Genomic DNA, 144179 nt, shown 5'->3' with positions numbered 1-144179 from the left:
GCCACAACAGAAATTTTGCAGTAGGAATTCTATATGAATTGTAATAATGTGGAATTCAAACCACCAGCACTTTTATAACGTTTGATTGTGATTGCTGTGGTAATGCTGCATGCACACACAAAAGAATTGATTCTGTAACTCATGGCTGAGTAAATGCCACTACCCTTTACATTTTCTTGTAAGCTAACAATCATTCAGATGCACTCATCCATAATTGGCTATATTTTTTGAATGAAGTCACGAAGTGACACTCAGACCTTTAACCTGCTTTGTTCTCTTCATCCTACAAGAGCATTGTTAACACCCACACCATCAATGGCTGTCATTTTTAAAAAATTCTCTGTTATGGTTTTCAAACTAATTTTGAGACATTTGGTACCGTTCTGCTCTTTACTTGTTGTTTTCAAACGGCACAGAGAATGGCCACTGCAATAAAAATATGGTTATTGCAACTGAACCTTTCAGCCTCTCAAAGAAGCCTGTCAGAGAAACTATCGATGTTAATGGCCTGTGATTTTCGCTTGCTCTTTTCTTCAGAGCAACTATTAGTGAGGTTAATGGCCTCGTGCTGAGCTCTTATTCATCCCACAGCAGCAAATGATACAGTTCTTAGTGGTGTTTCAGACGTCATTGGAAATCATAGATTCAGCTGACAAATGCAAATGTTACTGAGACCACAGAACACCATCACCTCTGCCTAGCTTATTCGTAGTTTACATGTGATGTCACATTCCAAGGATAACGCTCACTTAGAGGGCAAAAAAAGAAAGCAACTGATACACTGTTACTTTAAGTTTGTTACTTTTGCGTTGCCAAAATGCTGGATGGTTGTTGTGCTTTTGGACAGACTAATCGACGAGGAGACAAGCCTGAGCTGTGTTAGGTGAAGGAGTCCCCTCAAGGTAAACGTAAACATTACCACAGTCGAGCGCTGGCAGGGACCTGCCGGTTTTTAACGCCGGAAATACGGATAAGGGTGCTGTATATGGATTGCGTATAGCCCAACACTTGCAGTTCATGTCCATATCTATCTTTTTCTTGAGTTGAGAGGTGAATTAATGGCTTTCGCTGCGTCTCTATGAGGGAGTCACGCTGTGAGCCGCTATGTTGGTCTGTTGTTTTGCCCTCCAGGTCACCACGCATGTCACGTGACTGAAAACTAGGAATTGTTAAGGAGGAAAAGTGGAGAATTATAGTTTCTTGTTATCCAAGTGTGAGAATGTGAGTTTGAAGGTACACTCGCTGCCACTTTATCAGGGAGACAAATGCAATCCAGCGCAACAGCTCTGCACATATTCTTCCATTACAAAGCTTAAAATGTTTTGTTATGTTTGATTCAGTCCGGTACAAGGTAACTGCTTAACTACAACCTCAATAATATAGTTAAATGAATACCTCTCTGACAGTGTCAAACTAAAACAGATCATTATTATATTTGGAAAAGTAGAATGTTGAGATTGCATCATATTTTTAAGGTGTACAGCGTAAAGGGTACATAAAAAATGGGGCTCAAGATTCTGTATGTCCAGGAATAAGAACACATCAAGAAGAGTTAAGGTCCATGTGAGTATGAAATAGAAACTTCACCTATTAGTACTGTAGGTATCCACCACAACACATTCTTCCAGATACACAGGAGGCCCATATGTTTAGAATTCTTCTTAGGAACTCAAAAAAACCACTGGTAAAATGATAAATGGCGGCAGCAGAGTGGTTATGTTGGCATGTGGGGCTGAAAAAACAAGACAAGCAACATGGTTTTCTGGCAGTGGAGCATGGAAAATGTCCTTTTAGGATGTCTTGAGTCTCAAGCACATCACAAACACTCACAATCTCACTGGCTGTCTTCAAAACATGTTTCCTGTCATAGCCTCTATTGTTCTTCTTTGTATTCTGGTTATAATGTTACATTTTATTGTCAAGAAGGAATTACATCTAAGAGGAACACATTGGCTATTGGCTGAATCTGTAATCAGTGAAAGTCTGCTTATTACTTACTTACTATAACTTAGTTATATACTGCAATTTACCAGTAAAAGCTCAAACTGTGTGGCATCATTAGTTGAAATATTTATTCACCGATAGTCTGGACCTGCACATTGTCTGTCACATCATAAAGCAACTCACCTGCAGTGCTTTACTGTGGCTCTTCACTAGACATTATCTGGGTATTTGTCCTATTTAAAGGCTTTATTATCTGGTAGAGTACTGTAGTTTTGTAGATGTGACACAGCGTTGGGCACATAGGGTTCACATGGCTTCAAACACCCCAGAGGGCCCACCAGAGCCCTCACAAAGTATATTATGCATGTTATGAATTATGGGCTGCAGCTTCATCATAATATGCACTAATCAAATGATCGGTTTATTCTTGGCGGCCCTGGTAGGGTAAAAAAAAAAAGAAAGAAAAGAAAGTCAGGTATGCAAGAGTTGTTTTTGTCTCGAGGGCCCTGTGGCTTTCCATTACGAGCCAGAGGAAAACAAAAACGTTTTCATGGCTGAGTCACTTGAGATGCCCCAGCCTGGGCTATTGGCACCAGGTTGCTTCTCACATTAATCTCTATTTGTTTATTCATTCATTTCTTTAGCGAGTCTGATTTCTGCCTACTCTCCTTTTGTCTCTCACATTTGTTTCTCCAAATACCACAGCTCATATCTGGACAGGAATAGCTAAAGAACCAAATGTTGTGTTTTGGAAGCAGGAAAAATCATGCCACTCTGCTCTTAGTGGCTGTAAAATGAAATCCCACTGCTTTATTCACACATTGAGCATGTTTCAAATTCATGGAACTGTTATGATTATGACCTGGTCTAAAGGGGGGAAGTTCAATTTGCGTTCACTTTGAACCACAACACCTTGAACAGCACAATACTTAGCATTCATGGTACATGACTGTGCAGAGAGAGATGGGTTGAGACGGTGGAGGGGTTGGTAGTCATAAAGAGAAGGGGGGGGGGGGGGGGGGGGTGAGTAGGGAGCAAAACAGAAATTTTGTCTGAACAGAAAATGGAGAAAAAAGATGCCAAACAAAGAAAGGTTTAGAGATTCCCACTCTATCCATTAATAATGAATCTCCTTTTTTTGTTGTGACAGTTCTGATTCCACCTGCCTGCCTCTTGTGCTGCAGATAGCATAACCCATGCCCAACCACTGTCACAGCACCACTGATTGTTCTGTGACAGCATACTGTGCTGCCTCCATCAACACACACACACATAACCACAGTTCTTCAGTGATCTGCAGATTCCCCGCGCCCAGGTGTACTGACCTTGCCACCAGTCTGTGTTACGGAAGGCTTAGTCACCACTCACACATACCAAATGTGTCACCCTCCCCCTTTCCAAGCTCTTCTCTGAAGCCTCTGTGGCTGCCACTGCCTTCAAAGCTAAATGGCAGAACAGGGGACAAGACTGTGTTAGAGACCTCTACATGTTGACATTCTCAACACATTTTCTGGACTAGTTAAACACTAGAGAGAATCAGAATCAGGGAGGATGTTCTTTCCAACATTTTGAAACTGATGGATGATTTTTTTTCAGGGGTCACGATAAAGAAAGTCAAAATCTAGACATTTTTTATAGGTAAACTATATCTGACTGAGTTTTTCTCACAATTTTGCCAAAATATAGGCTATAAGCTTAGTTGCAGCTGTTGGAAGCGTAATTGGTAAAAACACTGACTCAAAACCAGATAGAGAAAGCAAGACCAGTTAGCATCATTGCACCTAGTCTACCTGACACATTTACCCTGTAAGCTTTACATTGCTTATACTGTATGTGTGCATCTGCCATTTTGTTACAAGATAAAAAGTGACAGTGGAAATAGTGAGCTAATTTAACGGCTCCTTGTAGGTGAATACTGATAACGCAGTTTTAATTAGAGCCTCTCTTATGAGCATCTACCACTAGGGACCTGCCGCTAATGCACAAGATATCCTTGTCTTAATTTAAATGAACACAAGTGGAGAGAGCCCCCTCACAATAGAGCAAGGTGTCTTCAGCCCATTCAGCCAGAGTCAATTTACTTTGTCTCCCTCCCTCATGGTCTATAAAAAGTAACACATTACTTGTTCACAGAGCACTTTAGTTGCTGCAGTTAGAGCTAAGATCGACTTGCTCTAAACAGAATGAGAAATTGCCTGGTGGTTTGATATGTGCTGTATGTTCCTCTTTTAAGTATAAGAGGAAGCTGTCAATGCCTTTTATGGTGTATGCGGCACTAAAGGCCAAGAGTCTGAATAGTTGTCCTAGGGAGACTAACTTCAGGAAGCCTGGCACAACAAACTCAAGAGACATCTTTTAGAGGGATTTTTCATTCAGCAGGGATTTGACATTCAGAGCCTCTCAGCAGAATCTGCCATACTCTGTAATGTGCACAGGGAAGCCGTCAATGTATGTACAGCAAGACATTTGGCTTTTTTTTTTTTTTTCTCCAGTCTCAGAACCAGAAGAAAAGGCAGCGGCCTACTTTATGTTCTGACTATTATACTTTTCTGTAATTTGTGGTTCATGCCAAAGAGCTAAATTGTCTATTTTATCCCTACGATACAAGTGACAGTGATGTCATTTTTGTGACAGCAGATCGAGTGCCTCTCGAATTGTGTGGAAGTAGTAACAAGTCAGCAGTTTGTTTAAAACTAAATGAACCTGCAGCAAAGGGTTGCTTTCCTCAGTGCACTCTTTACCTCTGCGTGTATCCTCACTCCTCTGTGCAAAAACCATTATGCACTGATCTTGCATCTTACTTGCTGGGGCCCTCTGTGGATTTTTATCTTCTTCAGCCGACCCGCTGCTCCTACTTTTCTCCCTGCCTCTCTGTTTCTCTCTTTCTGAATGCAGAGTTCTCTCTGTAAGCTATTGATTTCTGTTTTCTTTCCTCTCAGCCTCCTCCTACGCCCATGCTCCAGTGGTTGTTGAATCAAGCTAGAGCTTGGCCACAGACTGCTTCTGGGCCTATTGGGAAAATCAAAGTTGGGACTGTTTAAAATGGAGGAAGGTCACTGGTACAAATAAGGGCTATAGAAACAGATTTGTGTTTATATTTTTGGATTAGGTGTAAATGGTTTAGAAAAATACATTTTCAGGATTGGTCAGTCTGAAATTAGTGATGAATAGCCTGATTCTGATGTTACAGTCAAAAAGTTATGCAGTTTTCAGTGAGCTAGTACGATCTCCTGCCACTGTGTGTTGCAGTATAAACATATATCTTTTAGACATGAAAATAGTCATTTTCATAATGATTTAACTGAGGTTCAAAGTATTTAATTGAAAGTTTACAACCGGGAGTGAGAAGGACTTTTCATACATATAAGCCTCTATGAGAAAAGGAAAATGTTTAGAGGTTGTGAACCCTCAATAATTGTATGATCATTTATTTCTTAATATGCATCACCTCTGTGTATATCGAGTAAAAAGAAACCGTAGTTCTTTAAGTCAGAATCACTTCTTCTTGATGTGAGATTACTGCATTGTTGTTTTGTAGATGCATGTCACCCCAGTTAATTAACAGCTGATGAAAGAAAATGAAAACATTTTCTTAAGGTGATGCAACAACTGCAGTTGTGACACTGTACTAACTACAAGCTCCAGTTGTAGCTTAATTTATAGCACGAGTAGAATCATTGAATATTATTCTTTTTCCTGTCTACTGTTATACTAGATATCCGAATTCTCGAATTGTCCGTGAATCAGTATATAAAAAATAAATCAAGAAGAATTGTAAATTGCCATTTTTGTCAGGGCAGTTGACTTGGCTGTTGGCATATTTTATTTATTCAGAGTTAGTAAAAGGTGACATATCAAGGGAGGTAAGGAAGGCATTTGGAGTCAGCTTAAGGCCAGTTGGGGAACATGGAGCTCCAGAGGCTGCAGCCTTTACCACTCAGTCATCTGAATGGAAATGGGCTATAATAAAGTTTTACATATTTTAAGTCTGTTGTAAAAAAAGACACTGAGGCTCAAGTTCAACTCTATCTATAACCCAATATGGTCAGCAGTGCTGACAGTCCTACATGTAGCAAAGGTCATTAATACTGTTTATAAAAAAGGAATTGGTAGGAAAGACTTGTTCAGTCAGATCAGACAAAGTTTCTTTCTTCCTTTCCTATAACTTTGTATCTTTCTGTCTCCAGTGAGGGTCGTCTGGAGATGCTGGGGGGAGGCATTCTCCAGATATCCAATCTCACAGAGGAGGATGCCGGCATCTACACCTGCATGGCGGACAATGCCAACACAACCATTGAAGCTCAGGCTGAACTCACCTTACAAGGTACCCTCAACAACCCACATTGTCTGCTTTCTTTTGTAGGACCAAAGGCACAAAATCATAACCATGCCAGAAGCACGGATCAAAAGCTATACATTTATCAATTCTGAATTTCACCATAGGATTAAAATCAGGATTTCATAGTGTACGCAAGATAACTGCATACACACAGCTACAAATCAGCTAATCTGAGAACAAACTTGTGGCTTTATTTTGTTTTTGTTTGTTTTTTTGAGTGAAGTATGAACTGAATTACCATACAGGCTAAAATTAAGACATTGGAGATTAGTGAAGAACAGTTGCAAGTGACAATGCATTAGTTCCAGATCCAACTGCACTCTTGGACCATCCTTCTATCACTGAAAACATTTCATCTGATTATTTTTGGGAATGAGCATATTAAATGTCCTAAGGACCCATATCCCAGACCTGAAACAAAGCAACTGACAATTTAGTTTGAAATTAAATGAACAAGGTGTATTTCTTGTATGCAAACTATGTAGAGGTAACTCAGCCCTGTTGAGATGTGCTGCACACTATGAAAAAGGATATGTTTCTGAAGAAGAGGAGTGTTGACAGTGAGCAGTGTATTCAGCCTAAATAGGCAGCATATGGAGTATTTGTACCTGTTTAGATCTGCTATTTCACATACCTCCACTCGATGCAGGAATGACAGAAAGATTTGAGCTGCTCATATTGCTGGCAGGAGAAAGACAAGTACTGGAATTACAAAAGATTGCAAGAGTAGCAGGCAGTTTTTAGATACCAAAAAACATAGTGAGAAGACACACACATAGTACACTTCTGCAACAGAAGCACCATACAGTGTTTCCTCCTTATTGTGTGTCTAAATAGATGTATTCAGACTAATCACGCTTAGTGTTAAATATAATAGTAGACATAAATAAACAGCATTGCTAATAGAACTGCATTTGTATAGTTACATTACAGCAAATGTACAATGTTCAAAACGATGTTCATTTTTTTAATGTAATGTTAGATCAATTCTGTAAAGGAACTAAACTGCTGATCCCGAAGTATTTATCACTTAAAATTCAGTGTTGATGAGTAAATTTGAATTCTAGACATGTCTGTCATTGTTGTTGAGACATATTTTTTAGAGTATTAATTATCACACTTTCACAAGCAGCAGCTGCTATTTCCCAAGTGAATGCTGATTTATCTTCACTTTCAAAGTGCTACTTTGAAAGTAAGAACCTAATTTGTGCAAGACTGGTCTGTAATAAATAAATAAATAAATAAATAAATAAATAAGCTCAGTACGTGTCATGGTGCAATATACAAAATTTCATGCATAAGCCAACTAGAATGTATGGTGTGATCAGTGGTGACAGTCCCACAGAAAGCATACAAATATTCTGCACTGGAAAGGTCAATATTAAGTCAATAGTCAAACTTGGAGCATAAATGAACTTTGACTCACACCTGGGGGCTCATTCATAAGCAGTGCTAATGTGTACGCACAAATGGCTTGAAATGTGTGCTTGTAAGCATAAAGTGGGATTTAGAAAAAGAAACTAGATGAGGAAATGTACGTAGATTTAGGGAGAGTTGACCCATGCGTATGAACATTTTGGAGACAAGGCACATTGGAGACACGGATGATGAGGTGGTGAATTAAAGTCAGATTGTATAAGGATAGTTCTCACACATTTAATTTAATTTAAGATCAAACGTTAATTATAGATCCACGTTATCATAAGCATTCAAACCAGCAGTTTTATTTTTAGGCTACTTGCACTTGTAATCAGCCATAACTATTTGATTAGCAACTTTCAGTTTGAAAACATATAAGCTAAATCACATCTTAAATCAAGCATTTTCAAGCATTTTTTTTGGTTTGTGACATCTCTGCATTGACCATCTATGGTTGAATGTGGGCTTGTAGAGGGCATGATGGGCTGATGCACGTGCACACATTTCCAGGAGAACTGTGATTTAAAGGGGAAGTTAGCTGCAGGTGTGTGTACGCACTGTTTTATACATTTATTTTTTTGGGGGGGTCTCATGCCATTTACTGTTTTTGTGCGGATGTACACTTTTAGTATGGATATAAATGAGGGTCATGGTGTTAATATTTAAAAAAATATATAATTTTCAGCATAAGCACAAAAAGCACAAAAAACACACCAAAATACCCAACAAACACCCACACGCTGTGCTTACCCAAAGACCAATGCACAGTGACAGTCACAACAACCCTAAATGTTGCTTCACATTGTTTATTTTCCGTCATCCTGAAAAGGAAAATCGCATCACTTATTATCATTATGTGAAATGTGCTCGCCTCTACCAAAACTATGAACAAATCAAAGTGTTGCAGTTGAGTAGGTCACCTTACAGCTTCAACTATGGTAGCAAAGTAAGTAAAAACTTAGATATGTTTAACCCATTCAATAAATAAAGCAAAGCTCAATATTCATTTAATATGTAGTTAAAGAGTCAGTAGTTAATGGTAATCTCCCATCTCTAAAAGTGCAAAATAATGTTCAGCTATATATATCAGTAATTGTATAAGTAAGTAATTACTGTCAGACTTTGTGTTGGTGAGAAAAATACACATGAACACAAATGTGTCGTGTGTGCTTGTATGCTTTTCCCAGGTGAAGCAAGTCAACAGGATTTGGTGAGAAATAACATTAGAATGGGGAAACACCCTGAGGCTCATTCCCAGGTTCATTGCATTTCACACACAGCCACATCATGCTATGACTCCATCCCTTTCTTCACAAATCCCTTCATCTCTTCATCACCCCTCCACCACCCTTTCATCGTTTCCCATCGCTCACTGTGATTAAAGGAGACAGTAATAGAAAATCGGATCAGGTCACAGGAGGACATCTGACTTTATTCGTATTCAGTCTTCATGTCTGTCCACCGAATTCTCACTGAAATCCCTCATGTCTCCGATACGTCCCCTACCAGTCCTCCTCCTCCAAAGTGACAGGACTGTAGAGGATTGATCAGCACTCTTGGAATATTGTTGAAAGGCATCAGTCATTGTAATACGATAAAACTGTTTGACTCACAGGCCTAATTGTATTTGCTTCATCCAGATTCATGTAGAAACCATATTGTGGCATTGATTTGCTCCCTTGACAACAGAAGTGACACTTGAAAGGTCAATTGATTCCCTCAAGAAGTAGTTAGGCTTGTAAAAGACAGTCATACAAATCAGTGTGGTGTGAATCTATACCAACAGCAATTTTTCCCCTGTGATTGACTCCTTATAAAACACCTCAGGGCCTCTTTTGCTGCAGTAACAATAAGAAATTGTGTGTATACGTCTAGTGGCTTTTCATAAACACCGGACAGTTTGTGCGGAGGAGAAGATGCAGAGAGTCAGCCGGGGATTTGATACGGTAAAACATTGTTAGGTTTCGCCTGGAGATAGCTTGGGGGTTTGTGATACAGCTAGTGCTAATCTGTGGAGGGAGAGATACATGGGGGCTGCACCGGGTATGTGCGCACACACTAATACACACATCCATGGATACATAATGACGGAACATATGGTCAATTAGGGCAGGGTGATATGGCTAAAATCTTCTCCAAAGTCTTATTTTATATCACGGTAATGGTATATATCACGAATCCCATTAGAGCAAATTTTTTGTAAATTCAGTCACATCTATTCATCACATTTGATTATGTTCTTCTTTTATTTGTAACTTTCATACAAACAAAAACAACTCCTCCTGCTTTGTTTTACAGTTTCACTCTACTCATCCATGTTTTCTTGTCACTCTTCTTCTGCTGTGTTTGGCAAACCAGCTTAGAGGTGTGTTACCGCCATTACCGTCATTCTCACTGTCCCAAATCCTGTTACCTCCCAAGATCACGCAAGAATCCAGCCCTGATTTGCTACATAGTCTGCTGAATATATAGTAGAGACACTAATGGATAGCTCCCGCAGTGGAAACAGTATTGCCAAATCTCTACCGGTGGACACATTGCTACGCTGACGCGCTAAATACCTTACCCTAAGGTCAATTATGCACTTACTCTGTATACCTGTGTGCTTGTGCATTGTATATTATTTGATAGAACAAATGGCCAGTTTCATGTTATTGATCTTATAAATTCACAGTGCCCTATCAAAGGTGACATCACATGTACAGTAGTATACATATGTGATTCTATGAAAAATCACAAAAACAATCCAGTAAAATCTCTAAAAGAATCTGATTATTAGTATTGGCCATTATGATCCCTAAATGCAGTGTCTGAGGGGAAACTGTTTCCCAGAAATTAGGCATTTACCACTAAGTTTCAAGATACCCTGTTAACCCCGTCTGATCAGAACCTAATGACGCTTATTATGGCTTTTTGAAGTGCTGAGAATTTACTCTGAGCATGTACCTGTTGCACATGTACAACATTGCTCCAACAAAGGTCTGGACAGAAAAGTGATGCTGTGCAATGCTATCAAAACATTTAAATGTTTGTTTTGTTGGCTGCAGTAAAAACAAGAATACGTCTTTGCAATGTGGAATGATGTACAACAGCTTAGCAATAGGTTTCGAAAGAGCAGTGTGTGCCATATCTTTGTATTAAATATAATCAAAGTGCCAGTGAGATAAAGAGGATTAGAGCCTTTATTTGTGAAGACCACAAGCATGATCTGGCATGGTAGTGAAGCAGACTTTTCCTACTACAATAGAACTCCAGGCAGGTAGTTTTGAATAGTGTTAACAGTAGCGTTTAGTTCACCTTTCTTACTCACGTCACATCTCGGAGCCCTGCACAGGGACACACTTCTGTGTTTGTGCGAGTGTGTGTTTTGTTCACCATGACTTTGCTGTGACATCTCACCCTCTATTCGAGCTGGCACAAGGATAAATGAGGCCAGAGGAGGCAGCAGCTTTTGATTATGGTCTTGCGTGACAAGGGCACCACCCAGACCTGGACTCTGTATGTGTGTGTTAGCACGACAGAAATAGTTTCTCCACAAACATGTATGTTTCTAGTTTTATAGGGCCCCGAGTCAGTGGCCTTCATCTATCATGGCCTCATGCTATCATGTCATCAACTTAATTGTTCTTTCCATGTGCTGCACTCACATGCAGGAAATCCCTGCCCCCTGTAAAAGTTTCATGTTTTTCCTATGGGTTGAGAAGATTTATAAACACCACAAACAGCAGGAGTGTATTTACATTGTTATAGAAATGAGCATAAATAGACAGAAACATAAAAACAACTCTAGGTATGGTAAATTTCAGCTCGCAGTTCGCCCTTCTTTTTTACTCTTCTGTGGGAAGAAAGAAGTAAGATATAGATTGTGTATCATATCTACATACTTTGAAGGTACATACTGTGCAGGTCATGTTTTTCCACCAAAGCATGTGTGGCATCTATTAACATATCTAACTTCTGTAGCGGATTTTATTCTTAACTTTTTTCCCAGCTAAAGACAGGAATAGTTGTTGTCAATGATGCGTGGAAGAATTACAGATCTGATAAGATCTGGTGGATATTTTAGTCTGTTTTTACTTTGGCACACCATCTTCCTGCCTTCTCTCCAGTGTCAAAAAGCAGTTATTTTCTGGCCGAACGAAAAAGAAACTTTCCATTCTGCTATTAAAAGAACACTAATCTGATGAGGAGCAGCACCCACAGGCACACACCTTTTTTCCCTTTTTCATAGGGGTTGTTATCTCAAACAGTGGGATGAGAGGTGTGTGATTCCCGTCTATACCTTCTTTCTCATGTCTGCATTCATCTGTGGGGAAACAACACTGATAAATCTGCTGTTTATTTCAGATAGAGCCACATTTACATGACACCACCAACATGCAAGTACAGTGTGCGTGTGTGTCTTGTTACATTGAGACATTGTGTTAGTCTGTCCCATGTTTCTACATCTGCTCTGGAGAACCCAGTCCAGCTCGGCCAACCTTATCAGGTGTTTGAGTGGGCAACAGCTTCTGGCTGACATTACTCATACTGTCCAACTGTAAAACTGAGATTTTCACTTCTTTGATTCAGAGTGAGGACACATGCAAACCCACAGTTATTCATCACCACATTGCTAGTTTGGTGTCACTGCTCAGGAAATGGTTATTCTGGCACTATTGCAGGGATTGTTGATAATATTAAAGAAAATGTTACAACCATGTGTATCCCTTTAAGTAAAATGTATTATTATATAACTGAAGTATATACATTCTAAATATTTACTGTGTCAGTATTCATGAAAAATTAACCTGCTTATACTCATATAGAAGTTAACCCACCAAAACTTTCTCACACATAAGACTTACAATGATCTTGAGACTTCATTACAGCATGAGCATAATGTTAATTTGTTTTGGAAATACAGGGGCTTTTATTTATGTTTACATGAAACATTAATACACCAGATTGTCAGGGAGTGAATGGTAGAATTAGTGTTTTTGTCCATTTTCCAATAGTTGGTTGAGTTGTATCTGTTTTAGAGCTCTACTTTACTGAGAATATGTCCTTCTCTGAAGACACTGCACAGAGGAAGTGCCTTGAAATCCTCTATGTGCCGTTACCAAACCTTCAAGCAAACTTTGTTTCAGCATTTCAAGGACAATCTCAGGCCTCTGCTTTCACTCAATTCTAGTAATTTTAGAACCATCAGAGGGAGTCCACAAAAACACCCAAAGATTGAACTCTCGCTTTATGATGCTGCCTGTAACAGGACATTATGCTCTCCTCAATGACTAGGAAAGCAAACACCAAGCATCTTTGCTGAAGCCGTTTGTTTTGGCCAGGATTAAGAGTAAAGCTGTTATCTTTGGAAGAGCAGGATGGGTAATTAGTGCATGCCGAGCTCCACTTGCCCTCAGAGTAAACGCTGACTGCCCTAGCGCTATTGTTTAACAATATGAAGCTAACTGGAGTAGGGACATGTCTTTGATATTTGGATCCTTTAGCGTCAATAATTTTACATCAGGCCTTAATAGAGGACTATAGCCTAAATGTTGGGCTAAGGTATGTCAAAAACCCATTTATTTCAACTTTTGACTCTTCCCAGCAAGCCAAAAATACACCAACAGCTGCTTTCCCCCAGCTTTTTGATTTTGATATTTCAACGTTTTTAACAGTACCAATAGATGCAGGCTGGACTTTTTTTTTACCCTCATGCCTCTGTTCAGTTTATTCCTGGCTGCCAGTTAAGTATTCTGCCCAGAATCCCTTTAAGAATCCTATGGGGTTTTGTTTTAACAAGCTCACAGTAAGACACACACATGACCTTTTTGTGGCCCTCTTTTAGCAGTTCACTGGAGTCGGTGTAAGTCTGCATTAAAGCTTCTTTTACTAAGCTATAGACTAGAGAGATGATACCAGCTCCTAAGAACTGGCATCGTATTTCTTTTGCTTATTCTCCCTCCTTTATATTTGTCTTGATGTTTTTCCTCCCTCTTTTGCATGTCTGGATTTCTTTTGTTGTTTTTCTGTCTCTGTTGAATTTGTCTTTCATTAGATAGTGGTTTATTTTCCAATAGATGTCAGCCTGTTTAGAGACATTCCAGCTGGTAGGACTGTTGGATAACACGGACTTTGCATCTGTGACATCATCTATATGTATTCAAAGGGACACATTGAGTCCTGGATTTGGATTGGTCAGTTATCACCATCTTTGTCAGTTACTGCATCCAGAAAACCCAAATTTGGGGCTGCAGCCTGGGTATACTTGATGAGAAAGGTGTGAGAAGTAACAGCAATGCAGAGTGCGATGGATTAAGACAACTGTCAATCAAGCAAACATGCCACAAACATACCCTCTTCACACCTTTAAAGGCACCATGTGGATGTTTTTTCAATAAAACATACTGTATACGTCATTAAAGTCTGACAGACGTTTCTTACTTAATAATATTTTAAAGATAAGATAGATATAAGATATACTTTACGATAAAGATACGATTATTGGGATTATGAGTTCTCTTTTATTATATAATGTTAACTTTTACAGTGCATTATTACCATTGCTACCATAGCAGTCGGCAGAATGTTTATCTTATCATGCGACGTCCTCATGGCATTCATGTGCATCGTAGTACATGTGCTTTTACAGTAAAATATGCAAAGAATGCAGAAGCCTGCTGATCAGAACATTCCTTCACTGCGGTAACAGTGTTCTGAAACACCAGGCGTATTTATAATGTCCTGGTTATGATGAACCACTTATAGGTGGTAGAACAGTTTCATCCCCACCTCCTCCTGTCCACATGTTGAAATGTCCTTGGACAAGACACTGAACTCCGTGTCAAGCCAGTGGGATGCAAAAGCCAGTCCCAAACCTGGGGAGGGTTGGGTCAGAGAGGGAGGGCATGCAGCGTAAAAAGCCTATGCAAAATCAAATAAGCCGATCATCAGATGTCAACGGGCTTTTGGGAAAGAAGTTGGATGTTTTCACAGTAACTTCTGTGCTGACCAACAGCTGCACTCGTCTACATCCAATGTGACTATATTAACCTTTGCATAAGCATGTTTCATGCTGCAAGCAGCCAATTAAGGAAGGTCATCAGACTTGTTGCACGGAAAGTTTCCCCTCCACACACACACATCCTCCACACATCACCCTCCATTGACGCCTGAAAGCTTCCTCCACCCCCACCACCCAAGCGTTTTTGGTATATTTAGGCGTTTCTACTCATTGCTCAGTCCAGTAGGTTCCAAATGTCTGAACTCCATTTGGAGAAAATGGTGCATGTCTGCTCAGATAAATGGATAGAGGGAGGGGGAGGCTAAAGATGGAGAGATAGACAGGGAGTTACAGGAAGATTAAGTCAGGGAGGAAAAAAATGAGAAACTGAGTGGTGAAACAGAGAGAGTGAGAGAGAGATAAAGAGAGCTTCAGGGTACCAGTCGCCATCAAAACCTGTCACCAGGAGGCTCAGCGAACTCACACACACACGTGCACAAACAATATATATACTGACAGAAAGACATTGCAGTGTGATGCAAAAACCCATACGAATACTGTGTACGTGCACAGATTGAGACAACATTGATATACAGAAACATATGTTCGCATACATAAGCAGGTACTTACACACACTTGTATTATGCAAACAAAATCCAGCCATACACACATTGCCGGCAGCGAAGGAAGGAAATACAATTATGTAAAGCATATATTACTGGTAATAATGGGACGAAACAAGTATCCAGACACAATTATTTATATTTGTGTCTGTTGTGTGTGTGGTTCATCAACATCCACACACACACACACAGACTCACGTGCGACTTAACGCAGTGTCCCCGACGCACCAAAGTAAACCACAAATTCCACCTACCTCTGCTGCACAGCTACTAGAGGCAAATATCCAGGGGACACCACACTGTGAAACACATTATTCGCAGCTCACACATCCCTCTGCAGGGGACACCAGTACACACATAGATACACACATATACACGAGCACACACTGAGCAGGGTGATCGCTGTCTTGACAATCATACAGTGATCCAACTCTACAAGCATCATCATCCTCATTTCCGTACTTGTCCACATTGTCAATATTTGCCTCAGTAGCTCACAGAAAGGTCTAGGCACACATTAAGTAAAGCGAAGGAAGGTTTTAATCGTCTGTGGCACTATCCAGTTGTTTCATGTTCGACTTCTTCTGCTACATTGTGTGGTTGGAAAACTGGCATTTGAAAGTCACGGGAAAAAGCAAGATACAGTACAGTGGGCTTAGGGTTTTTTTATTTTGTAACATCATACCTGAAGGGAACCTCCACCCTGGGATACTTCTACACTGTAAAATATGTTGTCCTTTGTTTGTGACGTTTAGAGATTGTATATCCTATTGTGAGTCTTTATTTGAAGATTTTTTTCCCAGAATACCTTTTGACAGTCTGAGTGACATGCATGGATTTGTAGCAGTCATTAAAATGTTGAGCTGATGGGCATATAAATATAGCTAGCAAGGCCACAACAGTGAACAGTGGGCCATGTGAATGACTTGCACACCAAAGTGCAGGTCTCTGTTTTTACTGCACAATAGCCATTACCAGTGCAAAGCGTTCACAAAGAAAGACACACTATATTTTTTAAATATGTGGGGCACACAATGTCAAAATGGTTATTTATAAATTAGCATTCAGTTTTTGTTTTGATAGTTTACATCAGGGTCTCAACTACATTTGTTCAAGGGCAAGAATTTTTCTAAGCGGACACTGTAGGGGTTGACTTTCAATAAAAAATAAAAAATTAGCCTTGATTACCATATTATTGTTAAATATTTGCACTTTCATAAAATGAATGTTAGCCTATATCAGTGTGACAGACTTCTAAAAAACATGGTAAATCCATAATAACTACATACTAAATACTTAACTAGAAAATGCCCTCAGACTTCTGCCAAGGAGGCAGTTCACTGTGGAGTGATGGTTAAAATCTGTAATTGTAAATGTAGCTGCAGAATGTAGTTCTCATTGGCAGTAAATATTAATCAGTATTAATAATCATGACCCTATTATGCATTTGCTCCGTTATTGTGCATGTCACACCTGTAGTTACTGGTTGTAACAGCATGCGGTTTAATACTATAGGTCACAGAAGTCTGGGGCAGCTAAACAAACTATTGTCAGACATTGGTCTCTTCACATATTTATGTGAGCAATCATGATCTGACTTAATGCTGCACGGTACATGAGTCTGCAAACAGCAAAAGTAAAAGGAGTTGGTTACCTGGCTGAGAAGGTGGAGGTGTGTCGCTTGCAGCTCTTCATCTGTCAGCTCACTGTGGCTGCTCCTGACTTCCATTTCTAGCTGCAATATTTTAAACTGGTCCACCGGCATAAAATGTTGATAATGACCGTTGTTTTGTAGATGATGCATTTTTGATGAACGATTTTGGTCAGTGCTAATCTCACTGACAAACACATTGCATTTCCTGTGAGTACTTCATAATAAAAGTCAACATCAAAATGCTTTAATGTGCTTCAGCAGTAGCAAATGTTCTGTTTGCATTAGCAGTAACTTATTACAACATTTCTTCCTGGAATTCCCACTATCCAGAGGGGAGATGTAGATTGTCTTTCATGACATATAACAAAACGTATGACATTTTTCAATTAAAACTGCATGTTAAAGTCATAATTATGAAATAGCACAATTATAAATTGGTATCATTATTGTGACTTTAAAATACTGCTGTTTCCAGACAAATTGGGGGGAAAAAGTGAGGACGTCTTACGGGCCTGCCCCTGGGTTTTTAGTTGAGGGTCCAGAGAAATCATTTTGTGGGAATGGCAACTTCTGTTGAATTGTACCTCTCCTCCCACATCTGCTCCATGGGGTTTGTGTAAAATAAGTGCATTTTAAGGTCAGCAAAATACAAACCTATCATACTGCCCAGTGTGTCCTGTACTGCACTGTTTCTGTGTGTATTGAGGCTGTTATTGGTGGAGAAATGTGTATACCAGAGATTGTTTCTTTAATAGTTTTAATGACAAATAACTATAATTTGGGAGTCTTTGTTTTCTTGCTGTTGGTAACAGCTTGTAACCGAATGAAGGCAAATCTGTTAACAAGCAATTTCATGTTAAAGTAGCCACAGCTACATCAAGCAGATGAGGGGGACTTGACTTCACAACCTGCTACTCTGCTCAATAAAGCCAGAAAAGGACCGTGTCCACCCATTGCTAGTAATATCCAATCAGCCCATGTGAATAGCCACAAAATAGATGCTAATAACTAGCTATCACAGAGCCCAAAGAAGTTGACTGCAAAGCTTGACACACTAACAATACAGTCATTTAAACCGTGGTCAGCGAGGTCGCCGTTTATCAGAGAATGCACAGAGGCAGCAAAGGCAGTTGTGCCTAGAAAAAACACACACACACACACACACAGACTGTCTTACTCTGTCTCTCCTCACATACACATACAGACCAATTATAGAGAGAGGACGAGGCCTGGGCCGTGCGCTCCCAGTGACCTTGTTCCAGGGCAGATTGATGAGGCGCTGTATCGCCCCAGCAGATCAAATAACTCCTTTCTGGCCCTCATTACCAGGAGTAGGGGAGATGTAGAAATGCTAACACACTATACTGGTACCAAAGAAGTTGTTTTTTAATTTAATTCTGAATAAATAAGAACAGAGGTTATTGAACCTTTTTAATCAAATATTCAAAGTGTTGGCATCTGCTGAAAAGATCACAGTTGTGTGAATGGTGCAGAAGATAATTTAATAAGGTGTTGTTGGGTTATACTGTTTGTTGTATTTTCCACCCTCCCTTAACTGGCAATTTGGCAGTTGAAGAGGGAGGCATGGCGTCATTTGGTCTTGATCATTTCCTGGCAGAGACCAGAGTTCTGGAGTTTGATGTGCCTGGTTAATTTTGACAAATTGGTTACTGAATTTCATAAGGAAATGATGATTCCTACACCATCTTTGCTCCTTTGCTTTAACTGTATTGTCAGTTCCTCTAAACTTTAGTGTAATGTTTTGTTTTTTTGTTTTTTTACTTCCTCACTCCTCTTTCTCATCTGGATTCCACAGTTCCTCCCCAGTTTGTCAGTCGGCCAGCCAACATTTATGCACATGAGTCCATGGACATCGTCTTTAACTGTGAGGTCTCAGGATCACCAGCTCCCACTGTCAAATGGGTCAAGAATGGAGATGCCGTCATCCCCAGTGACTACTTCAAACTAATTGTAAGTTCGTTTGGCATTAAAGTGGCACCTTTCTACCTTTTCTGCACTGAATACATTGTACTATTAACAGTATTAAGAATAGGCTACTGGTAACATTATTAACAGTTTGTCTTTGTTTTTTTTCCCTATCTTCCATACTTCCTTCCTTCCTGTTCTGTAGAAGGAGCACAACCTGCAGGTTCTGGGTCTGGTCAAGTCAGATGAGGGTTTCTACCAGTGCCTTGCAGAAAACGATGCAGGCAACATCCAGTCCAGCGCTCAGCTCATCATCTTAGATCACGGTACACCACTCACCAGGACAACCCACTAGTATTCAAATCAGATCTGATTCCTCCTTGAAAAGATGACAAAACCACAAATTGATAAAATGCTGAAAGTGATGAAATAATTAATGTCAGCGACTCAAATTAACCATGTCTGATAAGTTTTGCTCAGACAGCCAAGCACTACAGTTGGAAATGCAAGCATCTGTTCACAGCCATTTGAACATCAACAGCCGTCTTAACAAAATGCTCCTTGTGATTAAATCTTAACTTAACAGTCTCCGATGCATGACAGTTATGGGAGCTGGAGTTGTTGAAAGCTAACAAAAATAAAATAATAAATAAAAGTTTAAGCTTTGTTAAAATTTCAAAATCCTTAAATGTTAATTTAAATAAAGTAGTAGTCCAAAAAAATCCAGGATAATTTTTGGCTTTTTAGAAATAGCAATAAAACTATACAGTTTGCCTTACCTAGATGTCATCTGTGAAGGAGTGAGTGAGGGTGTGTAGTGAACAGTAAAGTGAAACCACTGGGATCTTGTTAAACCAGAGATGACTCAAAAGGGAAAAGCATTATATCTGGGGCAAACTTGGTTTGCACACAGTCCTTTCCACATCTAGTGTTACAGAAATGTTGTGAGGTGTTTTGGAAAGCTGCTTAACACAATGCTTGTCCTTTTGATGCAGCATCCTTAGACATGTAAAGGCCTTCTTTTAGCAAGGAGCTTTATCTAAATATGAGCTCATATGCTGGTAAAGTGAGAGCGCCTGGATAGCTGCATAGTCTTTCTAGTTCTACATTTCCCTTTAAAGCCAAAGGAGATGTTTGAATGCTAATTCCCAGAGTGGAGCTGCTGAGTGCAAGAGTACAACTAAAGCAGACACTAAGGACAGAGACTAGGGGCACCAGAAAAGTGCCCGAAAATGTGGAAAATCATTTCAACATACTACTTCTTTAGGTAGTTTTGTTTCATTACCTCTGATCATTAGAGAAAATGTAACATAACTTTGAGATCATTTGCACAGTCATAATAATCATAGTCTAACCCACAGGGCTAGTAAGAGCCTCTCCAGAAAACAAAAAGAAATGACAAACAATACACAATTTCACTGAAAAGCATAATCTAAATCAAACAGCAAAGTGTAAAATGGAGGAACAATAAAACTGCAAAGGGAATGAAGGTAAAACAACCACAACACAGCACAGTGTCTATATTCTTTACATTTACACAGCAAATATGTAATCAAATGTGACCCCCCCACACACACACACACACACACACACACACTCACACACACACGCACTTGAAGCAGGTGGCTAATGGATTAGCAGAGCAGTGTCCAACCGGTGGCCCCCTAGCTGTGTCACCCCCTCAGTCAGAAATGGTGATGAACTGCAGCTCATTTTGTGTTTTTGTGTGACATCATTGATTAGGGTTTTGCCATTTTACAAGGTCCCAAGTCTTTTCTTTTTTTGTTGGAGTTGATGATAAATGGGATGAATTACTGAGGCAGCTGGCCTTGTACACAGGGTCTGCCGTAAGTGGGGCTTTGAAGAAATAAATCTCTGTTTAATCCATAAATATCTCTGGGAATATATTCCTTTCTTTTGAGTATGTACCTCTGTCTTGGTCACAGTAATACTAATCCAAACACACGTACCACCAGAACATTTTCAAGTTTACTGTTTATTCATCAGTTTATTAACCGGTCATCATCTGAGTCTCAGATAAAAAAATAACCAAGTCGCAGTGATACTGTTTATTCTTCCTGTAAATTATTGACGTTTGGTGCTTGTATAGACACATCCACATCGGCACTCTCCACAAATGCTCGCTTCACTGTGTCAGAGTAATTTCCTCTCTCAAAGGTGAAATGGGGAATCAATGAGAACATGTTTGAAATCAGCTCATTTTCTACAGCTATTAGTGTTTTGTGGGTACGGCTCTGTGATGTAAGGTTGAAATGAATCTTTTTAAATTCTATTAGAGTAGTATCTCTTTCCATAGAGTCTCTCCTCTGTTGTATTATTCTCTCTTTCCTCCTGCTGCTGTGTGTAGAGCCATCTGCCACCTTTCTCACCACTTCCACTTACTTTTTCTCTCTCGGTGTCTTAAACAGCCACCTGCTCTCTGTAATAATCCAACACACTGGGCTTTGTGTTAATTGTGCTGCCTTGAATGTTGCCCCTATATGGCTGCCCCCTCACAGCTGGGCGTCTTTGTCCACTTCCTAACTCTCTCTTACGCCAACACCCCTCCTGCTCTTTGCTGCCCCATGTGTGTTTCGCCTGAGTCAGGTATCCTGCTTACACCTGCCAGGCTTGAATCATCCAGAAACTGGGCAAGGAAAACACCCAGTCTGTCTGTCAGCTGCCTTGCGGTCGGGGGAGATAAACCAGGGACTTGCCACAGGGATAAAGTTGTCTTCACCCAACAGGGAAATCAATGGGGGTGAACTGCATCTAAACACCCAGCGGCTACAAGTTGGCTAATATTCATTAGTGCTTATAATCTTTGTATCTTGATGCTGCCAGCTGCAGTCAAAAGTGATTCCACTGATGATTCCCACTGGTGGATGTTTGGAATGGAAAAAGGTCAGCTGTTAGCATGTGTACAGCATCTTGACTGTTATTTATAGTGATATGTGCTTTGTATCAATACTCTTGGCTTTGAACTCTAGTAGATGTAGCACATGAACAAACTGCTGCAGAGGAAAAAAGAAAGCTTTTTCCCCCCTCAAAGTTCACATTATTTCACATTGCTTCAGCAGCCTTAAAATCTTGAAAAACAGATTTTCGGGGGAATGGAGGTCAAAAATAGGGCTGCAGATTGCAGTCTTGAACAATTTTCCTGGACATTCCACAGCCATGTGCAATATTGGTCAACTAGTTGCAAACAGATGTGGGTAAATGGGAGCACAAATGCCAAAAGTAGACCTTAAGGGGACCTAATTACGCAGGCCAAGTAAGTGCCTCTTAATGTCCCTTGTAAAACTGCCATATTCAGACTTGTCGTCTTTTGGAAGTGCTGGAAGTCTGTATAGTTTTAGTTCAGTTTCTGTTGTAAGTCATTTCGTTTTGCCACAGAGAAGCAAGAAAGAATTTAATTTATGAATTTTCCCCACTGACAAATGCAAAAGAAGTTCTGTGTTAAATCCAGCCCACAAGTGCAGTATTTGGAATCAATTACAAGTTTGATTCAGCATATGGGGACTGTATGTGAGACTGCAGATTGGCCTGTCCATACTTCACTAAACTATAAATACAATCACTAATGGCCATTGTGATGATTCCCAGCTGGCAGTTTTGATATTCGCTGCCCACATTACCTGACTTTATTGTCAGGATGATTGTGACGGAGGTTACTCAGCTGCAGTGGATATGCTATTTAAGGGATTATCGTGTGATGATGGGATTATCACATGTCATCTATTGACAGTGTGCAGCAGCAATTTGTGGCCTTTTCCAGGCACATGATTATGTGACGCATTTATGCATGATACTGTGGGCGGCAATTACAGCTTGGGGAGGAAATGGGTTAAATTTTTCAACTTTGAAGTTGTACACGCCTAGACAAAGCACTTGTTTATATGATTGCCATCTTTCCATATACGGTACAAAGACTGAGTCTGTGTTTGAAGTTGATAAGGTGGCACACTAAAATGAAACGAATAAATATTTAGTTTTTGGAATAGCTGGCTCTGAGAGTTGCATATAGCTTTTACAATTTAGAAAGAGACATTCGCAAGAGAAAAGAAAAGCCACTGCATGTTTTTCAGCTTTATGTATTCTCATTTTAACAATCACTGGGAACTCAAACTGGATGCCCACTTGTCAAAAATGGCAAGTTTAAGATTCAAGCACCTAAAAGCTTTAATATGAAAATTGTGGACAGATCTGCATTTAACATTGGCAAACAAAAGAGAATTGGATGCACTCACTTCGTGTTTTGCCCTTAAGTGCGTGTTTTTTGCCTTTTTTTTATGTTTGCATAAATTCAAGAGATGCACTTACATTTGCATGTGAATACTTATTTTTTCTCCTTCTATATGATGTGCTTGCTTCAATATAGAAGTGCTCCTCTGTCTGAGTTTGTCTCTCTCTCCATTTCCACAGCTGATGCAGTAATATTTTGACATTTTGCCTCCTAGTGCCCAAGCCAAGTACTTCACTAGAGAGCCTGAAAGCTTGTTTTGGTGTACAAGCTTTGAGCCCTCATGCTGTTTTAGCCACGACTGTTGCAAGTGAATTTCACTGAGATGAAGGAAGGGGAGACGTTTCACTAAATACTTAGCCAACTTCGGGTAAGAGATAACACAATTTTAAAAACATCAGTCGACGTTTGATGCTGTGCAACACGGCTACATACATTTTAGCTTCTTTATCCTGTAGGCTAGTTTTCCTTGCAATTATTCAGGTCATTTTACAACGAAAGAAAGATGACACACTATTTCTAATGCTAATGCATGTATTCAAGCTTTTGTTAAATCCAAAGCTTAAAGCAGTCCTTCTCGATCCCTCCGTCTCTTTCATCTCTTTCTCTTTACCTTTCTCTCTGCTTCTCTCTTTCTACCTCTATCCCTCCTCATCCTCCTCTTGCCTTCCTCATCCCCTTTATCCAGCCATGCTGCCATTAACCCCCCTCCCCGACCTGTGGCAGCAAACAGAAGAGTCCTGTCCTCCCCCCTGATCAGAGGTACGAGACCCCCACTGGGAGATGGAGATGCCTCATCACTGCCTGAGTGCTCACCATGTCTCCCTCCATCACTTTGTATTTATGAGTGCAGGCATCAGGAGTGCTGGCATGATAAACTGACGTGTGTGCTGTCCCCAAAGCTGACAAAGTGAGATTCAGGAAGGGATATTTAGAGAGTCACACATACCGTAACTTCATTAATAAATCAATTAATTACAGCAGTCATGAGCACCAGACCTCCCTGTGAAGTGACACAGAAACCAGTCTCCCCTCCCTGTATTTGCAGATGACTTGGCATAGTCGAAAGGAGATACAGCCATTGAATGTCATTAGCTTTGGTCTGGGCCAAGACAGTTAACACCTAATAAAGATTATGTCTCAGAAAGGATCCAGAAGTCAAGAAAAACCCACACACGCTTTATTTAGATGTTGGAAACACATGAAACGGAAGTTTAACCTTGCCTGTGAAGGATTTGAAGATAAACCAATTAGAGGCAACATGGAGCCTTCAGTACTGTTATACTGTTGAACAAGTACTTAACAGTCATGCAGCCAACCATTCATTCTAATGAAAAATAGCCACAAAATCAGACTAGAAGCTTATGTACAGACCTGGTTGCCAGAAGCATTTCTTCCTCACACCGTGAACAACAAAAACGCAGAGTAAGACTTAAGAGAGATAACATTTCCAAACAGAACTTATGTGTGCGACAAACAGACACTATTTCAACACAAGCAGTAATTTTTTCCACATGGACTTCTGATACACATGAGAGACGGGAACAGAGCAGCCTCTATCATTGTTATCATTATGTGCAGAAATGCAAGCAGGAAGGGTTTAATGTACAAATAATTATTTATGCTGAAGCGTTATTGTTGTCTTCTAATACAAGATCAAGAAGTACTTGAATTGAAAGTAAAGATAAATACTTAAAAGGAGGTCTCGGCATCCCCGTACTGCTGTCAGTGGGGTATACTGCAGTAGCAGTTCTAGCTGGTGTTGAAGAAAAAAATTCACTTTATTATGAATCCATGTAATATAAAATGTAACTAGATCATGATTAAACAACAAGGAGACTGTCAAGTTTGAGTAGGCAGAGCAGTAAAAAATGCCTCTAAAACATTTGTAGCCAAAATGCCACAGACGGGGGATCCTTCCACTACATCAGAGCGCCACCCTTATTCCCTGTTCAAATCAAGAAGTGAGAATAGGCTGCTAAAAGACCCTTCCCTCCATCCAGACTCTACCAGGACTGAATAAAAGCTCTGGCCCACTTCAGGGAATACGGTGTGCTCCATCATCTGCTAGCAGGGTCATGGCCAGGCCAGCAGGAGTGAATGTGTAACATTGTGAGCATGTGAATGTGTCAGCACAGTGCAGGGCTGTGCACCATGTTCTCTGTTGGCACGGTCCGCATCGTAAGTTTAGTTACAACAGAAGGCACGAGTGTGAAAATGTGACATTTAAACATGTCATGTACTGCTGGGATGCACATGCGTGCACACATATGGTCATAATTCCTTTACTGTATGGTGACTCCCTTCATGAGGCCTTCACGAGGTCAGAGGGGCACAAACTAATTATGTTTACTGATTGATCAAACTAAATTGTTTCTCATTGTTCGTTCAAGGCTGCAAACATCGTGTCAAGGTCGTTCTCGCTTGCCTTGACTCTCTTTGTTTCTCTATAAATCTGCTATATACTAGATCTAAATTACTGACTGCACATACACAATACTGTACGGTAGCTACTGGGTAAAAATGCCTGACAGGAATATGCGACAGCATAATGCAGTCCATTGCAGGCATCTTGCAACAATTGCTATTTTCATGAACTTTGTAATGTTCAATCTGTTAGAGAGGTGTTGATTCAACTCTGTGGTAATTTTTGTTGCTTCAGTTTGGGGAGTTGTTTATTTCTGAAATTGCAATTTCCAAAAGTCAACATTATATCATAATGAACATCCCATTATAATGATGCAGCAGAAACAGAGATAAAACGCCTAAAAGGGGAGAGGAGTGTGTTGTTGGTACTAAGCACAAGCTAATTAAGTGTAACTTGGGGATAAAATTGCCTCCAAAAAGTAGTTTTCCATTAAAAAAACATGTATAAACACTGAATTTACCTGTTCTCCAAAAGCAGAATTTTACATTCACCACATGTAGCTGCGGGTGCTATTATACACTATGGGTCCTATTATGTTAAATACCTTATCTTAACTTACAGTGTGGAGTATCATTTGCTGTTGGTGGATTATGGTTGATTAAACAAATATGATAACATTGTTTTATTTAGAACATTGTAGTTATATTTATAGATGTTTGTGATCATGAAAAGGCAATATAAAAACAAATCATGGGCATTATATGGAGAATATTAATTATATGTAAATGTGAATATATCACACTAAATTCTGCCTCATAGCAAAATACATTGAAATTCTAATTTGGGGATGAAGCCTAAAATGTGCCCACAGTGTCTTAGCTGAAATATACACACAAAATCTCTTTGGCATGCACACGCACCATGTTAGTGATAGTGATTAGTGAATGTGTTCCCCAACTGGGGGCTGTAGGAAGCTGATGAGAGGGATTGTAGCCTAAATTGATTGTAAAGAGCTAAAATCAGCCTACACCAAATTGCTGTTTGTACAGGCACTGATGGCGAAGTAAGTGTTTGTGTTGTGTCTCTGTCTCTCAGGGATGGTGCGGAGTGTGTATGTGTGTGTTTACAAGCTGAGGTTCTCACAGCACGGGCTGAACTTTTCTATGGGTTGTATTTACTCAACCGTGGTGAAAGGCTTTGCCTCATTTATGAATGGTCTGTTGCCTAAGTGCTAACTGCAAAATGTTATGGGTGCCTATTTTGCTCTTGTTTTGCACAGAAAAGCACAAAAAGGATTAAAATAGGCTTCAGTACCTGCGTCAGTGCTGCTTTTTGAAGGTCAGTCTTGTTATCAACACCAGTTTTAGTCCTGACTGCGTATGTATGTGTGAGAGATCTGCTTTTCTGTTACTGCCTGTTTTACACACCTCACTAACACGTGCCCTTATTTACGGTATAACACCATCCTTCCAACACACACTCATTCAGGATGCCGATCTGATGTTTTTGGATGTGGAGAGTCCTCTGGGTGCAGTAATTGGAAGTGCCACATGGCACAAAAATATCACTTTTCCTTCACACCCTTCCCTTAGCTGCAGGCAGCTGACCCCTGTGAGCGGCCCCACCAAAGCTGGAGCTTTTATTTTTCCTGTTAGCACCCACCCACTTCTCTTTGCTGAGCCTCCCAGTTTCCATAACCTAAGAATAGTGAGTAACATCACAGTGGGTTGTGGGCACCCCGCTGCCTGCTAGCGTAGTGCGATAGTTGCTTCTCAGTTGGTCTAATCCAGGGAGGCCTCTTTATTGGTGGGAGTCTGATTAGCTGGACTATTTGTTAGTGAGTCTCCCAAGGGGAATGCAGCTGCTCCCACTTCTGCAAACATCCTATTTGACCTTTTCAGCCCTTTCCTGGTTGTTCAGCTCCACTCACTTTATACATAAAATGTTCCAATTGCATGTGTACACACATACAGTGTACAGAGAGCTTTCTCTGCAATCAATTAATTAATTCCAGGCTTTCTCTGTTCCCCTGGAAAGGCTGAATTGTGTTCTTGTACCTCCAAGGTAATAAGATACAAAGGCAGGCAGTTCAGAAAGAAAAGCTAGTTTCCAGTCCTGGGCATTGGTGGCGAAATGCTCTGGAGATGTGCAGCATCACTGGCTGTTTTGATCTGCTTGAAAGGCGAGCCCAAGAGGCGTCGCTTTCCTCTCCCAGCCATCATGTGGAGCATGTGATGCATATGATGCAGATTTGTCAAAGTGGAAACGGAGGGAGTTTACATTGTATAGCATAGTGACACATCTTAATTTGCATACCAAGTCTGGGCAAGCAGCTGTTGGCCTCATGATTGTGCATGTTTCTGTGTGTGTGTGTGTGTGTGTGTGTGTGTGTGTGTGTGTGTGTGTTGAAGTGAGGCGTTCAGGGGAACAAAGCAATCACACCCAAATTAACTCACCAGTGGCTCACGGATCAAGGGGGTACATGTGTTTGATGGTGAAGAGACGCAGTATGTACACACAGTGGATGATTAATTATTGATTAACTAGACCCCATTCAATTACTGTCGTCATTTCCAAATAGGGGCGTTTTTTTTCCTCTACGTGTTGGGATCTGTGGCTGCTCTGATGTTTTTTTTTGTCTCAGTGGAATATATATGGCATTTTACACATTCCCACACATCAAATCCCCCTGCTTAGTGTTTATTTTGAGGACCCAGAGCAGGGATTGTCACTTTTTTTATAAAAACCAAATTACTAGAAAGTAAATTGCTGGAGGGCCAGGAGTGGATGCAAACACAGACATACCATCATCCCATCCAAAAAATACCCCATGCAAATGCCTTCTACTTGTTTATGCAGGCCCACAGGGAATTTGAGAATGTTGATTTTGGATGTGAAAAGCGAGATAGATGTAGAACTGAGAAAACTGTGCTATTTAGGAGGAAATCTCCTTTGGGTTTGGAAGGGACTTTCAGAGTTTTTAGCCGTCTGATAAAGAGACCATCCCTGGAAGTACAAACACCCCTCCTACTAAAGCATTTGCTGCATCACCACATGGCATCCAGGAGTCCCATGGATGTATCAGATGGGTCTTCTCGCATCACACTTTGTCTCTGCTGCCACAGGAGTGTTTAGGGAGTGTGGAGACATAAATACATCTGTGACCCACTCCAAACCCTTTATAGCAGTATTTATGGTCTGTGCTTATTGAGGCGGATAAGCTGAGTTATGCTTTTTTAAATGTTTGTCAGAATGTTAAACTACACACCCTCTGCATTGTAAAGCTGGCACTAACATCAAAAGCTTGAAGTGACTTTCATGTGTCCCCTCTAGCCCCACCATCAGCATCTTAAACACCTAAAGATTGTTGCAGAAAAATATTTCAGTCGTTCAAGACTCACTGAGGAAAAAGTGATTCATTTTTGGGATTGCCTTTTATTTTTTGTTAATTAATAAAAGCTTATTTATCTCCTGGGCAAAGTATCATAATGCCCTAGAATATGATGGCAGATGCTGTTTGATATTTTTAGAGAATCGGTTTCAGACAAAGACTTTTTTTCTCTTCGGATTATGTCACTGAGTCGGAACACCTCGTCAGTTTAATCCTTTGAGGTTTGAGCTGCACTTAAATCGTGACTGTCTCTGATTATCACAGTGAAAGAGAATGTGTGCAGTTACTGATATACTCCACCAATCTGATACTGTATCTCTGTCAGTATCCCCTCGGCCAGTGATGAGGTGAACAGAGTACACGGTGCATTTTTGTCCTTTGTTCATGAATTTCTTGCATTTTTGTTGTTTATATAATTTGATTGGATGAAAAATTGAGTTTATTATTGTTGCCGACAAGGTACTCGAGAGGAAATGAAGAGAACAAAAAAGCCATGCTTGGTCAGCCCTTCTTTTTCACCCCGCCATTTCTCTCTTCACCTCTCACTTAGTCTTTACTTGAAATGTGTGTCTTTTTTTTCTGACTCAGTTTCCTTTGTTGCCGCATTAAGGAGCTGCTCAAATGTCATGAGCTGTCAGACTTGCTCATCTTTCCAGTCTTATCTTTAAAGAGAGCGAGGGGAACAAGACTGGGGGGGGGGGAACACCTTAGTTGTCAGCAGTTGCTCTAAGGAACCAACATTTTACTTGAGAACCCATAAAAGTAACTAAATTGTTCTGTTGTTGCTTACCTTTCCATTTTAATGAAAGGGATTGATGATTTCTCTGTAATCACTTTCATGCACTTCAACCACAAGCCCAGTTATGTGCTGTTTAGTTTATATAGGCATACATTTTCTCATCATGCGACTATTACATGTTCGTATGAAACATGAAAAAGCCTGCCAGTTGTAATTGACAGTCTGCTTTGTGTTTTTCTGAAGGCTGAGGACTATGATGTTATATTGTTCATTCTTGTTGTCTTCATTCTGTGGCAGATAAAAGTAGTGACTCAGTAATGGACCATTAGCATTGTGCTGGATCTGTCTCTCAAGCAGTCATCATTATTGAACCATATTAGACATGGAAACTAGTCCTGGAAAAAAACATTTTCCAAGAGGCCGGCATGGCCTGCTGAATTCCCTGTGAAAAGGGTACCTGTAGTTACAGTGCTGTGGGTGCTTCTGGCTCTTGGTGGAGGTGCATAGTCGGAGCCAGTGAGGTAGGCGCTCTTATCTGTGTACTCAGACCAGATGATGAAAAGGCTACTTGGTATAACTTCACAGCTTCGCTCACTGGGGAACACAGCAAAGGATTATGGAGTTAGCAACAGAAGATAAAAGTTGAAGTTATGAGGCTTTAATCACAACTTTAACACAACTCTAATTATTTTAATTTCAGAAACAGCTTTTACTTCCATTAAATATTAAGATGAATGTTTTGCTATGCATGTCTTTGTCTTGACTGTTTTGCGTATTGGTTTCCCAGATTTATTATGCAGATCTAGAGTAACCTTCCTCGTTAAGCCTTAATGCCAGCCATTCATTACCTCTGGCACAGAGACTAATGACACTATTAATCAGCTATGAATAGAGCTTGGCAGCGGCAGTGGGAGGCTAATACCTCCTTACTGTAACAATTCTAGGCATGCATGTACAAGACAGATTGTCAGAAAGACACCGAAAACTGCCCAGCATGTCAATTACCTACAGATACAAGGTGTCTGAAGATGGAAACTACAACTAATGGTTTTATTTCCCCTCCTTTGCCTATCTCGTAATGCATTTCTTATCAGGCTTTACTGAATCTCTTTGTCTGACCTGACACTGATTTCAAGATTATACTAAAGTTTGGTATTTCCCATTGTATTTACTTCAAACAGGAGAGACATCCAAACTCTTCTCTCAGTTTATTTGTTCTGAGATCCACACTGGGCAAGGGGGTACTGATGGACAAATTTACTCACAGAATTAAGGTAGTGACCAAAGTGTCTGCAAGGCAGTGTGACCTGTTTTCAGTGCCATCTTAAGTAACCTCCTCTGACCTATGAGAGGAACCTGCCACTTTATAGCAGAGCTACAGCCTAAACTGTGTAATTTTTTTCTCTGAACGGTGCACCAAAATAATTCCTCTACTACAGTACAGTATTCCTGTAGCAACAAAGCCAAAGATATGGTTGGGTTTTCTTTTTTATGTGTCTAAACGCTTCCCCTAACGTCTGTCATGCCTCATTCTTCTCTCAATCAACAAGCGGTGGTTCAACTCCAAACCATGCAAAACTGTCTAACGTGAAACATATTTTGGGACACATGGGATCCTGTCCTACTTGTAGGGTTTAGTATTTCAAACTGTTTTCCCTTCAAAGGGAAGGAAATGGGCTTTAAAGGAAAAACTGGGCATTTGCTGATAACAGCAAAGCCTTTCTATTATTTCCTATTATATGTGTGAGAAGCATTGCTTGAGGTTGTCAAATAGTGCTCCCCTAGTTATTGACATGGCTTAAGCCCTCAAACCTTTCCATGGCTTTTAATACTTCCTAACTAAATATATGTATCACAGTCAGTATGCACATTCATTTCTAAATTGTTAATTTTATTATCTTCCTCTAAATAATGTAAAAAGAATTTTACAGACTGGTTTTCATAGAATGCTAATTGTTTTTGCTGAATTTGCCTCCTGTAATTTTATGCAACCTTAATTTTGAAGGGACAATCACTGATTTAGTTTATTTAATCTCTTTACTTCTGAATTGTATCAATAACTATCTGCCTAATTAATATCGATTCAAATAATCTGTTTAAAAGTTTTGATTCTGTCAGTACTGTCAGGTTGTTCAGTTCTCTTACAGTAGCGGTCCAACAGACACTGAGAAGTCTTTTGTCCATTCTCAGAGCTTTTCATCATGATTTTTCCCTCTCTCTCGACTCATATATACATACAGTATACATGAGCCTCTTGGCAAGCCTTTCTAGATTAGAGACTTTATACTTGAAGGTCTAGATACAGCCTCTTGGGTATTGCTACCTTCTAGGCTCTCTGCAGCCGCTGTCGCACATTTACCAGTCAGATGCCTTTGGTTATAGATGTAAGAGTTATGATTGGTTAGTTAGTTGGGGTTTGGGTCTACTAATCCAAACTTAAGAAGACTGCAGTTACAAATCTCTCTATTTCTTTTCTTGATCTCCCTCTTGTTTCTATTGTCTGTGAACCAATATTAGATTTAGTATTTCTGTCTTTGTTTTAGACCTGTTTATATCTGGTTTAGTTTTTTCTGTATTTACAATGAGTGAACCTTTATCTGCATTGCCAGTGTGAATACGAGTTTTTAACCGTATTTGCTATAATGCTCTCTGTCCCTAGGAGTGTTTTCTTTTGTGTGTTCACATTTTAGTAATTCTGGAAGTGCTTCTTCATCAACAAACAGACTTCAATTTTTTGTTTATCCTGTGAGCCTGCTTATGATTATGTTATGATAACCCCATCACCAGCGTGATGTGAGACACTAGAGTGTTGTGCTGTTTCTGGTGTGTGTGTGTGTGTGTGTGTGTGTGTGTGTGTGTGTGTATGTTCTTTATAAATCAGGATAATTGTTCGGCATCTGGTAATTTACACTGAAGTCAGAAAGTGTTAGGAGGATGGTATGTTTTCCTGTTTTTTTGGCTCTACTCCAGCAAACTGAATTTGAAGTGAAACCATGGCTTTGAGGTTGTTGACAGCCAAGTGTAGGAGTCCTAGCCCTTTTTAAACATTGGTTTACTTTTCCCCCCTGATCATACAGACAAGACAAGTAATGTTTTTCTGTTTTTTTAAGGGACAACCAGTGGAATGATCTTCACTAGCCACATCAGTTGCCTGACCTCAGTACATTGAGCATGTGTCTTACTTTCTGAAGGCAGAAACCCCCTTGAAAAAGCAAGAAGTGTAGATATTGAGTTCAAATCTCTGTGTTGCAGCTTCGGTCAGACCTCACTTTTTACAACCACATTTTATATATGTTGAATGGATTGTGTTTTTGTTTTACGTTTGTGGCAAATTATGTGAAATTAAAGATTAGATAGTGTGCAATCGTTTAGTTTTAAATCCAAGGTGCTGTAGTGCAGAGCACAAAAGGTGTTACTGGCCAAAGACTGCAAAGTTTACACTGTCTGCACTCACACAGATGTAAACAAACATTCAAACACTGTCACATAAATGTAAATCTAATGCTCCTTCAGAGGTTTGTGCAGATGCAGAAAGTGAGTTCTTGATAAACACATGGACCACAACAGTGTGTGCGAGTGTTTATGTACAGAAAAGCATTTGGACCATGTGATTCTTTTGGAAGAAAAAAAACAGCAAATCCTTCATATCACCTCAATCACAAAAGTCACTGAACTCTCGGAAATTGAAATGTAAACAGATATTGAAAGCCAAGTTAGTGGTTACTCCACATGCCATGACAGACCAATATGCCAGCAGCCGCTTTGCATTTTAAAACAATTTCTCTAGTAATAATACACCGTTGGCACACTACATTTGCTGTGTTCCTTCTCTGTATTTCATCTTTGCCCTCTAGTCAATCTCTCTGACCTGCAAACAAATGGAAATGTCAAACAGACATTCTTTCCGTATGATTTTGTTTTTGCCCACTTGCCAGGCAAATGGAAAGCAGATCTCACTGACCGCAAATTGCTCCTCCAAAAAAAAGACCAAATGAAATCACAAACATTTCTGTGGCTAGGCTGTGGAATGTGACAGCAAAAGTGTTTTAAAAAAAACATTATCTGGTTTGTTAGTTGAGGAATCTAGACTTCAGAATCCGAAATGGGTTAATCATCAGTTGTTTTACTGTGTCTGAAATAAAACAGTTTAATTCCCTGAAAACATAGATGTATTTCTTGTATGCATTTGAGAGGCTAGAAGGTGGCTTTGTCCCTGCCAAAACAAAGTCTACATCAGTTTTTCGATCGAATGCCGGCCAGTTTTTAGTTGATAAAAATGTCACAAAAAATGCAATCATTTTTAATCACAAATGATTGGCGGGAAGGCCGTCTATGAAAATGTATGACACTATGTTTTGTTCCCACTGCCCTTACATTAGAGAGCTGTGTGTACTGTAGATCTGCATGTGTAGTCCCCCTTGTATTGTGCTTTTATTTGTCAGCTTTGTGAATGTAGTAGAAGTGTTTTATTTCTGTGGTTCCTTGTCACGCCAAAAGTCTTTTTTTTGTTTTACGTTGTTGTTATTTTGTTTTTTCTTCTTTTTTTGTTTCCTTCCTTTCTTTCGTTTCACTGTCATTTCCATTCCCACGCTGCCGCTATCTCCTGCCCCTCCCTGCGTCCCTACACCCTTCCCGCCATCCCTCCTTCCTTCCTCCTCCTCCCCTACCCAAAGGCGTAGCCCTGCCCTCTTTCCCTCCCCCCTCACTGACTCCTAACACTACTGACCATGTAACGCCAGGCTCCGGAGGTGTAGGGAGTCCAGCAGGGCCCACCCCCTCTGCCCCCCGAGACGTCGTGGCTTCGCTGGTCTCCACCCGCTTCATCAAGCTGACCTGGCGCCCGCCAGCCGAACCAAATGGAGACGAGTTGACCTACTCCGTTTTCTACAGCCAGGAAGGCACTACCAGGTAGTACACACACTAATCCGTAGTACTGCCAGGAGGGTACTAATATGCACTGCTGGAGTCAGCAGGGTACTAATATACATACATTTCTGTGCATGAGTCTCAGACCACTCTGAAATATCTAATTAAAGCAGTTAAAGCACTTCATATGGTTATCATAGCAGTAAATGTTTATTAATTAAAACAAATGTCCTTACTTAAAGGATTACCTTTTGATATTTAAGTATAAACAAAAACAATCAGTTTGAACACTGTAATTTCATCTCTGTGCCAGCAATAGCCGGTTCAGGAAGCATTATGTTTTTTTGGGGAGTTGTACATCCCATTCTCTTGAACACGAAATCTCAGGAACACTTTTGAACACATAGGGAATTTCTAAAAATTTGGCACAAACGTCTGTTTGGACTGATTAGAATATAAGTGACCCCACGTTTTGGCCATAACTCTACTAAAGAATTCTTGACCATGCACAGTTGGTCGGACACTGAAAATATGACCCTTTTGACTCAAACTCCAAAGGTCATTGTGGCCTGAAAATGTATTTTTAAGTATAAGTTAAGAAAGAACTGGGCCATTCCAGTTGTCACACATGTTGACTAAGACAACACAATCTGTAAACAAGAACTAGCACAGTACAGGTTTTCCTCATGGATGTATAAAGAGTTTCACCTACAGCTGACAAAGAGACTATGCAACTTAAAATGCCAGGAGAAGCACCACACTGTGAGTAGCTATACTCTATAAGAATCCATATTTACATAGAAATCAAGTAAATGTGTACCTGTTCAGCCAATACGTCTATGATAATCCTTGATAAATCAATTCAACAATGTTTATTCACTGGAATAAAATATAGTATATGTATAATCAATAAAGTGATAACTTCCATTCACCCAAAAAATACAATTTATACCTAAATGTAATCAATTCCTTCCAAATGTTCACTACATACAGTATATTATGAGCCTCGACAGACACTGGTTGGCAGAGGCATACAACCGCAGGGCAGTGATTCTAGTTTCAAGTAGTCCTGTGATACATTTTAGCCAGCTTCTTGTGAAGAGGATTTACTGTGTATGACTAAGAAGGAAAATTAGGAAGGTGAGAGGATTTTCCGCAATTCCTCTTCAGTGTTTTGGCTACTTTTTATGTTTTCCCTGTGAAATAGCTTGGAGTAATTTTCAGAAGTGGACTTAAATAGAAGTGTTTTACTCTGTGCTAGAGCTTGAGATGCAAATCATACAATACTATGCATGGAGTGTAGAAATACTATTTTACACAAACCAGTTTGATTGTACACACAGGTTTGAATGCTAATATGCTCATCTTTAGTCAATTACTTAATGAGTTGACAGACAGAAAATGAATAACTTTATGTCGTTTATCAATCAAAAATTAACTGGTTCCAGCTTCTCAAAACTTTTGCTGCTTTTCTCTGTTTTATATCAGGGTTTGAGTTTTGGTCTGATGCTAGGAGAAATTAAGCAAGATGTCACCCTGAGCTCTGTGAACACTTTACAGACTAAATGATTTATCTGTTAAAGATTAATCAATAATGACAATAACGTGTCTATCATATGGTAGCAAATTTGCAAGATGATCCAGGCAAGATGAATATAATCAGTTAATCTTTCAGTTCATTACGTAGCCAACACTTTTTTATAGTACTCTAAACCCTTTAATGATGTCCTCACACACTTAATATGTAACACACTGTTTTTGTGTATCTCTGTGTGCGCGTTCGTGCGTGTGTCCACATCAGGGAGAGAGTAGTGAATACCAGCCGTCCAGGGGAGATGCAGGTCACCATCCAGAACCTCATGCCAGACACCAAATATCGCTTCAGGGTTGTGGCCCACAACAGCAACGGCCAGGGTGAGAGCTCTGCAGCTCTCAAAGTGGCCACCCAGGCTGAAGGTAAAGACAACACGCACACACGCACGCACACACACACAAATGTTAATTTATATGTGCTCAGTAAACAGGACACATAAACATAAAGGCAAACTCTAGCCAGTTGGAAACATGCTCACACTGGCACACTAAGGCAAACAGGATGTACTCAAAAGGAGCACACAAATGTGCAAATAAACATTCACACAAACAAATATTCACTCACACAGCATACGCTCACTTCAAACAGACATCCCCCCCTCTTCCCTCCCCACACACTCACACACACACACACAAACGCACATCGAGAAGGCTGTTTGGTGCTGTGCGTTAAGGCAGACCACCCAACAGCAGACCAGAGAAAGGCAGCGTTTCTTCTTATAAGCCACTTCTTGTTTACTCCCCAACATCTACTATAAGCCCTCTGTGTGTGTTGCTTTAAATCATGCCTACCTGAGCCTGAGTAAGGAATGTCTGAAATTAGTATTCCACATTTTTTTCTGAAACATTTCCCTTATTCAGTCAGTACAGAGATGCTGGACAGAAGCACATTAGGATGTTTTGAATGGAGAACACATAAGAATTATTGAGGGTAAAGGGATCTCTTCTTCTTCTTTTGTCGTTTTGTTTGGGTGTGTAAGTCTCCTAATTGGTGCTGCTACAAATCACTCCGTTTCACCTATATTTGAAAGTGCTGGGAAGGGGATTTCCTAGCACATTGTCAGGGTGGATGTCCCTCACCTCTAGACTCAGCTACAGCTCAGTCACTGTCACTATGTAGGTCAGCCGCCGTTTCTCTACCTGTGTCCTTTGTTGGAGGGCGGACGGATCAACACACACACACACTATACGTTAATGCCTGCCAGCAGGCACCTATCCACCCGTGGGGATAGCAGTGAGAGTGGGCTGTACCTGTGCAGTATGTCTCTGTCGTGTGTGTGCACTTTTAGTGAAAGAACATCTATGAATTGGAGCTTAAACTGTTGACCTCCGTCTGAGTGCCAGACATGAGCACACAACACTGCCTCATATCACCTCTCCTCAGAGACTGGCTTAATACACACACACACACACACACACACACACACACTCACACTCTCAACCCTTTACCTGTAACATCAGTGTACACTGACAAATGGGAGCCTCTCTCTTCTGTCAAGAACACCTGCAGCTAAAACTTACAAGGCATATACAGAAAAGACATATGTATAGCTGTCTCTGACAGCCAGCACTTTAATCTCAGTCATTGTTTTATTTTAAATCAAATGTGCCGCAGTACAGAGACAACAAGAAATGTCATTGTCCAGAGTGTGGTGAATACAGGGCAGTCACAAATTATTAGGGCAGTGGTACATATTTTGTCATGTCAGCTCTGTCTTCCAGCACACTGGGTATGAAAATAAATATTTACTTAGAGGTTAAAGTGCTGACTGTCAGCTTTAATTTAAGTGTGTTTATTTTTGCATCAGATGAACAGTGTAGAAATAGTAACTGTATTTCTCCTTAGTCCCCTATTCTCTGGGGAAAGTTATTGAACATGTCCACATAAAAATATATTCTTGTAAACTTGTCCAATTACTTTCTATCCCCCGAGAATAGGGTAATATGGATAAATATGTTTATCTGTTATGTTCTCCTTTGTTAAGTTTTAATTTAAGCTAAGCTAATTAAGCTAGGTGAAAATAAAAATGAATCAACCAGAAATTAAATAAACATATAAATTGAGTAAAATCTTGATAAACTTTCAGATTAATGTACATTTGAAAAAAGAATTGGTTTAAAGATGATATTAACTCAGCAAATGTTGTTGGAATGCAAGATGCTCATTGATGTTTTTGGTGAGGTTTTGTTTGTCATGGGAATAACAAGAAGATCAACGTGGCTGCCAGCCCAGTCTGTGGGGGACAGATTGGTCTCCACAGAGCTGCTGCAGCCACTGAGCCGTCTTGTGGTCTGAGCTCTTGCTAACACAGGGAAATGTGGCTTTGAAGTAGCCAAGAATGTGTTTTTGGCAGCAATAACTGAACATAGCTAAATAGAGCGCCTTTCTTCCAGATGTAAAGTGTGTCTGGTTTGATTTTCTAATTTCTGCTCCCTGTTTCATTTTCTTCACCAGTCCAAGTGCCAGGCCCTGCTCCTAACCTGCAGGCGGTGTCGAACACGCCATCATCTGTCTCTCTGAGCTGGGACAAACCCCTTACTGGCAACGGAGAGATCCTCACCTACAAGTTGTACTACACAGACAAAAGCGTTGGCAACGAACAGGTAGGACGTAGTCTTCACTCACTCTGTATTCATCTGTTTACAACGTCAGGAGCTCACCTAATGTAGACAATATGACGTCACTATGGAATCATGATATTTGACCTTTATGACCCAGCACAAAAAAATCTTTATCTTTGATTGCAGAAAACCTTTTAAAATAAGATACAAAGTGCTTCACACAGAGCAACTGATTCAAAAACAAAATTAAAAGCTTGACTTAAAAATACTATTATACTATACTATTTTAAGCTAAGCTTATGTATATTTAAAAAAATAATAGATAAGAAACGCCTCACCCATCACATGTGTAATATTTCCTGCATTACTATGTTATCTTGTGTGTTTTCCTTCATTTTATTGAAGACCTATTATTAAATTCACCTGAAATAAATTTAAAAGTTGGACAGAAACAGTCAGCTTATGTCATTGTCTCACTACTCACACTGTGCCTTGTAAGAAAAGAAGTACTGTTTGCAGCTGACGCTTGATTTTCAGTGTTCGTTAGATACTGCAAAAAGAATATGACTGCATAGTTTAATGTAAATTGTGATGAGCTAAGGAGTTTCTAATCGTTTGCCAAATGGCTCTTTGTACAGCTTTTTGGCCACACTCTTGATTATACATCCCACACAAAAACACATTGTGCAAAAAAGCAGATATGATTCACAGAGTTGTTCTCTGCAGGTCTAACTCTGTCACAAGAGTGGAATATAGCTGGTTAGATATTGAGGCCCTTGCAGTAGCAGTGTGCGAGCCAGTGAGGCATTAAAAAGCCTTTAATATGATAATGGATGAAACGTCAGCCAGCGCACTGAGTAATGATGCCTCAGCTCCCTGGAGAAGAGAGCCAGAGATGAGGTGAAAAAGGCGAGAGATGAAGAGAGGGATGGAAAAAAAGAAAGAAGAGGTAAAGGAAATGGACAGCACAAAGATGAAGTTAGAAAGACACAGTGCTGAAAGGACATGAAATATTAAAGGACAGGGGGAAACAGGGACAACATGTCATGGATCTGGTGATGAGGTCACAGGTGATCATCTGACCCGAGTCCAGAGGTTGTGATTGGACCGCTCTGGAGGTGAAATTAGATTTCCATGAAGCTTTTTACTCAAAATGTCACAAGCAAAGAGCTGAATGCAAATTGCTTGAAGTAATTGGACATGTGCCAGCATGCCCAATTTGTAAAGCAAAAAGTCGTAATCACAGAAAGCATAATTTGTGTCTCAGTGGATGAGGACATTTTTTCACAGAATTACAAACAGAAATGTTAGTGTGATGAAATGATGACAGCAGGCATCACATTTTGTAGCTTTGCCATATTTGAGAGATTGCTTGAGTTGTAAATCTTTACAGCATGTTTGAGCCAATATTAAACTTGAATGCTGAAATTTTATGCTAAACAGCAGTAGTATTTCTACATTGTTCATCATGTTGTTAGTTCTGAGACACTCAAATGAATGTATGTTTTGGCTTCTTTTTCTGGTTATCTTTTCAGTCTTTTTCGTAAAAGCCTTATATAATTTGTTCTATTCTAATCTTTACATATTGAATTGTCCGTGACCACATTCACTTATTTTCCAGTTCAGATGAAAAGAAAAACATATTTTGTTATAGATGAAGACGTTTAAATGTACAAGTTATATGGTTATATTAAATACGTTAATAGGTATTTGTACTCACACAACTCAATATTTCAAAGAAACTGACTGATTATGTTTCTCTTCTTCTCTCCTTCTCTTTCAGGACGTTGACATAGACAATCAGTCCTACACCATGACAGGGCTGAAGAAAAACACAGAGTACAGTTTCCGTGTGGTGGCCAACAACAAGCACGGTCCAGGTGTCTCCACCGAGGATATTGTTGTTCGCACCCTGTCTGATGGTCAGTTGGTCTGAAATCTTGAAACAGAGACAGTTGAGACAGTTTTTAGTTTCCAATTCATTTAACATCACTGTATGTGTGTGTGTGTGTAAAATGTTTGTGGATATGTATGTAAAATAGAGAAATCTACAGTAATCTACTAAATCTACTGTAAATATACATCCGTCAAAACAAAGTTTTCATTACAGCTGCATCTAACAATTAGTCAGTCAATTATTTTCTCTATGAATCGTTTGGTCTATAAAATGTCCATGGCAATGATATTAAATTGCTTGTTTTCTCAAATTCCAACACCTAAATTATTCAGTTTACTATCACATAAGGCAAAGAAAAGTAGCAAATACTCTGGAACTAGGGAATGTCTGGCATAATTGCTTGAATAATCACTTAAATTATAGCCAATTATATTTTAGATGATCAACTAATCGATTAGTCAGCTAATGGTTTCAGCTCTACAGTAGAATATATTTTTGAGTTTTGTTTTACTCTGAAGAAAATAAAAGACCTGTTTCTTTTGTTTCACAGTACCAAGTGCCCCTCCTCAAAACCTCACTCTGGAAGTCCAGAACTCAAAGGTAAGATGTGTTGCTTTGACTGAACTGTATCTGTAACTGGTCTAGATATTTCATTTTGTCTTAATGGGGACTTAAAAGGGACTTTTACGTTTGTTGCACAGTCTTTCATCAGATGCAACATACAAATGCACCTAAACTGCGTTGTAACTTGACCGTTTGGTACACAGAATAGGTAGTCGCTTCACCAAATCTACAAACACTCTTTCACTTACACACAGAAACACTTGAACAAATACATAGCCTGCAGACCAGAACACCACTGTTTCTCTGTGTGATTAGCTGCAGCAGAGGCCTGTAGCCCCAGCTGGTTAAGAGGGTGTGTGAACCCTCATCGATCCTCTCATCGGCAGGAGACTCGCCTGTCAGAAGGTTTTATCCTTTGTATCCCTCTCCATCTGTACCGTATGTGGAAAAGAAGCCTGCAGCTCAAATGGATAGGAAAAAGTAGTAGCCTGGGAGATATAGGCACACTATAAAATAATGCTTGGGGAGTTGAGATAACTGTCAAAGCATCTGAGGAAGGAGTGATTTGGTGATACACAGATCAAAAGAAGGGTAGACATGTGTTGTATCAGCAGTTTTAAAATTTCCATATTTCAATGTTTATGTAGATTCTGATTCACATTGAGACAAAAAAAGGGGTTTCAACCAAATTAGCTCAGTTAATAGATGTCTCGATATTGTTTGACCTCTAAATTTCCAAATCAGTGCTTATTGGGATACTATGTATAAAGCTAACCTGGTAACACCCATTTCAACTTGTTGGTTAGCATGTTTTTTAGGTGACAGGAAAAATAGAAAAAATTCACAATAGATTTAAGTGTTTAAAAGTGAGATTTCTTTTTTAATCTAGATTGAATTTCTCTTTTGATAACTGATCGAATTTCTCATAGCCCGGGCGTCAAATCCTGGTGTCTTGCACACTTTTTTAAGTTTCAGTGTTAAATCAGATTTATTACAGTTAAAAATACTATAGTTGATGCGTGACACTCTGGATTAGATAAGGCTGCTGAGGTGACTGCAGGCTTCACAACAGGCTCCTGATTAAAACAGGAAACGGGCCTTGGCTGCCTATCTCTTCAGCCATTTGATCTTCAAACAGAGAGCTCTAAGCCTGTTTATTGTATATTTCCACCCGAATGATGGATTAAATAAAAGATATTTCTCACTTCTGACATGTGAGACAGCAAGTGCAAACAGAAATCAACAAAGAGAAGGAGATACGTAAAACCTCGGGCTGCGTGCATTGACAACAAAAGCAGCAGCCACCGCTTTTAGCCCTTTGCTGGTCGATGCAGAGCCCAAGTGAGAGAAAACTGTCAAAGCAAACTAGAAAAAAAAAACTGGTAGACAATCCTATCACACACTCCCAGCTTGAGTGAGAACTGGCCACCCATGCCGAGGGATACTCAGCAGAGATTTGTGGAGAGAAAACACTCATGCTAATGTTAAGAGTAAAATGAAGAGGAGACACTCTGTGGAAATGACTGAAATTGTAGCAGAATAGTTTTTTGAATGGATAGTGTACATCCAGCTGTCCCTTCCCAATTAAACCCAGACAAACCAATTTCAAACTGTGAAACAAACATCTGGCATGCTTTATTCCTGAACACTGTTGAAGTTAGTCATCTAATTATTTCCTTTGTTGTTATTGTGTTTAATTCTGAATATAAACAGTCATTAAGTCAATAATTATGGTACAAGTATATTGATACAAAGCATTTATGCAATTAGCTATTTGATATGCCCAGCCAAATGGAACTGAAGAAAAATCTAATTAACATTCATTTCATATTCAGTTTCCTCTTTGGGCCTTGTCAAGCAGAGCCTCGCTTCTTTTACCTGCAAGGCAACCTGAAAATCACTTTTATGTGATCTTATTTTGCACCTTTATTTTCCTTTTGGCATCTGCCATCTCACCTTCCCTTGTGATATTCCAAAAGTCAATTAAACAGGTTTTCATGATTAGGGAGAAGAAGGGAGAAAAGCAACACGCATAACGAGTCGGGACCGATAGTGTAATAAGAAAAATGGAATAATTGAACACACTTAACACAAATTTAATTTGTGCAATTCCCTTGACTCGGCTGGGGAGGAGCGTGTGTGCCCCCAACATGTATTCAGGCTTCTGTGCATCAGTGTGACAGTGGGGTAGCGTTAATTAACTCTTCTCCCACGCTGGGCTACCCCCCACCTATCTCTTTAAACACACACACACACACACACACACACACGCACACAAAAACTCAGATGCATGAATCCCACAACAGGGCTGCGTGGGCCCGCCAGCAGAAAGTCCTGCATTCATCTTTCTGTCTCAGTGTGTCTGCAAGTTTAACCTGACCACACAAACACGTGCATGCCACGCTCATCAGGACACCTCCTTCTATTATTCATGTGTTTATTTCTTTCTAATGCGTCGATCTACACGGCATCACCCATGCTCAGAGGGGTGTTTGTTTTTGCTGGGCCCTCCAATTTTAAACACCACTGTCAGGAGGAAGTGAGAGGCAGGCGAGACTTGGCGAACAAAGAGGAAACCTGCAGAGTTACGGGAACACAAACGCCTATGCCAATGTGTGTGGGAAGGTGTGATGTTACCTGCTAAAGCACGAGGTCACCTTTACAGCTGCAGATGGTCCCGCATGTGGTAAACGCAGGTTTTTGTTTTATCTGCCCTAATTTTTCCCCCCTCAGAGCATCATGCTTCGGTGGCAGCCCCCACCCCTTAACGGGCAGAATGGGGAGATCACCGGCTACAAGATCCGATACCGGAAAGGATCCCGGAGGAGCGAAGCAGCCGAGACCACTGGAGGCACCCAGCTTTACAAGCTCATTGACGGTAATAGACACAGACTCAAGAGTTAATTCACCTATAATAGCCAATGTCAGAATAAACTCTTGATGTGTCATCAGTCTCAGATGTTTACTGTATTGTGTCACTAATTTTGTGCAAGAGGTGTATTAAGCTTTTTGGTTGACTCAATTTCCAGTTGTCTTCTGAGTCAGTTTCTCCCCAACGATCCCTGCAAGTGGGTGTGGTGCATTTATTACTGTATGTATAGGTGGCGAGGAATTATAGACCCAGTTCAGACCTAGCAAGTTACATCCAGTCTAGATCCTGAAGAGATAGACAGCAGTTAACTCTGTGCATTGAAATACATTTTAAATGCATTTCGAGCAGAGGTGGGAAGTTACATTTACTCTGTTACATACAGTAGTGTTACTTTTTTGAGTAAATTGTACTTGTCTTTTGTACTTGAGTAGTTTTGATGCATCATACTTTAACTCTTAACATGAGTAGTGTAGTAGTAGTAGTAGTAGTCTGTTACATTTAGATACATTCATTGTGCTACTTTTATTTTGTTGTGATTTTATGCATTCATGATCTGTTAAGAGGTAGGTGGTCAGTTTTTCCCAAGTAGTGCTTAGTTATCCACCTCCACATGACTCTGTTCAGAGCAGAATAATGGCTGAAGCTACATCATGGTAGTATGGATTTCAAACAGTGCTAGCAGCTAATATTTACAGATGAAAATTTACTTTTGTACTCTAATTAAAGTAGTCATTTTCAGTAAATACTTTTGTACTATAATTAAAGTAGTTATTTTGATGATGATGATCTTGAGTTAACACTTGAGGTCAAATTTGCCTTTGCTACGTATATTTGGTTTTATCTGTCTGTAAGCTTATGCTCCCTGTGATAGACTGTGGCCCTCACCCAGTATAGACTCCTGTAACCCTGCATCAGATCAGCTGGTAAAGATGGAACAGAAAATGCTTATAATCTATTCACCCTATAGCTACGGAAAATGGATATTCTCACTTTTACTGGATGGTTATGAAAAAAGACAAGTGACAGAGCAGTGAAATGGAGAGAAAGAGAGAGTGTTGACCAACTCTTATCTGATACTGATGGTTTGGAAGCATTTTCTTTTCTTTAAGCATACTGAAAAGTTCAATGGGCAATCCTAGTAGTGTGAGGACATACTGGTACTACACTAAAAACATGGACAAATCCATCTCTGACCTCCTCCAATTGTGTGCCACTATGTCCTCAATATGTCTTGGGTTTTGTTCACACCTGTATTTAGAGCTGTCCACTTGGATCACCGAGGGTGTGTTTTAATGCTAAGTGTGAACAGGGCCATCAAAAAAGTGATAGGACTATGACTGTTTTGTACCCTTGACTCAAAACACAGCTTGTCTACTGCTGCAGTATTATATTCAAATTGTAGGCAGTCTCCAACTCTTCTGTGATACTTTTTTTGTGCTTAGGGACTACAAAATCATGATCTTCCATGTGGATATTTTAGAGGGATTACTACATTAAAACTTTAATGCTATGATCATTTTATCTCTGCTGGATATATCTTCGATAATGTCAGCTATGTCTGACATGTTGCAATATTTCAAATCTTGATCGGGAGCCGGAAAATGGGTCTGGAGTTGCTGTTTGGAGACAGTCTGGCTGTAAATTTGTTTATTTAGTCAACGTCTGAATGTTAGGACTAACATGTCTTACTGTACCCTAGCGTTACCCACTCCTACCACCAAGATATGCACAATATCACCAGAGAGACACAGCAATGGTGATTAATATTAGATGTTGTCTCAGCAGCTTTCAAGTGGCCCAGCCTCATGCTGTGTGCTGCATCAAAGAGAATATACACTTAAAAGTAGATTTTTTAGAACTTTCTGGGGGGTGAAACAGAGGGGTGTTTGTTGGTTCAGAAGCGTTTATAAGAAGATGTTGTAGCCTTGGAGGCAGGGATAGTTAGGCAGTCTTCAGAAGCTACCCCCAAGGGTGGCCCAGAATAGTGGATACAGAGAAAAAAAGACTACAGGATTAGCATGTAGCGTGCAACTGGGACAATATGACAATGATGAAAAATTTTACAGCAAATTAAAACAGCTACACATCATTTGTCGGCAGGCGTTCCACTCTTTTCTGAATACCAAAGCCGGCACCCAGTCGTGAAACGGCTCTTTCTGAAGGTGACACAGCTTTAAAATATACAACAAATCCAGACAGTTTTTTTTCTGTTCTTTGTAGTCCCTTAGTGTTAGACTTTTTGTGCTAGCTGATATTACACACACTTAACATTACTTCTTAACAGCAAATACATTTTTACACACCAAAACTTATTAATCTAAGGCAAAAAATAAATCTCAATTACTTCCGTGATATTGACTGGAAAAGAAATGTTATTGCACCACAACCAAGAAACTTTGCCTTGATCTTTCCCAAGGCAGGCTTATAGATTTTCTCCTTAAATTGTGCAGAGACGTATCAGGCATCTGTTTAAGATATTTATGCTTTCAAAATATTTATTGTGTCTGCAACTCTAAACCCCAATTGACCGGCCAAGTGGAGAGTACCAGTAAATTATAAAATAAAATCAGGTTTTAGAAAAAGAGAGGACTTTTAATGAAATAGTTTTAATTGCTTCTTGAGATTCAATTCAGCCACAGTTCGGTCTAAAAACCCGGGCTTTAAATCTGACCTGTTTGTGTTGCCTGTCCAGCTCTGGAACGTGGGACAGAATACGCCTTCCGGGTGTCGGCCATGACGGTGAACGGCACGGGACCGGCCACCGAGTGGACTGTTGCAGAGACGTTTGAGAGCGACCTGGATGGTAATAGCACCTGCTTTACTGAGTTCATACAGACTAAACCAGAACCAGTCAGGTGGTTTTGAGTTTGTGTTTGTGGACTGCTAAGTGATTCGTCTTTTTCTCTAATGAGTAAACATTGTCTCACTGGAATTGAAGAACTCTGCTTAAGTACTGCATTTCCCTCACCAGAATCCCGTGTACCAGACCAGCCCAGCTCCCTCCACGTCCGGCCACTGGTCAACAGCATCGTGGTGAGCTGGACGCCGCCAGAGAACCAGGACATCGTGGTGCGCGGTTACACCATCGGCTATGGCATCGGTAGTCCCCATGCTCAGACCATCAAAGTGGACTACAAGCAACGCTACTACACTATTGAGAACCTGGGTAAGAACAAACCACTGTTCTTCATTTTATATTGGTACATGTGTTATCATTTTGTTATCTTCTGTTTGCAGTGCTTCTGGTTTTTATTTTTTTTTACAGAGATAATGATTTGATCACTCAGATATGTGTCACTCAAATTATTGCACTGAAAAAACCAGCTGATTTTGTCGCTATATCTGACACTGAAACTATTCTTTGAAAAAAATTAAAAAAATTGAGTCACCAATGACACGAAACAATAAGAAAGAATTCATCTGTACCTCACAGTGAGTATTTAGAGATTTAATGAGATTTTCTCCACCACACACACTTGAGCTGCTAATTACACAGACTAGCCTAATGGGGACACAATTAGAGGTCAGTAATGTTCGAATAAAACCAACTTGTTTTTTTATACTTGCTGTCATTAAAGTAGATGAAACATCAACATAGTCACAAGTTCTACCTTCTGCACAAGATCAGTCCAACCTTTTGAGAAAATTACAGTAATTTCACAAAAGCAGGACACAAAATACATTTCTGTCCTGTTGTATCTATTGCGGGCCGGGGTCGACCACCCTGGGGCCCTATGCCGCATGTCATCCCCTCTCTCTCTTCTGCCCTTTTTTGTCTCTCAATAAAGACAGAAATGGCCAATTAAAAATAAAAGATCTTAGGAAATGGAGAGATTTTGGGAAGGAATGGTTGCAAAATATCTATATTTGCATAAGTGAGGCCTTCATTACAATCACTGTAAGATGAATGATTGTATTCAAATACTCATTTTGGCTAATATCGCAATTATGAGTCAAGGATCTTGAGAGTTTTGGCTTGATTAGATGGCTGCATCAATTTATCTGTCTCGCTTACTACACTCTATCTTAACCTCTCCCTTTTACTCTCTCTCTCTCAGACCCCAGCTCCCACTATGTGATCACACTGAAGGCCTTCAATAACGTGGGTGAGGGGATTCCTGTGTATGAGAGCGCCATCACCAGACCACAGTCAGGTACGAACTACACGCATCTAAATCGACACATGAATCTGCTCCCTGCTTACTGGAAAACGTTTGATCTCTTTTATGTTAATACACTCCAAAGTAATAGTTGCGTTTATACTTTCCATCTATGGTTCTCTTTAGCTCATACACAACACAAACCATATACAGTATTATGGCAAAAACTTACACTCTGTAGGCTGTAGTCACCAAAAAAAAAAAGTCTTCAACTGAGATTTATCTTCGCTCTCTCTAACCTGAGATCATTGTCAGACATAATGTGTCTGGACTCCAAATTACCAGAGATAATAGGTCATCGGGGTGTCTCACTGCTATAATTAACTCTCTTCTTAATGGCCCCCAGTTCCCTTAGAGTCTCTTTTTAATTAAATGTTCAAAACCCTAAAAGTTTGCCCTTAAATTGTCCTGATATTAAGATATCCTGGGATAATATTCCCATAGATTCTTAAGTATTTGTCTTAAAAAAACAAACAAATATTGATGGAAAAAATGTTGTGTTCTTAATGTCACTTGTCCTTAAAAATCCTGTATCAGTCTGACTGTATTGTTGCCTGTGATGTTATCTTTCCGTATCTGTGTTTATTACAACAAACAACTGTGTTGCATCAGCCAAAGAATATGGACAATCCAATTTGGCTGCATCAGATCACAACCCTGTTAACAATTAGAAGCAGAACTTGCTTGACAAATGATCTTAAAGTTGCCAGTTAGAATACATGTTAGCTGAGTTCACACAGTTTATGTGACATTGTCAGAAGACAACCAACCCATGCTCCCCCGGCTGTCCCAGAATGTAGGGTGCACCCGCCTCCTCTCCAAGCCACCTTGATCACTCCAGTTTGTCTCTGCCACAGCACTATAGCACCGCCAAGCTCAAAAGAGGTGGGATGCTGGATGACATGAGTCACGTCAACATGCTTCGAGGGGGGGTGACAGTCTGAGTGCGCGTACCCACCCGCACACTGTCATACTGTACACTTCTCTCTATGAAGCTCTCTCTTCCTCACACTCACACACACACACATACGCTGCACACAGGCAGACCCCCTGTGGTGGCTTTGGCAACCCTTCGTCAGATCCAAACGTTTCCTCTCAAAGCAGAACCAAAGCCCACCACCATCGTCTGCTGCTGAGTCCTCTGGGGCGCGTTCCGTTCCTGCCAGTTTGTTCAAGTCGGGATTAAAAGACGAGCTGACCTACATACTACTTTTACTTTTCTTTTTTTTTTTAACTCTGGAAAAACTTTGTGAACTTAGGCTCAGAGAGTGCTAGGCTGAATATGTTATAATAATATGACGTCAGCGGGAAATAAGGGATTGCACCCCCATCTGTAATAAGGATGTTACAAGAGCAAGTCACCCTCTTTACTGCGTTGTATTCGGTTTGTGAACACTGGAGAATGTATTCTTCTGTGCTGTGTATAGAAATGCAGCTTGCATGCCACTCCAAAAACCTCAGTGTCTCTCCGCAACCACATGAATGCTTGAATCTTCATCATGCACACACACTCTGACTCAGTCTTGGGAATATAATGAGGGCAGCTCTGAACAAAGAGGTGTCAAATAGAGCGAGGCGGAGAGGAGAGGACCAACAAGTGGTCGAGGAGGAGTGTCATCGCGGGTGACTGACCAAAGCTTTTTTCTTCCATCTCAACTAAACCAAGGGCAGAGAGTATGTCTAGAATGCCATCTTGAAGCGTTTATCCTTCAGTATGTTAGCCAGAGGCTGCTTGTTCAAGCCCCCCCTCTTTCTCTTAAACACAGACGCACTCACTGGGCTTTATGAGGTGTGATGGTCAGGCACCTTACACCCAAACAAAAATGAGCACACATACACACTACCACAGTTACATAAGCAGATAATTAAACAACTAAATACCTTTTATATTACTCAAGTTCTGCACTGCACTTTGTTTGCGACCTGTAAAGGTGAATACCACTAAATTTCAAAATTAATTGCAGTACTTACTGAATTAACTGATATGACTATATATAGACTTAGAAATTAGTATCATCAGAGATTGTTAGTCTATTTCTACTGAGGTAGCTTTCCCTTTACTATCTCTATTTGCAGGTTATGTCAAATCAGCAAGCAAGACTATTATTTTTGGATATTTTGTATCAATGTGATTAATTCTGTTGATTTTCCAGGTGTCGTTTTTATTGCATTAGCCTTAAACATTTTTTTTATCTTTGACAGTTTATCTGTTAACAGTTTCTCAATTAAATTTCCCCAAAAAGTTACTTTATCAAGACATGCAGTATATTGATATCATGATATAAAACTACACTTACTGCAATAGAAGTTTTTATCTGTATTGACATCTATCAATGTTTGGCTATGACTAGAATCAAGATATCAGAACTGGTATATATCTTAATGTAAAAACACAACACATTAATAAACACTGTTTTCTCATTTTCATCAGATGTTATATAGTCACCTAAATGTTAGTAGAGATGTCATACAGGACACCACTATGCTACATTATTTGGTACTAATTTAAACAAACAGGGAAGCACTATATACAACATGGAATAAAATTAAAGGAACCAAAGTTAGAAACTACATAGGATAGGGTTTGTACTTATTTTAGAACATTATTATGTTCGTATTCTCACAACAGGAGTGATGCACATCAGACTTTATTTATTAATGATTCAAGGACTGTGAAATCTGTGAAAAGCCAACAACGCCTTTGAACAGAAGCAGCACTCGTCACATACACATCCAACTACAGCTATCACTTGTCCGTGACCCTCTTTTTCTTCTCTGCCTGCAGGCTCTCTTACTTAACTGTAGAAAAAAATATCGAGGCTTTTCATGGACATAATGCAACTTGTCGACGTTACTCTGCGAAGAGGGAAATGTTCCAGGGCATTCGGTGTCTTTGTTTGTCCACGTTGCATAAAAATGTTGTGAAAAGCTCCGTGATGTAAACATTTGTAAATACATTTCATTATTGCTTCTCTGAAAAGAGTGGGTCAACACTTTTATGTGCAAGTTTGAAAAGGTGGCTGTTGGATTGTATCTGCTTGCAATGTAGTTTTCCATTTACTGTAATCTTTTCTTATGAATAGAGTATCTCTTCCTCGCTCTCCGTAGTGCAACAGTAGCCATCGGTAGAACACCAGATACTGTACCGTAGCTTCTATATAGCAGCCAAGTCTGTATAGTTGTTCTATTGTAGAGGTTAGTGTCTGTTTTTCTAATAGAATCTTCTCTCTCTTTCTCTTCACCCTTCCCAATCCCATCCTTGTTGTAATTACGTTATCTTTTTCTTCCTCCTTTATCATTGTCCTTCATTTTAACTCATTAACCTTATTTTCTCCTGTTCGTTCCTCCATGCATCCTGTTTTGACTCCACTGTCTGATCCACCACGCCACGCTTCTCTTTATGTTTTAATTTTGGTCATTTTAATTTGTGTGCATGCATGCGGGTGTTTACTGCCTGACGTGCAGACCCCATAGACCCCGATGTTGACCTGTACGAACTCTTCCATGCTCCATACACCCCAGTACCAGACCCCTCTCCCATGATGCCACCTGTGGGTGTTCAGGCCTCCGTGCTGAGCCACGACACCATCAAGGTGACCTGGGCTGACAATTCGCTGCCCAAGAACCAAAAGATCACAGATAACCGCTTCTACACGGTACGCTGGAAGACCAACATCCCTGCAAACACTAAAGTAAAGGTAAGATTTTTATGTGTGCGTTAGTTCATTTCAGAAGTAGAATTCTGAAAATTATTGGATTCAAAAGTCCTTGTTCTGAAATCCTTAGTAGTAATTTAATTTAGGATGATTTCTTCAAGAAAAGAAGTTCCTCTCCTTTTTTCTGGTTTAACTCAGCACTTTTAAGCTGAACTAACTTGTTTACAGCTTGGTGAAATTCAGTTAAGTACAACCCAAATCATTTCAGTTTCATCAAACTTTGGTGAATACGCCTTCATATACAGTGAATTTCAATGCAGTGGGACTTGTGCATCCCGTGAGGCCTACACATACTAGAGAGATGTATTGATGTGCTGAAAATGTAATGTCATATAATACCCTATAATAAAGTATTCCCACAGCAGCTTCCAAGCATAGTGGCAGCATAATGCTGATATTTGTAACCGAGCAATAATCTTCTTTTCATCCAACGTTCAAAGCACTACGAAGAAGTAGTCACTCTGCTCTCTGCATTGTACTGAGAAAGTCTTCCTCAAAATTATGTGTCACAGCATCAGTCTTCCTCTCAACATTATTTATGATTGAGTGAGAAGTGGTTCACTGGGTCAAGTCAACAAAAACAACCAAATCAAATACTTCAATCAGTTAATAGCTAGACAAGACTTGATCATGAGGATGTACACTGAATAATATTCTCTTAGTTGTGCCTTCCTGTTAAAAGTTGTCTAAGTTTACCACTCAGAGGCTTCTTCAGCTCATTTACTATCTGTAGAAAAAGTGGTTTAATTAAACTATAAAAGCCTCACTATGGTGTATTATGTTAAAGCTTTTTTTTAATGACTGTGCTGCAGCAGGGCTGCTGCTAAGGATTATTTTCATCCCCTATTAAATTTATAATCCTTAAGATTTCTGTCCTGGTTGATTTGGCAACATGCATGGTAACAGTGGTAACAGGAAGTGAGGTTGAATACCATAGCAAAAACTTGTTAAGTAGCTACTTTGTCAGAAGTACATTATAAAATGTCTAGGTGGCTGAATGTTCACAGCACAGGCCACGTAACCACATCCACGGTTCGATTCCAGCCAGCGGCCTGCGTTACATGTCATTTCTCACCTTGTTTACTGTCAACCTCTTCACTGCCGACTGTGCAATAAAGGCAAAAAAAAGTGCAGCCAAACAAACTCACATTGTTTTAATAAAGAAGTCCGTCAATAATTGGCCTTTTTTCATCATGCCAAAAGCAACCACATTCTGATTTCCACAGTACCACTGGATTTCATACATGCATTGTTTCCTGTGAATTCCTCATGCATAGGTAGGCAATTTGAATCCAGCAGTGGGAATGGCAGACCCCAGCACTTTGCTATATAGAGAGATAATTGAATGGCTGTTGCAGAACAAAATCATTCATACATAGTATCAAACATTTAGTTTGATTTCATAAAACATTAAGGAATATAACTTTAATTTTGCTTTTATATTATATAGCCATTGGTCAGTCCAGCAGTCCAAAACCCTAAAGGTATTCAGTTTACAAAGCTGCAAAGCATTACATTTGAGAAGTTGAAAGGATGAAAAAGTTGCTCAATAATTGATTAATTTCTGTTTATCAGTTCATCATAATCCTAAAGTAGCTCATATCTAGAGTTCATGGTCATTGAAATGATCCATTGCAGCACTGAAATTTTACATTGATACATTGGGATCAATGTCACACAGATTCAAAGTGCATACAGTGTGACACCATGAGCATGAGTGTAATGTATTAAACAGAGTTAAAATATTTGTAGTGAGTCACAGTGAGCAGAGCTTGAAACAAGGTGTTTGAGATTCAGCTTCTGATTCTTGACCTGTAGTTCAATTATGATGATTACACATCTCACAATACTGGATCACAGTAGGGGTGTGCACGTGCGTGCGTGTGTGTGTGTGCGCGTGTGTGTTTTCATGGTTGGATGCATGTGTGCAAACTTGTGACCGAGCACAGCTCAGATAAAGGCCTGCGTTTACTGATAAATTATTCAACAAGGACAAGACAAACTGAGAAGTAGAAAAAGAGGGTGTAGACCTGACAGTGCATTCTCCATACAGCCAGTTCAGGACACACACACAGTCACGTCTTGCTTGCCATGAGTGGATACTCAAATTGTTTTATTCTACTATGACAGTAATTAAAGACTTCGACTGGCTCATTATGTTTCTGTCCCATTAACCAAATTCAACATATTAACACGTCTATTAAAGAGTTTTTTTTTTATCACGGACGTGTGGACTCCTCTACATCTTAACATTCTGTATAAATGCAAGTATATGCCAACAGTGATGCCTTCACCTAAATGCGGCTCTTCTTTATGTCCTCTCTCCTCTTAGAGCGAGTCTAGCCAGACAAGCTTGTACATTATTGAACAGACGACTGCTCTCAAAACAGCAACATGTTTCTAAAGGACAGAGTGTTTTCTTTTCCTATCCCACTGCCCTCTGTTTGACAGCCCCCACCGGAGAACTGCACTTTTGTCATAGCACGCAATGTTATAGATAGGGCTGTTAGAGACCTGGTGAACCTGACTAGTTGCTGCTGTGACCCCAAGCAAGCTCTGACTGTGCCTTCTTTCTCTCCTGCCAGAAAAGATCAAGATAAATGGTTATATAAATGTAATTTTGTGACCAGTTTAAAGTTTGTAATGCCATAGAAATGTGAAATGTACCCCTGGTGTTTTGCATTTGCACCATTATGGTTTTTGTGACTGTAATCTGCTGCATACATTTGGTTTATTCATAGTGGCTACACTTGTCTGTGGCACTACATTTCACACCAAACTTAACTGAGCATCACAAAATGTAAAAGGTTCTGGTTCCACTCAGTGGTCAGTGTGTGTAATACATCCTAAACTCTGCATAACATCCGCACTAGTGATTGTGTTTTAGGGCTGAAACGATTAATCCATTAAGAGATAAATTAATGATGATTATGATAATGTAATATTCGTAGAAATCATTTTTCTAGCAAAAGTGTCAGATAATCACTTGTTCCAGCTTCTCACTTGTCAGATAATAAATTTAATATGTTTAGTTTTGGAGTGTTAGTCAGAGAAAACAAGACATTTTAATATTTGAGCTTTTGCGATGGCTAGTTTTCACAATTTTCTGGCATTTATTAGAAAAAATATGAATAGATTAATCAAGAAAATAATCAGTCAGAAAAGTTTAAACACTTTTGACTCTGGATACTTCATCGGTGTTCAGTAAATGTAATCTGCAATCAAACAAACTGAATTTGTGTGCGTGTGTGCGTGTTTGCCTGTCTCTCCCCAGATGGCCAACACCACGAGCCTGAACCACATGGTGACGGGTCTGAAGCCCAACACACTGTACGAGTTCTCTGTTATGGTGACAAAAGGCCGCCGCACAAGCACGTGGAGCATGACTGCACAGGGCACCACCTTTGAGACCAGTAGGAGCGCGCACGCACACGCACACATACACATTAATAATTGTGCAGAAACACAAAATGTACATAATCACAACAACATAAACCAACATGTCCAGTGTAACGAGCCCCTGGCTGGCTGGGAGTAACATTTCACTTTTTGCAGCCCAATTGGAAGCAGAGAACACACCTGAGGAAAGTCGAGCTGTCACTGCACAGTATAATATGATCCAAATAATAAGACAGGTATTTATCAATAAATCTTACGTTAACTGAAAGTGGAAATGAGGAAACCACAGCAAATTTGGTGATTGCGGAATATAATTTCAGTTAGACTAACCCTGCTTCCATGCAAAATACACAATTGGACAAAATCATCAATAATTATAATAGTCATTGCTAAAAAAATAATACAGTTTTGTGTTGAAACAAATTATTCTTATCTATTTTTTTTTACAGTTTTTCTTGATTTGCAGACTCAAACACAAACCAAGACCTGTCCTTTTTATGGCTTCAAGCTTATAGAGAAAAATACATTTTGTTTTGGATTTGGTTCGTTATTCCATTCCTGTTAAACTCTGGTGGGCACTAGTTCATGTTGCCTTTTGCTTGGCACAATATCTGAGGAATGATAGTAAATGATTAATTCCCCTGAGTCAGCTGGATCCAAATTGCATAGACTGTATTACTCTATTGTACTGTCACCATAGCAGCATATAGTTCTTCTAAATATTTAAATTCATCAGCCATTTTGCATTGAAAATATACAATCCCCTGAAGATTCGTATGTGATTCCAATAGTGCTGTGTGCCTACTACTGAAGATGCAATAATTTGCCAGCTGTAGTGCATCTGAGGTCATACTCAATTGTAAGTTGTAATTGCTGAGCCAAATGTTGGCTGACAATAAGTCAGACATTAAAAACAAAACTAATTTTCTTTGAAACTGCTTCTTTATAAGCATTATTTGATTGAGATTTATTGCAAATTTAACAAGAAGTGGAACTTTTTGTTGTTGTTTTTAAAGGTAGAAGAAAAGCTAGTTTTCATTTCTGCCCAGCCAGGGGTTTGTTTCAAAAGTGTGCAAGTGGATGGTATCAACGAGGTCATAAACACATGCACACACATTTAAACTTTAGGTCATCAGTATTGAGGGTGGTATGAGCACAAAAATCAAACACAAAGACACACACCGTTTACTCATATCCTGTGGCAAAACTACTAGTGACCGCACCATGTTGTGCCATTCAACCTTTTTATGTAAACTTCTCAACAGTACAACAAATGTCCTGTCTCAACCCCCAACAGTTCCCAGCTCCTCCCCGAAAGATGTGACTGTGGTGAGCAAAGAGAACAAACCTCGCACCATAATTGTCAACTGGCAGCCTCCCTCTGAGGCCAATGGAAAGATCACTGGTGAGTCTCAAAGTTTTTCTTGCGTGTTACACATTTTGTGGTCTCACTGAAAAGTCTAGACTCAATTTCTGTCTTTGTAACAAATCCTACTTAACATTGACTAATGAAGTCACATTTTTTGAATGATCTACACAAAATGATTACGAATCTGAAATGTCCAAAGGTATTTTCCATGCACTTTTTTATGTTGTAGTGGTAGCAGAGGAACCTTCATCTCCATTTCCATCTGATAACTGCACTCAGGCCTAAACATTTTCTCTAAAAGGAGATTTAACGCGGTGATTTATGGAAATCTAATAAAGGGTGTGATTCATGACTTTGATTGTGCAGTTTGTCCTGGAAGAATGAGGCCAAGTAGCTCAAAAATATTGTAGCTACTGACTCGTAATGGATTTTTCTTTCTCTTTCTGATCTTCCCTGTTGTAGGCTATATCATCTACTACAGTACAGATGTAAACGCTGAGGTCCATGACTGGGTTATTGAACCAGTGGTGGGCAACCGTCTGACCCACCAGATCCAGGAGCTAACACTGGACACCACCTACTACTTCAAGATCCAGGCCCGAAACTCAAAGGGCATGGGCCCCATGTCTGAGGCCGTACATTTCCGCACTCCAAAGAGTAAGTCTGTAAAACAAGACAAGATGGGGATCAGTGGTACACGGAAATTGAATCCACCCTTTTCCCAGTTGAAGTATGATTTCATATGCAGAACTCCAAAAGAACTAAAAGGAGACAGTCCTGTGTTAAGACAACACAGGGTGCTGCATTGGTGGAGGCTTGTTTGTTAAGGTACTGGTGACACAGTATGAAATATTTTGACAGCTCTGGAAAGTTATCACGTCTGCAACTATTCTATTTTCCGACACAACCATTGTAAGGTAGTAGAAACACAAGCTTCACATTACAAAGTAATCCACCTGGAATGTGTGCTTGCATGTATATGATTGCCAAAGTTGAGCCAGGTTCTACTTATTTCCCAGGTACCCCCTGCATTGTTTTTAATACGGGAGTTGTTTGGCACTCCCACTATGTCGCTGGAATGGCTCCATTTAAATCAAACAAAGGGCTGTGTTTTTTCACACAAAGCTATGCTAAAGTTGAACTGAACACAGCCGTAGATGATAATATATAAAGGCTGTGGGGTTTGGTACTTTGTTGTGAAGTTATTCTGCCTTCGAGTGTACAAAATAATTGATTAATGCAGCTTAAAAAATGTACTTTGTGTGACTCAACAAAGGTCCTCATGTTGAATTATGATCTGGTAAGGGGTTTGCATATTTAAAACATTTCATCATACAAAACCTCCTGTTATTACATCACAGCACAAATCAAAATCTCAATGGATGATATTTAAACAGTGCTCTGCTCTTCAAGGATGGCTTTTCCCTAGAAGTCATATGCTACTAGTTCTCACTGAAATACATTTTCTAGTTAACAATTCTTCTGGTGAAGTTGCTGTGGGAAAATCTCCTGAGAGCTGAGACAGGAAGTTTCCCAGGCCTTGGTGATTGGTTGGGGATGACTGAATCACTGCAAAGTCTGGTTAGGAAAATTGGCAATTTTAAAAAGCCATTTTAGGTTAGTTGGAGATGCTGTTTACACCTTATCTTGTTTTTATCTGAATATTTGAGAAGGCTGCATAATTTTTTAAGAAAATCTTGAAAAATACCCATTGGATGATTTTTATTTTTTATTTTATTTTTATTTTACTTAACATCAATCTGTTTTTTACTATTTGTAGGAAATGTTTATATTTTTTATTTAGATGCTTTACTCTTAATATTAGTCTGTCTGTAGTACACTGTTGCTGTTTGGTTTTCTCACTATTTCTCATTCTTCTAGTTTTTCACTTTTCTTCCTCCTCACAATCCTCATCTCTCGCTCTATTTATTTCTCCCTTGCTGCTCTTTTCGGGCTAACCTGTTTTTTGCTTTTTATTGTCTCTCCCTCCCTGCTCTCCTTTGGCCTGTTAAGCTGAGTCCTCTGACAAAATGGCTAATGACCAAGGTAAACTCCCCTTCCACTCTTTATCTTTCACTGCTGACTCTGCACCTTGTGTAACTCTTTCTCTTAACATTTCCATCTTCTGTGCTGGTGACAACTTGGGCTGTAAAATCTTTTTGTGCTTTTTTTATGTGTAGACAAATTAGTATTTTGTGTAGGTTTTACAGAGACATCAATGTTACAGTAGAAGATGCCATAAGAGTTTATTAGAATGTAATTTTTCCATTTTGAATCAGCTTCAAATCTCCCACCGAAGCCAGGACCTCCAGGACACCATCATCCACAGGAACCTGGAACTGCAGTTGGTAAGATTTTCCTCCCATCCCACCTTCTTTAACAGTCCTGTTCAGGTATCATGCTGTCAGTCGGACATAATAGCAACTAAAATTATGATCTGTGTGTCTAGAAAGTTGAACTTTGCATTTTGAAATCTGCCATTTGAACTGACTTTTTCAGTCCATATTTTTGTTGTAGTTTTGCCTTGTTCCCCTGGCAGTGACTCACCAGTGTCTTTAAAGAAGTGTGTTTAAATGTATGTAGTTTAATCCAATTTTTCTCCTCTTGAGGTAAATCAGGTGTGGGAGGCAACAGTGAAAATCACATCCTGGTCATTGTCATCATCATCTCAGTGGGAGCCTTCACCATCATCGTGGTGGTGGTGGGGGCCTTCCTGTGCACACGGCGCACCACGTCCCACCAGAAAAAGTAAGAATCTCAGCCATGCTTTTACCTTTCTTGTCCTTTGTCCTTTTTTTTTTTACCAACCTACAGCTGAGCTCCCTCCTGTGTCCCACCTTCTCTCTAAATAATAAATTAGATCATTCTGTCACCCTTACTTCGACTTTCTCTTTTACAGAAAGCGGGCAGCCTCAAAGTCTTCAAACAGCTCCCACAAATACAAGGGAAACTCCAAAGACCTGAAGCCACCTGATCTTTGGATTCACCATGAGAGGCTAGAACTCAAACCCATGGACAAGTCGCCAGACCCCAACCCAGTTATGACTGAAACGCCAATCCCCCGCACCTCGCAGGATATCACGCCGGCTGACAGCGGCCTGGACAACAACCCTCACCTGCAGCAGCGACGTAACTCCTACCGTGGTCAGTCTTGCCCAAGGGGGGATGACTTAAAAGTTTATGTTCTGGGAAAGAGATCAAAGTGAAATGTCACTCCTGCTGTCGGAGCTTACATGCATAATAACACAGCGAACTTCTTGAGTTTTGCTCGGAGATGAGAAAAATACATTTTAGTTGTTTTTTTTTAGGCAGGAAATGTGTTAATACCCTCAAATTTGCTTCCAGGAGCATGGCAGGAGGAGAATTTGGTGGTGTTTTTGTTTCACAAGTCAACATGTGTGTTTGCTGTTGTTTTTTTATTTATTTATCATGCAGAACATTTCATGTTTTTCATACATAATGACCATTACCTGTCATAATTGCAGTGCTGCAAGCACACACTGCAAATACTACAACTTTCTGCAAGTGCAGTAAATCCACTAAATATAATTCATAACAAAACGTGCTTAGTGTGACATTTGGAGATGCAATCAAAACCCAATGATATAAATTTGATTAAGGATCCTGAGGTCTACAGATGGATCATTCACAAAAAAAGAACAATAGAGTAGCAGCTCTTTCTGATTGGCTGGTTTCCACCGTACCTTTTAGGCCACGAATCAGAGGACAGCATGTCTACATTAGCAGGCCGACGAGGGATGAGGCCTAAAATGATGATGCCTTTTGACGCACAGCCGCCTCAGCGTAAGTGTGTGTGTGTGTGTGTGTGTGTGTGTGTGTGATAAGTGAGCTTGTCATAAATTACAGATATTCCGCAGTCAATTTGGAAAATATTAACTTAGAAATTGGAGCATGAAGATTTTTTAACAAACAATTTCTCGGTTTGTATAATCTAGAGAACAAGTCCATTTCATTCTTCCCACAAGATTTTCATTTGTTTGTGTTTTTCTAAATTTCTTCGTCTTTTTCTTCCCATTTAAATGTGTTTATTTCAGAAAACTGCGCGCGTGTGTGTGTGTGTGTGCACCACCAGCAATATTTCCACATTCTTCATCATTATTACAGCTGGTTAAACATCTCGTCCTGTTTGTGTGTGTGTGTGTGTGTGTGTATCCATGTGTATCCATTTCCATTCACAGCTGTGATTAGTGCTCACCCCATCCATTCCCTTGATAACCATCACCACCATTATCACATGGGCAGCCTGGCCTCTCCAACACGCAGCTACCTCTACCACCAGGGCAGCGGGCACCAACGCCCGCATGCCTGCGCCACCCCCATCTCCTATCTAGACAGGGTGGACTCTACAGGTGAGACACTGCCACCTGCTGGACAGCAGGAGAAGGACAGAGGCAGATAGGGCAGTCAGTTATGATTCATTCATTTGTCATTCATTTACACACAGCTGCCATCTTTCATGTTCATATTTTAGTTTCAGGTGTTACTAACCACTCTTCCCTGACCTCCCTGCCTTCTTAAATTATTAATAATGCTTTACAGTGGGCTCAACTGTTGATTGTTCAATAGTTCAAATAGTTATGATTGTTGCGTAATCATGTAGTCAGTCATGTTTATAAAGAAACAATACTAAGTCTTAATGTTAAGATTTGCTTGATATAAACATATACAAATAACAAACATTTCATATCATTATAAAATAATACTTTATAGTTTTTTGGTATCAAACTTTTTATTTAAATATGTGCTATATATATCAATATTTTGGCATGGTACAGAGTTATTTTCAAACATGACAATATTTTAAATTAAGCCCTAACCTCCCTATTCAGATATTAAAGAATCTTGATGAATAGAGAATGGTTGATCCCTGCGTGGAAAAAAAGAACTGTGGTGACTATGATCAGTGTTTCCAGGAAATATAATGACAAGTCCAAAAGTGCCGTCAGTGCAAATTGAAGAATGAGTAACAGTGGTTCTCATTTCTGCTAAGCGAGTTTCATTGGCCAGAAAGACAAAATATAAATGTGCAATGTAGGGCTTCTACTAACAATGATTTTATTGTCAAGCTAATCATTTTTTTTTCAATCAATTGTTTGTCAGATATAAGTGAAAAATGCTCATAACAAGAGACCAAGTTGATATATTTAAATAGCTTGCTTTGTTCAAATCTCAAATATATTCATTTTACTATCAAAGAATACAAATAAAACTTGTAAATCACATTTGAGAAGCTGAAACGAATTATTTTTGCCTAACAATGACAAACAATTTGGTCAATTTGTTGACAATTTTCTGTTTATCAATCATCAACTAATAGTTTTGAGCTCTAGTGCTCTGTAGTGTCATTGCATATAGTGTAAAGAAAACTGTAAAAAAAAAAAAAAAAGAGAGAAGCCACTTCACATATTACAGTGTTCATATTTGTTTCCTAATATCAGAAATATTAACATAATCACCTGTGGTACAGTAAAGTTCTTCCACTGTGTATAAAGACTGTAATCCTGTTCATTGTCTCTCCTTAATCCCCCTCTGCTCCTTCTCCAGAGTCGGTGAGGAATACCTCCAGTTCAGAGCCCCTCCCTGTAGCCACCACTTCCTCCCAGGCCTCTTGCCCCTCGGAGATCATGGCCGACCCTGAGGGCAGCTACCACGGCTCCACCACCACAGAGGAGGAGCCCAGCTACTCCAGCAACCTGCCCCCCCACCGCTCGGCCCACCCACACGCCCACGCCCACCCACTCAAGAGCTTCGCAGTACCTGCGATCCCAGCCACCAGCCATCCATCCTATGAGTCGCCTGCCCTGCCCAGCGCTCCCCTGCTGGCTCAGAGTGGTGAGCAGAAACACACACACACACACACACACACACACACAATTAAGCTCAGGTCAGACTACAAGGCTGCCTCCTGTCCTGCAAGCTGTTCAAACTGCAAAGATGGTTGATTGATGATGTGATTGTCATTCATTGGGTACAGATTGAATTAAAACCAACAGAGAATCAGAATCAGTTTTATTTGCCAGGTATGTGTACACATAGGAGGAATTTGACTCTGGGTTGTACATTGCTCACGATGTGCTTACTCATACAATAATACAATAATAATGCAATAATACAGTTATAAAATCAAACACAGGCTACAGTATAGAGAATAAATATATACACACTATAAACAAAACAAAATGGACAGATTGAGAGAAGAGTGCAAAGGATCCAGGAGTAAATTATTACCATTGTTGTTGTTATTATTATGTACATGTCGGAGGTGGATGTGATATACAGGTGCACATACACATACATACAAGCATACATGTACACAGTGTGATGGAGCAAAGGATGCTGGAATAAATATATAAAAATATTATTATAAGTAAAATGTGCAGGTGTTATGTACTTGAGGTAGGTGGATTTGGTATATAGTATATACAATATAACAATATGAACAGTATCAACGGCTCTGAAATAGAGAATGATGAATAAATAATAAGTGGTAACCAGTAAACAGGTGACTGATTAGAGACAGAGTTACTGGGTTATTGCACAGAAGTTGTTTCTGACACTGTGAGGCAGAAATCAGCTGTTCATCAGTGAGATTGCTTGTGCGAAGAAACTGTTCCTGAGTCTGTTGGTTTTGGCGCACAGTAGTGTGCATGACATTATGAGCAGATTTTTACATGCAAAACATTGATAAAGAATTTTATACTTGCTTCATTTGTAACTGTATATTTATTTAGATATTTTGTTGTAAAGTTTTCTCTGACAAATGAAAAGTATTCTGATAACAAACTTGACCAGTAGTTAGAATAGCCCCTTAAGAGTTCTGCCCGGTGTTGATGTCTACAAATGCAAATTACTTTCCTCAATAAGCAGCTTTTCCTCCATTTCATCCTCATTGTCTTTTTGTCTTTACACCTAAAGTTAAAGGACGAGGCTGGCAATATTCAGTTTGTTTGTCCACAAGTTGCATAAAAAGACCAGTCTCCAAGCCCACTGGTTCGTACTGAAGATGTAAATCACACACAAAAGGAAAAACAATTTCTTAGAACAGCTGGGCACTGTAGTTTTTGTCATGTGTTGCCTTCACTGACTGTTGTATATTTGTGTGTATCTGTGGCCTTCAGGCCCTCCTACTCACCCCCACGTTGTTAAAACAGCCTCTATTGGAACACTAGGACGGACACGAACGCCGATGATAGTCACTGTGCCCAACGCTCCTGATGTGCCAGAGACCAGCAAGATGCTGGAAGATGTAGACAGCGTGAGTATAGCGCCCCACACTGGCTTCTTGTTGCAATGCAGTGTGTTGTTACCTGGCCGATTGGTGGTGAAGATTTAATATTTATTCAGTCTGGCATTTTAAAATTATACCAATCACACATTCCTTCCAAATCCATGTCAGATGTTTACACTGGATTATACAGTTACTTTAAACTGGACATTGGTTTTAACCACATTTTCTGTTTGTTCTTTCTCTCTTTTTATTCTTTCCAACTTCAATCTCACCATTTTTTGTGGCGTTGTCGGCTGCCTTTTGATCAATTCATTTAACTTTTAACAACTGGTCTTAACAACAACCCATAACTGGAATGATTTTATTTTTACCATTGAATCTTTTCTCCCATCTCCTAATCCTTGATTGGCTGTTGATCATCTGTTGACATCGCCGTCTCTTTGGTTCTGGATGTTTTGCTTTCGTCTGCTGCCTCTTTCTGTTTTTGTTTTGTACAACGCTTCAGTCCCATTGACCCATCCCCCAGCTCGTCTCGCCCCACCCATACTACTCCCCCTGTCATCTGTGAAAGATCCCTGACTGACCCTCCTCTCCTCTCCTCTCTTCTTTTCTCCTCCCTCCCTTCCTCCAGGTGCTTGCCTCCCTCCCTCCCTGTCCCTCCCCCGCCCCTCGCAGTAACCCTGTTCCTCTCCCTCAGAGCTACGAGCCCGATGAGCTGACCGAGGAGATGGCCCACCTCGAGGGCCTGATGAAGGACCTGAATGCCATCACCACAGCGCCATGAGCATGCACACACACCTTCACACACACGCAGACACACTTTCTCTGTCATCTACACGTAAATACAAAAAGACACACACTCGTAAGTCAAACAAACACACACAAATAAAAACCTTGGGAGCCAGAGGCTGGTGGACAAAAAATGGCTTCTTGTGCCCAAGAACACTCTCACATCCCCCTGCAGAGAAAAAAAACCCAACTCCAGACTGAAACTTAAGAACTTTTTCCGGCTTACCTTGCTCAGTCTCAGGAAGGAGATTGCCATGAGAGGGAAGAAAAAAGTGACACGCTTCATCTTTTTATGAAGAACCATTCTCAGAGACAATGAACTTTTAAAACATTGGTTGCTTTCAACCGGAAGATTGTGAATTGTTTCCTCAGCAAAAATACGTACGGTAGGTTTTTTGTTGCGAACGCTCAGTCAAGATGAGACAACGGTTGATTCAATGTCAAGTCAAAAGGAGAAAGTCCAAAAAATATGCTGGTTTTTGATGTTGGTGCTCATGCGGCGCAGTCTACACACAGTGTTTGTTTGATTAGTGTTTTCTTTGTGCATTTTGTATATCTATTGGGCCGTTTCAGTGAAGTGAACATTGGATATCAGCCCCCCCTTTACAAGTCTTCATTATTCATAAATGTGGTCGTTTTGTTTTTAAACCCCTTGTCCATATATTGTGCCATGACTTTTATTATTTTCTATGTTATTGTATTTTTTTTTACACACATATCCTTATAAACATGTACATATGTTGTTTTTTGTTTTTTTTAAACTGCCTCATTCTTTTGATGTTTCCCGTATTTCATTATTATTATTTGGGATGAAAGTGGGATTACAAATAAGTCCTGAAACTCAGTTTTCATATCAAAAGGGGAGAGGAGCCGGATTTGTTTTACATTACATTCTTCTCTGGCATTGTGTTGCCCGCTTTGTACATTAAAATGTCTTTTCCAGTCTTTTGTTTGTTGTGGGAGCTCCGTTTTAAAAGCCTTACCAACATGTTTGTATGTTGGACAGTTGAGATGAATCTGCTCTCCGAGGATGTCGCTCGCTGCCATGGCAGTTTTTATAAAGTTCTGTGGAACTTGACAGTATCTCCTCACAAGCCAGGGGTAGCTACCTAGGACTCAGGGTGCTGACCTCCCACTCCTTCTAAAAATAAAAGAAAAAATTTTAAAAAATCCTCACATGACACCTGATCAATCAATCAATCACCTGCAACAGACAAGTTATCTTTTATACGAGTAGTTCGGTCGGATGTGTGTGTTGTTTCCAAAAACCAATATTTGGTTTCAGAAGTCTGTACTGCTGAACCACGTGTGCATTTTTCCACAGCGGAGTGGGTTTGCTGTATTTTCCTGCTGTTCTTCATCAAATGCCCTGGTTCTTCTACAAATCTTATAAGATGCAAAGATGTTGGCCTTTTGAATGGGACTCCCAGATTTTTTTTACATGGTAGTTTTTGTATGAAGAAAAAAAACGAAGCTTGTTCTATACACAAATCCGATGTTAAAAAAAAAAGAAAAGGAAAAAAAGTTCATCTAAGAAACTAGTTTTTCATTACCCTCTTACCCAAAGAAATTTGTCATTTGCAATCATAGTAATTTGCTCTACTTTTGTGAATACCATGTTTCCATAAATGTACATCGTCATGAATGTCAATATAACTGTAAGAGATTTTAACTATGGATACAAACAAGGAACAAGTTTTGTGGGGGAAAAAATGATTGAAAAGAAAGGGGTGGGGGGAGAAAAAGGACCGGACTCCATTTGGGAAATAATCTATTGAGTTGTAAACAGTTGAACCTGTATTGCACTTTTTCACAATTTTTGAAAAGTACATTTCTTACATATCTTGTGTTTTAAATATCAAAAGCTGTTTGTGTATCGTAGTGTCCTAGGTAAGCAGCAGGCAGCTGGTCTTGTTTTTTATGTTTATTTTTATTTTTTTGCTTCAGAGATGATATGAATTTGAGCAGCCGAGTTGTTTACGTCGCAGCTCATGATGAGGAATTCTGTTGTTGCTTGTTCATGTACAGAGCTTACTTTGCTTTCTGTAGGAAAAAAAAATCTGTGGCTTTTTAAAAAACGTTGAAAAAAAATGTTTGGAAAAAAAGATGTTTTTTTATTGGTGCTCCTATACATTGTGTATACAAACTATTATGAATACTAACAAAGTAAATGTTTCTGCTCGTCTTCTTTTCATCAAACATAATCAGGATGCCTGTCAGATGTTAATATGGCATTTATTGATCACTGAAGTGCACAGGTTGTTATCACTAATACACAATCCAAAATCTACAGTAGATACTGCACAGGTACCCTATAGTATAGTAAGCCCTGTGATTACTGGCAACATCAAGTAGAGCTGAAATGATTAATGAAATAGTCAATCAGCAGGAAAATTATAAACAATTTTCATAATTTTAGAAATTGTGAAAGTAACAAAAATGTTCTTCAGCTGGTTCAGCGTCTAATGTGAATATTTGCTGGTTTTCTCAGTCATCTAGGACATTAAAATGAATATCTTTGGGTATTTGTCAGACAAAACAAGCTAAATATTATTACTATTTTCTGTATTATAGATCAAACAATGAATTGATTGACTGAGAAAATATCGCCAGATTAATCAGTAATGAAAATAATCGTACATTAAGCCCTAAAATAAAGGACTGCTTCTTTAGGTTTTGTATCAAGCACTCAATTGGCTGAATGTAAAACAAAATTGCAGTTTGGAGCTTTTCATAGTAAAAGAATTAAAGCCTCTTTTGTATACGGATGTATTTCAGATAAAGATTGCATTGAATGACCCTTATTTGTACAATCACAAAATCTCAAAAGCCAGTATCAAAATTGTAGGTGGTCATTCCAGTCATCTCACGCCTTTTTTGTTCTTCTCTTTTTTTTAGATGACTCTCACATTAATTGACTAACCTCTTGCTAGGTTTATTTATAACATATGAAGGTGAGGTTTTTTCAACAAGTAAATGTTTGATCAGATTTCTAGCTTTGGTATCCTTGCATAGTCACACAAGAATTCCTTCTCTGTTCTGCTGATGTAGCTGAAAAGCGTGGTATGATATTACAACACGTTAAATAAACCATGACATTTTAAAACGCTGACATGCACAAACTTGGAGAAATGAGTTTAAGTAAACAAAAGTTCCTGGATGTGCTGCAAGGATCAACCATTTCGACATGTCGGTACACATAAAGACAATTCAGACAGGTCATCTTTCAGAATGCAGATAAATTTGGCATCCTGTTGTACCGTGTGAATGACAAAAGGCGCTTTAGTATTTTTATTGTTTATCTGCAACAGCTGGAAAAAAACCTCCAATTCAAAAGAGTCATTATCTTCTCTGCTGTCATGTGTGATTTTATATCAGCCGAAACATTAGTGTGTTGCTGTGCAAAATCATCTTAGGCTCCATGCCAAGATCATGAGATGGCTTCACCTCACTACACTGTGAAGTGTTGATAAAGTAAATATTAAATTTTTATCCACAGGTCACACAGTCTCACCACAAATTTAATTCTGCTGGTGCAGATCAATCCTGTTGCATTTTGGGTTTAACAACGGACATTAAATGTAAATCTGAATCCATGTTCAGCAGTTTGAGCCTCTCTTAAACACATGATGTTTAACTCTCCTTGATGATAAGTTATCATCAAAGAGACAAATAAACCAGATGAAATGTAAGCAAAGCTTTTCTAGATTCAGAGATGTTCATACAATTGTCACTTTAGGTAAGTTACAGAGAAACTGACTCTGTAAATGAAGGTAAAGTCAATGAATGGAAGACAATTTCTTCCATGTCATTAACATGTATTTTCTTTTAAAGCTTAGACCATTAAAAACACAGTTTTGATTTGTTCCTCATTCCTCAGTTTTAAATTTAAAGAACAGCAATCTCCACAGCCAAAATACTATAAAAGGCAAACAACAAAATGGTTTACATTTTCCCTCTGATTTGCTGCGTTTGAAAACGTGTTCATCAGAACAGTTTTTTGCCTCAACTAACAAACGTTTCAGAAGTGTTTCATAGGAACACAAACCTACCTGAGGCAGGCACCCACAAATGATGCAGACCTGCATTATCAAAATAAACAACAGACAATTCAGAGAATTGACACTTCGATCCTCATGTAGGTAAGTAGGTACAGCAGCAGAAGAAACAGACAATCCATCCATCCATCCATAGTCAACCGCTTTTCCTGTGTACAGTGTCGCGGGGGGGCTGGAGCCAATCCCAGCTGACATCGGGCGAAAGGCTGGGTACACCCTGGACAGGTCGCCAATCCATCACAGGGGAGAAACAGACCTGATAAAGGAAAAAAGAAAGATAAATATAACCACACCATAAATTATAAATTTAAAGCTATATATAAGTAGAAATAAGTAAGGGGGAGTAAACAATTAAAGAAATGCAATGAAACTAAATTATAAGCTACAGTATCTTTAATGTAGTAATTTTATTACCGCCAGAATAAAAAAGCTGCACAGACATTAAGGAAATGAAGTAAATAGATATATTAAAGAGTACACTGGCTTGTCCGTTTTAGATACCACAACACAATTTAATGTGATCCAATATGCATTAAATTCTGAAGTTCATAATGATCAATTTAGGAGTTTTTTCAGCTCTGTGGTAATTTGTGAGGCTCTTGATAGAGGCGGCGTAAGATGGACAGGTGTAATGCAATAACGATGGTTATTGATGATCAGTTCTCTGGCACAGGACTGCTGTAATAGATTGCATTAAATTGTATAATACATACAGCCTGGTAATAAGACTTGAAGTTCCATTTTGTTTCACATCATTATAATCACTCTATCTCACTCTATCATCTCTATTTGAGAGATGTGCAACCAGGCTATTATACACAGAGGTGGAATAACATAGTCAAATCCTTTACAAGGAATTATCGGGGGGGGATTTCTACTTTAAGCAGTATAAGTACTATAATGCATAAATATGGCCTCTGTGAGTCTTCTATTTTATCTCATATTGGCAGAATTTGAATGTTGTAGCTACAATATGGTCATTATAGGTTCCAGTGCTTATGGCAGTCAAAGAAATATAGTGGAATAAAGACAGGGCCAAATGTTCCCATATTGTGCTTTGGTGGAGCGTATTACCAACATTATAGTCAGACTTCTTTCACTTCATTCATTGATGTGAATCATTGAGAAAAATCTAAGATGTGGGTGGTGATTCAGAGAGGAACCAGGCTAACATACTAACATAAAAATAAACTTAGGCTTCCACAAACAGTGAACCTGGGCCCCCGCTGCCAAGTTCAATTTAGCTTTGAGAAAAAAGCACAATATTTTAATAAAAATGTATTGGGGAATAAATTAGCATAACATTTGAATAATCATGCAAGTATTTTTTTTATTATTAACAAACCTGCATTTATGGTACTGAGGCCACGAGTCCAATAATAATAAGTATAATAATAAACTTTATTTATACACTTTTCAAAACAAAAGTTACAACATTGTTGAACCTGGATTACAATATTTTATTAAAAATAATTCAAAACTAAACTCGCATAAAGTACCCAACAATAATACAAGATAATAATAATAATAATAATAATATAACGCTTTTTGGAAATGAGACCGTTTGCTTACCATTACCATTTACCAATAACTCCTTTTTTCAAAAAGCACACTCATTTCCCTAAACTCTACACACAAATCCTTTCGTTTCTTAATGCCTACATCATGTGGTCATTTAGAAAGCACTAACATTCAATATTGTTCACTCAAGTCAGTACAGCTTAAGCTCAATTAGCACACAGCGGAAACACAAAGAGGCATAACTGATAAAACACCAATCAAAACCTTTAATAAGGCCCGAGTCAGTTCATTCAGTTTTGGAACAAATAATAATCCAGAGAGATGTGAAGGAAAAGGTAGAGAACACCAGCGAGGAGGAAGAGGACAGACCAAAAACTGGATGCTGGGGCAGAATAATTTGTTGTTTGGTGTTTTGTACTGTATAGTCTGTTGTTGTGTTCATCATGTGAAAAGGTTTTTGAGGGGGAGAACCACAAGCAACATTCCTTATAACCATTTTTTTTTAGTATTGTTTTGAATTTATCTCACCAGCGTGTAAGTAGTGTGTGTTTTTGAGGGCTGGTGTGTCAAAGCTAAGGGCAACGTTTGGTTTTTCAGCAGAAATAGTTCTGAGTGGAGAGCTTCATTTTGACCTGAAAATAAGATGTTTGGGGAATTGTGTGAGAAGTTTTGGATTTGTGTTTAGAGTTTCGAGAAAAAGAGGCATAATTTCAAGAAATGTGTTGAAGCAACCGAGGAAAAACTGTAAGTCGTCTTTTTTTTTCATGGCGCTTGGTGTCGCTGCAGCCGTTTGCTTTCACCTTCGTCGCTCCGCCAACTTCCGCCTACGTCAGACCCTCTCACAACACGGAATATGGCGGCCAGCTCGGATCGGAATCCCCCTCCTTTCCCTGCAACAGAGGATCCTGGAGCCGGACTAGCTGACATGGCAGACGGAGACAGCGACGAGGGAGAGGACATCTTCGTCAGTAACGTATGTTTACAGCTCATTGTTATTAATTACAACCTGTGCGTGTACATATATATATATATATATATATATATATAACGTTAAGTGAACGAGCCAGTAGGTCAGCCTCTAGCTGATCTGACCTGCATTCATGGCATCCAAACTAACGGTGAAACACTGACAGAGAGGGGAGGAATGTCGGAAGATTTTGTATAAAATACACTAAATTGTTTTATAATCATAGCCGAAGTTAGTTTTCAATTTTGACTCATATCTAGCTAGTAAAATTCTACATGTCTTTTGGCTGTTTCGGCCTGTCATGGTGTTTTAATTTAAAGATGCCCCAGTTTTAGGACACCGAAGTTAGCTTCCGATTCGGCAGTTCATCAGGTCCAGATCATAAACCACTATGCCTACAGCTGTCAGATCTGGACTATATTGTCCCAGAGATGCTAAGGATTCTTTAAAACACAGTTTTCACAGTTATTTGTGAAAATGAAGAAAAGGGCCACATAACCCATCGCAACCATCGCATTTTGACAAATAAAATAAAGGTTTCACAAATCTGGAACTGTGTTTTAAAGAATCTTCAGCCTCTCTGGGACAATCTAATCCAGATTTGACAGCTCTAGATTTCTGAATTTGAGTTTCCCTTAACTCCCCCCTGCTGAATCAAAAGCAAACTTCCGCGTTTCCCATGAAGGACTCATGTTTACAACCGTTATTTCGTTAAGATTTTAAGTGAGGTTTTAATGATATCCAGCTCACAGGACTCCACCCAGCCGCCGCCTTCTTCTTCTTCTTCTACTTATCTGTGTCTGTAAAAACGTTATAGCGGTTTGAGATAACACAAGTAACTGTTCCTCTACCGGCACCCCTTCTGTTTGTGTATCAACTCAGCGTTTCTCATTAAAAACTATCATCCTATCTGTCTGCAGAGTAACAACCCTGTGGCTGTGAGCCGAGGAGTTTCTCAGCCGGACCATGTCAATGAGATGCCGCCAGATCTGTTCAGTGAGGAGGAGGCCAACAACACAACTGCCAGATCTAATGGAGTTCACTCTGATGATGACAACGACCTGTTTGCTGGTTCGGAGACATTTTCTACTTACAATTTCTGTACATTTTATCCCATTTAGTTGTAATTTTCCTGTTCGGTACAGGATTCATAGTCTGGTGACACGGCTTGTTTTAAGCGTAGGGTCATGTCAGACAATACTAATGCAGTTGCATTAGGGAAAGTGTAGGTTTTTGGAGCTTTGCCCCATACTTTGTACTAAATGGCAGAGTATCCCATCCATCCATCCATCCATCCATCCATCCATCATCAACCGCTTATCCTGCGCACAGGGTCGCGGGGGGGCTGGAGCCAATCTCAGCTGACATCGGGCGCAGGGTACACCCTGGACAGGTCGCCAGTCCATCGCAGGGCCACACATAGACAAACAACCACTCATGCTCACACTCACACCTAAGGACAATTTAGGGTCGCCAATTAACCTAGTCTACATGTCTTTGGATGGTGGGAGGAAGCCGGAGCACCTGGAGAGAACCCACGCAGACACGGGGAGAACATGCAAACTCCACACAGAAAGGCCGGGGAAACCGGGGTTTAAACCCACGACCTTCTTGCTGTGAGGCGACAGTGCTACCCACTGCATCACCATGCCGCCCGTCAGAGTATCCCTGCTGCATTAATTTTTTTTTTCCTTTTAAAAAGTCTTACTGTGCAATACTAAAGCTCTCAGTACTCCTTGAAGACAACATTACACACTGAAACATTTGGCACGTTTGACATTTCTTTTTAAATGAAGGTAGCAGATTTAAAAAAAAAAAAGGCTGTCTTTGTATCTAAACTCAAGTATTACAAAACACAAACTTATAAATACAAACTTCTCAAAGATATCTAGTGAAGACCTGCACCAACTCACCGCCCTATTTCCACATTCCTGTCAGGGTTAATATAAGTAGCTGCCAAAAAACTTAAAATCTAAAGCTGAAGTATTATTACACCCTCTAAAGACACTGACAAACCACTAACACAGAAATCTCTCACACACTAACTAATCCTTAAAGAAGATGAAAAAAGGTTTCTCAGGTCAGACCAGGCAGCGCAGCAGTCCAGTGGATAACACTGTGGCCTCACAGCAAGAGGGTCCTAGGTTCGACCCACGGTTTGTACTAAATAAGTTCTGAGGTTTGATACTAGCTTAAGTTATTACCAAGCCTGAAATCTTGTTGTCATCTGGTCAACAGCCAATGGGAGTTTAAAAGGGATAAAACAGAGAATTATCAGACAGAGTCACATTAACAAAGTCCTGCTCAGTTTTACAGGGGATTAAAAAAATTAAGTTTTGTGAAATGGCATTGTGCATAGATTTATCTCTTTGTAGACTCATACACATCATTTATCAATGATAATGTAGCAATGTTGTCAGAATACGTTAGTGTTAACTGTAGCTTTTCTACAGTGAAGTAATAGCTGCCAAAGCACCAGTGCACTGTTCTGGACAAATCAAGTGTGAAGCTATTGTTTGACAGTGTGTGTAGTGTGTGTGATCCTGTCTGATGTACACTTCAGTCGTCTGATTTTCTTTTCTTTTTAGATGAAGAGAGGCAAACATTAATCAAAAGTATTTTCTTCCCCTAGAGGCACACGTGGAGCTGAGCACAGACAAGCCTGGCTCTGCTCGGAAGGAGCTTTCCACCTCCTCTGGCACTCATCCAGCCTCCTCGATCACTCAGAGCCCTGCTGCCATGCAGCCCACCTCCCTGGAGCAGGTACAGGCCACGGCTGAGCTGAGCTGCCTAGGAACTTGGAAACAATTACTTGCATTCATGCTTTTGCAGTGCCTACTCTGTAGTGCCAAGTAATCTGTGTGTGACAGACAAATGTTCAGAGTTGTGTTCTTCTCATTAATTACAGTTGGAGGACGAAGAGGCCAAGGATAGTTTTGATGTGGATGTTGCTGTCACCAACCCTGAGAAAGTTGGTCAGTGTCTATTTTTTCTCTCCATAATGTTCAGCCATAAACTGTGATACAGCTATCTGGAATTTCCAGTTCATTCAGGTGTTGCTATTTGCAAAGCAGTTTGATAATTACACCATTGAATAAGTAACTTTCATGGTTATAGCTTCTTTAAATGCCCTGACACATTAATTTCAGACTACAGTCTAATTAATTCTCATCTTCAATGTATCTCCAATGTTTCTGTCCTCCTAGGAGACGGCATGAATGCATATGTGACCTACAAAGTATCCACCAGGGTCTGTTGTCAAGCTTGTGTTGACGCATATATTATTGTGTATTTTAACTTGCCTCCTAAAACTGCTACTATGTCTAAATCTTCACTATTGTTAGTTAGTATTTGGCTTTTCATGTTCTGTGCCTTTCTAGTGTATTGTCCCTGTCTCTACTTTCAGACTTCCTTGCCCATGTTCAAGAGTAAAGCCTTCTATGCGAGGAGGCGTTACAGTGACTTTCTGGGTCTTTATGAAAAGTTGTCGGTCAAGCAGTCCCTCCATGGCTGCATAATTCCACCACCACCTGAGAAAAGTGTTGTAGGTGGGTGCCCAGCTCTTCTTTTTTTTCAGTGTATGTGTTTTGTGCTTTGTCTTTTTTTTTTTTTCCTTTGTGACATTCATTTGGACCAACAGGAATGACCAAAGTGAAGGTGGGAATGGACGACCCGTCATCAGTAGAGTTTGTGGAGAGAAGAAGAGCAGCTCTGGAGAGGCAAGGATCAGTACATGTTTTAAACAGGGACATTATACATGAGATGATAATTAATATTCATACTGGGCCAAGTGCAGATATAAATATGTTCTCTCTGAGGCCTTTTTAACCATTTTTCTACCGCTGTTCCAATGTTTTTTGTGTGCAAGTTTAAGTTTTACTTCTTGCTCATCTCGCTGCCAATATGTTTTTTGCAGGTATCTTCAGAGAATAGTGTCTCACCCATTGTTACTACAAGATCCTGACGTCCGTGAGTTCTTAGAGAGAGAAGATGTGGGTATTTTAAAATACTAAAAGATTTTTCTAGTAGCAATAAGATGGATGGATAAAACATCCCCACATTGAAAAGGAATGCTCAGTTGATTGATCTAAATTACTGAACTTTAGATTCTTGATTCCTGACAATGACAAAGTAACTCAACTGCTAACTTTTGAGCTGTGTGTGTGCGTGTGCGTGTGTGTTTTCAGCTACCCAGAGCAGTGAGCACCCAGACGCTGAGTGGAGCTGGCTTCCTCAAAATGATCAATAAGGCATCAGATGCTGTCAACAAGATGACCATCAAAATGAATGAGTCTGACACTGTACGGGAACTATGGATGAAATCTGTGACTTTTGCATGTGGAGAAATCCAATGTTGGATAAACCCTGAAAGATGAGTGGCATATAGACAAAAGGAAAATATATTATTTTAATAATTAAGACCTGATAACATAATGCACAATTGTACTATACTGTATAGTATTCCATATTTTTTATCTATCTTTATTAAACTATTCATGTTTTTAGAATTCATATAGACAGTTGCATAGAATGATAACTTCATATCATTACTGAATATGATTCTTTTAAATGACTGTAAACAGAAATATTGGTAAATAAAAAAGGACATTTCATAGTTTGAACTGAAATTTATAATATTGGTTGTTGATTGTCAATTGATTGTGGAATACTGCCTTACATACAATAGTAGCAAGACAAACAGGCCTTCCATTCTAGATGTGATGAGGTTGTTTGGTTTTGTTTTTTTCATGATGTTGTCCTCTTTCTGCTTTGTGTCTCAGTGGTTTGAGGACAAGTTCCAGGAGGTGGAGAGCGAGGAGCAGCAGTTGAGGAAGCTTCATGCCTTGGTCGACTCCCTGGTCAATCACAGGAAGGGTGAGAGCTGCATCTGCCTTTCTTGACTTTTCTTTGTCTGCCCAATTTTTATTATCAAATTGTTTCACCTGAGGAAACAGAAGAGCACAGTCAAGCTGCCATTTCTTTTAGGGTGAGACTCAATAAATTTTCTATTTCCTCTTTCAAAACCAGAGCTGTGTGGGAACACGGCAATATTTGCCAAAAGTATGGCCATGTTGGGAAACTCTGAGGATAACACCGCCCTGTCTCGGGCGCTGTCCCAGCTGGCAGAGGTGGAGGACAAGATGGAGCAACTGCATCAGGAGCAGGCAGCCAGTGACTTCTTCATCTTTGAAGAGCTGCTGGCCGACTACATCCGCCTGCTGGGTGCCATGCGGGTAAGCTCAAAGCTGTAGAATTATAGATATACATTAATGAGAAATAAAGATAAGTAAAGTAAGTCTTTGAAATGTAAAGCTTATGTAATTCTTGATACCAGGACTAAAATAAAGGAAAAAACATCCTTGTTTTAAGCCACTGTTATCTAGCAAAATGAAATCACTTAAATTGATTTATATGTGTTGGACAGCTAAAGGTAGTAAAAGAAAGGGGGTAGGATCACCTGTACAGAAGTATCTGCACATTAGTGTCAGACACTTTTTAATACATGAGATGACACTCATGTCTGCAAGTTTGCCGTATTTTCAATAGTGCAGGATGTGCAACTCTCTCTGAACCCTGCATTTTGTCAGAGGAAAATTACTATAAATATCTCTACCAATATACATCTCTTGCCCTTTCTCTCTTTCTTTCTTGCTTGCTCGCTCGCTCGCTCACTCATTCATTCATTCACTCACTCACTCACTCACTCACCCACCCCAAACCGGTCGAGGCAGATGGCCGCCCACCCTGAGCCATGGTTCTGCTCGATGTTTCTGCCTCTTAGAAGGAAGTTTTTCCTTGCCTCTGTTGCTTAGTCCTTGCTCTTGGTGGGAATTTTTGAGTTTCTGTAAATAACATCACAGAGTATGGTCTAGACCTGCTCTTTTATGAAAAGCGCTATGAGATAACTGTTGTTGGGATTTGGCGCTACATAAATAAAATAGAACTTAATGGAATTGAGGACCATAAAGGCGCTTTCTAATAACCTTTAACCTGCTAGCTTACAGTTTTCCTCAAAGTGTGCCACCTGATCTCCGTTTGGTAATTGGAATGATCTAGAGTTGTGTTACTATTGTCATCTAATCTAAAATGGATGTCCACAGGGGTGTTTTGACCAGCGCATGCGGGCATGGCAGCGATGGCAGGAGGCTCAGAGCACACTCCAGAAGAAGAGAGAGTCAGAGGCCAAGCTGCTATGGGCCAACAAGCCGGACAAACTGCAGCAGGCCAAAGAAGAGATCACTGAGGTAACAGTCACAGTGACCGCACAGCCACTGAACCAAGCCTGAAAGATCTTTACATTAACACAGTCAGGATGGTGACCATATTAGTTTGAAGTTAGAGTGAACCAGGCAGCAAAAAACGTGTGTTCGTCATGTGGTTCTGGAGGGACTATGAGACCCTTTTTCTACCACCCAGCTGACTCATAGTTGTAGCCCACTCTCTTCGAAAGGGAGAACGTTTATTCTTCCCATGTTTAGTTGTTGCAAAGGACAAAATTATCAGCTTCTTGACAAAGGAGATCCTTTTCTATATTTTGTTATACATCGTTTTGTTTAGGATTTGAAGCCAAATCTTCAGTGTCAAGAATAGAGCCTGCAATTTTGGTAACTGATTAATTATTTAAGGGCAAAAAGTTGGTGCAGTGGTTAGCACTGCTGCCTCACAGCAAGAAGGTCCAGGCTTTGAACCTTGGTTGTCCCAGGCGTTTCTGTGCGGAGTTTGCATGTTCTCTCTAGGTGCTCTGGCTTCCTCCCACAGTTCAAAGACACGCGTAGGTTAATTGGCGACTATAAATTGCACGTAGGTCTGAATGTGTGTGAATGTGAACGGTTGTTTGTCTACGTGTCAGCCCTGTGATGAACTGGCCACTTGTCCAGGTGTGTAAGTGGCTGAAGATGATGGATGGATTAATTGTTTATCAAGTGAAAATGCATTTCTTTGTTTTGCTAGTTCACACTTCTGCTCTATCATGTTTGATATGATTTTACTTATGATAAATTGGATATCTTTGGGTCTGACGTACAAGCTATTTAAAGAAGTCACCTTGGGCTTTTTGATGGTAATTTTTTACTTTTTTCTGACATTTTATAGACCAAACGATCAATCGATTAATTGAAAAAAACCCTGCCTATACAACTGCAAAAAACCTGTTGGATATGAATCTAGTTTCTTTATGCTGGACTCGAACAATGTAGAAGCACCATCTTGGATGGTGCTTCTACATTGTGCAACAGTGCACTGATGTACCTGTTTCTTAGTACTTTGGCTAGTACAAATAAAAGTGTTTCTCATTTCTTTATAGAGGTTTGTCAGATGTATTACTGTGCTATCAGATAAGGACATTCCGTGTAACAGGTTTCTGCAGTTTGATGTGTATTTATTTTTTTAGTTAACATGCTGGAAAATATCAAGATATTAATACTTTGTTTAACATCTCCTCCTCATGTCTGTTCTCAGTGGGAGGCGAGGGTTACTCAGTACGAGAGAGACTTTGACCGGATTGGCGTGACTGTACGCAAGGAGGTTCTCAGGTTTGAGGTATGTTTATGTTTTATAATTGCTAAAAATAATGTTTTCATGTTTTATTGTCTTACTACAACTTTGGATCAAAGTGGATTTAATGTGACTTTTTTCGACACTGATCAACAGAGGAAGAACTTTGCAACGTTAAAGTTAAAAATTCATACTTTATTTTTGCCGGCGCTGTGCATTTGACATTCTAGCATTTAGTAGTATAAAGAACAACTTAATTGTGAGACCAACGCGTTTCAGCCTATGGCCTTCATCAGGGTCATCATTAAGCACTTTTAAAAGACCAGTAGGATGAGCATTACAGAAAGTTACAAAATATAAAATATGGTTGTTCTTAAAGTTGTTCTTATATTACAAGCCGTGCGATAGTTTTAACAGTTTTTTGACAGTAGTTTTCTTCAGACTATTTCCTTTCTCCATGTATGTTGGAAGCCGGAGAAGTTCTGAAAGAGATTCCTACAACTGCCTTTTCCATTGGCAAAGAACTTGAGATGTGACAACATTTTTGTCTTTCAGAAAGAAAAAGCCAAGGATTTCAAGAGCCAGATAATCAAATATTTGGAGGCAATGCAGCAGTCTCAACAACGGGTAAACATTTAGCTAAATATCACATTCAATATGATTTTATTATGCAAAATAACAACACATTTTAACTTTCTTTTAATTCTTCTTGACCTAATTGTATTCCAGCTTATAAAGTTTTGGGAGGCGTTCCTGCCTGAAGCAAAGGCAATAGCTTAATGAAGAGGGAGACTTTTTAAAGACCCCAACTGCCTTTTTTGAACACTTTACCTCTTGACCAGGAACTGAGAGGACAATTTCGAATCACACAAGAAACTTCCATCCATTTCTTCTTTTTTTTTTTGTCTTTTTAATCATAGTATTCTTGTACAGTTATTTGATACAATAAGCTGCCGCATTTACACAACATTTCTTTGGCATAATTCCTTGTTTATGTTCTTGACTTAAAGAGATCCAACAGAGATTAACCTGACTGTCAGTGAGATATATATTTTTTTGTTTCTTGCTTAAACCCAGTATATTAAAGTGTTAACGCAGAGGTACTGCCTAGAGTAACATTATCTATAGTTTACATTAGAAGATAGACGTATGTAAGTCATTCCAGTCTCCAACAATTTATGTTGACGGATGCATGTCACTAAAATGCATTGTACAGTTGGAAATGCTGTTTTTTAATGAGAAACCACTATTGATGACTGAGGTAATTTACTACGAGTATTAGCACATTGTTACATCACAATGCATCATAAAGGTTATATTAAAACTCAGATTTGACAAGGTTAAATGCTTGTCAGAGTTGTTTATGAGATGATAACAGAAACATAAAATTACAGTGAGTACAAGTTGAGAAAATGCAATCATTACTTTGTTGGTATTTCTACGATGATGTATTTGCTAGAATCATGTTTATTATATTAATCAGTTTCTTCCACAACTCATTTGGAACTGCTGCAGAGATTGTTACTGCCCATGTAAATGACTGTTGACTTGTATGAACACATTTACAGTACTTGAATTGAATTGAACATCTTGTCTGTTACCAGACGTCTTTTGATAAATTGGTTGAACAATGACAGGAAGGCACAGACATTCAAGTGATACGGTCTCTTATTTTCTTATTCAGCATTTGTAGTTGTGTAGTTTTTCTGTCATGTCCTATTTACGTAAGAATGTGCTTTATTTTTGTAACCACTTTGCATTAGCACACACATTTTCCTGGAAATGCTATACAGGTAGATGTACAAAATAAATATGATTGGTTAGGATTTGACTCTGTTTTTATATTGGTTTTTTTGTTGATGTTAATTTGCTATTTCAGTTCAGAAGCATGAGTAAGTTGTGAACAAAAAGGCTTCTTTGTTTGAAAATATAAAAGGCCCTCTTGTGATTTTAATCATTTTGTGTCTTTTTCAGGAACATTTTGAAGGTTAACCGTGACTTTAAAGAGCTGCTGTTGGTTAGAAACTGTGCCTGAACATCAATATTTTGTTCATGCTGTAGATAAGCTAATCCACATATCATACTCAGACTTTCAGACACTGTGCACAATAACATAGGTCTCATGACACAGGGAATCTTTCCCTAAAGCAGAGCTATTCTGGGGTCAAACATTTAAATAAAATGCAAATCTGACATCCTCTGTGCATCCTTGCACTGGAAGAGACTCAAAACTAGAAAATTCAGCTGTGGACCATCTTAAAATGGATTGAGATTTATTTAGAAAATTTTCTGCAAGCTCATTTTTTATTTTATATTAACTCTCAAGCACAACTGAAGTCCTTAAAATACTTAATACAGAAAGGTTACTAAATGGACTGCAAGGTTTTATTAACTGGTGTTTCCAAGATCAACAATGAACTTGAAGCTCAATATTTAAATAGCTTTATTTATTTTGATGTAGTCTCACAGTAGCTGAAGTGTTGGCAGAATATTAAGGATCAGGAGATCAGGACATTTCTTCTTTTGACCGAGTTGTTGGACTTTCCAACAAGATGTAAATAACTAAGGTTGCTACTAATGATTATTTTCATTATCAATTAATCAGACAATTATTTTCTTAATTTATCATTTGGTCATTAAAATGCAATATATTTCCTAATGCTCATTGTCCTACAAATAAGCTTCAAAGGTAACTTAAACTATCAACCAGTTATCACAATAGCTGCATATTGTTTTTCTGTATAGATTTGACTAACCGATTAATAGTTTCAGTTTTCACCTTCCCTTTGCCACAAACTGCATGCTGGCACACTAACAAATATATTTATTTTGTTTACCAAAAAGACAAACTGATGTACATTATGTTATCCTGCATTGTGATGTTAATTATGTTTGACTTCCACTCCGTGTTAGACTTCTTATAAACAATGACAGAAATCCAAATATTTGGGCATTTATTGATGCAGCACATTTGAATATTCGTTTTTATGTAATGTTGTACAGCTGGGGGTCTCTGAAAATGACTTCTGAAACATAGCATCAGTTTAAAATCATGTTTAGAAACAAAAGTCATGATGTATCAAAGTGATAAAACAATATTTTTTGAGCAGTTTAGAAGAGGTCCTGGTGTCTGAAAGACCACAAACACACCTCAGAGGTTAAAGGCCTGACACACATTAAATCGGGGTTTTGAGATACAGACTGATGTGTAACGTTTGAGTAGTTAAACATAATAGCATGTGTTTAACAGTTCAGTAGCTGAATCAGTCTGACCTGGAAGTGTGCGTGGTGAAGCGGGCGGTGCCGTGTTTCTACATCCGGTGTGTTCGAACCTTTCACGAGCAGCGAAGACAGACGAACAGCGAAGAATGGAGAGAGCAGAAATCGCCAGTCCGCTGTTAGCGTGAAACATCAGTAACAACAAGTCAACGCCGAAAACCTCACATTAAGCTCGCAGCCATTCGTGTACATTTGGCGTGACAAACACACAAACCGCGTCCTGGTCGTCTGGATTTATCACAGCGAAGGTGAGTCTGTTATGTTTGTTTGCGATGAGCTAGCAAACCAACATTTGATAGTAGGCTTTTGGCTGTTAGCTTAATATTTTAGTTGCTAACGGAGCTAATTTCCTTGTTGCGCTCGGTCCAGCTGTCACCTAGCCATCAGTAGGTGTTAGCTAAGGCTTTAATACCAAGCAATGAGTCTCGTTGCTTTTTCTGTTGTCTGTTAACTAACGTTAACACAATGTAATGATTAACAAGAAAATGTCTGTGTCGCGATTTTTCGCACAGCCACTGTGGCTAAATAATGTTTGGCTAACGTTAGCTTTGTGGCTGGTTAGTCACGTTTTATGTTGGCAAGCTGGGAAGCTAACTTGGCTAACGGTTAGTTGGCTTGCTAATCGATGTGACCATCACTAATGTTAGACTGCCCAACGCCTGGCTTTGTCCATGAAACATTGGCGCACGACTGCCAGCTCGCTTCCTTGTTTTGATTCAACCGGAGGCCTGCTTAAAGGATCGATCATCTTTGTATTAGCCTGAGCTGTCTCTACCCAAACACTTCCTCACATATAAAGTATTGTCACTGCTGCTCAGTGCAACATACGGGATGCACAGACAAGCACGTACCTTCAAATCAGCTAATTTGACCATGGCCTTCCTCAGCCTGGTGACTGTGGGCAGTTGTAATGAAGCACTTAGCGAGCTTTTGCAAGTTTGATTTTTGCCAGGTGCAGATGTTAGGAGTAAACGTCAAGTTAAATAGTACGTCCCTGTGTAGGTGCAATGGTACAGTCTATGGTACGTGGTCAAATACACATGTAATATGGTATATCTCAGTGTTCATTTCCCTTACTCAACTGCACACATGACCTAACTGAATCAATATGTATGGCTCTATTCAATTACCCTCCATCTAGTAAAGTAATTGATTATTCCAGTTTTCATAAAATAACACAGTGGCATGTTTTTTAAGAGAGCAGAGCAAACCAGCTGTGAAGTTGATATTTTATGGAAATATATGTTGTTAGTTGGACATTTGCTCAAACAAGGGCTGTGTGGATCAATGATAAATTATTGTTGGTATCCTTTTAAAAGAGTCCCTCTGAAGGAAAGGCTGGTTTGAAATCGTTTCTGTGTTGCATTCATTCAGAAGGTCATAATGAAGTAGAGCATGTCACTAAATGCAAGACTGAGCAAAAACTCACTGTTTACAGGCCTCAATCTAGGAAAATACATATTTAAGCGAAGCTTTGCGGAAACACATTTGCATTTCATTCATGCATATTTAGAAACTTTGTTTCATTGCAGATTTTGCAAAGCTGTGGTCAATGGCTTGTCCCGCACCATATGTGCAATTAATAACCTCATAATGTAGCCTGTCTCTGTAAAGTTTAAGTGAGATATAAGTTGATTAGTAAGATATATTTCTGCTGATCATGCAATATTTGGAAGATTTTTAGATCAAACCCTGTGATGGAAAAAGATGGATGCACACAATAGATATATATGCATGCATGCGTTGGTCTCTATAAATTGATGGAGGATGAAAATTAGGATAATTTTAGATAGGGATCTCAATTCCCTTCAGGTCTAGTTCATAAGATGTGGCTTTAAGGAAAGAGGCAGCTGCTAGCTGGCACTGCCACAGCAGGAGTCTGCACTATTGGCAGCCCCCCTCTCGAGCTGATCTTTCCACTGAAGGTTAATCACTCCACCAAGAGCCTTTATGTTTCTGTAAAAATGATTATATGTCAACACATTAGTCATTTTTAATAGATGCTAATCAGCCATAAGCATCTCAATAGGGATGAAATGTGCCAAAAAATATTAATATGTACTGATGCACACACTGAAACCATTTAAACAAGTTTTATATTAAACTACAAATACAATTGCCATTTTGGTTGCATATAAAATAACAGCAAATACCTTTTGTAAAAAAATGAAAATCATCAGTGTGCATTATCAAGACTTTATATTATATTGGTAATGTAATTGTCCACGGGATCATTGTATGAAAACAAATAACTTTTAGAAGACAGTGATCGTAACTGCTGTCTGTAGCCTTTCTAGATATGCTGGTTGGTTGACTAAACTGCGTAATGTGTTATCACGTGTAGGGCTGGGGTGATTCGTCGACGTAATCGTTTAAGTAAATACGTCGACGCGCATTACGTGCGTCGACGCGTCGCTGCATCCGGTATGGGATTATCCCGGACAAGCTCCAGCTACAAGACCGCACCTTTGACCGTCTAAGTTTGGAGTATTTCAGACAGACACTCAACAACGTGCTGCTCCGTGAGCTCTGTGAATTAGAAACGGCTTCACTGCAGCACAACTGCTGTCCACGAATACCTGAAGCAGCATGAACACGTGAAACGAAAGTATCCCGGAGCACTTTGTCTAGACGGCAGCACCGCAAATCGTGTTTACTTTCTGTCACCACACGAGCACGGCACATTATAAGCACGAGGACACATAGTATTTCTTAATTGCCTTCATGTTAAAAGCAATTTCTGCCCCGCTGCTGTCATGGTAACTTAACGTTACACCGCGAGTCATGTAATGATCGTCAGTTTCATATTTTCTGTTTTATTTAATGGCCACGTATGAGCAAGAAAACAGCTGAATCTAATTAGACAATCTGTGACTGTCTGTACAGTCTGTGAGTTCTTTCAGGTGTTCACTGATGCAGTACATTACATACATTTTATTATCATACTGCATTACTTAATACTGAAATGAATCCATGGCAGAAACATTTAAAGTTTTACGGAAAGTAGCCTAATTAATGTCTGTTATTGTTGTTATCACAACACGTCAGTGATGTGGAAATTTGATTCATTTTAAGATTTGCTGCTATTTTCATTATTCTAATGTGCCTCATCAGGATGATTGAATAAAATATACATTTATTGATTAGACATGTGTTTGATATTTACTTTGGACAAATTGGTATGTTAATCGAGTAATAGGCAACTTTTCTTTCTTTAGAATAAACATAATTAGTCGTTAGATTAATCGACTTATCAAAAAAATAATCGTTAAATTAATCGGCTTGAAAAATAATCCATGTACAGCCCTAATCATGTGCAGTGGACGAATAGACTCTGCCGACACATGACGCACACAGCAGCAAAACAACGTGTAGCGTTTTTACAAGAGCAGCAACACAGTCAGCTTCAGTTTACACACTGTTAGCAAGTCAGAGAGACAAACCAAAGCTAAAAGTTGAATCACCCTGCGTTCACTACAAGGTAATTTTCTTCAATCAAGTTTCCCTCAGTACTCTCATAAAAACTAAAATACGACCAGACTTCAGAGTGAAAAAATCTCTGCAGCGTTGTCTTCCGGCGTGTTATCATTGACCCAAACAAACCCACGTTGCATTCTGCGCATGCACGCCTGCTTCTGGGAGACGCTGGACAGTGTTTGCCGTGAGATTATAACAGAACCGTTTAACCGTCTTAACCGTACTGGTTATCATGATAATTAAAATGTGTACGGTAATAATAACCGTTGGGAATTTTACCATGGTTTACGGTTAAACCGGTAATCGTTTCATCCCTACATCTCAATTTCTGTAGATATTTGACAGGAAAATTTGTGGACTGTAGAGGGGCTGTGATTAGACGGTAAACAGTTGTGTTTATGTGTATGTTTTGATACTTTCTCCTCAGTTCACTTGGATATAATAACAGCATTGTGAAAATAATACTATCGTGTATACCTTGTTTATATATTTCTATACACACAAAATACCTGCTTCATCATTTTCAGCGAGATTAGACCTTTAAAATAAAGTAGTCTGATGCATATTTTCAGCTCAAACAATATTGGTGATGTGACACCGATGTGAGATCAGCAAAATCTGTTGTCTACAGTCTCAACAACTGTTTTGAGAGCATCTTCAGTAATATGACACATTTCTTCTTGTTCATGCAGAATAAGATTAATTCAAAAGCGTAAAGCAGTGGATTATTCTCACCATAGAGAAAATTAGTTTTTTCTCAACAGAATGACATACATAATGTATTGTGATTGTTCGAAATATACCTATGTCTATACCGTGAGGTTAGCTCATCAATTAAATTATGACTGCATGTTTTATAGGAAACAAAATGAGCAAGGATCCAATGTATACATTATACTGTAAACAAAAAAACTTTGTTTTTATGTCATTTCATGTTAAATAGGTTCATTAATCAGTGCACAGAAGGATATTAGTATATCTTAAGCACTCACACAGGCCAAGCCAGAGTCAAATTAAATGCTACTATGCAAATGTGCATAGTAGGCTGTGCCATCATAAATCTATACAATCATCAAACAGACAGCCACATTTACTACTTTGTCTGCTCTATATTTAAACTCGGCTATGACATTCAAAATACAGATCATAACCACCGTAACAACAACTGAACTCTGCCTCAGCATTTCTCCAACATGCCCATCAGTCCAAATTGTGCTCCTTCTCTCACCTGGAGAAGCAGGAATAGGAAACGATGATCAGTTCTTATTTAACACTGTTTCTGAATTGTCTGATTACTGGTAGTCATGCAGCTCTAACAATATCAGTTCATTTTATTACTGCCTGCACATTGCTTACACCAGGGCGTTTTCATGTAAGACCTTAACCATAGTACAAAGGAAAGGTGTGTGTGTTTTTATTTATTTATTTTTTTTAAATGTATTTGTATGTGTACATTTTTACCAAACAAGATTAGGCAAAATGCGAAGTAAGCCAAGCAAAACCAGCATTTACTTAATTACATGTTAAAAATGCATCATATTTTTCTGTCAAAAAAGAATTGCTTTGAAGAAAAGGGACAATAAGCTAAATCTATAATGGGATTTGAATTTATAAAATCCTTTCACGTTTTCTTCTTCGGAGAAGGAAAATTACTTTTTATAGGCTGCCAAAGGCGTGTCTCCTCAAACATATCCTAATTCATCAGGAGACATTGCACCTCCACAGGGATAACGGCCGGGGATTCCCCATGTTGCATCAAAACTAAAGAAGCCATTTGTATTGAGCACAGAAGGTGGTTTCTCTCTTCCACAGTAACAGTGCAGTGGTGCTTTAATTTGTTCTTCACTTTATTAATTAGGCGGTCGACTGATATGAATTTACTCAGACTTCAGCGTCCGCGCAGTATAATAAATTGTAATTTTATGCATTGGCTCCATAATGCACTTTGTAAATCCCTTATATCCCTTAAACTACACGGACACTTTCTAAGAAAATGCAATCCTCCACAACACTGACACTAGTATGTCCTAAGAAAATACTGGAGAGTTAGGTCAACACCTCTTAACGCAGTTTCAGCTGAAACTGAACGTTTACAAAAGCAGCAGTTATTGTAGGGCTTATTATATTTAGCTAAATGAATCAAGATTTTGTTGTGACTCTCTCTAAAATGTGAGATGGGGCAGCAAGACCTTTTTTATGATTTGGCTTTTTTCAGTAGATTGAAGAATGTTAGTTAAGCACATAACACCGGAGGAAATGATACACAAGTACATAAATAATACCTAGAGGCTCATTTCAGCATATAGTGTGATACACCTTTGTGATTAAAGAGTGCAGAAGTTTTACTGCCTTTATATACCAGTAGTAAGAATGAAGTACTTGTCCCATTTTAATATTTGTTTTTGTCATCCTAATCCTCAGGTTAGGCATGTCTGAACATGTTTAAAATACAACGTGGCTGTGATAATCTTACTAGTGAAACAAAAGGCAAATGCATAAAATAAAACTACGTTCAGTTTTGTGTACAAAAAAAATGTAAAAACATTGTCGACCTTTTCAGTTTACACTGTGTATAAAGTCAGTCAACATACTCAGAAGAAGAAGTGTCATTGTGCAATTCAACATCAGTAAGTAGTTCTCTGAATTGAACATGGAAACGCCTTTAAAGTAAAGCTTGTGTTTAATTTACCCTAAACAAACTAGACTAAAACCGGAAGGCCTTAAACTGGCTTGATGTCAGTCTTGTGTGTTATCCTCTTTAACATCTTGACTCATGTCTCAAAACAAAAGACAGTTGTTTTGAGACATTTGATCAGCTTTAATTTACACCCATAAAAACGTGTAGCCTGTTACAGGGAAAAAGCACGTGAGCAGAAATAACAAGTGACAATTCTGTGTCTGCCGACCAGTCAGAATCAGTCACGCCTTTCTTCCGCAAGCAAATGCCCATACTCGAATACAGTTATACTTTTCAATCTTATTGAGTCTTTAGTATAACCTTAATATATAACATAATATTATTAATTTGGAATATAAGTTCAAATCTCTGTTTAGCAGTATTACAAGGTCAGGTATACTTCTGTAGATTAGCAGCGATGTGTATACAGTTACACTATACAGTATAGTGTAGTCTGGGCTCTTAGGTGAACAGCAGCATCCAGGAAATAATCAGTGATAGCTGTCTGGTGTGAATGGACTGAACACAGGTTGCGTGCGTGTTTATTATCCTGCATCCACTGCAGAGTTTGTGTGTGCAGATGATAACCTTGTCTTCAATCCGGGGGGGGGGGGACCTGCTAGCTGAGCTAATCTAAACGCTGATGCACACTGGATTACAGTGGCCTACAAGTGATTATTTGCACAACGGAAACTATTACAGGCCACCATTGGTCTTTGCTGCAAACCTGTTTTTTATAGCCATGTTGTTCTGTTTCTGGTTTTATGTAATAGCAACAGTGCACAGTTGCCCTTGAGAGCAAACTAGCTGTCTTTGATGGTGAGATCTGTGCAGGCAATACTGAGCATGAGTCATCCGGAAGCCCACACACAAATACTTTTCAGCAGCAGCCTTTCCATGCTCGGGAATTACAGCATTGTCATGAAAACATTAGTAGTTGTTGGGTTTTTTTTTTTAAGAAATCATAAAAAGGTTTTAATGGATAACAGTATTTTAAAAAAAATATTTTTAGGTGAATAATTAGAGGAGCTGGTAATCTCTTTATTGTGGGAGAGGGATCCCTCCTCTGTTGCTCTTCCTGGGGTTTCTTCCATTTTTGTCAGAAGGTGTCCTGTAACCTTGTACAGATTGTAAAGCCCCTTGAGGTAAATGTTTGTTTTGTGATATTGGGCTGTATAAATAAAATTTACTTAATTTACAGTCAACACTTTGTTTGCTGGTACAGTACACTAACTTAAGTAACACAATATGAAGTCTCCCAGTAAGGCGTGCAGTTGATAAACAACATATGACTCATGTCTTGGTGATTGCTGAATCATACACCAAACTGCCTTTATGTTTTATAATCACTTGATTCAATGTAATTCTTGCCCGTGGTAGAAGTAGGTTGAACCAAAGATTATTTTGCTGAACACTTGAAGTCAGACTAGTGTCCATCTAGTTCAGCTATGGTGTCTTTGCGAGCAGACGAAGCTTTATGTAATTGTTTACATAATATTCCCCGTTGACATTGTCTGCCAGGCTGTAGCTGTGGGTGGTAGAGAGTCTTGGATGCCTTAAGGTTTGTGTTGATGCTCAAACTGGTTGCTGTGTTTTCTGTGACCACTGTGAGTTGATGACTATCTCTTTTAGCCAGAAGTGCTGTTACAGTAAGCCAGTCCTGTCCTCATTTAGCGCTGTCTACATGTAAACAGTGATTTAAAGCATTTAAAATGTCATGGAAAAACTGTGGTGATTACTAGTGACTGCATATGTTGTCCAGATTATTCAGTTTAACACTAGAAACTTAACATAAGAAAATGGAGCCGTCCCACCATGCCTCACTGTGTGTGCAGTGCATGACATGCCCCCCAACAGAACTGTGCAGTTCTTTTTCAGATTTAAATGCACTTTTTTTTTTTACATAATATAACAGCGGTGAAACTTAACTAAATAAAATAATCTGCTATTGCCCTCAACCAAAACACTTGAACATTATTAAATACTTTATGCTCCAAGACAACTCCAGTTTCAAGTTCCCTACCCAAGCATTAAATGTTATTGAGTAAATGTGCTTCTCCCTGTGGAAATGTATAAATATGTCTTTAATATGTGTTATTGTGTTTGTTACAGGTATTCCACCTTCTCCTTTCTTTGACAAATGTTGAGGCCAGAGATCTGCCTGTTCAACAACTGTTAGAGGTGACGGGGTGAGGACAGGGAGGACTGTCGGTTAGCTTACCAGGTTTTGTCTCATGAGAGTGACTGTGCCATCCAGGCACTGCCAGTGACCAGGGCTGTGGCTGTGGTGGGCCCAGCCCAGGAGGCCTTTTTGTACATCACTCCAGGCTCCCACTGACCTGTGCTGCTCACACCATGGATCAACAGAGAGACAAATATGGCGAGCGGCCCACAAGGGCCGCTAAAGCTTCCCAGGGAAGCCGCAGTGGACACTCGTCCCGACCATCTGGCTCCTCCAGCTCCTCTGGGGTTCTCATGGTGGGGCCGAACTTTCGTGTGGGCAAGAAGATCGGCTGTGGAAACTTTGGGGAATTGAAGCTTGGTATGTTGAGTCTGAATATTGTGTTAAATGGTTCAAGACACAACGGAATAATTGACAGTGACTTTGGAAGTCTCTATAGCAGTTCTCAATGGTTCTGAATGTAACAACACTCAGTTGCCAGTTTATTAGGTACACCTAACCAAAACTGAATCAACCCTGCAATTAATTGTACATTCATGAAGGTTATTAGATTTAGATTAGATTTAACTTTAATTTTATGCACAGAGTACAAGTACTGACACAAAGAAATCCAGTTTAGCATCCAACCAGAAGTGCAAAAAGCCGGAAAGTGCAGAGTTATGTACGTATACAGGTAATATATAAAAACATTGAGGAATGGATAAGAAAACACTGTATATACATATATTAGTATGAACAGTGTAAAATGAATAAGCTAGGATATATACAGTATGGGCATGTGCAGCGGTTGCAGTAGGCAGTGCAGGTATAAAAGTAATGCTATTTTAATTTAAACTCTTTTAGAAAGGTGTTGAACCCTTTGGACCTTTTGAAAGTTTGCTGGAAATTTAAATAAAAACTATTTTCATCACTTAGTGTTGCTTGGTGAGCCAGTTGTAAAGCTTTAAGCGGTGTTTGTTGGTGTACTAAAAGCTATTTTATGTATGTATGTAATGTTCCTTTTCTGTCTTATTTCAGGTAAAAATCTCTACACCAACGAGTATGTAGCTATTAAACTGGTAAGCGCACACTTTCTCTCTGCATGATTCCTCACCTTTGCACATATGATAAACCTTAGCAAAATAATAGATAAAGTTGGTCTATTGCATAAAGTGGAGCAATACTTTTAATTCAGGAGCAATAATATTGGTATAGAACTTGCTTATCCATAATCAACATCACTATATAAGAAAGGGTGGGTTGTTCTTTCATATTTGGTGTTTGCATCAAGTAGTCAGAAACTACACACAAATTACATGTTTTCATAGCCATTTGTAGTTGATTTCCAGAAATATGACTCTCAAATTGTGATAGGGTGGCACAGTGGTGCTTGTTGTATTGAATTATCTGGTCTTTGAGGAAAAATGTGAATAAGGCATAGATGCTTGGTTAATGTTTGTGTCTGGAAATCATGACTGCTGACTCATGCTGTATTATTGTTCACTAGAGAGTAGTAAATACAGTAGCTACAGTATGAAAGTATTAAGGTTACCAAGTCAAATAGTTCTCCCTAAAAGGTGTGTTGAGTTTCAAAACTTCAATGTACTTGGAGGAAATTTTAGAATTTGTGGGCACAATTGATCTAAAGAAATCTGGGAGTGTATCTTAAGTTCATACTCGGGTCAGTTTCCCAGAAATTTGATTAAAATTGTATTTTCCAGGTGACTTTGTATTGTCCCCTTTTAACTTAATTACACTGGGTGGAGTGTGTACTTTGGGGAAAGGACAGCTTGTGTCCAGAAGTAGCAAGGACAGTACTGAGAAAATGGAAACTTTTTAGGATGACTCAGATAATGGAGGAGTCAAATATGAGGGACATGTTTTCAATCCCAGGTGACAGAACATAATATATATGTTTGAGCTTATGGTACAATAAAAAGAGCTGCTGTTTGTGCAAACCTAAATACACCTACTACTGCTAGAGTTACAGGATGTTTTTTCATGGTTCATCCCAGATTCTGTAATCACATTTCATTGGGTGGTGTGTTTCTATACAGGGTTTTCCCTGCATACAAAATTTTTTGGCGCCCCCCAAAGAGGTTTTAGCGAGCGCCAAAGGAAAATCTCCAGCGCCAAAATGATGAGAATTGAGGGGAAAAAGCGTTTCAGATCCTCTCTCAAATGTTTTTAAAAGCCATTTATCAAACAACTGTTGAGCAAGCAGAACATAAACTTAAATACAACATGTTAACTTCCAGCAGTCACCTCTCCTCTCATCTATAGCCGCTGCAGTCGCTGTTTACAATGCAGCTGGCATTAGATTTAGAAACCAGCTGCTGTGTTGGTTTGACTGCACCTGAACGCTCCGCTATGAAGCTAACGCTAATGGTAGAGATGACTTCTTGTGATTTCTCACAATATAACAGCCGTTTGTGCTTGAAGTGGTCCGGTATTCACTGGTACTGTCACTTTTACATTTTACTCTTTGGCGTACCGGCACTGGTACTCTCCTCTACCCTCTCCATATCAGGTTCTCTGGGCACTACGTGATGCTCACCTGTTCCCATTCTGCCTGCCTGCTAATCTTAGCAAGGAGATCGGGGGTGTTTTTATATACAGTCTATGGGTGCGTTTCATACAGCAGTGTGCACAGTTGCTCATCAAAGTCACTTTGTGAACTGACCAATCACAGCCTGGAGTAGGCGGGACGTTAAAAAAAATGTTGAGGTACTACAGCAAATGTTTGAAATGTTGAACTCGTTGTTCTGTATGAATGTTTTTTTTTAAATTATTGACAAGTTAGTGCTTTTTCATTATTATTAGAGGCTACTAATAGTAAGCCATATAGCAGTCTGTACTGTTATCTGAAAATATAATGAATACATAATGAAACATTGGCACTAATCAAACCTTAACAACAATGGTGTAGGCTTATATCAGAAAATGGTTTTATTTGTGAAACAGTTTATTAGTTGAGATTCTGCTATCTGCAGGAAGATTATCCAAATAAAGTGTAACCTGTAAATATTTTATTATACTAACATTATACTTTCTATTTAATGTTATAATGTTTATTAATGCACTAATTTATACCTTTACTCCTGTAGGTTGTGGATATATTTTGTTTATCAAATGGTCATAAATAACAAGAAAATGCATAGATTTCGGTCATAACAACTATTAAGGTAACTCATTGCCTTTACTGTACGAGTAGCCTACAGAATTGATCATGCTTACTGTCACGTGAGGTCACCCCCCCCCCCCCAAAGGCCCTTTCTGAGCCAGGAAAAACCCTGGTATATGCCCTTAAGTGCAATGAGTCATCAAATAATTGTTGGCACTTCACAGACCACGAGGTGACAAACAGATATTTCATTTCTTCAATGGTTTAACATGCAAGTAAACTTGTTTTAGCTGGGTTTTCCCACAGTTTTGAGGTTATTGCCATTAACTGAGTACTGGTTTGGATGTGTCCACTGTGCAGGAACCAGTGAAGTCGAGGGCACCACAGTTGCATTTAGAGTACCGGTTCTACAAAACATTGGGAACTACAGGTAAGGTCGCAGATTTGTTTGCCGCTCGCTCCTCATGGTGTTTTTGTGTGACTGCATGACAATGATTTGACTGTTTTGGAAGATCAGCTCAAAAGATTGCGTAATTTCCCCAACAAACGATTATTCCACTCAGGTTAATAAGATTGATATTAAGCTTGGTCAGCAACTTATTTTAATCTCCGGGACTTTGTGTACATGAGTGTGTGAATGCCTAAGTGCATAGAGGGTGACCTTGCTTGACAATAGTCTTACCAGGGGTGCAATTCAATATGAAAGGTGTTGACATAAAGCTTCCTACACACCCACAAAACAAATGCAGCCGCACGTTGTTTTTTATTAATCCACTGAAAGTTATGTTTAGTGCTGTTTGTCTACAAAGCAGTGTCCTGTCTGCAGTCGCATTAATGCACATCCAATGCGCGTCCAATGTCCAGTTTAGATTTGAGGTGTGGGTCTGCATGGGTCTAGTCAGGTTCGATCATGTTTCTGTGTACATAGTGAATAACTACTAGTAGCTTCTCAAATATACCTTCTTTTTTTTATGAAAAGAAACTGAACACAATACTGACTTAATAGAATCTTACATTGACGTGGCAGACTTGTTAGCAAGCAGCTGCTTATTTACACATCCAGCAGTTATGGAGCAACATTATCATTCATCTGTAGTCTAGACATCTGCTGAATCTGTCCTTATTCACTGTCCTTTTTTTGCCCTTTCCTGAGGGATTTATCTGGCACTAAATCCTCCCACTATGTTCACCAGCCATTCATTTACTATTACTTATTCTTTTTTTTGACCAAAAACGTCCAGGAACGATGGAACCAGAGGAACTAAACTAGGAACTAAAAGTCTCTATTGCGCAATCCTACTTGTGTTTCAGCCGTGTGCAGTGTGGTGCTGGGCAGATGGTGTACAGTGAGCGTGCTGATGAGAGCAGACAGAGTGAACAAAAACAATAGTTATGGAAAACCATAATGACTTGAAAGATGCTGTAAAGCTTTAATAATAAATTTTTTTTATCTTTTATTGTCACATACAATTATACACAGTACAGTGCATGTGAAATTTGTCCTCTGCATTTATCCCACCCTAATTAGGATGCAGTGGGCAGCCGTTGTCCAGCGCCCAGGGATTCAGAACATTGCTCAGGGGAACCTTTGGCAATGGTCCTTGCTAGGCTCAACGGTTCCCACACCAAGTCCCCACGGACTGAGCTAATGCCTCTAAAGGGTGATGATTCATTTGTGTCATCACTACAAGCCACACCTTTTCACATAGTACACATAGTACATCTTGTTGTAAGAAATGTGCCTGTAAGGTTTGAACTTTAGTATGTAGGTTTATGTCTAGTATGAAGCAGGCTTATACATTGTTGTGGTGCTGCACCTAGCAAAAGGAATTCACATATTTGATTTTCTTTCTGTTGTCTTATTAAAACATCTGGAAACGCTGGACCAAAGTTACTCTGCACAAGGCTAGATCATGTCAAAGGTTAGCTCTAATCACCAGATGGTCTTTAAATCTTTAATGTATTTAATATGCGTGCTATAAACTGCACATATCAATAACTTTATGGTAATTTCAGCCAATATTACTGCGGATGATTTTAGTGCAATACTAGTGAGTATCTAGTAGTCATTTTAATTATTTCTGGTTCCAAGTGTCCGCAATTAGTCAAGCCCAAATGAATTTAACCCAAATTTCGTAAATGTAGTTCCTCCTGATACTCAACTGTGTCTCTTTATTCTGCAGTCCATTAAATGGTTTATTTTTTTACAATTGCTCACACGTAATGGCCAGTGGCAACAGTTTCTCTCCCACACTGTCTGGTTCATGGCGTTGAACAGCGATGTCAGCACCTGATAATACAATACACTGACATACAGTGGGGAGAACAAGTATTTGATACACTGCTGATTTTATAGGTTTTCCTACTTACAAAGCATGTAGAGGTCTGTAATTTCTATCATAGGTACACTTCAGCTGTGAGAGACGGAATCTAAAATAAAAATCCAGAAAATCACATTGTATGATTTTTTTTAAATAATGAATTTGCATTTTATTGCATGACATAAGTATTTGATCACCTACCAACCAGTAAGAATTCTGGCTCTCACAGACCTTTTAGTTCTTCTTTAAGAAACCCTCCTGTTCTCCACTCATTACCTGTATTAACTGCACCTGTTTCAACTCGTTACCTGTATAAAAGACATCTGTCCACACACTCAATCAAACAGACTCCAACCTCTCCACAATGGCCAAAACCAGAGAGCTGTGTAAGGACATCAGGGATAAAATTGTAGACCTGCACAAGGCTGGGATTGGCAACAGGACAATAGGCAAGCAGCTTGGTGAGAAGGCAACAACTGTTGGTGCAATTATTAGAAAATGGAAAAAGTCAATCTCCCTCGGTCTGGGGCTCCATGCAAGATCTCACCTCGTGGGGCATCAATGATCATGAGGAAGGTGAGGGATCAGCCCAGAACTACACGGCAGGTCCTGGTCAATGCCCTGAAGAGAGCTGGGACCACAGTCTCAAAGAAAACCATTAGTAACACACTACGCTGTCATGGATTAAAATCCTGCAGCGCACGCAAGGTCCCTGCTCAAGCCAGCGCATGTCCAGGCCCGTCTGAAGTTTGCCTATGACCATCTGGATGATCCAGAGGAGGAATGGGAGAAGGTCATGTGCTCTGATGAGACAAAAATAGAGCTTTATGGTCTAATCTCCACTCGCCGTGTTTGGGGAAAGAAGGACGAGTACAACCCCAAGAACACTATTCCAACCGTGAAGCATGGAGGTGGAAACATCATTCTTTGGGGATGCTTTTCTGCAAAGGGGGCAGGACGACTGCACCGTCTTGAGGGGAGGATGGATGGGGCCATGTATCGCAAGATCTTGGCCAACAACCTCCTTCCCTCAGTAAGAGCATTGAAGATGGGTCGTGGCTGGGTCTTCCAGCATGTCAACGACTCAAAACACACACCCAAACTAAGGAGTGGCTCTGTAAGAAGCATCTCAAGGTCCTGGAGTGGCCTAGCCAGTCTCCAGACCTGAACCCAATAGAAAATCTTTGGAGGGAGCGGAAAGTCCGTATTGCCCAGCGACAGCCCCGAAACCTGAAGGATCTGGAGAAGGTCTGTATGGAGGACTGGGCCAAAATCCCCGCTGCAGTGTGTGCAAACCTGGTCAAGAACTACAGGAAACGTATGAACTCTGTAATTGCAAACAAAGGTTTCTGTACCAAATATTAAGTTCTGCTTTTCTGATGTATCAAATACTTATGTCATACAATAAAATGCAAATTAATTATTTAAAAATCATACAATGTGATTTTCTGGATTTTTGTTTTAGATTCCATCTCTCACAGTTGAAGTGTACCTATGATAAAAATTACAGACCTACATGCTTTGTAAGTAGGAAAACCTGCAAAATCAGCAGTGTATCAAAAAATTTCTCCACTGTAACCATGTTTATCTTTTTCCACATCCTCATGTCTTTTTCTAGAATCATGCCCATTACATTTTATTCTGTGTTCAGAATGAAAGACAATGCAAACATCTTAACATATCTTCTGTTAACTCTGCCCCCTTGAAAATTTCTCAGTTTGTCATAAAAGATTAGTCAGGGTCTGCTGACGCATCCGTTTTACAGCAGCCACTGACAAGACAAGTATTAAATGACTACAACAGAGAAATAAATTAAAGGCAAACCTTTTTTAGTCTTGGTACAAGAGGACATGGTTGGGACCACTAGAAACAATGGAAAAATCTAGTTGTTATTATTCTGGTAAAATGGTTTAAAATAATATTTACATTGCGCTGGTTGTCACTTGAATGCACCTAAACTGGAGCTAGGGATTGGTAAGAGATAAGTTTAATCATTTACCTTGTGAATTTGTTATTTAAGCTTTTCATTACAAACAGTTAAGTCACAGTGTTACAGTTAAAGGATCATCCCCAATTTGGCATGGAAAATAAAACGTTTTTGTGATGTATGGTCTTTGAAACGCTTTATGGAGCTCTGCATGCATATATGATAACCAGACTGGGAATGTAATGGCTATTGTTTTGCAAAGGCAAGGGCTGGAAAAGGCCAACTGTGCGGAAACTCATTAAATATTTAGAGAGTGGGTCTGCCTCTCTTAGTACTAACCTGCCTCTGTCCTCTCCTCCAGATGGGATAACGTGACCTCATTTCTTCTTGGCTGTATGCTGTGCCACATTCCTCTCAGCCAATGTGGTTGTCACAGTGTCTGTGCGACAGGGTCTTTATGAATTAATGTGTTTGACTCAGATGCTCAATCAGGTGTTGTATCTAGTGCGTAACCAACTGTCACTGGATATTAATGAGGATGATTCAATTAGGAATTAAGCACTGCCTTCCAGATATTATGTGAGAATATTTGTCAGTGCAGTCAGTAACGGTTCCATCCCTGCTTTGGGTTTACAAAACAGCAGAATATAAGGCATTATTGTGCAGGACAAGATAGGTTTGAATCAAGAGGGTTTGTTCAAGGGTGGGTGGACACTATTGAGCTGTTAAATGTATTGGAAGCCAGATCTCGTCATGAAACACTACACCAACTCTGACTTTTGCAATCCCAAGGAGTAAACATTTCCCTCAGTGACACAGCTTGCTAGATTTTTTTGCAAACATATGAAGCAAAGGCAGGAGGTCTTATCTTGGATGTCTTCTCCTATTAATGCAAAAACATGGCTCTTTAAGAATAGTGATAGATCGATCGATCGGCCAATTAATCAGGCTGATAGTCCATCTGATATCTGGCATTTTGAGATAATCTGTTTATAGTTCGCCAATGAACAAAAATTGTCTGCGGATACATCTGAACAAAATATTGCGGCGTAATCCCGCAATTGTGTGTGCTTTTGTTTGTGTGTGTGAGCTTTCTGGGTTACCTCCTACGCTGCGGCTGCCTGAGCTCGGTCAAAAAATAAAATGCCCTGTGCAGATTCCAGATCGCAAAACAACAATAAACACTGTTAAATGGTTTCTTTTTTGCCTGTTTTAACTGCGTAGTCTACTTAATCATTGTTAGAAGCACAAAAGCAAGCACTAATTACCAAATCAATGAAATCTAAACATGTCAGCAAAATCCGGCAGGCAAAATGCTGTGATTCTGAAATGCACCCTCAATGCTGAGGCACTTCCAGTGGATGTTGATGCCGGGCTGGGACCTAACAAAACTGGAGCAGCTGGAGTCGGTGGACTTTCAGAGTAAGACTGTTGAAAAAAGACAGACTTGTAACACAACAGCTTAAAATGTCCCTCCTGTTCCAGCATGCCGGCTGTGGCTTTTCACACAGACATTGTTCTGCCTCTGTTACTGCCAACATTCCCGGCTCAGAGGCGAATCAAATCGGACCCTCTTTCCGGCTTGGTACCTTTCACACAGCGCAGTGAGCCGGCATATTGGTGTAATAATCCTGGAAAATTGGGCAGTGTGAAAGCGTCTAATAAGGCATGGTGAAAAATTAAAGAGCCATGTTTTAGTAGACTTTTTTTTTCACAACCCTATATCATCTATACCTTATCAGTCTTTAAGGGAGAGATTTAAAAAACAATTGTAACTAAATCAACAGATGTAAAATACAGTATCAAGTTGTTTTTTAGCATTTGTGAGCTACTAATGTAACTTCATTCTCTTTAATCCAGTCACTAGCTGGAGCAATAGTGCAATCAAAGGTTGATCTGTAGTGCACAAAACTTGATGTGAGGCAGGAGCTGGCTGTACTCCACCACAAAATGTTATGTTGTAATATGGGGAAAAAAATTATTAGTTATTTCATATCCCAATAACTATATATATCCAGATATAGATTTTTATTTTTTGAAAATTCAATGAAATATGACATTTCCAACTGTAACTCGGGATATTTCTCTGCATTATAAAGGTGGGGTATGCCATATACCATGACAAATACCACAATAGAATGAACTGCAACACAGCAAGTAATGTAACTAATGTTAGCTAGGTTGTGGGCTAGCAAACTGACGCTACTTGCTGCTGCAACGCTAACATGAGAGGACGCGACGGTCCCAGAGCAGCACAGCAGCTCCAGACAGTGACAACTAACTTCACAACAGCAGCATGTCTGGGTAACTATAAAGTAAGCTGTATGTTCGTGGGCAAGTCATTTAACATTACCTGACTGACAAACACATCACAGCTGCCACTGCTGGATAGTGTTGTGTGGCTTGTCCATTATTTTTAATGCCAATTTCTTCCCTGCAACACAGGCTAGTGTGGAAGAATTTACCGCAGTGAAATTAGTCTCAAGTTGGATATTAGTTTTACGTTGGACATTCGATACATGCGGAATTCCAACGTAAAACTAACTTCACCGCGCTACAAAGCGCCTTTTCCTTACCAAAATACTGCGATAAAGTGTGGAATTTGCGACAAAACAGAGTATAATTGTAAACGATAGGCGTTTTTCTATCGTCAAACTGCACAGCCCTATGTATAGCAACTGCAAAACCAACACCAGTAGCCTGTCTCTTCTTATTCCACGTCTTCACTTCCATCCCACAAATTTTGCGGTAAAATACACCTGTCATAAATTTACAATGTGAAAATCCATCTGTTCACCTATCTCTAAACTGCTTATCCTGTTGAGGAGGGTTGGCGCATATCAGTGGGCAAATGGTGGTGTACACCTTGGACAAGTGACTGGTCTATCACAGGGCAGACACATACGTGTGTGTGTGTGTGTGTGTGTGTATATGTGCATATATAAAGAAAAACACATTCACACCTACAGTCAATTCAGAGTCACGAATTCACTTAACCGGCATTTCTTTCGACTGTGGGAGGTATCCCACACAGGCAAGAGGAGCACATGCAAACTCCACACAAAAAGACACCACACAGTAATACTGATGTAACTTCTGTGATAGACAGTTTTTCTTCCATTATATAAAAACACACCACATGTTGCCAACATGCATGAAGAAAGAAGTGTTTTTTTTTTTGTAACATTAAATGGTAACTTTTATCTGCCCTGTCAAAGTACATCCCCTAATGCTTGTTTTTGCCACTAACAGACTGTAACAGATTGTTAATACAAGTGTCTGACAACATTATGGAAGGGCTCCCTACAGAGAGATACTGGGGTTTTTTTGTTTGTTTTTTTTTAAAGGATACGATCTTTTTGTTTGACCAGACAGTCACTTGGCTGTCGAAAAAAGCATTTTTATTCATCTGGAACTAAGCATGTTATAATACACAGTTACAACATAAAACAGGTGTGCAAAATATTGGTACAACTAGGGTTGGGCGATTGTCTCTCTTTTAATATCGTCTGATCATGGATACTTGAGATCACCGATTGGTGATCTGATCGCCGGGGGGGGGCGGTGTTACGTTGCAGCAAGTCAGTGAAATGCCAGCATGGAAGAAACAGGCTTATTAGCTTTAAGAGAAACAACCAGAAACATTTGTAAATACACAATAGTGTTTCCCACAGAACTACCTCGAAACTGTGGTGCAGCGCGTGTGCACGGCAGGGAGAGGGAGGGTGCAATCAATAGCAGCTATGTACAGCGTGTCAACCTCGACAACCCAGCTTTATTCTAACGTTAACACATCCACAATGAATTATGATTTTACTCCTATTAAATAGTATTTAGTATGTGGCGGTCAGCGTTGATATTGTGGCATGTCGTGTCGCAACAAATAAATCAATGAAGGGAAACACTGCAGTGTGGTGCAGATTCTAGAGACTGTTTTTATGTCATCTTAGTTCTGATAGTGAGTTAGTTAAAATTGCCTTTAATATCGGTGCATGATAAACCAATCGCTCATTATCCCTTCAATCGTCAATAAGCGATCCAATCGGAACAACCCCTAGGTACAACAGAAACCAAGTAATACGCACCTTTCTACAACCCTGTTTGTCACAGTAATAGATGGATTATTAACGGTCAGACTACTACCAGATCCCAACTCTGGACAGAGTTCACAGAAAGATCTGATCTGGTCTCTGAAAGCAGGTTGAAAAATTGCACGCATAGTCCTATGCAGGGAAATTTGGGGCGATTGCCTTTCAGTCGGGCTTAAAACCAGTCATATTCATTCATCATACATTTATATTGTTCCCCTTTTGTTGTAAAGGACTGCAGCCAGCACCTCCCTATTAGATTACAGCAAAGCAAAGGAAAATGTGCTCTTATCTTTTTACACAGGATGGTCTGTGATATTCAAAGGCTGACAGAACTGATACATTTGTCACCGTCTACATGACATTTTTTGTAGTTTTTTTTTTTTTCCTTATCACAGACCTGCTGCTATGAGTAATGATATAAGTATATATGAGATATCTTGATCCAGCATTTGTGATTTGCTATATAATACAACTGCGTAGTGTATATACTTGGCATAAAATTTGTAAAGCTAACTCTGCACTGAAACATGTTATGTCTGTGGGAAATGGAGTGTCTGTCTGTAAGGTTTGAACAGGCATGGACTTAATACTGAATTTAAAGAGCTCACTGATGCATACTGTCAATGGGCTATTTTGTTGAAACTGTTTGTCTATGCCACATGCAGTTCACTTGCTTGCGACATTGTAGAAAAGTCAGGACAGCACCCAGACGTTCAGGGTTTTTTTGTTCTTTTTTGAAAATTAGACAAAAGAAGTCAAAAGTGGTACCTGCAAAATTGGTAGCTTCCATCAAAGTGAGTCTTCCTGTACAATTAGAGAATACTTTACAGTACAGCACACACAGATTCAATCTCTTATGAAGACTGTTTTGCAGTAGATAATGATGGTTCTGCGATCCCTGGCTTTCCTCTGCTAGTGAAAAGTTGGACCAACCTTGTTTTCAATTGAACGACCGTTTATCCGCTTATTTACAGCACATCTTCAATCTGACACATTTTTAGGCCTCCCACAGGCACCTGGGGTTTCAAGGCACTCATTCCTATGGTACAATTAGCAACCCACAGAACTGCATAATGGTGTCCAGAAACACAGGATGGAGCACAGCATGACTCCTACATGCCCATATGCTAGCTGACAGCATTTACGCCACCTTTCATGCTGCAGTGTATTTCCCATTACCCAGCTGGCAAGTTAAATGTCTTCAGCAGCATATTCAATATGAATATGTTAACTCACCACATCAGGTTAATATTTAACTTTGTGATTATCAGTCTCTGCTTAAATTACTTGAGCAGAATAATACGTTTATGATGGAAATTTTAATCTCTTAACTAAACTTTATTGTGCCAACTCATTTCTTAGAACTGTCTTAGACCTGAATGAACTGAGCTCACAACCAGTATGTTGTGGGCTGACTGTGTGTGTGCAGAAGAAAAGAAATCTTTCCAAGCTTCTACATGACGCAAGATATAGTAAACATGTTTAGGTCGGAGTTAAAATTTACCAGATGTAGTCTAGGGATGCTACGAGAAAGAATTACACATTTAGTCTTAAAGCTGCTCTGATCAAATGACTATATGTAATGTGAAAGGTTTTACTCGTAGTTACAAACCCACAGGATATTATTTCTCAAATCTGCAGTTCTCCTCGGCTTTACGGAGCGTCTTAACCTCTTCAGCCTGAGCTCAGTGTTTTGCTTTTACGGTGGACATTATTTTGGTTCACTCTCACCACTTTCATCAGCTTAGTTTCCAGTGCATGTGGTAGCTGTTCTGAGTAAAAAAAGCTCTGATACATCCACTGTACACAGTACTAGCTCAGCATCAGATGACAGACATTGGACAGAGGTTAGCTACTAGCTAGTGAGTATGGAGCTAACTGCTTTCCTCAGGTGTTGGTGGAGACCCAAACAAAGCTAGAAAGAAAGTGAAGATTGGACTTGACACAACTTCAAATGCCTACTGTTGCTCTGTGTCCGCTGGATGTGCAAAGCAGTGTGTAAGCAGATGTATGCTAACACACATTCATCATGTCAACTTCATACACTGATATTATGTCAGTGTTGTTTTTACATAATTGCAGATTTAACTATTAGATTTTCAATGAAATCATCCATTCAGAGGTGAGGAGCAATGGCAATATTTGTTCATATCTAAATATACATAAATAAACGTAACACTCATATTTGCATCTACATATACATATGTACTGTAGATTCAGTACTTTTCTCTAAGTTTAAGTTTTTAATGTCAGAATTGGACTTCCCTACTTTTTTCCCTACTTCTATGCAATTATAATATTTCTAAGGACTGAGCACAGATTAAGCAGTCTGATAAAGCAAGGTCTGTACGATTGAAGCGGCAGCATTTCTTTGAAGTTTCTTGAGGGGACATTTTTAATAGGACACTAACGGTAAGCAGGGGCAAACTTTGAATTATGCTCCCCTCAAGGCAATTAACAGTTTGACCTGATTTCCTGTTCTTTGAAACTGAAGTTCAGGATGTGGTCAGGAAAAGAATACAGATATCACCAATGACAAATAATTATAAATGAATGGGAGTCGTATGTATGTATGTATGTATGTATGTATGTATGTGCATAAAACTTGCAAAATATTTGAAATTTCATACTGTGCATGCATGATAGGTGATGCTTTTGTTATAAATAAGATATTCCTTTTGTGTGCTTTTTATATTATGTCATAAAAACCTACAGGAATGAAGGAAACATTGAAACAGTTCACACCCTGCCATACCTTCTAAATTTAATAATTTTAAGCATTAAGCTCACACACTTCTCTTTAACAGTACAAGGAGGTGCCACATCACCAGCATTACAAACAACCCATGCCAAGGAGTACAAGGGTCGGGGCACCAGCCCTACCATTATTACTGTTGCATTAGACTGACCACACAACACTAAACTGCACAGTAATAAGAAGTAAAATAAGAGCCAAGGTGGCAGATGGAAGGGATTTTAGCACTTAGAGAGAGTGGAGTAGAGAAAACATGATTCAGTTGGGACGATGTGATACGAGATAGTGAAAACATTATTTTCAGCCTGCAGTAGAGGAGTGACAGTTTATTTTCAGGCCCTGTGTTGTATTTTACTTTGGGGTTAATGTTTACTTAGCAGTTTTCTCTGCTCTCTGTCATCAGTAACCTTGTGATGCCCTTCCTCCTATCTGTCTAGTGCGAGGCCTCTTATGGTTTTCCTAAAGCCAGTTTAGCCATTTTTTTTACAACTGAAAAACACTGAAGTTATTTTCTACTTTTTATTATCTACTTACTAGTATTTGCTTTTCCTCCAACAGTTTATTTACTATCTAAGCTATTAACAGTGATCTTATATTTGATGCACTTGCAAACACATAATTAAACAATAAGGGCTATGCGTTACTTGGACAAATGTGAGGATATGAACAGCTGTGTCCACTGGGCTAGTCTGATTTCTTTCTTTCTTGTGTTATAGCTGAAGGCGTCCCCCAGGTGTTTTACTTTGGGCCCTGTGGGAAATACAATGCCATGGTTCTGGAGCTGCTTGGCCCGAGTCTGGAGGACCTCTTTGACCTTTGTGACAGGACCTTTTCACTAAAGACTGTCTTAATGATAGCAATTCAGCTGGTGAGTTCAGAGCATTACATGACACATTAAATTGTTTGTTTTAAAATAGCGTCTACTCACTTATAATGATGATTATGATAATGATGATTCAAATTTGTATGGAGAAAACACCAAGCAGATTATTTAATATTAAATTTTGTGTGTGCTGTCTGCAGAACAAATAAAATCCACACAGCAACATGATGCAAAGGTGCCGTTAATGAAACTCAAAACTTCCTGCAGATGTTTCACAATAAAAGCCTCACAGAGTTCTGAAATTATTCTGCCCCTTGAGTCACTGGAAGGGTTTTAATGGGAAACAAATGGAAGAACTTTTACAAAAAAAACATAACTGGAGCAGAGAGCTCCAGTTTTTTGTTGGAGCTTCCAACCACATCTCAGTCTTTCTCAGCACATGGAGTTTGCTCAGTTGACAGCTCTACTTTACTCATCTGACAACTGAGCAAATTGTGAGATACAGGTGAAAGCTCTTTGAACCAAAAAAGGACATGTTGTATGGTCTTTAACAGCAAATAGCAGAAGCTGCAAATTAATGTGTAAAAGGAGAGCTATGAAAATATGATGAAATATAAAATGGGAAGTTAGACATAAATGCCTGTCTCAAATAATAACCTGGTTCTGTCTTTCTTTGAGGTGATTCAAGGCACCAAACATTTTTGCAAGAGTTTTGCATGTGTCCCAGAAGGTGTATGTATAATTTGAGCTGAATGCATCCAAAGTCCTGCCTACAGACCATAGGCCCGTAGAACAGGCGGGAAGGCGGGGTATCAGTGCTGAGTCTCCTATTACCCAGTCTGCAAATTAGCAATCTGTCAGTATATGCGTACTCTTGGGCAGGGGCAGTTAGGCTGGAAACTGTCGAAAAGGGCAAAGCCATCACTGAATCTCATTAAGTTTGAGCAGCTTAGAGGGGGGGGTCTGACCTAGTCTTTTTGGCGCCACAGACATCTCAAATTTTCTAACATTTCATTTTGTCAGCACTAAACCTGCAGTGCTCTAGTAATGCAGATAGCCCCTGCAAATATGTAAGGAAACCTACAAAACAGCACAACATAGGTGTTGCAGAACAGAGAGCCTCTAAAGCCTGCATCTCAGCTAAACTCTCCTCTGTATTGAACACACAGGTCTCACTCTTTTATTCTTTGGCACAAATGAGTGATCCTTCAATAAGTGCTGTGAGCTTATACTCCTACTCAAGCTCCTTTTTTTGGTCTGGTGAAAGAGTTTCAGGGTATCAGAATCCCTCAAGATAAAACCCAAGTAAAGGATGTTATTACTCCATTACTGCTATTCCCATTGCATTTGAGCCGGTCTTCTTGTCAAATACAAATCTCTTCTTGAGATGTAACCGCTATGAGCCCTTGGTTAAGGTTCCTTATCTATTAACAAATTGTCGTTCTGATCCTAATCACTGGTGCTGTCATAGTCCTAAATCTCAGCAGGGTGGTTTTGCATCTCAGTTAGTGGCTTGAAATTCTGGCTCAACACCAACAAAGGCTTTTGTTGTGTGATCGTAATAGGCCGCTGTGGAAGCTTAGCAGCAAAGTGCTGAAACGATTAGTAAATTAATCTTTTGTCATTCAGCTGTTAATGGAATTTATTATCAGGCAAAAGTACTAAATATGTTGATGTTGCAGCTAGTCCTAACGCTCAACCTTTGAGATATTTTACAGACTAAAAGTTTCACTGTGTAATTGTAAAATTAATCACATTGATTATATTAATCAATAATGAAAATAATTATTAGTGTATTGTAATGAAAGGGATTTTATAGGAATAATTGGCTCTCTGGTTGTGTGTTTTTGGTTGTGTACTTCATGTTTTTAAGCATGTCATCATGTCTTTAAAGGGATACTCCAGCATTTAAGTATTACACTCCCATATAGTTTTGGGGAGACAGCTTAAAAAAAGAACGTTTGAAATTGATGACTAAGATATCCTGACTTCTAGTCCCCAGTATGAATAAAAACCTGGATCGTAAATTTCCCATAGTGCAACTCGATTACGTCTTTCATTAGACCTTCCCTGACGAGGATATGCCCACATCTTTGAAACATGACATCCCCAGTTTGCAATGCATTGCTTCTGTTATACATTTGTAGTCTCCAAGCTGATGAAAGTGACTCAGGTGATATCTCAGACTTGACAAAGCCCCCCCAGAGTCATAGAAGACACCATAAACCAGTTTTCACAGGCTGCATAGGGCTAATCATGACCAATAAACAGATCTTCATGTGTACATTTGATGGAGTGCCCTTTTTATTATGTACTAATGATTAAATCACTTAACCAGGAAATACCGTATTACAATGTTTGTGAAAAGACTGACATTGCAGCTGTCTGCTTTCACTCAATGTCAGTTTTAAGTTTAGTAAGTCATCTTTGTTCCGATTTTGCTGACTTTGTGGCCTGGTTTGTGATTTATATCTGATTTTTGTTCATGTTTCTTTACGCTGACTCCGCTGTATTAATTTTTTCGCCAGATTTCTCGAATGGAGTATGTGCACTCTAAAAATCTCATCTATCGAGACGTAAAACCTGAAAACTTTCTCATTGGACGGCAAGGGAACAAAAAGGAACACATTATCCACATCATCGACTTTGGTCTTGCCAAAGAGTACATCGACCCCGAGACCAAAAAACACATTCCATACCGGGAGCATAAGAGCTTGACTGGCACTGCTCGATATATGTCCATCAACACACACTTAGGCAAAGGTAGGATTAATTTCAATGCTTTGTTTTTGTTTTGGTTCTGTAATGTTCCTAAGTGTGTGTTATGCAATTTGGTTTTTGGCACTTTATTCTTTTCTCAGTGAAATGTTATCAAATCTATTGATCTAGAACAAAGTCGGCGAGATGACCTGGAGGCCTTGGGCCACATGTTTATGTATTTCCTTCGTGGGAGTCTACCTTGGCAAGGACTCAAGGTATTTCAAGTACATGGAATTGTTCCAAAATCGGTTTTATCCTATGTAGAAGAACATTCATCAATAAGAAAATAACACACCTGAGAGCTGACATCATGCTATGACAGTCAGCATCCTCAAAAGCACAATACCATAATCACATCAGTATCATTTATTTTTGCAGTTGTTTACAATTTCAGAATGTGTTGAAATTCAGTTTTGCATTGAAGTCCAAATTCTGTATTATTACAAATGAGAGAATTTAAATACGGACTCTTCAGTTATCAGTGCTTTCTGTGATAAGCGATAGTATGAATTGGAAACGAATGACACAGTAGACTGTACAGTCTTTAAACCCGTCTGTTTTAAGAAATAAGAACATATGAAGAATGTGTTTTCATGTTATTCTGAGAAATGATAATTAGACATCAGAATTGGGTCATATGTATTTCTGTTTTGATTCTCCTGCAGGCCGACACGTTGAAAGAGCGATACCAGAAGATTGGAGACACAAAACGAAACACTCCCATCGAGGTCCTCTGTGAGAACTTCCCAGGTACACTGATGATGGCTGATTTGAGTTGTTTTTTTCCCCAAATAAAATGTTTTGAAATGTCTTCCCACTACATAATTAAAATTATATAAACTACACTGAACAAAATTATAATACTATAATATAATACTTTTGTTTTTGCCCCCACTCATCATGATCTGAACTCAAAGAAGAAGACTTTCTCTATGTACACAAAAGGCAAAATACACAAAATTTGAGAGAAATAGCTCAAATCTGTCAAAATCTGTGTTAGTAAGCACTTCACAGGTGTGGCATATCAAGATGATGATCAGACAGTATGGGTATTGCACAGCTGTGCCTTAGGCTGGCCACATTAAAAGGCGCAACTCGAAAATGTGCGGTATCTGGTGTGACTACGATTTGCCTCACGCAGTGCAACACATCTCCTTCGCATAGAGTTGATCAGGTTGTTGATTGTGGCCTGTGGAATGTTGGTCCACTCCTCTTCAATGGCTGTGCGAAGTTGCTGGATTTTTGCAGGACCTGGAACACGCTGTCGTATACTCTGATCCAGGGCATCCCAAACATGCTCAATGGGTGACATGTCCGGTGAGTATGCTGGCCATGCAAGAACTGTGATGTTTTCAGCTTCCAGGAATCGTTTACAGATCCTTGCAACACGGGATGATTATGCTGTAACATGAGGTGATGGTCAAAGGATGAATGGCAAAACAATGGGGCCTCATCACGGCATCTTCAAAATGCCATCAATAAAATGCACCTGTGTACAGTACAGTGAAAACTGGGATTCATCCGTGAAGAGAACATCTCTCCAAAGTGCCAGACGCCATCGAATGTGAGCATTTGCCCACTCGAGTCAGTTATGACGACGAGCATGCAGATGAGCTTCCCATGAGACGGCTCCTGACAGTTTGTGCAGAAATTCTTTGGTTAGTCAAACCGATTGTTGCAGCAGCTTTTTGGGTGGCTGGTGTCAGGCGATCTTGGATGTGAAGTTGCAGGATATGGAGGTCCTGGGCTGGTGTGGTTACACGTGGTCTGCGGTTGTGAGGCCGGTTGGATGTACTGCCAAATTCTCTGAAACGCCTTTAGAGAATTATGGCTTATGGTAGAGAAATGAACATTCAATTCACAGGCAACAGCTCTGGTGGACATTCCTGCAGTCAGCATGCCAATTGCACGCTCCCTCAAAACTTGCGACATCTGTGTGTTAAACTAAATATTTTTTTTGTTTGTTTGTTTAATTCAGAGGAGATGGCCACCTACCTGAGATATGTGAGACGGTTGGACTTCTTTGAAAAGCCCGACTATGAATATCTGAGGACTCTGTTCACTGAACTGTTTGAGCGAAAAGGATACACCTTTGACTACACATACGACTGGGTTGGCAGGCAGATAGTAAGTAACACACATGAAGTATTAACAGATCCATTTTAAGTCACTGAGCATTTAACTGTTTCTTATTCCCCTCAGCCCACACCAGTGGGATCTGTCCATATAGACTCTGGAGCATCTGCTGTCACAAGAGAGAGCCATCCTCACAGAGACCGGCCCTCACAGCACCCACCAATTAGAAATCAGGTACACCAGGTTTTGTTTTAGTAGTGGGCAAGTGTGTGTGTTTTGTCAGGCATTTGTTCCTGTGTAAGCCAGAGAAATGTTACAACCTGAAATCTATGTATGAGGTACATGCACATAAAAGTCTCAAGGTGACATATTACCTGACCTGCGAATGAGAGAAACTGTAAAACATCATCTTGAACATCTCTGTATTCTTCATTAATCAGGATCTCATCATTATTACCAAACAAAGTTGATGTGCACATATTTAAGACCAGAAATTGAAACAAATTCTGCTGATTGGCAACAGCCCACAAAGATGAAGATGAGGGAGATGATGCTTTATAATTGTTCACATACTTTACTACAGTCAGATGAGATAGATGAAGTGATTGTAAAGGAGGAATAATTAGGTTTCTTTGTCAGACGGAACAGGTGAGGCCAATAGAAAATGTGCTCAAGTTGTCGGAGCAGGTGTGCTTCATTAATGGTATTTCTGGCCAGTATTTCAAAGGGACTGCAGTTCAACTTTGTACTTTTTTTTCCCCCCAGTGATTTGTGAAAACACTCCTTTGATTACTATTGTTAATTGCGTTTTGCAAAGACAACTCAACAAACAACTTGTTTCATTTAAAAAACTATTTTAAAAAGCTTAAAAACTTGTTCAGTAATTTAATTTGTGTAATGAGATTGAGACCAAAGTTTGAGATGTAAGAGGTTACCTCCATTTGGCTTCAGGCTCATTAGTTTCTTGTTCAGTTCTCTGGCCGATGCCTTGCTTTGATTTTGATTCACTTTTTTATTTTGTTACATTTTTTTTCTTCTCCATTTCTCATACTGCTTTGCATGGTACCTGCCACGCACACCCAATTACCCATCTTTCCTAACGCAATTATTCCATCACCCGCACCCCCTTCCCATCGCACCGCCAATCCCTCTTCCCCTTCCCATCACCGACGCCCCCGACTCCTGAGCAGACAGCAGTCTCAGATCGACGAGGAGCATGGGAGGTGCAGCCCACACGCCAAGCAAACTCCTCCTATCTGACCTCCCACCTGGCAGCGGACAGGCACGGGGGCTCAGTGCAGGTATACACCCCTCACCTGATCAACCAACAGCCCCCACCCAGTCTCTTTGGAGTCAGATCTGTCTCATAGGATTGAATCCAAAATAATCCATTTCAACATTTCAAGATAAATCCTAACAAGGTGCATCATACTCTGTAAAATACCTAACGATCAACTCAAAATATCTTGAAGCCATTTTTAAAGAAAAATTTGCCATTTAAAAACAGTGATTACGCATTTCTGGATCAAATTTTGCTCACTTTTGGTTGCTGTTATTAATTTAGTATTACTATTTTTATACACTTTAATACGCAGATATACTTTCCAGTTCATACAGACGCAATAAAAATGCATTGTTGACCCTATAAACATTTTCTTTTGTTATTCATCTCCAGAAAAATACCAAATACTAAATTACAGCTCATCATTGATCAGAAATTAATGGTATTTCCTGACTGTTACTTGTATTTCTAATTATTGTTATATGTCTAGTAAAAAACAAGCAAAAATGTAATTTTTATGTATTTTAGCCTTATGTGTGAGACAGATCTACACCCATATACCTCCCCCACCCCTTTACCCCTGGCTGGGAAATATTGTTTTTCTGCACCACCATATGCATGTCATCTGGTGCCGCCCACCCCAGATGGTGAAAATGTGATTTAGCTTTATAAACAGCAGCCCTAGATGTTGCATTTTGGTCCCAGGTCCCACAACTCTTCATGCCGCTTGGACATTACTTGCAAGACCAAGAAGGCTCTTGCATGGCAGGGTGACTTGGCTTAGCCAACTTAGTGCATGCTCTTAAGTTATAAAGGGTCATTATGCTTAAATAACATCCTGGTGTACGTTTGACTACTCTCTATTACCCAAGATTGTCCCTGTCTGCTGTGTTTGCGTAGGTATGTGCAGTGTAGGCTTTAGTACATCTCTGGCTATTTTACTAAATGCCATTCATGCAGAAACAGTGTGGAGGATTGAAAGTTGCCAGGCATACAGTAGATATGTTTACTTTGTGTGTGGACTGTGTCTGAATTAACCCAGATGGAGTTGTTGCTATAATGTGAATGAACATGAACAAGTTATTTCAACAATAGTGCATTTCCTCTGTCCTGCAACTTCCTCTCCCGGAGATTTTTCTACACTTCTTCAACATGAATGGAAGTCAGTCGTGTTAGGTTGGCTGAGATTTACAAAGTATCTACACAAAACACACATTTTTACTTTACATTATAATACATTTATTTCTACAGGTTAATGGGACAAACATCAATAGCTTTTCTTTACCTATTGTAATTTTATATTTGTCGGCAGGCCATTTGTTTGGTTTCTGATTGTTCATCTATGTCTTTCGAAATTGAAAATGTTCAATACTGGCCTAAGGGCTGGAAAGAGACAAGGTTTTAAACATATTGTAAATAAAAACTTCACTTATTACAACTTAAAACAGAAATGAGCTTAAAGTTTGCGCTATTTGATTTAGGCTGACAGAAATGGAGCTGCGGCAAACCTATACCAAACCTACACCAAACTGAAACATCCCAGTTGCCATATTTGCTGAAATTGTTATTGTCTGCTATGGTAACTGACAAGAAATGTTCTCTGCACATGAGAAGCAAAATTTAAGACAAAACTAACTCCCCTCTAGCCAGGTTATCTGCGAAAGAGAAGAAATGAAGATAGGGTTTTTGCAGTTTACCGAATTTTAAGGGTCCTTTAACTTCACCCATATCTTGTTGCATTTTGTCAAATTGGCTTTGAGCAACTGCGCATATCAATGAGAAACCCAGACATACATCAGTACATACTGATAACAGAGTCACTATGGACACAAAATGCAAGCAAGAAAAAGCATCAGTGTGGTATTTATAATATAAGTTAGTACAACACATTAATGTTGCTTTTTGTGTTATTGATGTCTCCACAGAGGAGACAGTACAAGTTAAGTGAATTGTTAAAGTAATATTTAACATTAGTTTTTAACCAGAGAAGCTCTCCATAACAGCAGGACCTGTCTTTCACATTAATTCTGGCCAAAGTCTTAGCTGTTTCTAAGTAATGCATCATCTGTACTTCAGGTGGTCAGCTCGACCAATGGGGAGCTGAATGCAGACGATCCACTGGCAGCTCATTCCAATGCTCCGATCACAGCTCAAGCAGAGGTGGAAGTGGTCGACGAGGCTAAGTATGTGTCACACACCCGCCACACCACTCCTCCATGTCCATCTGTCGCTTCCCCTCTTTCCTGGTCTTCCTCTCTCTGTCTCTCTCTCTCTCTCTCTCTCACTTTTTGCTATGCTGTGGAATTGTGACAGCCTCTACCCCCAGCTGTCATCCTGCTCCTGCCCCTCTTATCTTTTGTCTGATTGTGTGGGCTTTTTTGATCTCTACTGCTGCTTGTCTCTATGCTGTTCTCTCAATTACATCCTACTACAGCCACTTATACCTGTAGCCTGAGCAGTCAGCCTCTGACTGCATAGGCTACACTTGCAGCCACTTAGGATGTCACTTCACTTTCTAGCAGCCTGACCATCCTAAACAAATACTCCTATATTGATAAACCTGTTCACCATGTCTTTAACAGTACCAGTAATGATCAGTGCAAGTACAGATTCTGTCAGTGCATTGTGGCAGCAGCCAATTGAGATCACACCAGGTTGTCCATGTCGGAACTTAGTCACATATATAAGATTAAGATTATGCAGATGATGACATCAAATGCGACAGTCAGTTGAGAGGAAAACATGGGAAGGGGGAGTTTCGTTCAGTTTATCTTAAACTGCTATTGGTGCTGGTCTTCAGCACCAGTAGCTGGAATGATGCCATGCTGCATGGCTTGACCACCCACTGTGCAAAAACTGCACTGTTGGCTGAATGTCACGTGGTTCAGCTGACTTGAGAAAAACTGAGTGGAGCTCTTCTGAGACTTGGAGACAAAAAATATATAAATAATGATAAAAGTGCGAACAGAATCGTGGGAGTGAAACTTGACTCCAAAATATAGACTTTTTGTCACAAAGGGCAGAAGTAGCGAGAGCTACACATGCAAAGACATTTAAAAATGCCGCTTGGACTCTAGTCAGCAGCATAACCACACTTGTGTTGAGCCACCGCTTTTATTCCAAGACTAAGCTTTGATTGAGGGACGAGACTGCCCTGATTTGGCCCCAGTCAGCATTGTTACAGAGAAGAGCTGCAATGATTAATTGATTAGTTGTCAACTATTAAATCGCTCAGCAACTGTTTTGATAATAATAAAATAATCATTTGAGTAAATTAAAAGTGATTTTATTTTTCCTGTTTTCTTTCCTTTATGACTGAATATCTTTGGATTGTGGACAAACCAAGACATTTGAGGACATTATCTTGGACTTAGAAAATAGTGGAAAATATTGATCAGCGTTTCCCAATATTTTGTAGACCAAACAGCTAATCTGTAATGAAAATCATTAGTTGTAACCCTAATACAGAGCAGGACTGAGTGCAGGTCAGCCCAGTTATTCCCTGCTGTGAGACTGTGGTGGAAACATTTATGATTGTGGTGCAGCTAAGATTGGATTTAACAAACCTGTCGAAAAACACTGTTTGATGAAAATGTTAGTAACATATTAGTTAAGTGGACTTAGTTGGGGTTGTGGGGGTTTAGTTGGTGGCCATCACTGGTGGTGGCGTTACATCTGAATGAATTTTGGAACTTAAAGGTATAATGAGTAGGGGTAAAAAAAAAGGACAGGTGTAGACTCATCCAAAAATAATACCTCTCAATCATCACTTATGACCCACCAGAGGTACAGTAGGTGTATTTATATCTGCAGAGACCCTGCCCTCTGCCTGTATTTTATTTTCTTATTATTTTGCTGATGGCACAGGAGTGAAATTCCACTCCTGTGCCAACCTCTAGCATCAACCTGTTGGCAGCGCGACTGTAAAAGCAAGATACGCAAGACTATGGATGTATAAAGAGCTGCAGGTCTGTGTGTCTCTTTGACCAAGGGCTGGGCTGAGCCACACACACAGAGCAGAGACAGATTTTTTTTGCGCTTTAGAACATAACCTCCATGAAACAACTGGAAAATACGTTGTATCTCTTATTCTCTAAATTGTTCTCGCCAACACGTCTCCCTCTCTTAATTCACTCTCTAACTCACTCTACCACCGCTGCTCTCTCTTGCTCGACGAGGCGTGGCCATCTCCACACATATTGTGTATTTACAAACAGCAACCAACAAATCCTCCTCATTATGCCCACAACTAGAAAACCACCCAAATTGGTACATTCACACATCGTCGCACCAGCTGACCTTTTTAAAATGAGGGGAAATTATTCCAAAGCAAAACATCAGTAATGAAGTAAATTAACTCCATTTTCATTTTAGATTTCATTCTGTAACTTTGTGATACTTAGTTGGGTTTATTACACTGTACATCCCAATAGGTCTTGTATATCTGACTTGAAATATATATCAATGTTTTTAGCTTCAGTTCAGCTTTGTAAGAGTTGTTGTTCATGATGAGACTAGTCTGCTAGTCTCATCATGAATCTCCCAGAAGTTCATTCACTTTAATCTCCCCTCATTTCTGCCCAGATGACAGGCCGTCCTCCTGTTGTTTTCATTCAGACAATTAATTGATATGATGGTGGGTGGGTTTGCTGTCAGTCTCTTTGATATCACGTCAAACAAGTTAATGTTTGATGTTTGTTTGATATAAGAATATGAAGTAATGAATGCAACTCATACCCATCATCATTAATGTTTTGCCTTTTGAGGGAAATATCAGATTTCCATGTTGAATTAGTATCACATTCATATTTAATTTACATTCCTGGGCTGGTAGTTATTTGATTAAAGAGGTAGTTATGTAGAACATTTCTGACCCGATACTTAGGAAACAGGGAGAATTTTAAATTACATTTCACAAAATCAATGCAATATACCATCCATCCGTCAGTCTTCAACCTTTCTTATCCGGGGTCGGATCACTGGGGCAGCAGATCCTGCAGGGGTCACATTAACCAGCTCTGACTAGGAAATCCCAAGGCGTTCCCAGGCCAGTGTGGAGATGAAATCTCTCCACCTAGTCTTGGGATTTCCTCAAAGCCTCCTCCCAGCTGGACTTGCCTGGCACACTTCCCTGCATCCTTAGCATATGCCCAAACCACCTCAGCTGGCTTCTTTCGACACAAAGGTGCAGCAGCTTTACTCAGAGTTCCTCACGGATGACTTAGCTTCTAATCCTATCTCTAAAGGAGAAGCCAGCCACCTTCCTGAGAAAACCCATTTTGGCCGCATGTACACGCGATCTAGTTCTTTCGGTCATGAAGAAGGATTTAACACATAAAACTAGTGATGGGCTTATTGTGAATAGTTGGGTCAACCCAGTCTTGCACTTCTTTCAGTTGTTGTCCACCGACCTTTATCAAGATATAAACAGGCATTCACTGTCTGGCATTAGGAAATATTAGAAAAAGGACAAGTGAATCATATGAGTTTTTGTTAGGAAGCAGACAAGGTCATTTTTAAAATGACATTCTTGTAGTATATATTATATAACACATTTTGATACCGTAAGATCCTCATAGCCAGGTATTCTGGGAGACATCATTAAATCAAGAGTCCAACTTCCAGCTTAAATGTGCTCCTGAACTCTGCTAAAGCAGGAGGAAATAGCTGCAGATTAGATGTTCTGTTACCTTTTGTTTCGTAATCGTTTCTCCTTAAATCTCTCAAATGTTCCCTCTCTGTGTCCACTTGTGTCCTGTTGTTGTGTTTGTGTGCATGTTTGTGTGGCATGTGCCCAGTCCCCTCATCTTGGTCTTGCTGTATTAATCTATCTTACTTTTCTCTTTACACTCTTTCCTCTCTCTTCTTCTGTAGCTGCGTGAAAATGCTCAACCTGTGGTGAGTCCCTCTCTGCCAGTCCACATCAGACTCATGGAACAGGGAGTGGACCAGCCTAGGCTGGGCCCAGTGGAGTTCCAATTTACAAATTTAAACTAGACTCTCACTGGTACTATAGTGCCATATTCCCCTGAGAACACTGTCTACTATGTCTACTATCAAGTCTATGGCCTTTTCTGCCTTTTTTTTCCCCCCACTGCTGCCCGATGTTAAGTGATAGATAAGTTGTTTTGTTTTTTTAAATACAGTAAACTGTGCTGCCGTGTGAGCAGGCATACTGACTTTAAACTTGAGCAGATGTCACGATAGAGCAGAAAGAATATATGCTAATTAAATCATCTTTTTTGTAATCAATGAGCTATCACTCTTTTTCAGCAGCATTTGGCTTTAGATTAAAGGTCTTTAAACTCTTGTTGCATGGTGCACCATTATTCCTTTTTAATGAATTAGGAGTACCCAGTCACTGTCCTATGTCTTGATCCACTGCTTTTTTCTTGTCTTTTGTATGTTTTTAATCAACCATTCAGGCTCACCATGTCTTGTGCTCTTTGTGTGCACTGCTCCATTTTTTTTGCACAGGAGACATATTGCCTTCAGAGTCACTGCAGCAGTTTATAGTTCAGGCCCCTTCTGCCAAGTTTCTGGTGGTGGGAGGTGAATAAGCATCCAAACACTTGGTGGATGGCAGTGCATCCATCTTGTCCTTGATGCTGATGTTTTACTAATCTGCTGCAGTTCTCAGTATTATGATCCCCCCAAAAAACATGTATCTGTCCAGATTTGGAAAACTCAAAGTAAGCCCTTGTGATATTTAACACACTAATTTAAGCAGTCTGCTTGTTGTTCTTTCTTTTGCTTCATCTGAAGCCTCTCTCATCTACATATCAGTTTAATGTCTGTCTCTGTCCTCAGGTGCTGCTGTTTCTTCAAGCGAAAACGGAAGAAGAACACACCGAGGCACAAATGATCATCCACCACCGGCCTGAAACGTTACAAGTGTCCGGCTCAGTTGATTGTGATTTCAGAAATCAATATGGTCCCATTCAGAATAACAGAGGGAGACAACTGAAAGATCTTGATTGAACTGTTCTCTGGAGGGACCAGTTAGAAATGGTTTGTTGAGATGTACAAGATGCTTGTGTCTTTTGATGGGAGTCCTTTTCATTTTTTTCTCTTTTTCTTTTCTTTTCCTCCTCCAAGATGTGTGGGAATGTTTTGCAGGCCAGTCGTCCAAGCGGGGAACCTTTTTGTTGGAATTTTGCAGAGGGTTTTTTTTTGTGTTTTTGTTTTTTTTCCTCCCCAAGACACCCAGCATTTATGTTTTTCTCTTCTGTTTTTTTTATCCTGTTTCTCTTCTGTGGTATTGCAAAGGAAGAGACTGATCTTCCTGTCTAATCTTGCCACCTTCTTAGTTTGACTCACAAAATCATATTTTCCCCCTCTGTCAAGTCCCAGTTCAAAGTGGTTTGCCCCTCGTTAGTTTTTGAGCTCATTTTGACACAAAGCCTTTTTGGTCTTTCCTGACGTGGGACTGAATGTAAACCTGAACACACGAGGAACCAGGAGTGTAACTGCCTATCTTCATGTACAGGCACAAAGAGCATCAGTCTGCCATTTGGCCCCTGCACTTTTTCCTCCAAAGAGGTCAACCCTGGCACTGGGACCCAGGCCTGAGAGAACAGAAGACCAGAGTCGCCTCCTGCACTGTGTTCTCTGGGGATGATTTCTGCTCACGCTGCTTGGTTAAAGCACTCTCCTTAACCACTCTGCTGTCAAAACACACTACAGTCTCTTTTGACTCTCATGCAGTTTTGCTCCTCTTGGCTTTGTGATGATGAGCAGCAACCTGACACTTATAGATGGGACTGGGGGAAAGAAAATGCTATTTATGCTATTTATCTTTTGGTTGCCACCAGTTTTCTTACTTATTCTAAAACATACACACTGAATGTATGGACAGGAAAGTAAATGACTTTGAAGCATTTATATAATCTGTCATGTGCATGGGAAGGAAATTGCATTTAAGGAGTTAAGACCAATGCTCAACAAAGGAAAAAAGTGAGACCAAAACTAAGTGGATTAGCTGGTGGAAGGGTCTTAAATGTTGTTGATCTTAATAATGTGATAGTTAATAATGGACTCTACACCAGAAGACACTGGGGGATGTTGCTTTGGAGCGACAAGAGAAACTGGCGTGATGTGCTTTGGAGATTGAATCACAGCCTCTCGACGCTACTGTCCAATGCCTTAACCCCAACCGACCGACCAGTCGACCATCACATCACCAGTTGGACAAACAAGTTGGCAGCATTATGGTTGAAAGATTTGCAATTTTTGGGGGTCACCTGGACAATAAAGCCCAAAGTTGCGAAAGTTGAGTGTTCCCAGTATCAGAGCAGTTCATGACTTCCCTTGTAACACTGAAAATTTATTCCCGAGATAGCAATGCCAAATGGAAGGTTTGGTGTAATTATCTGAAACGGTGTTGAGATGTCATTGCCCTCGTGTGTCCAGTCTGAAGATCCCTCTGCTGCAAAGCGATGTTTCATGTTTGGATGACTCTGCTGAACCCCCCGGTCCCTCTCGATGAGAGAAAACGTCAGCGTGAGTGAGGGCGGATAAGTGAGCATGTCCATACCATTTTTAATTTTATTTAGTGTCATGGAGGACTGCCTTGAAACAATATCCTCGATATGTCACCTTGCCTATCCTCCTAACAGAGTGGATTGCCGTACATAGGTGTTTTATTTTTTTATTTTATATCTTGCTAATGTGAATTTTTTTTTAATGCAATTTTTTTGTTTTTCCATTCCAAATAGCCATGGTTTTACAGGGAAAGAGAGGGTAACAAAAGAAGCTTGAGACCATGACTGCACTACATTTGTTGACCCCAGCTTTCCCTGACAAGACCCTGCCTTCTTTATACTGTACTTTAAATGTGCTTATTACTTTAATTGTAGCTGCCTCATGTGCTAGGCCTTCCCTATAGGGTGCAGGGAATACACTTTAAATTGATTTTTATCCCCAACCACTCCTTTTTTTTTTTTGTGCCATGACACCCCCCTTCTCTGTGTGTGCGGGCGCGTGCGTGCACACACACACACACACAAACACACACACGCGCGTGCGCAAGAGTGATTCAACTCCCAGTGGAGCGTTAGATTTGGCGTTTTGTGGACCTGCTCCATCATCCATAGAAAAACAATGTTGTAGATGTTGCAAACTATCAATGAATCAGTATGTAAATCTGCTTGTTGCGTGTATTAACACTGTATAGCTTTCAGTTTATTCTTACCCCTGACATGTCTGTTACTCCGGGGTCTAAGTTATTGTGTTATTGAAAGTACTTGAATATGAAAATCTACGGGACCTTTTCTGTTTGTTCTTATTTTCTTGGTCATTATCATATTAATTCCATACATAGGATTTGAGGGGAATGGTGGGAAAACAGGCTATTTGAATGACAGGTATTCATGTTTTTGAGATGTCTTAGTGCCTCTTGAGTGTGTTGGACAGGTGACGTTTGTCAGTCTTACCTGTGGAGTCTTGTGCTAGCTGGTGTAAATGACCGGGTGATGGTTAGGTCATTGTTTTTGCCCTGAACAAGTGCAGTTAGCTGTTGGTTTGGAGGTTAAAATCGCCTTTTTTTTTTGTCTCTGAAAGATTTACCATAATGTATTTTGATTTGTTGTCACCAAACCTGTGATTCTCCCCACAAAGCATCAGCGGCACCCGGGCTGTTTTATTCCAGCTACTTGAGAAAAGTTGAAAGTATTTCTGTTTAGTAAGATGAATATCCAGACTATATAGCCTTCAATGTTCCCCCTTTATTCTCCGAGTGCCATTCCTGAGACTACTGCTAGCCCATGCCTTTTACCTGTGCCAGGAAAATATGAAGTTGAATGTTTTTTGACCATCGCATTCCACCGTGTGTCCTTGACGTGTCCACTGTCATATTGAGAAATCGCAACGCAACACGGCTCAATTCAGTGCTAGGAAGTGTTGTCGGAGTTAAAGAGCGTGGGATAGAAAAAGTGTTGTGTGAGTCCTTTCTGTTGGTTTCTTTCTTTCACGTTGTAACTCAAAAGAAACCAACACCATTTTTATCAACCAAGTTTATTATTTCAGAGTTGAATTTATGACTGGTCATCTTTGCAACATCTGCTTCTTCCTTAAACTGTGGGTCGCCTAGCTATTTAGCTCACAGCTGAAATGGTAGATATAGATATATTACTCTGATGTATTTACTTTTTATTCTCTGGGCCTCATGCAGAGCGATATAGGAGTACTCTGTATGGATTGTATCTGCATGGCTTATCTGGAGAAGATGGCGAGCGGCCTCTCTCTCTCTCTCTCTCTCTCTCCCCCCAGTGAATTTCCTCACCTGTAGGGCTCGTATACTGTTGGGTCAGTGAGACGTTATGGCTTCCAGTCCTCATGTAAAATAAGTAACTTTTTCATGTCTTCTCACAGCACATTCCATTTCCCATTATTTCTGATATACTTCACTTCAGTCAGATGTGCGTTTATGGCTTTGGTTGTGTGTAACTCTCATTCCTGTGTGTCAAAGCTGTGTAAATCAAAGCAAAGGACAGTTAAAGTGTGAGTGAATGGCTTACGTCTTTGTTGGGTTCTCTGGCACTTTTTCCTTGTTGCTGTACTGTAGAATTGTCTTGGATTTACTGTATATTTTTCTTTGAGGGAGAGGTTTAGGGTGACATTTACTGCAATATTGTGATGATTATTTGTAAATTGTACAGAGTTCACAATTATACCCTTTGTTTTTTCTGTTGGGATCCATCTAAAATAAGTATTCTTTGATTTTGTTTGTTTTTTTCCCCCCTCTGACTGTGGAAAATCAAATTGTACAGCTCCAAGAGTTTATCCTCCTCTCAGCATTTTTTTGTTTTTGCAGAGCTATGATTAAGAGAAATCTTAACTGTAAATAAATATTATTGTGTTGAAATATGAATGTCACTTAAAATGTATTTGAATGAGTTAGTCAAGGGCTTCAAGAATGAAGGACCCACATTTCTCTTTATGGTTTCGTATTTTTAATTTACAGAAAGGTAAAGGTCCTTTTTATCGGAGATGCTTGTTTTATTTTCTTCCTTGGATTCATATAATACAATGTTTCACACATGAACCTTATAAAATCACTTTTTATTCCCTCCACACCTAAAGGGAAACTCCAGTTTGCACCCTTTTTTATGTCAAATAAAAGATCTCTCCACCTTGTGGGAATGTCTTCTGTGAGATGATTTTGTACTAATCGCTTCAGATTCTGTATTCCAACTGTAATGAAATGGCAAATATATACAGGTGCTGTATCCAGCTAGTTTACGTTAATGTCGGAGTGGATTTATACCTTCAGTTTCAGAATTCTTTGGAGTGGGTTTTAGAGGACTAAAGAGGTAAACTAAAATTCTTTCACTGTTAAAAAGAAAAAAATTAGACAAACATTTTTATTAGCAAGTACACATTTAACAGACTTGGTAAGTAAAACTAAATCAAAATTAATGAGCTAGAAATCACTGGACCCGGTTTCCCATTATCTGAGTTGTGTGAAATGCCATTTCATACAAGTTTTTAAAATCGATGGGATTATTACATTTTACATTAGTAGCAAAACGGGGGGCGGTCTGGAGATGCTTACACACCGGAGTGTGATCAAAATTCTCACACAAAAGTAGTTATTGAACTTCTGTTCATGTTGCTGCTAGTCTTTCTGTTACATGTCAGTGGAAAAATTGTACATTTCTTACAACACTTCCTCTATTTAACAGCTGTACTTAATAGTTTCTTTGCCGATTAAGACTTAAATTCAATATTATTCTCCTAAAATATTGCCCTCTTAAAAAAACAATACACTATCATGAATTTTTAATTTGTTTTTTATACTTATACGTATACCTTTTACACATCATACAGCCATGAAGAAATCTTTTTTTAATTGAAAAAAACATAATGAAGTAAACAATATTATACAATTTATTCACAATGAATTTGATGCTTTTAGTGCAACTTGTTTACGTTTGCTAAAGTAATGATATGAATGTCGGGTTTTTGCTTGGAAGGGTTTATTTTATTTTTCCCTTCTGGTATTACTTTATCCACCACTGCAATGTGTACCATAAAACTTAAGTTAAGAGATTGGACTGGATTGCATTTGTCTCTCAATTTGTATATGAGTAATATTCACACTGGTTTTAAAGAGGGTTAATAAACAATTTTATGGCAGCCTATTTCCCATCTTTGCTGAGCAAGAGTTATGTGGGAAAGGAATTAAAGTCCTGTCCCATATATTATCAGGATGAGTACAGTGATTGAAGCAAATGAAAGCGTGAGCTATTAATTGAACTACTCACCCAATTCCCCAAACTTCCTATTTTCAGGTCAAAATGAAGTTCTCCGCTTAAAAACACTCAATCTTGCTGAATAACCAAACTTTGCCCTTAGACATGACACACAAGCCCTCAAAAACACACACACTACAACACAGTCGTACACACTGGTGAACAATACTACAAAAACCGGCTATAAGTAACGTTACTTGTGGCTTTTCCCCCCTCAAAAACCCTTTCACATGATGAACACAACAAATGTAAACATTTGCACGTTTTCTATTCCTTAATGTACCACACAGTACAACATACCAAACAACAAAAAATCATTCTGTCCTGTCTTTGGTCTAGGACAGGCCGGAGAATCTCATCCTCCACCTCCTCCTCTCCCTACTGTTCTTCCTCCTCCTCATCTCTGGTGTCCTGGACATTTTCTTACACATCTCTCTGGATCCCTTGTTCCAAAACTGAATAAACTTTATCTGTCTATTGAAGATTCTGGTGTTTTATCAATTATGACTCTTTGTGTTTCCACCTGGGTAGCTAATTGAACTCAAGCATTGCTGACTTGAGTGAACAATATTGAATGTTAGAGCTTTCTAAATGATCACATGGTGTGGGCAATGAGAAATTAGGGGATTTGTTTGTAGAGTTTTGCAGTGACAGTTCAACAAATCTGAATTATGTGTCAAAACAGGGGGAATAGTGTTTATAGTTTAGGGAAATGGGTGTGCTTTTTTGATAAATGGCATTATGGTTTTGAAATTTTAAGAGCCCGTTTATTAGTGTTAAGCAATCGAGAAAAACTGCACAAGTTATGTTTATTTGTTGCCTTTCTTCGCTGCACTTGTCCCCTCCCGCCGCTAGTGGTCAGTGTTGGCCGCGGGGGGTGCGCGGCAGCGGCGGTTGTGAACTATAAACTTCCTGTATGAACATCCGGTGCTTCTCTTCCACCGGTCCGAGTCAACATGGTGGGTACACGGAGAACACTTCGCTTCACCAGCCCACTTAATCCATTTCAATCCTCATTGTGTGTCTGCCCACCAAGCGGCTACAAGCAGCACTTTGCACACAATCGGCACAAAGATTTGTAAACAATGGGTTTCGATGCTCTTCAGTGTAACGTTAGATGTTGCAGTGTCACTTTCTAACTGGCCGCCAAACTGTTTTAAAACCGTCGTTAGAGGACCAACGTTTTGTATGATAACCTGTCTAATGTTATAAGTCCAGAACAGATATTTCAGGATCTTATAACCGGTATTACCCTGACAAACAAAATTAAAATTTTTTAATTTTAATTACACTAATTTAAATTTTTTGGTGCCACGATTTTCTGGTCAGAAAGCAGTCATGCAGACTTCTTTGTAATAAGTCACGGTCCAGTAAGCCTGCTTTAATCATCTAAAATTCAGTGATTAAATTCATTTTAATTAGCATTCTAGTTTAACCTTCAGAAGGGATTTAAACTTGCATGTGAGTTGAGAGGAAACGTGCAGACACCTTGATTATCAAGCCTAAAGTTAACAGCCCTCTGCAAGTGAAGTCATGTTTTCACAAGGTTGTGAGGAAATGCATTATTTACTGTAGCTATAGTGGCAATTTCCACTCTTTATGTATGTCTGCCTAAAGGGGGTTTGACACAAAAAAACCCCAATTAATTGGAAGGAGGCATCTCTGATCCCACTATCCCATCTTTGACCACTAACATGCCCTCTAGACAAGTTCATACGCAATTTTCCTCCATTCTGTTATGTCCTCCAGGTTATCAGTGGTGTGTTTTATTACTGTTTTTGTCATTTGTATGGAAACTGACAGTGACTCTGTTTGGTTTCTCCTCAGGGGCGAGTCAGGACCAAGACAGTCAAGAAGGCCGCCAGGGTCATCATTGAGAAATACTACACCCGCCTGGGCAGTGACTTCCACACCAACAAGAGGGTGTGCGAGGAGATCGCCATCATCCCCAGCAAGCCTCTGCGCAACAAAATTGCTGGGTAATAATTGGGTGGAATTTGCTGCCTTTTCCAGTGTGTGTACTGCAGAAATATGCGCTGCTGCTTGCAGTTTTATCAGGTGTTTATGATTTGACTGACCTCTTAAGTTCACCTCAAATTTGATGGGGGCATGAAAGTGTTCTTCAGCATCTGCAGGAAAGTGCAGCAGCAGCTTGAAACAGGCCAACGGGGTCTGGGGTCAACAGAGGAGTCGGTATTGCATGAAGGAATATCTGACAAACACTTTGGAGTACCTGTAGCAAGAGGATGCATGGCAATGAACATGGTGTCACTGAGGGGTTTATATGGATCCTAGTTAGATTATCACAGTAAGTAATCGCCTGAAGGCATGTTTTAGATGAAGTTCATGTTGATACGCTCATAAACTGGTAGAATTTGTACGATTGTCACAGTAGTAGAGATGCTCTTAATTATCCTGCAAGATAAATATTTTTTTACATTTGCAGTTGAATTATCTCGTAACAAAATGGCTTTGTAGAAATCACGACTAAGGCATGTTGCTGGTTTGGGTTGTATTTGTTGCACATGTAGTATATATTGTTTATGGACTTCTGACAATTATTACACTCGTCAATACTCTCAGTAAAGGACTCCATTTATCCTCCCTCACAGTGGTGAGAAATTATTTTCTGTTTTAGATGGTAAAGACATAAATAGTCTATTCTGGTTCTGTTTGACCCGGTTTTATGTGGACTTTGGGAGATGACTAGAATGTGTAATGGTTGATCCAGAGATGTCATGCATGCTTTTTTGTTGGCATCTGTGCTGCACCATGTAGATTGAGTTCTATATACAACATCCTAGTTACTGATGCTCGTGCTTATTATTTAGAAGCTGCAAGATGTTTGGTGTTGGTGTTAATATTACAGTGTGTTAATGGTGTTATGCTCGTTCTGGTAATGACCAGTATATGTGATCAGCGTGAACTGGAAACAGTGATTGATTGGAAAATGTGCTCAATTTATCTATCAGACATTCATACTTGTATTTCAGCTTTCAGAATTAGATGGCGTTCTCTCTCTGGTGTAGCCTCCAAATGAACTCTCCAAAACAACTCTTAATATGTTTGTAGTCAAGAGAAGTCAGCATATTCCCTCAGAGATACGACTGCTGTAGTTTCCCTGCAGCTGTTTATCTAAATAAAAAGTTTCACTCCACTTTAATGGCGGAATGGAGGCTCTTTGTTGAGAAACTACATTTAATTTGTGCTTTTGGTGTTGTACTGCAGTTATTTGCGTTTTATTAGTGTTCTTATAGTGCCCACCACTGTATCATTTTCTAGACAGCCGGAGGTCAGTCGTGTGCACACTCAGTTCAATCAAGCTGTTTTGTGTGTACATGCAGACTGTGGTACACCACAGAGTGATTGTTGATGCCAAGTTGATTTATTTTCCTATGATTCATATTGATGTTGCAATGGAATATCTGTTTTTGATTCTCTCAATTGCCATGAACATGAACATATATACATCTTTTGTTATGAACTTCAGAGCAGTTGTATAACCACTCACAATTAGTTTTAGTAACATTACTGTTAATTCCAGCTGCAACTCAATGTTAAAATTGCAGTTACGCATTTTATCAATTAATATTTTTATGGAAATGAGAAAAATGTGTTTCTCAATAGGTAATCTGTAACCAGCTCATTTTGATATTTTTCACTTGATAATGTAAATGTCAATGTCATCAACATTGTAATACATTGTGTCTCTAAATTATCAGTCACCTAATAATTTATACAGGGACTATAGACTTTTAATGTCGTTTGTTGTCCACTTCCTTATACTGGTGGTAACCGTGTGTTCCCGTCTCAGGTATGTGACACACCTGATGAAACGTATCCAGCGAGGTCCAGTCAGAGGAATCTCCATCAAGCTGCAGGAGGAGGAGAGAGAGAGGAGGGACAACTACGTCCCAGAGGTCTGTTCACACAGCAAATTTATTGCGTGGGTTGATGATGAATTATTCTAAGGATGCTCTCAGCAGCTGCTGCATTAAGGTTGAACATGGTAGAAAAGAGATCGTTCAGACAGCTAGTTTTTATTTCCTCATTTTCCAGATTTCTGCTCTGGACCAGGAGCTCATCGAGGTGGATCCAGACACAAAGGAAATGCTCAAGATGCTGGTGAGTGTAAGGTTCTGCTGCTTTTTAGTAACAGATAATGAGCTTAGTTCTTGACCTGGGGAGATTATACCCAAGGAATTAAAATTCCTTGGGTATAATCTGTGTAGACATTTCTCATGGGCAGATATTCTGACTTGTCAAGCAGATTCATTTACTGAACATATTAACAGACTAATGTCGACCAAAGTGCTTTACAGAGTGACATTCAGATAAAAATGTTTTTATCTGAAATTATTACGTAACGGGCATATTGCAACAAATGACACAAAAGCATATCAGATGACTGCACTTAAACCTCAGAATATTTCTTTCCCTATAATTTTTAGACAGGACGGCATGCATGTCTACAATCTGGCCATGCAGGCAGCATAGTTACCCAAGTCATGAATTCTTTTTCTTCCAGGATTTCAGTGGCCTTTCCAACCTTCAAGTCACTCAGCCAACTATTGGAATGAACTTCAAAACACCACGCGGACTGTAGAATCATGTGTAACAGTCTTAATAAAGAGGCATAATTAAGAATGGTCCTGATGAATCATTTCTACAATTATACACACACAGCAGTGTCAAACTGATGTACGCTAGACCAACACAGGGAAATTCTTTCACGGTCTTGCTGGAATAACTTCAGGAAATCCAAACCATGTTTTTAGAACTACAGTTGCACTTACAGTATGTGGCAACTTAGTACGGCTATGAAAAGCTTTTACTAACATGCTGACTTAGCATTAGAAAGGACAGGTTGATCAATTTAAGTGAAAAGCTTTGATAAAGCAATTAAGTGTATTCATGCACTACTTAGAATTGACCATTAATTTCCTTTTGTCTTTACTTTCTGTAAGCTCTACCTGATGCTGCTCTGTAGGTCAGACTTCATTTAAGTTTTACTCGGCACATCTTTTAAGGTGAACAAAAAATAGGAATGGCAGATGTTACATAGATTAGTAAATGGATTTGCAAGCACAAAATTTTAAGCCTTTAGAATCACATTTCATTTCATCTTAAATTTCAATTATTTTAAACATAAGAAAATAGTCAACTGGCTAATTTTCATTTGCTTTGTTAAATTACACAAGTTAAATGCACAATTTAAATGATTGGAGTGTGCCGCTGTAAAAATTTCTGCTTCAGACAAGACCTGAAGAAATAAAGTACTACAGTTTTAAATTTGCCTTTAGAAATTGTGTTTTTAAACTTGCTAACTAATGCGTAACAGCACTTGTGTAATGGCAGAATATAGTCAAGCCTAGTTTGAAAGATCTGTATTTATCGTACAGGGAACATCTACCACAGATCTAAAGAACTACAGAGCTGCATAAAGAGAAGTGTAGGCTTCAGTGTTTCAACCTCTGAGTAAACCAAGTTTGGGATTCTACATATCTTTCAGTGTTTCGATTTGATAACACTCCTCAAAATAAAAAATTGACAACTTGTAGTCAACCCAATGACTCAAATAGACATGTAAAAATAAGCAGAGCTAGCAGATTTTAGAGTTTACAGTCCACCATCTGTCAGACCAGCACAGGGTTGCAGGCTTCTAAATTCCAGTCAATTCCTCAACATAATGATGCCTTGATTACCTGTGGCTGTTATAGACCAGGAAACTAAGCAAATAAAGTCCTATTAATTAAGAGTCCAGACATTGCCATTAATGCTTAAACACCTTTATTGTGCCCAATCTGAACATACTCCACAAGTGTAAGTAGCAGCAAACTTGGCAGACCACAATGAGGTAGACTTTCAAAACTCTAAAAAGCAGCTGGGCTAAGGGACAACAAGCTCAGCATGACAAACCTAATGGATAAAGAAAAGACACTTTGTCTTTGGCACACAGCTTATGCATTGATGTCCAACTGGAACAGGAAGAAAAATGGGATAAGAAAGCGTGTAGTCATTTACTGGGGTCTACTCAAGCTCTGGATAGATTCAATTTATCATCAGCTAAGTGGAAGTTCTTACATTCAACAGGAAACAAGCAGCTGTTCTAATCATAGGCATGTCCCCCTGCTGATGTACAAAAAGTGATTAAAAACCACTGCCACCTCTCCAAACGTGCAAATTAAAAAGTGCAAAAAACCAAACTATGTACGATCAAATGTTCATTCACTATACTCAACAGGGTCCATCAGTTGCTTGAGAAATGATAGATCGCCAGTTGAAGCATATCCAGTATTACTGTTACATACATTTAATATAACTGGACAAACAAAGCAAGTTAGTAGTATTTCCAACATTTCGTGCCCATTCAGTTGAAATTTGGGAGGGCAAATTAAAAAGAAAAGCCACAGAAAACATGTATGAGAAAAAAAAATAAAAGGGGGTTCTCCCATAAACAGCCGCCTGGTAGAATTCGGTTCAAAATTTTCATGTTATGACTTAAAACCGTTTGTGTAGAAATTAGTAAAAAACTGCGTAAAAATGTCTGAAATGCGACTGGTTAAATGAAGCCCAACATTCAACTCCCAAAAGTAAGAAACACCAGTTGGCTTGCACAGGAAAAACTGATGCCAACTGGGGGTAGGGGAGGGAGGGGGGGAAAAAATAAAAATTTAAAGGCACTGTATGGCATTTGCCAATGAACGGCAATGAGACTTGCGTGATTGCTCTTCACTATGCAACACATGTAAACAAAAAAGAAAAAAAAAAAGAAATGGCATTTTCGTCCACTTCTTAACTTTAGGCTGACTCCCATCTCTGTCTGGCCACAAGTCTGGGAAAATGCATAAGTGTGAAGGGCCCCTTGTCTCTCCCAACAAGGTCACTGTGCATAGTGCCACTGTGAACAGCAAAAATGTAGCAAGTGCAAAAGTGAACATTTTCTACAGTGATATCCCTGTGCCTGGTGGAGTGCCATGGTGCCCTCGTACTGAGGGAGGTCTGGCACACGTGCTCTCCTTGGCGGGCAGCCTCACCCCGTAGAGAGGGGCTCTTCCTCTGGCCCTTCAGAGTGTTTGGATCCATCCGCTCTAGCTGGAGTCCCTGTTCTTCTGGTTGCGCATGAGGGGCCGGTGGTTGCTCAGGATGTCCATGGAGTGCTGCCAGTGCCAGCAAGAGCGGCAGTAGTACTTGAAGCAGGCCTGTGTGACAGACAAGTGATTGAGTGCACTGTAGGCTACCTTAACTAATGATGCTGGTAAAATACTTTCAGATGATCCATTTTAATGATCAATTCATGTAAAAATTATTCAAAATAGTTTCAAGGATAATTCTGGTTTATTACAATGTAGGTCATTTTGTAGCATTGGCCAATGTTTCTATCAGTTGCAACATTGTACTTACCAAGTTTATTGCTGAAATATGGAAAACATAGCGTCTTTTGCCAGACTGTATATTTGTCTAACTGCATGTGTTTCTTGCAGTGACTTTTAGCCATGTTGTGTTCCCAGAACAACATTTAATAGTAAGTACAACATTATGATAAACCAGAACTGTACTTTAACCACAATGTTAATCATTTAAAAACCATTAGGTTTGATGCAACAAGATGTAAAGTTTCTCTGCATTTTAAGTGTACTAAACCATAACTGTTTTATTTCACTTGACTGTACTTGCATTTTTATTTACCCCTTTTCTGGATTCTATGCCTTAGGCAAAGCAATTTATATTAATGGTGTTTTGAAAGGAGCAATACAAATCATTTTGCCTAGACCAGACCTCTCGCTCTCTTCAAGATGTTAGCCTGGAGAATAAATAGGCAATTTTGGTTTGCAGAGATTCTTCCTTGTGCTGCAACACCAGTTTCCACTAACCTGGTCTCTGCAGAAGAAAGGCCCAGGTTGGCGAAGGCAAACTTGACACATGGAGTCTTCCAGGTAGGGGTCAATCTGGACCTGAGTGAAAAGGTAAAACCATGCTACTCAGTTCATAAATGTCAGAAAGTGAGGTGCAGAAACAATTTACCGGTCTTGAATGATGTGCAGACCAAGCTCAAACTTCAATCCCTCATCTCTCTAAATTATTTTAGACATAGAATGAAGGAGATGGTCATTGCTAACTGCAGCTGTTTTGCAAATTCTATTACCACTTAACTCCTTATTTAATCTATGAACTAATGCCGTTTGTGAACAGTCCTATGTAGGGTATTATGTAATACCTAAGTTTGTGCTGTGCCTAGTTAGCTAGGTTTAGTTCAAGATATTAACCACAGAAAATGAAATGCTGCAGTTAATTTGTTAAAGCCTGAACTTCATCCATGTCATTTATTATGATAGTCAAAATTCCTGTCCTCTTGTTTTGCGCACACAGTCCATCCAGAACAGCAGCAGAGACACCAGATGACCGTACAAACACTCATTACAGAGCATCTTACCTTCTTTGTAAACTTGGGGGTTTTGATCTCCACAAAAGCTGCACATACAGCCTTCAGGTAACTGCGCTGATTGTTAAAAGTGACACGTCCAGAGCCTGAAAAACAAGAAACTCAGTTTCACAGTATATGCATAGGAAACAGTCTTCGATGAAGTTTTTGCCAAATGCAGATATCTGACGCTTCCTCCATTTGACTGTAAATACATTTCATTTATAAAAATTAGAGCAGATAGACAAATGTTGAAAGACAAAGCCTGAACAACAGACTGAAATCACCACCTATTGGGTACTTGTGCTTGTCCGTGTCAATGCCAGCGTACATGACTCCTCCAAACAGATCGTTCATGATGCTGGCCAGTGCCTCAGCATTCAGCATTCCATGCAGTGCACCAACAAACACAGTCTTACTGGGGTCCAGACGCTGGGCAGGACAGCGCACATAGTTACTGTCTGAGATTACCCAGGGGATCACCTGCACCTGTACCAGGAAAGAGTCACAGGAGTCACTTGGCATGTTACGTCACTTTATTTCATTTTCCCGAGGAACTGAATTAAGAACTAGACTGGAGTGTAGGATATTGTGCAATACCAGTTAGGGTTGGGAAATGTCTACAATGAAACATTGGGATGGACGACGTCATCGGGTGCATGGGCATGCACGTGTTCTTGCACAGACTTCACTCGGTTAAAAAAATAAAAATAAATAAAGGACTATTAACTTACGTTACAAGTCGTGGTGGCTATTTTACACAGACTATCAAACTGAAATTAACATTTACACCCTGTGTTCACCGCTTTACCTGGTCTGTCATTAACAAGCCGACTTGCGGGTCACCTGCTGCTGTGATAATGGATCGCTGGTGGAAATATACGGAAAAAAGACGAGTTCTCAGTCTTAAGCGACTTTATAACACACAGCTCATGGAGTAAATGAAGCAGATGGGGGAGTGAGAGAGGCAGGCCAAGCCGGGGTGTTTACCCGAGGTGTAGGTGTGAGAGTGTGTCGGAGTGTGCGGAGAAGAGAATTCCAAGGCAGGTGCAAAGCATACTTAGACAATAATGCTTTCAAAGGGTAGTGGTGATTTCTTTGCTGGGGGGGGGGGGGGCGGGGGTTTTACAATCACGATGCCAGCTCAATGTCGTGATGTCTGTCAGCCATCGACGATGGCATCGTCTATCAGCCCAACCCTAATACCAGTATTATGATTAAGGAGTACAGACACCAACTTGCAGAGAGCACACCCCACAATAGACTTCTAGTGTCAGGACAAACTGCTGCCTGATGTTTTCTAGACTGATCTTTCTAATAAGCACTATCGGAGTTCAGCAAAGCCATGCACCAACCTCACTGTCAGAACTCTGTTCTGTCCAGCCTGGCCTGCTGGTGTCATAGCACTGACCGTAAAAGAAAAGATCAGCAAGATGATTTATTTAAGCAGATACTGATCCATCATTATTAATTAGTTACTATCATCCACCTACATTTTATTTGTGGGCGCCTTTAATAGCACTCAGACACCTTAGAGTAAAACTGTTAATACATTTCAAGGAGGCAATACAATATAAAAGTTAGTCAAAACATGACAATTCTATTAAAATGACCAGATACCATCCTAATGATTGGCTTGGAACAACTCCACTTTGTGTTTGATAAACTACTACAATTATCAAAACTGTTGCTGGTTAATTTTCTGTCGAATATTTGAATGTTTCAGCTCTAATGTAATCTCAGAGTCTAAATCTCAGCTTTCAGTCCAGGTCAGATTTCTATAAATTTTACACCCAGTTGCCAGTTTTTTGCACCCATCTACAGTAATGGAAGCCAATACAGCAGCCCTGCAATAAAATCATAGTGAAGTAAATTTTCTAACCTTTGATGAAACCAATGCATGCCAATTTGAATTTGTAGTTTACGACAGTATGACATTACACTGCATTATACTGATTGGTATTTGTAATATTTTGGCGTGGGGTAAAGTATTAATTGCAAGTCCAAGCTTCGGATTGCAGTTCGTAATTGCTTAGTTTTTACTCACATCCTTGCATCGCATTCTGCGGCTGGACATCTTGAAGTAGTACTCTCGGTTGTCCTCGGGGTGAAATGGGTCCTGGGAGCAGGCATGGAGCAATGCCCTCACAGACTTTTCATTCTCAAACACCAGGTAAACATAGCCTAAAAACAGAATATTTTAAAATACAGACAACTGATTTGATTAGTTATTGGAGACACTTTGCCTTGATTGTTTAATCAAGGCAAAGTGTCTCCAATAAATTATGAATATAATTTGTTGCAGTCCTAGACAGATCTCTGCCCGAATGGTCCAGTCGTAAAATTGTGCGCATGCCAAACAAAAGTCTCAAACTACGGAGATTTGCCGTGAAACCTGCTTTAAGATGAACAGGTCACTTGACAGAATTTGCTCAGTTAAATAAACCCAAACATAAGCTTTCACATATGTCTAATGTATTTGATTTTGTCTTCTACCGGCATCTTCCACCATGCCCCAGTATCACCATTAAAAGCAGCTGAGAGACAGCTAAACTCACCAGCATACCATGTGCTCACCACAGTGCCACCCTAAAACCATGAAGAAAAATAGCCTACCAGCTTGTTGTTACCTTTGGCCACATTACCTTTGGGAGGACAGCGGGGATGCTTTCCATCCTTACCGGGCCACTCCACAGTCAGAGGGCCGTAGCCACTGAAGGTGTTGATCAGCCCAGCTGAAATAAAAAAAATAAAAAAAAGGATGTGATAATGTTTAGCAGAGGTTTAGTAAAATACAATTTTAGTGAGTCTTGCTTCCATAAAAGTGACAAATTTCTAGCTTTAAGGGCAAGAACTGGATGCGAACATTGAGACAGATTACAAGTAGTAATTAAACAAGTATTTGAGCATAATTATTTTAAGGGTGCAAAAATGCATGTTCATATCATGCTGCCATTAGTATCAATCACCATTTTGATAGGAACTAGACATTTGCTGATTCCACAGTTTCCCATTAATTACAGAGACTGTCTAGTTTCAAAATGAACCAAATATTTACACTTTTCACAACATTAACAAAAACGGACAACATTGTGTTTTGCGGTGCTGCTACCCACTGCTGTAAGATCGCATACTCACTTTGGCATCTGACGCAACAACATTGTTTGAGGTGTATGTACATTAAATTGTTTGAGAGCACAGCAATTTTTTTGCTCCAAGTGCACCAGTTTAATGCATTTAACCAGCTTTAAAATGTCTAAACTTTTCTGGGGGAGGTTCAGCCACCTTAGTCTCACAAAATCCAGTGGGGAAACACAGCTGAATCGATCAACATATTGGTTAATAAGAATCAGCTTTGTTGCCTGAGAATGTGTGCAAACAAGGAATAGGAAGAGGGCTAAAAATAAAATGTGATCAGATGTATAATAATTTTAAAATATGTACTTAGACAAGTCAATTGTAATGTAGACTAATACAAATGTACACAAGAACATTGAATGGGTCAAGTACTGATTCTCACACACTGTAGGTAGTTTTGTACATTTATGATAAAGCACTGCATTTTAAAATACATAATTTAAATGACACAATATAGGAGGTTTACTTTGCTTATTTTTTATATTTAATACACTAAAATTCTTATTTTATATCGCTATTAAGAAATTACAGTAGTTCTGCTTCCTGTAGTTGGAGTGGACAATGATTGTCATTAATGAAACTGAAACTTAAAATTGACGAAGGACAAAACTAGAAACTGGTAGATTAAGTGGCTCCTAATTTTAGAAACCCTGAGCAATTCATTTGTTTCATTTGTGCCTGTCGAGTTTGTTCTGAAGCAGGGAGGCACCATGGTTTGAGATAGGGCTACACAATTATGTACTGGGGGTACCCCCCATGATTCTCAGTTAAATTTAGGACTTTAAAGATGGAATTAATACCAACTTCACTGCCTTATAATGGAAAATCTGTATGAATTTTAAGCCTGAGAACTTGCAAAGTTACGTGAATATTTTATAATACATTCATATTTAACACTATAGCTTTTTGGGGTGCGTTTGTACTTTGATAAGAAAATGAATCAAGGACATCACTTTGTGTTGAAAAGTGGTGGGGACATAAGGGTTCAGATTAGGGGTGTTAACATTATTTGATGAAATATTCAATGCTGAAATATAAAAATGGGGGTCCCCTAAAAATTTTTTAGGATTAACACACTTAATTTCCTGCATTCTGGAGACATTTTCTGCACCAATTTATGGTAGAATTGTCTTTTATAAAGTGATTCATGTGACAATTCAAACAAAATAAAACTGTTTTTTTAGCTTAAGAAACTTTTTGGACAAAGCACATTTGTTTATCTCTTTTTTATTGTGCAAATAAGTCTCAAAGTATTGTCATTTAACATTTCTTGATGCAAACCATTTTAAGAAAGTATTTAACAAGTATCCAGTGTAAATGACAACTATGAAATGAACACATTATTTGTGCACCAAGAACTCTTAAGGTGTGAAATCAAAAACAGTGTGGCATGAGTTTGCTATTAGTTGCACCTTGGCTAGATAAGGTAATTTTATGCAATATGCCAATGCTTCAGTGATAAATTCTTTTATATTTGCATGTAAAGGCTGCTTGAAATACAGTATTATATAGTATTGGCTTGAAGGCAGCGGGCATAAGAAGTTGGGCTCCGGTTTGGGTGATGCAAGTTTGATGTGCGTTAAGGTTAGTTTGACGTTTCCATTCACATAGCTTTACAGTGGCGTAATGCCAACACACAGACCCCGTTCTTGTCTTATACACACACAACTGACCAGTAACCTGCAGCGCGTCTCCCAGCTCCGCTGTTCCATTAGCGCTCGCCACAGTGCTGGCTCACAAGCCAATCCACTTGTTGCGCCAACCTCAGCAGCACTGCCCTCAGCCTCAACTGCCACTTGTCCATATCTCTGGCTTTCTGAATTTCAGACACTTTCCCCATTCTCAGGAGATGAGCTAGTGTTGCTTGATAGTAGCACGCCAGAGATGTTTTGTTTTCTTTCCTAACTGACTGATACGCACCAGAGCTGTATGCCAGAGCTCATGCAACAGTCCAGAGCAGTACAGACAGATGTAAACATTAACGTTACCTGTACTGCCATATAACAGTCACACCAAACGAAGTTAGTTATGAAGTCTCACACACAAAGTATTTACATGGCGTTACGCCATTAATTTAATCCTACGAAAGGATGAGAAAATTTAAGACCTTGGTAAATGAAATAAGACTTAAGGCCTTATTTTTGGAATATGAAATTTAAGACCAACACTTTTAGGACCCCACGGGTACCCTGTTGCTTCCCAAAATTAAGTCCTCCTTGTGGGATATGCAGCCAAACAGATGACCGAACAAAACCGGGTTGCAGAGATCCGTTGCTGATAAGCAGAGTAGAAGCCATGGTAGAAGCACAAAAAACATGCCAACAATGTGCTCAGCTCCTGAAATGCATCCGAGATACTTCACGTGGACATTAAAGTTGGACTGGACAAAACCGTGGCGCAGTAGTAGCCGGACTGAGTGGACTTTGTGCATAAAATGTTATTTACATTTTGCTTTTAGGAGATTATGCACTTTAGAGGACCAGTCTTATTTTGATGCAAAGATGTACAGAAATGCAGCACATCTTTGATGTGAAAACCGTTGGAACCGTTGGAACTATGGAAGTATGGATTTAGGCACTAAATCCATACTTCTAGATGGGGGGATCTGCACTGCAAAATTAAAGCAGCAGTTACCTTCTGTGATGTCCCATGGCACGCCACCAAGAAAGACCTTGCAGGAGTACAGGGGATCCTTGTTGTTTCTGGGAGGCAACTGACCACTCCAGGTAAATGTAGCCTCATTCACAGCTGATGAATCCAGAAAAAAAAAAAAAAGGGTCACTTCTATCCACAAAGCCACCATAACTACCATGTATACTATTAATGCAGAACTACAGGACAGTCAAAATGCCTACAACAGTGAAAATCTGATGAAGTGTTTTCAGTTTACCTGCAGCTTGTCTGTGCAGACGGGCCTCCCTCTCAATACTGAACACATCATCTGAGTGGTCTAGCATGTCAGTACCAGGCCATGGAGAACCGGTACGCCAGCGGCGGGAAATGACTGAGGAGGCAGGGCTGGCACTGGATGGTGGCGTCAGAGGAGAGCTGGAGTCCTGGGGGTCCAGGCGGGAGCCCAATCGCAGTAGATCCTTCTGAATGTTTGATGTGAGATAAGGCAGGGGAGGGGAAATCCGCAAAGTTGACTGTAGAGAAAGACAAGTCCAGACAATTGTACCTTAGACATGATTGATGATTAAGACATAAAGACAGTGTGAATAAACAAAGACCAGCAAAAATACATTTCCACAGCACTAATTCCATAAATACAGTCCTTCCTGTGAGCTAGTTTAATCTGTACATATTCAGTTTACTCCCCTCACTGCAACATAGTATTAAACCTTTACAATCATGGTGCGCAGAAGCCATTGGTGCCATGTTTACACTTTTGCTGCAGGCCTGCTGCCGCACTGCTCCCCTGAAAGCTATGCTGACACTTGCTGCTACCACCACTGCTGCCGTTTGTATAGCATTTTATAAGCCCAAGCATCCACCTTTAGGCTCTGAGTTTAGCATATAGGCCTCTCTCAAAAGCTTGATCATTTCTGGTACCTCCAAATCAGCATATTGTGACCTGGCTCTCTAATCAGACTATGTGGCTGTTAAAAGTAAAAATGCCACAGTGTGTAGCCAACTTAAGGTTTGAGACAGATATTCCCCACCTGACTGGTGGTTAACAACCCAACACATAAGACATTACAGAATAAGTAAAATGTCTTACCAGCATGTCACACAGGTGGTCAGAGCCAGAACTAAAGCCACTGGTCTCAGAGTCTTCAGGACTGCTGGATCGAGAGTCCAAAAAGGAGCCCGAGTCCAGACGGTTTGCCATGCGAGCCATGCTAGGGAACTTCTCCAAGAAGTCAGCCGTCATGCTCATGGACTCAGGGGGTAGGTAGCCAGGGGGCTTCCCAAGGATGCTACTGAAGGGACTGTTCAGTATACCTAGCACTGCAGAAAGGACAACATTTACAGTCTTGAGATGACTCAGACACTTCACAGTGATCTGTACAATTAGACCTGGTGAGATTAGCACTTACCATGTTTGACCAGGTCTGTTTTGTGCAAGTGGATGAGCAAACTGAAGAAAATGGGATGCATGTGCTGAATCTACAGAGCCATATCGATTTGTCAGGAGACATGCTGAATTGCAACTTCAAGTTTCTAAAAATTTGTATTTTTCTTTGCTCATCCAAACTAAAGAAAGTTCTGTTTGTGTGCTGAATCTACAGATCCACGTTGATTGAGAACTGAAGCGCTGCAATGCAAATTGTCCAAAATGTGCATATGGAAGTGGATACCTGCGTGCAAGCAGGCTGCCAAAACCAACCCAAAATGCCTGAGTCAAAGTTTAAAGCATTTTCAATTTTACATTTGTTTGTAACTTGCTCCTAATCTGAAACACTATCTTGTACACTCCTTTCCTTTTAGCAAAAGGACTGGAAGCCAATTCATCTGACACCTTTCCTAAAGGAAATTCACAAAGTTCACTGACTACTAATCAGCAATTCCTTAAGTATTAACCAGCATCTTCCTTCCTCTTGATAATGAAGCTTCCAACTGTGACAGATGTGTCCTGCGCGGCCTGTTACAGTGAACATGAGGCTCTATTTATTCAGTGGTAGGCCGCATTCGAAGCTCTGTCCCACTTTGTTGCAGGCCCAGTTTAGAAAGCTCTAAATGAAGTAATGCCAGTTCAGTCTAGACATACAGCAATAAAACTACACTACTACAAATGGGTCAGGACAAGTGGGGCACCGTTAGTCACTGGTACCTTTCCAAAGACAGAAGCTCTTCTCACTGTCTGACAGCCCAAAATTCTCTGTATATATATTTATGTTAATTAGTAAGTTAATTTAATATAGCACCTTTCATAGATCAAGATCACAAAGTGCTTTACAAGAGTAAAAGCAACCTAGTGTGACTGTTAGTCCAGTTTTCTGGTTTGTATCCCAACCAAACCCAAGCACTCAGCCTGAAAAAAACAAAACAAAAAAAAACATCCTAGCATCAGTTTGATCAACAGGTAATATACTTAAGAAAAAAACCCCACTTAACTTCTTTTTTGCTTACATCCTATAGGTTTGGGGAAAGAAAAGTAGCTTCACTGAGTTGTTTGTGCTCGCTCGATTGCCAGAGATGCAGCAAAGCAAAACTGCCACATCATCCTCCCTAGCGACGCTACAGCCCGTTCCCACACAGACTGCTGATAATGACCAACCATCACATAAATATAAATGAGGGTTACAAATCAAGTCACAAACTCAGATGTTACAATCTATACAGTAAAGTCTAAATTGGGGACATGAGAGCTAATAAACTCAACCACTACCAGCCACACTGACAAATTTTGTGATGTGGTACAAACAGGAGACCAAGCTGCAGGTTTTGCCATTATCCCTAAAAGTATTCAGGTAAACAGGACATTCGGTACTTACTGGAAGGTGAGCTAGTCTGAGCCTGGGAAGGGGAGGTGAGTGCGTCTGACTCCTGGCTGCTCCAGGGTCTGTCCCAGCCAGACAGCCGAAGAGACTGGAGGCCCAGGCCCAGGTCTGTGACACCCGGTGGGCCCCTGGATGGTGGCATCTCGTGGGAGCCGGGCATGCCAGCACGGTTGGGGAAGAGCATCCTCCTGCTGCCCACCGCGGCCAGCTCCGACTCTTCAGTTCAAGATCCAGTTCAGAGATGTAGAAAAAGAGATGGGAGAGGAAGTGTTAAGACAGCCAATAACTGTTGTTTCAGTCTGCGTTACTCAGAACAGGGCATGAAGAGTTTCGTCACACAAACCCGTTTACGTGAAGAGATAAAACAACTTCCCTCATCACCACATCTCCCTCTACCCTGGCTGACGGGGGAGCTAACCTGCTGCCTCTGTGCTCGGTGAAACTGCCATGCATCTCTGTCCGCATCACTGACCCACCTAGCAGCATGTGACATGGCTGCTGATGCACTCGCACACCCTTGCTAATGACATCAGCTTTCCCCCACCTCCCTGCTTCCTTGCCTAACAACTGTGTAATGAAAAATTCCTGTCGGAGCTATTGGCTTGTTGATAGAAGTACTCCCCTCTGGTAGACACAGCACGTCTCCGAGTCAGTGGGAAGACAGCCGCCACTGCTGCCACCGTTACTGCTGCTTACTGTGTCTCGCCTCGTTTCCTGAGCGAGCTGACAGAGGCAGGAAGGGAGGGAGGCGAGGGGCAGAGCTACAGCGGCATGGTGGGAGGCAGCAGGGGAGATGGGAGCGAATGACTCAGCAGACTTTATTTAAAAGAGAACTTCAGACTTTAGGATGCTCAGTAATTCAACACAACGCTGGATTTAAAAGACACATTGGTTGGTGTAGTCTCCTGCTTTGTCACACACACACTCCGTGAAGAAAAAAGGCATTCAGAGCCTCGCTGTGGCAGAAGCAGCTGACTAATCAGATGTTGATGACTGCTCGATCTGCACCACCAGCTCCTCCCTTCCTTCTCCAGGCCTGGAAAGCATCCAGCTGCCAGCTACAGTCCTGATTCAGCAACACCAAGGCGGGGTGGTGGGGCAGAGAGGCCACACCGGAAGTTTAGCTCAGTTTACATCAAGATACAATTCACTTTCATATTAATTAAAAAATATAAACAGTGTTGCACTTATGTCAAGCTCAGTATAAACCTTTATATTTATCCCTTGTATATACACACCTCCATAGAAGAGAAAAAAAAAAACTGCAAGTCACAAGTGTGGCCATTCAAGCAAAGGATGCAGGCACTGTGTTGAACTTCAATCTTGGCAAATCTTACTCTTGGGGGGGGGGGGGGGGGAACGGGACAAAAAAAAACCCCAAACACACAACACTTTAGAAGTGCTGCAATGCTGCAGATCAGCCATGCAGCATGAATCAGCTGCTGGCACCCAAAATCATAATTACAAGGTGAAGGAGGTTTAACAGATGGGTGAGAAAGTGAAAGGGGCTCCTTAGACAAGGATGCAACTTTGCCTTTTTTTTTTAAAAGTAGTATTGTACCTTGCATTCAGAAACACTATGGGTTTCTGTCTAAATGCATAGCTAGAACAAAAATGCTAACCACAGAACAGCAGCAGGAGAATCCAACATCAGACTCAGGGCCGCAGCCACCACTTAAGATGAAGAAGTCATGTCTTCTGTATTTGTTCTGGGAATTTGAAGTTTGTAGGAAACTGGGAAGAATTTACATTCACATACAACTGAAACTTAGACATGATGGGCATTTCCAGGAAGATTCATGTATTTAGATATTCTCAAATGTGAGGACTCGCTGCTTTTATTTGTTCAAATCTCTTTACTTTTGGGACCATTGGTCAGACAAAGACAAGTAATCTTATGACATCACTTGGCGCTTCTGAGAAATTGTGCGATGCTTTCAGACATTTTATAGACTAAATGATTAGGCCTAAGACACAATAGACAGCTCAGTTTATTGGTCAACTTCGGTAAAAACAGAAAAAAAAAAAAACAGTTCCAGCAGTGTGGCCTCGAGACATCATGTAATCCCTATGTGCAGTCTTTAATTCTGCACTAAAGAAAACATAAGAAAGCCTTACAGACTGTTTTCGTGGTCTAAGCAAACCTTCAGTACAGGTCACTCGACTCAATTTCAGTATTTCTAAAACCTTGACTGGAGCCACAATCTGTTGCTAGTCCACCTGCTGCAGAGTACAACATAAATGAAACTTTACCACACAGCAGATCTGGCTTTCCCTTGTTGGTGGTGTTGTTGTTGTTGTTAGGCGTGGTGCACACACCGGTGAAATCCAGAGCGTTGCCCAACATGGTGTTCATCCTGCGAAAGATGTCCGCGTTGCTGCAGGTGGACAGGGCCGGAGACTCGGGGTCCGGGCTGTCCGGCCTGCGAGGATCGTTTCTCTGCAAGAAGACACCACAAGAGGAGGAATTAATATTGCCTTCATGCTACAAGGTTAACTCAAGGTTTGGACACACGTAGTAGAGTGAAAGCCATGGAAGTTAGTTATTTTAGGTAGGAATAAAAGTGTTAAAGTCTAAAAGACACGTCGGTGGTAGTTTCATGGCACACAAAAGGTCAAATGATAACGTTAAGACGTGGCCCAAACAAATTTAATTCTCCACTTTAATTTCGTTATTTGACTCACCAGGGAAAACGCCATGATGTGGACTTACAAACTGTGAGTAACGTCACAATAATAACCGTCGTCTGCAATAAAAGGTCATATTTATGAAGTCTGCTAGCCAGCTAATTAGTCTCAATTTAGTGAACGTGCGCTCTGCGAATGACGGTGCCTCGAAGGCCTTGGTCTGCTCACGTGCTCCACATCAAAGTACAGACCGCAAAAATAAAAAATCACGTGTCGATAGATAGAAACTACATAGAAGCTGGTCAATTTAAGTATTGAAGCTCTCTACATCATTTGAATTATTTTCTTAATATTTTCTGGATGGACAAAATATATTTTGTACTTTTAAAGTTGATGCCTGCAGTCATAAATCATCAGAGGTTATAATGGAAAGAAATACTTAAAGTAACCAAATAGTTTCTGCCTAGTGCAATGTGGGATATACTCCACAATATTTAAAACAAATACTAATATAAGATTGTTACTTCACTTGAGACAGAATTGCACAACTACAACACTGTATGTACTACTTGCCTTGTCTTTTGTTTTATTTTATATGCTAATTTTATGCTTATTTCTGTCCATTCAGAGATCAATAAAGAATCAATCAATAACTTGTGTTTTTCTAGACCATAAGACAATATAGACTATATAGACAGACAATATTTTATTATCATTATTATTATTATTTTTATTATTATCATTATTATTATTGTGATTTCTAATGTAGTCATTTCAGTACAGGTAATATGTAGAATGTTTTTTTAAACCTTTATTTATTCATATAGTTTCACTGA

At 39.7% G+C, this 144179-nt stretch overlaps 5 protein-coding genes across 22 annotated transcripts in view; 4 read left to right on the top strand and 1 right to left on the bottom strand.

Moving 5' to 3' along the window:
• Positions 1-66839, top strand: part of neo1a (neogenin 1a) — a 156573-nt gene extending 89734 nt beyond the window's left edge. The window contains exons 5-29 of one of the 15 annotated variants that reach the window (XM_038700677.1): positions 6132-6268; positions 18778-18932; positions 19093-19213; positions 34302-34536; positions 36296-36450; positions 38543-38691; positions 40433-40571; positions 41097-41146; positions 43844-43988; positions 46675-46785; positions 46954-47148; positions 48041-48136; positions 51608-51840; positions 55133-55271; positions 56555-56662; positions 57089-57283; positions 58640-58672; positions 58906-58974; positions 59245-59374; positions 59526-59770; positions 60338-60430; positions 60826-60996; positions 62192-62479; positions 63766-63902; positions 64507-66839. In XM_038700677.1, the coding sequence (XP_038556605.1) occupies positions 6132-6268; positions 18778-18932; positions 19093-19213; positions 34302-34536; positions 36296-36450; positions 38543-38691; positions 40433-40571; positions 41097-41146; positions 43844-43988; positions 46675-46785; positions 46954-47148; positions 48041-48136; positions 51608-51840; positions 55133-55271; positions 56555-56662; positions 57089-57283; positions 58640-58672; positions 58906-58974; positions 59245-59374; positions 59526-59770; positions 60338-60430; positions 60826-60996; positions 62192-62479; positions 63766-63902; positions 64507-64659 (3682 nt within the window). In that variant the 3' untranslated portion in view covers positions 64660-66839. Of the gene's footprint in view, positions 1-6131; positions 6269-18777; positions 18933-19092; positions 19214-34301; positions 34537-36295; positions 36451-38542; positions 38692-40432; positions 40572-41096; positions 41147-43843; positions 43989-46674; positions 46786-46953; positions 47149-48040; positions 48137-51607; positions 51841-55132; positions 55272-56554; positions 56663-57088; positions 57284-58639; positions 58673-58905; positions 58975-59235; positions 59375-59525; positions 59771-60337; positions 60431-60825; positions 60997-62191; positions 62480-63765; positions 63903-64380 lie in introns of all 15 variants that reach the window. The other 14 variants (XM_038700682.1, XM_038700686.1, XM_038700680.1 and 11 more) reach the window with 14 other exon arrangements.
• A 4238-nt stretch (positions 66840-71077) lies between these two features.
• LOC119889758 (sorting nexin-1-like) lies at positions 71078-80536 on the top strand. Its single transcript, XM_038700570.1, has 15 exons — positions 71078-71216; positions 72131-72281; positions 73843-73973; positions 74119-74185; positions 74417-74460; positions 74617-74758; positions 74851-74929; positions 75127-75202; positions 75398-75511; positions 75992-76085; positions 76239-76444; positions 77312-77455; positions 78669-78749; positions 79260-79331; positions 79434-80536. Exons 1-15 carry the CDS (start codon positions 71097-71099, stop codon positions 79482-79484), a joined length of 1572 nt encoding a protein of 523 aa, XP_038556498.1. The 5' UTR covers positions 71078-71096; the 3' UTR covers positions 79485-80536.
• Positions 80537-82014: 1478 nt separating this feature from the next.
• csnk1g1 (casein kinase 1, gamma 1) lies at positions 82015-122595 on the top strand. 2 transcript variants are annotated; one of them, XM_038700571.1, is made up of 13 exons: positions 82015-82231; positions 90250-90679; positions 91337-91377; positions 93783-93852; positions 105233-105384; positions 107868-108102; positions 108229-108314; positions 108765-108849; positions 110078-110226; positions 110302-110409; positions 111366-111476; positions 113534-113640; positions 118268-122595. In XM_038700571.1, the coding sequence occupies exons 2-13, from the start codon at positions 90493-90495 to the stop codon at positions 118320-118322; spliced, it is 1386 nt and encodes a 461-aa protein (XP_038556499.1). In that variant the 5' UTR covers positions 82015-82231; positions 90250-90492; the 3' UTR covers positions 118323-122595. The 2 variants fall into 2 exon arrangements, with proteins under 2 accessions (XP_038556499.1, XP_038556500.1); XM_038700572.1 differs by lacking the exon at positions 111366-111476.
• A 1987-nt stretch (positions 122596-124582) lies between these two features.
• LOC119890837 (40S ribosomal protein S17-like) lies at positions 124583-128360 on the top strand. The gene is made up of 5 exons (XM_038702271.1): positions 124583-124670; positions 125539-125690; positions 127526-127631; positions 127771-127836; positions 128240-128360. Exons 1-5 carry the CDS (start codon positions 124668-124670, stop codon positions 128315-128317), a joined length of 405 nt encoding a protein of 134 aa, XP_038558199.1. The 5' UTR covers positions 124583-124667; the 3' UTR covers positions 128318-128360.
• A 1124-nt stretch (positions 128361-129484) lies between these two features.
• Positions 129485-143496, bottom strand: cpeb1b (cytoplasmic polyadenylation element binding protein 1b). Of its 3 annotated transcripts, none has more exons than XM_038702269.1 (12): positions 143401-143496; positions 142969-143155; positions 140710-140931; positions 138993-139222; positions 138162-138417; positions 137906-138019; positions 134779-134868; positions 134181-134317; positions 132424-132622; positions 132146-132240; positions 131586-131666; positions 129485-130913 (listed from the first exon to the last, which is right to left on the bottom strand). In XM_038702269.1, exons 1-12 carry the CDS (start codon positions 143413-143415, stop codon positions 130803-130805), a joined length of 1737 nt encoding a protein of 578 aa, XP_038558197.1. In that variant the 5' UTR covers positions 143416-143496; the 3' UTR covers positions 129485-130802. The 3 variants fall into 3 exon arrangements, with proteins under 3 accessions (XP_038558197.1, XP_038558195.1, XP_038558198.1); XM_038702267.1 differs by having other exon boundaries at positions 134764-134868; positions 143401-143495; XM_038702270.1 differs by having other exon boundaries at positions 134764-134868; positions 143035-143155; positions 143401-143495.
• Positions 143497-144179: the final 683 nt, after the last annotated feature.

This window comes from Micropterus salmoides, unplaced genomic scaffold (assembly GCF_014851395.1).
Source record: "Micropterus salmoides isolate LMB-PRFRI ecotype aquatic unplaced genomic scaffold, ASM1485139v1 Ms_hic_scaffold_6, whole genome shotgun sequence".
Taxonomy (NCBI): Eukaryota; Metazoa; Chordata; class Actinopteri; order Centrarchiformes; family Centrarchidae; genus Micropterus; species Micropterus salmoides.
The sequence above is the reverse complement of the archived record's forward strand: the minus strand, read 5'-3'. Positions and strand labels throughout refer to the sequence as shown.

Coding starts and splice junctions, on each gene's coding strand:
- cpeb1b (XM_038702267.1), bottom strand. Junction 132,623..134,180: donor GCAGAATGCGATGCAAGGAT/GTGAGTAAAAAC, acceptor TTCCTGGTACAG/GTGCAGGTGATCCCCTGGGT. Junction 132,241..132,423: donor CAAGCACAAGTACCCAATAG/GTGGTGATTTCA, acceptor CTTGTTTTTCAG/GCTCTGGACGTGTCACTTTT.
- csnk1g1 (XM_038700571.1), top strand. CDS start 90,493: ATGGATCAACAGAGAGACAAATATGGCGAGCGGCCCACAAGGGCCGCT. Junction 90,680..91,336: donor CTTTGGGGAATTGAAGCTTG/GTATGTTGAGTC, acceptor GTCTTATTTCAG/GTAAAAATCTCTACACCAAC. Junction 111,477..113,533: donor GGCACGGGGGCTCAGTGCAG/GTATACACCCCT, acceptor TCTGTACTTCAG/GTGGTCAGCTCGACCAATGG.
- LOC119890837 (XM_038702271.1), top strand. Junction 127,632..127,770: donor GGGACAACTACGTCCCAGAG/GTCTGTTCACAC, acceptor CTCATTTTCCAG/ATTTCTGCTCTGGACCAGGA. Junction 127,837..128,239: donor AGGAAATGCTCAAGATGCTG/GTGAGTGTAAGG, acceptor TTTTTCTTCCAG/GATTTCAGTGGCCTTTCCAA.
- LOC119889758 (XM_038700570.1), top strand. CDS start 71,097: ATGGCGGCCAGCTCGGATCGGAATCCCCCTCCTTTCCCTGCAACAGAG. Junction 74,186..74,416: donor CACCAACCCTGAGAAAGTTG/GTCAGTGTCTAT, acceptor CTGTCCTCCTAG/GAGACGGCATGAATGCATAT. Junction 74,461..74,616: donor CCTACAAAGTATCCACCAGG/GTCTGTTGTCAA, acceptor CTCTACTTTCAG/ACTTCCTTGCCCATGTTCAA.